The sequence below is a fragment of the Rhinopithecus roxellana genome, chromosome 15, assembly GCF_007565055.1.
Source record: "Rhinopithecus roxellana isolate Shanxi Qingling chromosome 15, ASM756505v1, whole genome shotgun sequence".
NCBI classification, from domain to species: domain Eukaryota; kingdom Metazoa; phylum Chordata; class Mammalia; order Primates; family Cercopithecidae; genus Rhinopithecus; species Rhinopithecus roxellana.
In genome coordinates this window covers 67,055,536-67,197,109 of record NC_044563.1, presented here as the reverse complement: position 1 = coordinate 67,197,109, position 141,574 = coordinate 67,055,536, and the positions used below count along the sequence as shown (strand labels likewise).

General features: G+C 43.0%; 1 protein-coding gene and 2 pseudogenes across 4 annotated transcripts; 1 reads left to right on the top strand and 2 right to left on the bottom strand.

The window, feature by feature from the left end:
• Positions 1-14,881: 14,881 nt before the first annotated feature.
• Positions 14,882-15,271, bottom strand: LOC104656818 (annotated as a pseudogene).
• A 39,354-nt stretch (positions 15,272-54,625) lies between these two features.
• Positions 54,626-132,105, top strand: APLP2 (amyloid beta precursor like protein 2). 4 transcript variants are annotated; one of them, XM_030917530.1, is made up of 18 exons: positions 54,626-54,887; positions 94,367-94,540; positions 95,502-95,625; positions 106,361-106,473; positions 107,271-107,473; positions 108,297-108,505; positions 109,907-110,074; positions 112,994-113,124; positions 114,086-114,160; positions 115,704-115,862; positions 117,227-117,355; positions 120,397-120,496; positions 122,322-122,474; positions 123,962-123,997; positions 127,267-127,352; positions 128,370-128,444; positions 129,214-129,369; positions 130,654-132,105. In XM_030917530.1, exons 1-18 carry the CDS (start codon positions 54,783-54,785, stop codon positions 130,753-130,755), a joined length of 2,298 nt encoding a protein of 765 aa, XP_030773390.1. In that variant the 5' UTR covers positions 54,626-54,782; the 3' UTR covers positions 130,756-132,105. The 4 variants fall into 4 exon arrangements, with proteins under 4 accessions (XP_030773390.1, XP_030773391.1, XP_030773392.1 ...); XM_030917531.1 differs by lacking the exon at positions 123,962-123,997 and having other exon boundaries at positions 130,654-132,102; XM_030917532.1 differs by lacking the exon at positions 109,907-110,074 and having other exon boundaries at positions 130,654-131,116.
• Positions 99,075-99,238, bottom strand: LOC115893823 (annotated as a pseudogene).
• Positions 132,106-141,574: the final 9,469 nt, after the last annotated feature.

Here is a 141,574-nt window from a genome sequence, read left to right as displayed (position 1 = left end):
ATGGTGAGACCATGTCTCTACAAAAAAATTTAAAATTAGCCAGGTTTGGTGGCATGTACCTGTAGTCCTAGCTACTTGGGAGGCTGAGGTGGGAGGATCACTTGTGTCTTGGAGTTGGAGGCTGCAGTGAGCCATGTTTACACCACTTCACTCCAGCCTGGGTGACAGAGCAAGACCCTGTCTCAAAAATAAAAAAAAATCCTAAATGAAATATATGCCCTGTATTGGATTCTAGATCAGTAAAAAGCATTTCTTATAGACATAAAGGATGTTAGTAGATCAACTAACTGGTCACGTTGGAGTAAGGTCTGTGGATTAGATGATACTGTGATAATGTACAAATGTTAATTTCCTGATTATGGTCATTGTATTATGAATTTATAGAAATATGTCCTTGCTTTTAGGAAAAACACACTGAGTAAAGGGAAAATAGATCTGCAATTTACACTCAAAACAGTTCAAAAACAGAAAAAATATATATACACACATGCAAAGAGAGAAAATGAAAAACCAAACATTGTTAAAATGTTAACATATGGGGAAACCTCCGTGATAGGTATGTGGGAATTTTTGTATTAACTTTTTGCAACTTTTCTGTAAGGTCAAAATAATAAAACAGGATGGTAGTCAAAACAAAACCAAAAAAGGTCCACCGTTTGTCTTCAGGTCTCTACACCATGAAGAAAGGAGATGACAGAAGTGAAGGTCTGATGTGAGAACTCGGTAGGCTGCAGACAAACAATCAGGGAGTTTGTGACCCAGTCAGAGTGATTCAGAGCTTGAAGCCTCAGTACAGATGGTTCAGGAAGAAGCCAAAGAAGGTTGCTGTGGTTTGCATGTGTGCCCCAAAAAGCATACACTGGAAACTTAATCCCCAACGCAGTCGTATTGCGGGGCGGGGCCTAATGAGAGGCGTTTGGGTCAGGAGGGCTCCTCATGGATTAATGTCAATTAGAAAAGGGCTTGAGGTTTCAAGTTCAGTCTCTTGCTCTGTCTTGTGCTCTCTTTGCCCTTCTGCCATTGGATAATGCGGCAGGAAGGCCCTCACCAGATGCCAGCCTCATGATCTTGGACTTCTCAGCCTCCATGAACTGTAAATTTCTGTTTATTATAAATTATCCAGTCTCAGATATTCTGTGATAGGAGCACAAAACAGCCTAAGATACGGGTCTGGGTGCGGCTGACCAAGAATGTAACTGGGTGTTTGACATCTGTTCTGGGTTGAATAGTGTCCCCAGCATTCATATCTAGAACCTATAAATGTGACCTTATTTGAAAATAGGGGCCGTGCATGGTGGCTCATGCCTGTAATTCCAGCACTTTGGGAGGCTGAGGCAGATGGATCACCTGAGGTCAGGAGTTCAAGACCAGCCTGGCCAAGATAGTGAAGCCCTGTTTCTACTAAAAAATACAAAAAAATAGCTGGGTGTGGTGGTGCACACCTGTAATCCCAGCTACTTGGGAGGCCAAGGCAGGAGAATCATTTGAACCCAGGAAGCAGAGGTTGCAGTGAGCCGAGATTGTGCCACTGCACTCCAGCCTTGGCAACAGAGCGAGACTCCCTCTCCAAAAAAAGAAAAAAGAAAATAGGGACTTTCCAGATATAATAAATTAAGATGAGGTTATACTGGATCAAGTAGGCCCTAAAAACCTGTAACTGGTGTTCTTTTAAGACGAGAAAACAAAGACATAGATCCACAGGGGAGGGAATAGGAAGGCTGAAAACAGCGACAGGGAGTGATGCGTCCACCAGCCAAGGAATGCTGAGGGTTGCCAGCAACCTCCAGAAGCAGGAAGGAGATGGGAAGGTTCTTCCCTAGAGGCTTCAGAGGGAACAGGGCTGGCACCTTGATTTCAGACCTCTAGCCTCCAGAGCCAAGAGAGAATACCTCTCTAAGGTTTTAAGCTACCTGTTTCTTGATTACTCCGTTTGTGATACTTTGTTACAACAGCCATGGGAAACTAATTTAACATTATTAAGTAAGAAATTAGGTGGTACAAGATAGTTTGGGGTTGTGGGGGAGAAGGGGAGTGAGGAAATATCTGAATGTGGATAGCTGGGATGATGAGTATTTATAAGATAGCAACAGTCTGGGGTGTTTTGGGTTTTGTTTTAAGATTTGAATGAAAAACTAGCTGGGGCCAGGTGGCACAGTGACTCACACCTGTTAATCCCAGCACTTTGAGAGGCCAAAGTGGATCACTTGAGCCCAGGAGTTTGAGACCAGTCTGGGGAACATGGCGAAAACCTGTCTCTATTAAAAAAAAAAAAAAAAAAAAAAAAAAAAAAAAGTAAGAAAGAAAAAGAAAAAAGTAGCCTGGCGTGGTGGCGCATGCCTGTAGTACTAGATGCTTGGGAGGCTGAGGTGGGAGGATCACCTGAGCCCAGAAGATTTGAGATTGCAGTGAGCCATGATTGTGCCACTGCACTTCAGCCTGGGTAACAGAGTGAGACCTCATTTCCAAAAAAAAAAAGAAGAAGAATAAGGAGAAGAAGGGGAGAGAGAGAGACAGAGAGAAAGAAAAAGAAAGAGAAAGAAGGAAGGAGAGGAGAGGAGAGGAGAGGAGGGGAGAGGAGGGGAGGGGAGGGAGGGGAGGGGAGGGGAGGGGAGGGGAGAGGGGAGAGGAGAGGAGGGGAGAGGAGAGGGAAAAAGAAAACCATACAGGAAGGAAACCATATAACAGTCATAAATGTGGAAAAACTGCTATTAAAATGTCAAGTCTCATTAGACACCAAAGAAGACATGCTGGAGAGACTGTCCTTCCTATGCACATAAGGAAAGTGGGAAAGCCGTCAATCGCAAATCAAATCTCACAGAGAATGAGAAAAATTCATCCAGGAAAGAAAGCCCTGAAAGGAATCGATGTGGAAGTGTCTTAGCTAGAAGAAATACTTCATTAAAGATCAGAACATTCACACTGTAAAGACTGAGAACTCTATGAATGTAAGAAATGTGGAGAATCTTCAGCCAAAAGGAAAACTTCATTATTCATCACATAATCCATATAAAAAAGAAATCTTATGAATGTAGTAGGTATGAAAAAGCTTTTATTCAGAAGTCAAACTTCCTACCAGAGAGGTCATACTGGAGATAAACCCTACGCAAGTAGGGAAGGTGAGAAAGCACTTAGTGGCAAATCAAATTCCACTGGGCATGAGAAAATTCAGATTTGAGGCCGGGCGTGGTGGCTCACACCTGTAATCCCTGCACTTTGGGAGGCCAAGGTGGGTGGATCGCTTGAGCACAGGAGTTCAAGACCAGCCTGGGCAACATGATGAAATCCTGTCTCTACTAAAAATAAAATGCAAAAACAGAGGTGCGAGGATCACCTGAGCCTGGGGAGGCGGAGACTGCAGTGAGCCGCAATCCCACCACTGCACTCCAGCCTGGGTGACAGAGTGACACCCTGTCTCAAAAAATAAAAAGGGAAGAAAAGAAAATTCAGATCTGAGGGTTGCCCTGTGAAGATAATGAAAGCACAACAATCTTCGGGCACAAGCTATTCATCATTAAATATTACAGTATTCATGACGGGGTAAACACCCTGTGAATACACTATGGGTGGAAGAGCTTTCTCTGTATCATACTGCTTACTGCCCATGTCAGAACCCACACGGGTAATAAACAGTGTGAATGTAAAACGTGTGGTAAAGCCTTCACTCCATGTTTAACCAGTGCTCTACATAAGAGAACGAATGCCAGTGAAAAAAACGAATGAAATCTCTCGAACAGAAGTCATGCCACATCTGACACCGATGGATTCATACTCATTCAAACCTTATGAATACCTTGGATTTAGGAAAGGCTTTAGCAGGAATTCATATTTCATAGCACATCAGATAATTATATTTTAGAGTAAAATTCAGTTAATATGAAAAAGCCTTAAGCAGAAACCCAAATGTTATGATATTAGAGATTTTTAATAAGGAGATATTTCGCCAATATAATAGAAATTGGATCCAAAGGCCAGGCATGGTGGATCATGTCTGTAATCCCAGCAATTTGGGAGGCCCAGGCAGGCAGATTACTTCAGGTCAGGAGTTCAAGACCAGCCTGGCCAACATGGGGAAACCCTGTCTCTACTTAAAATACAAATATTAGCTGGGCCTGGTGGCACACACCTGTAATACCAGCTACTCAAGAAGCTGAGGCACAAGAATCACTTGAGCCTGGGAGGTGGAGGTTGCAGTGAGCAGAGATTGCACCACTACACTTCAGTCTGGGCAACAGAGCGAGACCCCGCCTCAAAAAAAAAGAAAAAGAAGAAGAGGAAGAGGAAGAAGAAGAAGAGGAAGAGAAGGAGGAGGAGGAGGCAGAGGAAGAGGAAAAGAAACTGGTTCCAAAAAGCCATCACAACAAATATAATTAATGCTAAACTTTTAAAAGCATTCCAACTGAATGTCAGGAACAAGTGATGGATGCTGTTACTCCATTTCTAATTAACATGGTCCTGAGAGATTAACCAATGCAAATAAGACAAAGAAAAAGAGCACAGGGATTAGGAAAAAAGAAACCAACTTGTAGGTTTCTGAGGATATGATCTGCTAACATATATTATAAATCTATGATCATTAAAAAAAACTTTGGCCAGGCACAATGGCTCACACCTGTAATCCCAGCACTTTGGGAGGCCAAGGTGGGAGGATCACCTGAGGTCAGGAGTTTGAGATCAGCTTGGCCAACAGGGTGAAACCCTGTCTCTAGTAAAAATACAAAAATTACCCAGGCGTGGTGGCAGGTGCCTGTAATCCCAGCTACTCGGGAGGCTGAGGCAGGAGAATCACTTAAACCCAGGAGGCGGAGGTTGCAGTGAGCCGAGATGGCGCCACTGCACTCCAGCCTGGGCCACAGAGTGAGAGTCTGTCCCAAAAAAAAAATAATAATAATAATAATAAATCTAGATTATAATAAATGTAAAGCAACTAGACAATGCAACAAAAAGAAAAAGTCACAACTACACACACACCTACAAGCTGTTTTTAAAAAGACATCTAAAAAATAAAGACACAGGGGCACATGTTTTGAGGACCTCCTGGACAGGTGTCATGGGTAAAAAAAAACTTTAAAAAATAAAAATAAAGGGGAAAAAAAGACACAGCAAGTGCTGAAAGTCAAAATGTAGAAAAAGACATCAGGCAAACCCTAACTGAAGGAAAACTAGAATTACTGTCAGACAAAATAGATCTTAAGACGGAAAGCGCTGCCAGAGATAAATCAGGCCACTACGGAAAGATAAAAAAGTTTTTAATTCATGAGAAAACATATACACTGTTTTGTACTATTTTTATATAAATTCAGAAACATTTTGGTAAAGAACTTCTGCTTTCAGCCAAGAGGGAAAAATGGGACTGTATTTATTCCCTCACCTAAAACAACTAAGAAAAAAAAAATCAGACAAAGTATTTAAAATTACAATGTTTAAGAAAGTGAACATAAGGGAACAAAGGATAGAAACCAAAGAGAGGAGACCTGCACCACAATTACTCCAGCTAACTAGAGCTGCAGTATGCTTTGCTCTCTGCAGTAAGCTCTAGAAACTCTAGTAAACTTCCTGCAGAAAATGACACACTGCAGTGCAGAGTGAAAAACCCCGGAGGAGCTTGGCAATTTCTTTCAATTGAGGAGACATGACTGGGCTTCCAGGGAGACTCGAGATTGCAGGGCAGAGTGTCAGAAGAGAGCTACACAGAGAGATAGAGAGCTCTGGAGATGTACAGAAGGCCTCCTTGAATCCTCAGCAGAGTAGTGATCAAATTACATATAGGGGAACAAAAGTAAGAACCACAGCAGGCTTCTCACTGGAAAATAAATAAATAAATAAATAAACAGACCCCCTCACCAAAGGAGATGTATGCATGGTGAATAATCACATAAAAAGATGCTGTACATCATCAGTCATTAGGGAAATGCAAATTAAAACCACATGCAGTCTGGGCACAATGGCTCATACCTGTAATCCCAGCACTTTGGAAGGCCAAGGCGGGCAGATCATGAGGTCAGGAGTCGAGACCAGCCTGGCCAACATGGCAAAACCCTGTCGCTATTAAAAACACAAAATTAGCCAGGCATGGTGGAGGACGCTTGTAATCCCAGCTACTCGGGAGGCTGAGGCAAGAGAATCGCTTGAACCCAGGAGGCGGAGGTTGCAGTGAGCTGAGATTGTGCCACTGCACTCCAGCCTGGGTGACAGAATGAGACTCTGTCTCAAAAAAAAAACCACATGCAATACCACTAATAGGTGTGTACATATTATTAATAGAATGTCCAAAAATAAAAAAGACTGACCACACCAAGAATTGACAAAATGTGGAGCAATTGGAACTGTCATAACTGTTAGTGGGAATATAAATTGTATGAGCAATTTGGGAAAAGCTTAGCAGTTTCTTAAAACATTAAACATATACCTATCATATGCCTTGGTCCTTCTACTCCTAGGTATTTACCAAAGAGAAAATGAAAGCATATGTCCATATAAAAATTTGTATATGAGGCTCATGCTTGCTATCCCAATTTTGGAGGCTGAGGCAGGTGGATTCCTTGATCCCAGAGGTTCAAGACCAATCTAGTCAACATGGTAAAACCTCATCTCTACAAAGAAATACAAAATCATTTGGGCATAGTGTTATGCATATGTAGTCCCAGCTACTCAGGAGGCTGAGTTAGGGGGATTGCTTGAGCCCAGGAGGTTGAGGCTGCAATGAGTCACGATTGCACCACTGCACTCCAGCCTAGATGACAGAACAATACCCTATCTCACACACACAAAAAAAACCTTGTATATGAATGTTTATATTTGATAATAGCCAAAAACTAGATTGTTCATTAGCATTTGAATGGGCAAGTATCTAGTGGTGATATCCCACAAATCTTATCTTGAATTCCCACATGTTATGGGAGGGACCCGGTGGGAGGTAACTGGATCATGGAGGCAGGTATTTCCCATGGTGTTCTTGCAATGGTGGGTGGGTCTCACAAGATCTGATGGTGTTACAAGGGGGAGTTTCCCTGCACAAGCTCTCTCTCTCTCTCTCTCTCTGAGTGCTGCCATCCATGTAAGACGTGACTTGCTCCTCCTTCCCTTCCACCATGATTGTGAGGCTTCCCCAGCCACGTGGAGCTGTTAAGTCCAATTAAACTTCTTTCTTTTGTAAATTGCCCAGTCTTGGATATGTCTTTATCAGCAGCACGAAAATGGACCAATACAAGTGGTATATCCATACAATCTAGTACTATTCAGCAATAAAAAGAAATGAGCCAGTTATATGTGCAGCATGATCTCAAAATAATTATCCTAAGTAAAATAAACCAGACTCCCCAAAAGAGTATTTACTGCATGATTCCATTTATATTAAATCCTAGAAAATGCAAACTAATCTGTAGTGATAGGAAGCAGATCAGGGATTGCTTGGGGAGTAAAGAAAGGTTGGCAGGGGAAGGATTGCAAAAGTTCCAAAGGAAATATTTTGAAATTATATGTCAATTATAGCTCAATGGTGCTATTAAAATTGCTTTGGAATTTCTGAAAATTATATTAATCAAAGAACATTTTTAAATTGGCTAAGAATTTGAAAAGGAGAATTTACTTCTCCCTTTGTTTAAAATATGATTAAGATTTATTATGATCTCTTGGGTTTTTTTAGGTGAATATATCATTAAAAAAAGACTAAATTAAAGACAAATACAACAATAAAGTAATAAACATCTTGCAAGACAATCTAAGATACTACCTGTACCATCTCTTCTAGGGACAATGGTGACCTTTACCCAAGTTTTGAAACTGAGAAGCTGTAATTGTAAAAACAAACAAACAAAAACTATAATGAAGACAATAGGCATATTTACAAACAGCTAAACAAAAACTTTAGCTATATATACCATAAATAAATTCGATAAACAGTACATAAAAATTTTTGTGACAGAACAAAGAATAATTTCTTTTTATTTATTTTTTAATTGAGACAAGGTCTTATTCTGCTGTTCAGGCTGGAGTGCAGTAACACAGTCACAGCTCACTGTAGCCTTGACTCCCCAAGCTCAAGCAATCCTCCCACCTCAGCCTCCCAAGTCACTGGGACTACAGGTGCATGCTACCATGCTTGACTAATTTTATTATTTTTTATTTTGTAGGGTTTTGCCATATTGCCCAGGCTGTTCTCAAACTCCCGGGCTCAAATGATCCGCCTGTCATGGCCTCACCATTGCTGAGATTACAGGCATAAGCCACTGAGCCAGGCCTATTTTTTGTAGAGAGAGGGTTTTGCTATGTTGCCCAGGCTGGTCTCGAACTCCTGGGCTCAAGCAACACACCAGTCTTGGCCTCCCAAAATACTGAGATTACAGGCATGAGCCACCGAGCAAGGCCAGAGAACAAAGAGGAATTTCTTACAAATTTATAAGAAAAGGTAAACAACCTAATCATAGACACAGAATATCAAGAAAATTTTAGGGAAAACAAATCTAAATGCCAGAAGCTGTATTAAAAGTGCTCAAACTACATATCAGGAATATGGAAATTAAAATAATTATTATTACAAATATCACTTTATGTTCATCAGACAGAAAAAAGGTAAAAAGAACTGTAGCACCTATGACTTTGTATTTTCATACATTAGTCGTGCTATGAATTGTTCCAGCTTTTTAGGAAAGGAGGTAGTAACATCAATTAAAATTAAATATGTATAAAGGTATACAGTCCACCCTCTGTATCTGTAGGTTCCCCATCCATGGATTCAACCAAGCAAAGATTTGAAAATATTTGGAAAAAAGCAATTAAAAATAATAATACTACAATAAATATAATACAAATAAGAATCAAGTATATAGTGGTGATACGGTTTGGTTGTATCCCCACCCAAGGCCAGGTGCAGTGGCTCATACCTGTAATCCCAGCCCTTTGGGAGGCCAAGGCTGGCGGATCACCTGAGGTCAGGAGTTTGAGAGCAGCCTGGCCAACATGGTGAAACCCCATCTCTACTAAAAATACAAAAATTAGCTGGGTGTAGTGGTGCACGCCTGTAATCCCAACTACTTGGGAGGTTGAGGCAAGAGAATTGCTTGAACCCAGGAGGCAGAGGTTGCAAGAAGGGGAGATCGTTCCACTGCACTTCAGTCTGGGTGACAGAGCAAGACTCTGTCTCAAAAAAAAAAAAAAAGAAAAGAAAAGAAAAGAATCAATACAGTATAACAACCATTTACGTAGCATTTACATTGTATTGTTGTTGAGGCTGATGGTCTGAGGCTACTATCCACAGGTGGAATTTCTTCTTCCTAGAAATCTCAGTTCTTCCCTTCCCTTCTTTCAACTGATTGGATGAGGCCCACCCAGATTATCTAAGATATACTCCTTTACTAAAAGTCATTGATTATAGATTTTCATCACAGCAACACCTAGATTAGTAGTCGATGGAATAACCAGTTGACACATAAAATTGGCCATCACTTTTATGTGGTATTATAATATGTAATCTAGAAAGGATTTAAAGTATGTGGCAGGATGTGTCTAGGTTATATGCAAATACGATGCCATTTTATATAAGGGACTTGAGCATATGTGGATTTTGGTACCCCCAGGTGCCTGGAACCCATCCCCAAGGATACCAAGGGATAACTATGACTATACATATTATAGGAAATATTTGTATAATTGTTTAACTCAAAAATTCTCCATTCTGGGATTCTATCTTGAGGAAAGAAAAGAACGAATATAAGGCATTTAAGTCAGCGTTTTCCATAATGGCATGAAACTGGAAATAGTCAAAAAATAATGGCACATCTACACCATAAAATAATATGCAGCAATTAAAATGGATGAACAATAGCTATGTCAGTGGACTTAGAATAATTTCCAAGATATATTGCTGAATGAAAAAGGCAAAATGAGAAAAAGTCTATTCTATCAGTCAGGGCTCAATTAGGAAAACAGAAACAGCAGGAGACATCATAAGGGATTTGTTGAAGGAAATTCAATTACACAATTGATCGATTAATCATCAGGTCAAGCTAGGCAAGTCTGAATCCATAGAGCAGGCCATAAGGAAGGGCAGGTGGCACTCTCTGGCATGGGCTGAGGCTGCTACCCACAGGTGGAATCTTCTTCCCAGAAACCTCGGTTCTACTCTTAAGGCCTTTCAACTGAACGGATGAGGCCCAACCAGATGATCTAAGATATTCTCCTTTACTAAAAGTCATGATTATGGACTTTAATCACAACAGCTAGATGAGTAACTGAGGGAATAACCAAGTTGACACATAAAATTGACCATCAAATGTGTGATATTTCATTTTGTAAAACAAATAATGAAAAAAAAATGTGTGTGTGTGTGTGTGTGTATGTATGCAAATATATAAACATCTGTGAATATACAGTTACCTGGGTATGTGGGTTAGGGTGAAGTAGGCAGAGGGGCAGGAGAACAGGAGAGTGCAAAGCAAAACAAGAAGGAAAACAAGAAGAAAAAGATCACAATATGAAAAACGTAAAATCCAAGATATATAACATGATTGCATTTATGGATTTATAACAAATATTAAATTTATGTGCATATACATATACAATTTTAAAACTAAAATACATACTTTTTAAAAAATGCATACATTTTAGCAAGCAAGATGCTAAAAACTCATTTGATTAAAGAGTGTTTATTCCTCATTAATTTTACAAAATATCCTAGTCAAAGAGAAGTAGAAATGTTCTTAAATACCTATTTTCAAACGTAAACAATATATGTATTAGTTTCCTAGGAACAAACTACCATAAACTGGAAGATTGAAACAATAGACATTCATTCGCTCCCAGCTCTGAGATCTAGAAGGCTGAAATAAGCTATTGGCAAGGCTGTATTCCCTCAGAAGTCTCTGGGAAAGAATTCTTTCTTGCCTCTTCCTAAATTCCTGTGTTCACCAGCAATCCTTGGAATTTCCTGGCTTGCAGTTTCATCACTTCACTTTCTGCTTCTGCCTTCACCTGCCCGTCTTCCCTGAACTGTTTTCATTTCCAGATCTCCCTCTCCCTTTACAAGGACAATAATCATTGTATTTAGGGTCCACCCTTATCAAGTATAAACTCATCTTAACTTACTACATCTACAAAAGCCCTATTCCTGAAGAAAGTTGCATTGACAGGTATGAGGAGCGGGAGAGGGATTAGACCTTGAGTATCTTTTTAGGGGGATAAAATTCAACTCCCTACAATATCCTACTTATGATAATCAACTGAAGCATTCCTATAAAAAAGAGATGATAAAAAGAAAAATAGAGACAAGCATGGTGGCTCACATCTGTAATCTCAGCACTGTGGTAGGCTGAGGCAGGAGGATCACCTGAGTGCAGGAGTTCGAGACCAACCTGGGCAACATAGTGAGACCTCGTCTCTATTTTTTTTGTTTGTTTTTTTTTAAGGAGGTGACGGCCGGGTGCGGTGGCTCAGGCCTGTAATCCTAGCACTTTGGGAGGCTGAGATGGGCGGATCACGAGGTCAGGAGATCAAGACCATCCTGGCTAACACGACGAAACCCCGTCTCTATTAAAAATACAAAAAAATTAGCCGGGCATGGTGATGGGTGCCTATAGTCCCAGCTACTCGGGAGGCTGAGGCAGGAGAACAGCATGAACCTGGGAGGCAGAGCTTGCAGTGAGCTGAGATTGCGCCACTGCCCTCCAGCCTGGGCAACAGAGCGAGACTCCGTCTCAAAAAAAAAAAAAAAGGAGGTGACAACGATGCCCCATATATTGCAATTATTTAACAATGCCTTGAGCCTGAACACAATGACTCATGACTGTAATCCCAACACTTTGGGAGGCTAAGGTAGGAAGATTGATTGAGACCCAAGGATTCCAGACCAGCCTGGGCAACATAGCTACACCCCACTCTCTACAGAACATTGAAAAATTAGCCAGGCATGGTAGCACATACCTGTAGTGGTAGCTACTCTGGAGGCTGAGGCTGGGATTGCTTCAGCCCATGAGTGTGAGACTGCAGTGAGGTATGGTTATACCACTGCATTCAGCCTGGGCAACAAAGTGAAAACCTGTCTCCACAAGCAAACAAACAGTACTGCCTTGCAAGTTCAAACCAATGCAGTAAAATACAGAACAAAAATAAGAGATAATTATTAGAAAAGAGAAAACAAAATTATCGTTACATGCAGAGTATACAATTAAGTCTACAAGACAGTTTGGTGACTAGACACAAAATAAACACAAATTAATAGTTTTCCCTAAATAGTAACAATAATTACAGGAAATGCCAAAGAAAAATACAAGTTCATGAGCCTACTATGCACTTAACTTGATCCTTCAAAAAATGAGATGTGTGAGATGATTCGATTGTTAGAAAGGATTTCTGGAATCCTGAGGTCAAGGTTTCTGCCCCAGACACGCTTGACTGGTTCCACTACTTTGCCTATGGTCTGTTCACTTGCCAAGCCTAGTTTTGATTCTCTCTACTCCTCACTGACAGCAGGAAACACAACTGAGCAATCTGTGATTCTCTTTCCTCTGATCGGACTGAGCAATCTGTGATTCTCTTTCCTCTGATCGCACCAGTTGGTCCCAAGAGAGTTAATGGGTCGCAGCCCAGTGGCCCCTTTGTGTGTGTTCACTTGTGCTGGATTGCTACCTGTTTGTTGGAGAAGGTTGCTTTCCAGCCTGTTTTAAACAAACGGTGGCTTTTTGCCATCTTTTATAATTTTGTTTATAATTTGGCTTGATGGCTAGCTGAACAATAATAGGGGAAATGACAAAAGAACATAAAAGGGATGGAAGAGAAAAACAGTTGTAGACTTTGGGCCAGTGGTTTGCTTGCTTTCCTTACAAACAAGAGCAGAGAAGTAGTACTGGAAAGGAAAATGTAAAGAGAAAAACAAAAACAAGCACAAAACCTTTAGTAGAGTAGGCTAAGAAGATATGAATGATTCGTGTTTTAAATGACAGCTCCCAGAAAACATTATAGAAAATACTTTTTTTTTTTTTTTTTTGAGACATAGTCTTGCTCTGTTGCCCAGGCTGGAGTGCAGTGGCACGATCTCGGCTCACTGCAAGCTCCGCCTCCCAGGTTCACACCATTTTCCCGCCTCAGCCTCCCAGGTAGCTGGGACTACAGGCGCCCGCCACCACGCCCGACTAATTTTTTTTTTTTTTTTTTTTTTGTATTTTTAGTAGAGACGGGGTTTCACCGTGTTAGCCAGGATGGTCTCGATCGCCTGACCTCGTGATCGGCCCGCCTCGGCCTCCCAAAGTGCTGGGATTACAGGCTGAGCCACCGCGCCCAGCCAGCATTGAAAATACTTTCTAAGAATTTTCACTGATGAAACATTCAGACATCTTTTTTGTTGTTTACTTAAAGCTTAATTTTAAAAACTCAATACAGGACAAAATATTTTTATCTTGAGTAAAACCCATCTTTTTGTATAGTGTTCTACAACACACAGAGCCTTTCATATACATAGTCCCATTTGATCCAAGTGAGACTGCAAATATCGTGGCTGACCAAATGGTAAACTAGGGAGAATCTTATGGTGAATGGGAGAAAGGAAATGGAAAATTTTTTAGAAAACAAAACCCTAAGCCAAATATAGCAAAGATTAAGATCTACAGGAACATTTTTCTGAATATTTATGGGTAATCCATGAATAATCCTCAGAAATAGATATTGCTCATGCAAATCAGACGAAAAAACTTGGATGGATTTTTCCAGCACATATGGCAGTAAAGCCTATGAGAAGACTAAAAAGACAGTGATATTCTTTTTGTTGTTGTTGTCGAGATGGAGTCTCGCTCTGTCACCCAGGTTGGAGTTCAGTGGTGCAATCTCAGCTCACTGCAACCTCCGCGTCCCGGGCTCAAGTGATTACCCTGCCTCAGCCTCCTGAGTAGCTGGGACTACTGGTGCCCACCACCACGTGTGGCTAATTTTTGTATTTTTAGTAGAGATGAGGTTTCACCATGTTGCCCAGGCTGGTCTCAAACTCCTGACCTCGTCATCCGCCTGCCTCAGCCTCCCAAAGTGCTGGGATTACAGGCTTGAGCCACCGCGCCCAGCCTGCCACACTTCAAATAAACAGTGTATCCATGAGATGAAAAGCTACAGCACTCACCACTAGAGATCTGAAGTTGATTTTTGCCAATGTCATACATCACAGAGGCTCTCTGAATTTCCAAATTTTTGTGTTTATTCCATCCACCCAATTTATAGACTTGCTTTGTAGGAATTTAATAAAATGCCATCTGTCCCCAAGTGCAGACATAGATAGAAACTGGTGATGCTTCTGTTGTTTTTTTTTTTTTTTTTTGTGAGACAGTCTTGCTCTGTTGCCCAGGCTAGAGTGCAGTGGCGCGATCTTGGCTCACTGCAAGCTCCACCCTCCCAGGTTCACGCCAGGACGCCATTCTCCTGCCTCAGTCTCCCAAGTAGCTGGGACTACAAGCGCGTGCCACCACGCCTAGCTAATTTTTTTGTATTTTTAGTAGAGACGGGGTTTCACCATGTTAGCCAGGATTGTCTTGATCTCCTGACCTCTTGATCCGCCCACCTCAGCCTCCCAAAGTGCTGGGATTACAGGCGTGAGCTACGGCGCCCAGCCTGGTCTTTTTTTTTTTAATGTCACTGTTGCCTTACCTTCAAAACTGTGAAATACTGCCTTTTCTTTCATCTTTAGGCATGCAAAGCCGTATTATAAACAAGTATTGAAATAGGTAAAACAAATACATTTTGTTATTCCAGTAGGGACAAGATCATCATTGTTTTTACAAATATGTTTGCCTTATTTTTCTTCTCACTTGCTCATTATGATTGACTTACACGAGATTTATTGATACCCATCAGGAATTTTTGCCAACTTCTGAAACTTAACACAGAAAAGTAAACCAACAATTCTCCTTTCTTAGTAACATATAACAACTTTGAGGCTGGAGAACGGCTCGATGCACAGGGCCTCAAAGGTGTCGTCTGCCCGGAGGGCCAGCCCCACTGTGGCTGGAGCCAGTGGCCGTGCTGTTTGGCTGGTGAAGCCACACTCGCCAAGTGTCTTGCCATCATCCAAGAGCTGGTCGTCCTTGTACAGCCGCTGCTCGTCGGGAGGCCGCTTGAGGATTCCCTCCACGATGCGCTTCAGCTCCAATACCGCGCTGGACTCCTCGGCATCAGTGAAGATGGCGGTCTTATGGCGCCGAATCATGAGGAACACGTCCGTCGCAGCGGTTGCCGCTTCCCTCAATGCGCCGGCGCGGCCGTGCTCCGCCCCGTTCCCTGCAGCCCGCGCGCGGCCCGGCATGCCCCGCCTCCCCCAGCGAAGGCACCTTTTTCCGTGTTATTATATTGACTTTCCATGGAACTATTTTATAGCTACATAATGTTGTAAATTTACCATGAAAGATTTAAGATACACAAAAAGAGAAAAAGAATAATGGAATGAACATCCATGTATCCCACAGAGCTTAAGAAATAAAACATTGTCAGTGTAGCTGATACCCTCTGTGTAATCATCCTCATTTGCAGCTTCCTCCATCTCTAACATATGTAACCACTTTCTGAAATTTGGTGATTATTCAGCCCATGCATTTCTTTATACTTTTTTTTTTTTTTTAAGACAAAGTCTCGCTCTGTCGCCCAGGTTGGAGTGCAGTGGCCCGATCCCGGCTCATTGCAACTTCTGCCTCCCGGGCTCAAGCAATTCTCCTGCCTAAGCTTCCCAAGCAGCTGGGACCATAGGCGCACGCCACCACGACCAGCAAATTTATTTTGTATTTTAGTAGAGACGGGGTTTCACCGTGTTGCTCAGGCTGGTCTCTAACTCCTGAGCTCAGGCAATCTGCCCGCCTCACCTCCCAAAGTGCTAGGATTACAGGTGCGAGTCACCAGGCCCAGCCTACTCTTTATACTTTTACCACATATGTATATATTGCTAAGTAATATGTAATATTATTTACATGTTTTAAGCTTTATATAATCAGTACCATGAAATGTATAAAGTATTCTACAACTTGCTTTCATTTCCTTCTCAGCATTTTGATTATGGAAGTTGTGTCCATGTTGATTCATATTTGCTCAAATAAATATTTGATAAACATATCATGTCTATTTATATAAATATATCCTCAAATAAATATACAATAATTTATCTTGTGTTCTCCTACTGTTCAATATTCAGGTGGTTTGCAACCATAAACAATATTTTGACTATTGTCTTTCTGCATAATGTATATTTTTTTCTCATTTAGGATCATTCCCTAAGTATAGATTCCAGAAGTTAAATTATCAAAAAGCATGAACATTTTTAAGATCCTTGCATATACTTACTGCCACACTGGAGGATGGTACAAATTTTATATTGCCATCAAACATATATCAGTTCCTTGTTTTATCACATACTTAGAAGCTTTGGATGATGTCACTAGTTCTTTCTTTAACTTTGGCTAATTTGCTTAGCAAAAACTGGTATACTGATTTCTGGTGAAGCTGAAATTGAATAACTTTTCCATGTTATCTGTTAATCATATTAACCCCTTTGTCTTTTCATGCCTTTTGCCCGTCAGCACTGTCGGAAACAGTGTTTTATCTTAATAGCTTTTTTGTATAACACTATACTAACTCTTGTCAAATTAGCTACAAATATTTTTCCTAGTTTTTTTGTACCTTGTTTAATTTTTAAATACTATCTATATGTATATAATTAAAGGGTCTAATAAAAATTCTGTTATGTCGGCTCTGAAATTGAGGCAACAATTAATAGCCTACCCACCAAAAAAAGTCCAGGACCAGATGGATTCACAGCTGAATTCTACCAGAGGTACAAGGAGGAGCTGGTACCATTCCTTCTGAAACTATTCCAATCAATAGAAAAAGAGGGTATCCTCCCTAACTCATTTTATGAGGCCAACATCATCCTGATACCAAAGCCTGGCAGAGACACAACAAAAAAAGAGAATTTTAGACCAATATCCCTGATGAACATCGATGCAAAAATCCTCAATAAAATACTGGCAAACCGGATTCAGCAGCACATCAAAAAGCTTATCCACCATGATCAAGTGGGCTGCATCCCTGGGATGCAAGGCTGGTTCAACATTTGCAAATCAATAAACGTAATCCAGCATATAAACAGAACCAAAGACAAGAACCACATGATTATCTCAATAGATGCAGAAAAGGCCTTTGACAAAATTCAACAGCCCTTCATGCTAAAAACGCTCAATAAATTCAATATTGATGGAACGTACCTCAAAATAATAAGAGCTATTTATGACAAACCCACAGCCAATATCATACTGAATGGGCAAAAACTGGAAAAATTCCCTTTGAAAACTGGCACAAGACAGGGATGCCCTCTCTCACCACTCCTATTCAACATAGTGTTGGAAGTTCTGGCCAGGGCAATCAGGCAAGGGAAAGAAATCAAGGGTATCCAGTTAGGAAGAAGAAGTATCGATAGGTCCTTGCTAAGTAAATTGTCCCTGTTTGCAGATGACATGATTGTATATTTAGAAAACCCCATCGTCTCAGCCCAAAATCTCCTTAAGCTGATAAGCAACTTCAGCAAAGTCTCAGGATACAAAATTAATGTGCAAAAATCACAAGCATTCTTATACACCAGTAACAGACAAGCAGAGAGCCAAATCAGGAATGAACTTCCATTCACAGTTGCTTCAAAGAGAATAAAATACCTAGGAATCCAACTTACAAGGGATGTAAAGGACCTCTTCAAGGAGAACTACAAACCACTGCTCAGTGAAATCAAAGAGGACACAAACAAATGGAAGAACATACCATGCTCATGGATAGGAAGAATCAATATTGTGAAAACGGCCATATTGCCCAAGGTTATTTATAGATTCAATGCCATCCCCATCAAGCTACCAATGAGTTTCTTCACAGAATTGGAAAAAACTGCTTTAAAGTTCATATGGAACCAAAAAAGAGCCCGCATTGCCAAGACAATCCTAAGTCAAAAGGACAAAGCTGGAGGCGTCACGCTACCTGACTTCAAACTATACTACAAGGCTACAGTAACCAAAACAGCATGGTACTGGTACCAAAACAGAGATATAGACCAATGGAACAGAACAGAGTCCTCAGAAATAATACCACACATCTACAGCCATCTGATCTTTGACAAACCTGAGAGAAACAAGAAATGGGGAAAGGATTCCCTATTTAATAAATGGTGCTGGGAAAATTGGCTAGCCATAAGTAGAAAGCTGAAACTGGATCCTTTCTTTACCCCTTATACGAAGATTAATTCAAGATGGATTAGAGACTTAAATGTTAGAACTAATACCATAAAAACCCTAGAAGAAAATCTAGGTAGTACCATTCAGGACATAGGCATGGGCAAGGACTTCACGTCTAAAACACCAAAAGCAACGGCAGCAAAAGCCAAAATTGACAAATGGGATCTAATTAAACGAAAGAGCTTTTGCACAGCAAAAGAAACTACCATCAGAGTGAACAGGCAACCTACAGAATGGGAGAAAATTTTTGCAACCTACTCATCTGACAAGGGGCTAATATCCAGAATCTACAAAGAACTCAAACAAATATACAAGAAAAAAACAAACAACCCCATCAAAAGGTGGGGAAAGTATATGAACAGACATTTCTCAAAAGAAGACATTCATTACAGCCAACAGACACATGAAAAAATGCTCATCATCACTCGCCATCAGAGAAATGCAAATCAAAACCACAATGAGATACCATCTCACACCAGTTAGAATGGCAATCATTAAGAAGTCAGGAAACAACAGGTGTTGGAGAGGATGTGGAGAAATAGGAACACTTTTACACTGTTGGGACTGCAAACTAGTTCAACCATTATGGAAAACAGTATGGCAATTCCTCAAGGATCTAGAAGTAAATGTACCATATGACCCAGCCATCCCACTACTGGGTATATACCCAAAGGATTATAAATTATTCTACTACAAAGACACATGCACACGTATGTTTATTGCAGCACTATTCACAATAGCAAAGACTTGGAATCAACCCAAATGTCCATCTGTGACAGACTGGATTAAGAAAATGTGGCACATATACACCATGGAATACTATGCAGCCATAAAAAAGGATGAGTTTGCGTCCTTTGTAGGGACATGGATGCAGCTGGAAACCATCATTCTTAGCAAACTATCACAAGAACAGAAAACCAAACACCGCATGTTCTCACTCATAGGTGGGAACTGAACAATGAGATAGATCACTTGGACTCAGGTAGGGGAACATCACACACTGGGTCCTATCATGGGGAGGGGGGAGGAGGGAGGGATTGCATTGGGGAGTTATACATGATATAAATGATGAATTGATGGGTGCTGACGAGTTGATGGGTGCAGCACACCAACATGGCATAAGTATACATATGTAACAAGCCTGCATGTTATGCACATGTACCCTAGAACTTAAAGTATAATAATAATAAAAAAAAAAATTCTGTTATGTCAACTTACTTATATGGCTGGCATACATATAATAGCATAGAACAGTATGATTGTAAGCTCATTAATATATCATTAAATTTACAAATGCATATGCTAATTTGAAACTGGCTAAATTTTTTGATTCTCTTAATAGTTTTGACTCATCCAATTCCCAGAATAGCATTGGCGGAACTGCTAAATGTTGACCTCCATGATATTTGTAAAGAATAGGCAGCCTTTAATAGTCTATGGAGATCTTTCATTTATGTTTTCTTTTTCTTTGTTTTTTTTTTTTTTGAGACGGAGTCTCGCTCTGTCGCCCAGGCTGGAGTGCAGTGGCCGGATCTCAGCTCACTGCAAGCTCCGCCTCCCGGGTTCACGCCATTCTCCTGCCTCAGCCTCCCGAGTAGCTGGGACTATAGGCGCCTGCCACCTCGCCCGGCTAGTTTTTTGTATTTTTTTAGTAGAGACGGGGTTTCACCGTGTTAGCCAGGATGGTCTCGATCTCCTGACCTCGTGATCTGCCCGTCTCAGCCTCCCAAAGTGCTGGGATTACAGGCGTGAGCCACTGCGCCCGGCCTCATTTATGTTTTCTTTCCTTCATTTATTTTTATGCTCTCCTAAGAAAATAATTAACAGTTCAAGTTTAAATGACCATTAAAGCCTTTCAAATTACATTTCACTAAATTGTCTAATGTTAAGAAAATTAACACTCAGTTGCTATTTCTTTATGAATTTCTTCTAATTTGAGGAGCAGCCATTTGTACAATTTCTTTTTTTTTTTTCGATACGGAGTTTCACTCTCGTTGCCCAGGTTAGAGTGCAATGGTGCGATCTCAGCTCACTGCAACCTCTGCCTACCAGGTTCAAGCGATTCTCCCGCCTCAGACACCCAAGTAGCTGGGATTACAGGCGTGTGCCACCACGCCCAGCTAATTTTGTATTTTCAGTAGAGACGCGGTTTCTCCATGTTGGTCAGGCAGGTGTCGAACTCCTGACTTCAGGTGATCCACTTCCCTCGGCCCCCCAAAGTGCTGGGATTACAGGCGTGAGCCACTGTGCCCAACCCATTTGTACAATTTCAAAACAAAGATTTGACCTTTAAAAACATTCAAGACATAGGTTGAATGAATCAGTGATTCTACTCTGAGAAGAGTAAAAATAGGTAGTCATTTATTCACCATTCTCACACCTCCTCTGCTATGAAGAATGTCCTAGGACTTAGAAGTCTCCTTTGAAGGCTTATGGAATTCATATAGCTCTTAGCAGGTCAAAGCAACTCTCAATCTAACAAGAAATATTTACTGAACACTTGTTCTATATATCCAGGCCTGAGGCAGATGCTGAAAAATACAGGAAGAATGAATAGTGGTCCTTCCAGAAAGAGCAGAAAGGGGAAGAGAATGGTGAAAAACAAAGCTGTAGGTCGGCAAGCCAGGTTATATAATGATCTGGTAAAGAATATGGACTTTGGTTCACAGCAATTGACAGCCTTAAAATATTTTTTCTTTTATTTTGGCCATCCCGTAGATCAATAGGCATCTTTAAAATACGCAGACATGTTTGGTATCACCTTTGTTATATTTGCAGCACCATGAATCTAATCAAATAATAAAATGTTATTGGCCAGGTGCAGTGGCTCATGCCTGTAATCCCAGGGCTTTGGGCAGCTGAGGCAGGAAGAACACTTGAGCCAGGACTTTAAGACCACCCTAGGCAACATAGTGGGACCCTGTCTCTGCCAAAAAAAAAAAAAAAAAGGAAAAAATTTTGAAAAATTAGCTGAGTGTGGTGGAGTACACCTGTAGTCCCAGCTATTAGGGGATGGGAGTTGGGGTGAGGCGGGTGGATCACTCTTACCCAGGAGGTGTAGACTGCAGTGCACTATGATCACGCCACTGCCCTACAGCCTGGGCAACAGAGCAAGACCCTGTCTCTAAAAATAAAAATAAAATAATAAAATGTCATCATTTATTCTTGAATAAAAGATGCATATTAGAAAGACAATTCAAAAGGAAGTGTAGAAAATGGCCTGGATAGAGGAGCTATGGATGGAGGATGGCTGCTGGGAGACAGATGACAATAGTCCAGGCAAGGTATAGGAAGAAGGTCGATGTTACACAACGTCATGCTATGCACTGCGGGGAATACGAAGCTGAACAAGACACAGCCCCTGCTGTCAAGGACGGATGAGTGAAAATGCCAATTCCATGCTTATTTACCCTAACCTAGTCCCCCTAGAGACAGTGATATAGAAAGATATGGATAAGAGAAGATAGGCTTATATTAAAATCCTGCTGAAGATAAAGATTATAGAAAGCAATACGTTTTGCTTGATGTTTTCAATTTGACTATGTCATTTCCCATGTTTTTATATAATCAATTTACACACCCTGCTGTTTGTGTTTTGGCCAGCCATACAAAACAAGGCAATGGGAACAATGCAGTCAGCAGTTGCCTGGACTTGTTGGCGGATGTGATTTCAGTAACTAACTACTTGCTGACTCAGAGACAGGGGAAAGCAAAAATCTCCTCTCCCTGTTCTGTGGCCAGTCAAGTGATTATGAGGCTGTCAAAGTCCACAGTGATGGGGACTCTTTATAGTGCTCAGCTTATTCCTTTGCTGTGTCACTGGTTGACCTGGACTGAAGTTTCATTCCAAACATAAAGAGATGGTCAGGTGCGGTGGCTCATGCCTGTAATCCCAGCACTTTCGGAGGCTGAGGTGGGCAGATCACCTGAGGTCGGGAGTTCAAGACCAGTCTGACCAACATGGAAAAACCCCAACTCTACTAAAAAATATATAAATTAGCCGGGCGTGGTGGTGGTTGCCTGTAATCTCAACTACTCAGGAGGCTGAGGCGGAGAATTGCTTGAATCCGGGAGGTGGAGGTTGCAGTGAACGGAGATCGCACCACTGCACTCCAGCCTGGGTGACAGAGCAAGATTCCACATCAAAAAAAAAAAAAAGTTAGCTGCACATGGTAGTGCATGCCTGTAATCCCAGCTACTCGGAAGGCTGAGACAGGAGAATTGCTTGAACCCAGGAGGCAGAGGTTGCAGTGAGCCAAGATTGCACCATTTACTCCAGCCTGGGCAACAAGAGCAAAATTCTGTATTAAAAAGAAAAAAAAAAGAGAGAGAGACAAATGAGTTATGTAAATCATTGTTGGGGCTTGGTATCTGGTCCAAAAAGACTAGCCCTCCTTCTGTTTTCCCTGGCCACAGGCTCCATTATTCACCTGATCACTTGGGTGGATCCACAGAGTAAGCTAGAAGCAGAGTTACTGCAGTGCCCTCCCCCAGCCCTATTAACCAGCACAAACTCCCGGCACAGAGCCAGTCCACAGTAGAAAGGGATGGGATTTGGAACTAGATAGGGTTGAATACTGGCTTTGTCAGGCTGAATGACCTCCTGCAAGTTAGTTAACCTCTTGCAACCACAGGTTTCTCACTTCTAAAACAGTGGTTATGAAATGCCCACACACATGTATTCAAAATAATAGATGTACAGCACCTGGCACTCTCATGCTTTGCTGGTAGAAATGTAAAATGGTGCAGCCACTTTCGAAAACAGTTTGGCAGTTTCTTAAAAAGTTAAACATAAATTTACCATACAACCCAGCAATTCTATGCCTGGGCATCTACCCAAGAGGAATGAAAACATATGTCCACACAAAGACTTGGTGTGAATGTTCATAGCAGCATTATTCATAACTGAACTGCAAAAACATTATGCTAAGTGAAAGAAGCCAGACAAAAAAGATGACATATTGTATGAGTCCATTTACATGAGGAAAGGCAAAACTAGGGGGACTTAAAGTAGCTTAGGTTTTCCTGGGGCTGGGAAACAGGAGAGGAAGAACAAATGGGCATGAGAGATCTTTTTGGGGTGATGGAAATGTTCTAAAATTGGATTGTGGTGAGGGGTGCACAACTGTAGATCGACTAAAAGTTATTGAATAGTACACTTAAAATTGTGACATTATTTGGTGTAGAAATTATACCTCACTGGGCATGGTGGCTCACACCTGTAATCCCTGCACTTTGGAAGGCTGAGGCGGGCGGATCACCTGAGCTCAGGAGTTTGAGACCATCCCTACCAATACGGTGAAACCTCAGCTCTACTAAAAATACAAAAATTAGCTGGGCATGGTGGCAGGCGCCGTAGTCCCAGCTACTCGGGAGGCTGAGGCAGGAGAATCACTTGAGCCGGTGAGATAGAGGTTGCAGTGAGCCGAGATGGCACCACTGCACTCCAGCCTGAGCGACAGAGTGAGACTCCATCTCAAAAAAAAAAAAAAAAAGAAAGAAAGAAAGAAAAGAAAAGAAAAAGAAAAAGAAAGAAATTATACCTCAATAAAGCTGTTTTTAAAAACCCACCAGCACATAGGAGGCTCTCAATACTGTAGCAAATAGCTGCCATTTAGTACATGCTTATTGGTAAGCAAGCACTACTTTAAGCATGCCACACGTGACTTTGCTCAATTTAACTCATTTATTTTCTTTCTTTCTTTCTCTCTCTCTCTCTCTCTCTCTCTCTCTCTCTCTCTCTCTCTCTCTCTTTCTTTTCGACAGAGTCTTGCTTGTCACCCAGGCTACAGTGCAGTGACATGATCTTGGCTCACTGCAACATCCGCCTCCTGGGTTCAAGCCATTCTCCTGCCTCAGCCTCCCCAGTAGCTGGGATTACAGGCACGCACCACCATGCCCAACTAATTTTTGTATTTTTAGTAGAGACGGGGTTTCACCATGTTGGCCTGGCTGGTCTTGAACTCTTGACCTCGTGATCCACCCACCTTAGCCTCCCAAAGTGCTAGGATTACTGGCAGTGAGCCACCAACCCAGAGCAGTGTTTCAGAAACAAGTCTTTCAAATGCTACTTTCACTACTTTTTCCATAATGGCTACTTACCACCTATACAATCAATTGTTAACCTAACATTTTTATTTAAATCCACTTGTTTTTAAAAAACGTATAAATGAGGCCAGGTGCTGGTGGCTCACACCTGTAATCCTAGCACTTTGGAAGGCCAAGGCAAGTGGATCACTTGAGCTCAGGAGCTCAACACCAGCCTCGGCAATATGGCGAGACCCCCATCTCTGCAAAAAATGCAAAACTTTGCTACGGATGGTGGTGCACGCCTGTGGTCCCAGCTACTTGGGAGGCTGAGGTGGGAGGACTGCTTGAGCCCGGGAGATCGAGGTTGCAGTGAGCCACGATCACGCCACTGTACTCCAGCCTGGGTGACAGAGTGAGGCCCTGTCTCAAAAAACAAACACAAAACCTTACAAATAAAAAAACAGATCTCTATGGTAAATGGAAAGTCACTACAGTCACGCGCCAGATAACGTTTCAGTCAACGACAGGTCGCGTATGCCATGGTGGTCACGTAAGATTATAGAGGGGTCCTTCCCTTCTGCGCCCCGGGAAACCTCGGCGTTGCCACGGGCCGCACCCCCCGGGGTTGCTGGAATTGCAAGAACGAGTTTGCACCCCAAGCCTCGCTTCTGCTGGGGACTGGGGGGTGTCCCTGATGCCGACATGTGTATCTTTGACCTGGGAAGGAAGAAGGCAAAAGCCTTCCCCCTCTGGCCACGTGGTGAGATCCCTCTCTGCGGCCACCTGGTGTCGGACGAATGCGAGCAGCTTCACTCTGCAGCCCCGGAAGCTGCGCACATTTATGCCAAGCGCACGGTCAAAGTGGCGGCAGGGAAGCTTTCACCTCCCTAGGGCTTCCCCACCCCTTCATCGTCATCCGCAATACAAGCTCTCGTCCTGCGCTGGGGCTGCAGGCTCCAGACATGCCTGCAGGTGCCTGTGGGAAGCCCCCGCGGCCTGGGTCAGGTTCACAGGGCCCGGATCTTCAAATCCGTCCGCACCAGGCCGCGGAACACGGAGCACGCGACTGTGCAGGGCCAAGGACAGGTTCCAGGCGCCAGAAGACCCAGGTGTGGGAGACTGGGCTTTACCACCTTCGATTCGGATGAATTTGAAGACAGGTGGCTGAGAAGTGGCTCATCCCTGATGACTGTGGGGTCCGATATATCCCCTCTTGCGGCCCCCTGGACAAGTATCGGACTCTGAGCTCATGAGAGCTTCCACTGTGCTGTCCCCTCTTAATGCTCATTAATAAATCCTACTTCCTGTCCAAAAAAAAAGTTAGCCCAGGGCGGTGGCTCATGCCTGTAATTCCAGCACTTTGGGAGGCCGAGTGGGAGGATCACTTGAGGTCAGGAGTTCGAGACCAACCTGGCCAACATGTTGAAACCCCGTCTCTACTAAAAATACAACCATTAGCTGGATGTGGTAGCGGTCGCCTGTAATCCCAGCTGCTGGGAAGGCTAAGGCAGGAGAATCACTTGAACCAGGCAGGCAGAGGTTGCAGTGAGCCAAGATCGTGCCACTGCAGTCCAGTCTGGACTACAGAGCAAGACTCCGTCTCAAATAAAAAATAAAAAATTAAAAATTAAAAACAATTTTAGGCCGGGCGCGGTGGCTCAAGCCTGTAATCCCAGCACTTTGGGAGGACGAGACGGGCGGATCACGAGGTCAGGAGATCGAGACCATCCTGGCTAACACGGTGAAACCCCGTCTCTACTAAAAAATACAAAAAACTAGCCGGGTGAGGTGGCGGCGCCTGTAGTCCCAGCTACTCGGGAGGCTGAGGCAGGAGAATGGCGTGAACCCGGGAGGCGGAGCTTGCAGTGAGCTGAGATCCGGCCACTGCACTCCAGCCTGGGCGGCAGAGAGAGACTCCGTCTAAAAAAATAAATAAATAAATACATACATACATACATACATACATACATACATACATAAATTTAAAAAGTTAATGTATTATTGAAGAAAGAAAATTTTAAAAATAAATTTAATGTAGCCTAAGTGTAGTGCACTGAATGTCCCAGGCCTTCATATTGCCTCACTGCCCACTCATTGACTTACCCAACTTCCAGTCCTGTAAGCTCCAGTTATGGAAAGTGCCTAGACAGGTGTTCCTTTAACAAAAAAATCTTTCATACTGCATTTCTACTGTACCTTTTCTATGTTTAGATACACAAATACTTACCATTGTGTTACAACTGCCTGCAGTATTCAGCACCGTGCAGTAAACGTGCAGGATTGTAGCCTGGGAAACATAGGCTATATCATACAGCCTGGATGTGTAGTAGGCTGTGCCGTCTGGGTTTGTGTAAGTGCACTCTAGGATGTTTGAACAATGATGAAATCACCTGATGATGCATTTCCCAGACATATCCTGTTGTTCAGCAACACATGACTGTACAGTGTACAGTGAAAATAAGCATGAGGAAGGCCAAATGGTCTTAGTTTGTGGATAGATGCTGTTGCCTCAAGGAGGCTTGCTCTGTCTCTGAGTAGGCACAGAAAGGAGGCTAAGCGTGAGAGAGGCGGCTTAGCCATGCTAGATGTAATCACACCGGAGACTGGGGTCCAAGGTTGAGAACAGAGAAGGGCTTTTGCATTCCCCGCTATTCCGCAGAGCTGGAAGACTGAGGCCAGACACCTCCTCAGGGCTTATCACTACGCCTCGGCTGCTCCTGCAGCTTCATCATGATCTAGAGTCCGTGGAAGTGGAGCTGGAGACGCTGGGGGTAGGGGTTGGGGTCGGGTGGGAGGCAGCATGACTTGGAGGTTCAGTGAGGGGCCTGGGAGAATTGCTGAGACTGGGATAGTTGGAGCTAAGCAGCTCGCAGCCTGTGGAGTGTGAGGGGACCGGGGGAGCCCAGTGTGCACCCCGTGGAGTTTGGATGTGTGCGATCCTAATCGTGACCCCTAGGAATGGGAGCTTGAGGGACAGTTGAAGCGGTCAAGCCCCGGCGACCCTCCCATGTCAATGAACTGCACAACTCACCAAAGAACTCACCCTCACATTGCTGTGAGAGTCAGAACTCGGATTCCTGGACAAGCGGGCGTCAGTAGCCAGGGAGGGGCCATGCAGCCCAGAGAGGACCACAGGGCATCTCTTGTGGAGGCAAGGCGTGTGTTCCCTCCCGCGGAGGAGAAAGGAACCTGGAAGGATGCAGGAGGGCACCAGGCAAACACTAATTTGGATACGAAATTAAAAATTTAAACTACACTGGCTTTTTCTGGTAACTAAAACTGATCAGACGTTTATGGGCTCTGCCCAAGAGGTAGTTAAGGGAAACTTACCTTTCTTCAAGTTAAGGGCTTACCAAGAATATGGGAAATATTTGGAAAGAGGGAATAATCTTTCTTTCTTATAAGGAGCGAGAGATTGAGTGTGGTGGAAGGTGGTAGTTAAAGAAAACAAAATATTTCTTTTGCTGCTCCACTTGATTCAGACTGTTCAGTCAATTGGGGAGAGAAGGATTAAAACAATTCCAAAAGATCTCATTTTTGTGCCCTGCCATTCAACTAATTCCTGTTATTGTAATATCTAAAATTATCTCTGGTATCTGCTATATTTTGGGAAACTCTGCTCTAGGGGAAGTGAAGAGTTACTCCCAGCCCCACCCTCCAACCCTGGGGTTCCCAGCGGAGGTACTGAAAGATGTGGGGTAGAATGGTATCTAACCTTTTTCACTTCTCAATCTTCAGCAACCTGGGTCTGTCTTTTAGACTTGACCAAAATGACCATTTTTTCTCCATTTATATTTTCCTCTCTTTTTACCACAGAGCCACCAATGTTCTAGCTTGTTATTTCCTCTTTCTGTTTTCCTCATTTGCTCTGTTTCTCTTCCCTCTTCCTGATTTCTTGACTCTTGCCTTTCGTTGGTCAGCAAGGGAGAAGTTTGCACAACATTTTACTCTCCACTGACTGTTCTTAGGGCAAAATGAAAACCCCAGGCTGGAGCTACCCAAGGCATTGTGAGAGGCAGTGCATTGGCGGGGTGCAAAATCTCCCACCTGCAAAGCCAGGGAGTGAAAGCCAGGGTGTGATTTCAGGTTCAGCCTCTTGTTAACTATTTAGCCTTGGGCAAGTCTTAACTTCTTGAATGATGTTTCTCCATCTGTTAGGTGGGATTACTAATAATACCTGCTTCCTAAACTTCTTAGGAAGCTCAAATGAGGCGACGTGAAAATACACACCATAGGGTTCTAGAAAAAAGTTTCCTTTTATTATTATTATTTTATTTATTATTATTATTATTATTTATTTATTTATTTTTTTCTGGAGATGGAGTCTCACTCTGCCGCCCAGGAGGCAGGAGTGCAGTGGTGCGATCTCGACTCACTGCAACCTCTGTCTCCGGGGTTCAAGCGATTCTCCTGCCTCAGCCTTCCGATTAGCTGGGACTACAGATACAAGCCACCATGCCCGGCTAATTTTTTGTGTTTTAGTAGAGACAGGGTTGCACCGTGTTGCCCAGGCTGGTCTCCAACTCCTGAGCTTAGGTAATCCGCCTGCCTTGGCCCCCCAGAGTGCTAGGATTATAGGCATGAGCCACCACACCCAGCCATGCTGGTGGTTTTTGATGGAACACCTTTTAAAACATAATTTTTCTTTTTCTTTTCTCACTCTGTTGCCCAGGCTGGAGTGCAATGGCAAGACCTCAGTTCACTGCAACCTCCCGGTCCCAGGCTCAAGTGATTCTCCTGCCTCAGTCTCCCGAGTAGCTAGGATTACAGGTGCCTGCCACCACACCTGGCTAAATTTTGTATTTTTAGTAGAGGCAGGGTTTTACCATGTTGGCCAGGCTGGTCTCGAACTCCTGAACTCAGGTGATCCACCCACCTCAGCCGCCCAAAGTGTTGGGATTACAGGTGTGAGCCACTGTGCCCGGCCAAAAAATAATTTTTCTTTTTTTTTTTTTTAGACAGAGTTTCGCTCTTGTCGCCCAGGCTGGAGTGCAGTGGCACAATCTTGGCTCACTGCAACCTCCGCCTCCTGGGTTCAAGCGATTCTCCTGCCTCAGCCTCCCAAGTAGCTGGTACTACAGGCATGTGCCACCACACCCAGCTATTTTTTGTATTTTTAGTAGAGACGGGGTTTCACCATCTTGGTCAGGCTGGTCTCGAACTCCTGACCTCATGAGCCATCTGCCTCAGCCTCCCAAAGTGCTGGGATGGATTACAGGTATGAGCCACCACTCCCGGCCTTTTCTTTTCTTTTCTTTTTTTTTTTTTTTTTTTGAGACAGAGTCTTGCTCTATCTCCCAGGCTGGAGTGCAGTGGCCGGATCTCAGCTCACTGCAAGCTCCGCCTCCCGGGTTCCCGCCATTCTCCTGCCTCCGCCTCCGGAGTAGCTGGGACTACAGGCGCCGCCACCTCGCCCGGCTAGTTTTTTTGTATTTTTAGTAGAGACGGGGTTTCACCGTGTTAGCCAGGATGGTCTCGATCTCCTGACCTCGCGATCCGCCCATCTCAGCCTCCCAAAGTGCTGGGATTACAGGCTTGAGCCACCGCGCCCGGCCGCTCTCGGCCTTTTCAAAAAATAATTTTTCTAATTAAGATATGTGTGTATGTTTTAACATCTTTCAGAAACATAAAATTGAATGAAAAGAGTAATTGCAGAAACACATGCAATATAATTTATTGTGCATTTTTAAACACACAAAGCAGGACTACATGATGTTCATGTATATATATATACACATACACACACACACATACATATATATTTAAACACACAGACCGGGCATGATGGCTCATGACTGTAGTCCCAGCACTTTGGGAGGCCGAGGCAGGTGGATCACCTGAGGCCAGGAGTTCGAGACCATCCTGGCCAACATGGCAAAACCCCCTTGCTACTAAAAACACACAAAAAAGTTGGCTGGTCATGGTGGCGGGTGCCTGTAATCCCAGATACTCGGGAGGTTGAGACTGGAGAATCGCTTGAACCTCAGAGGCGGAGGCTGCAGTGAGCTGAGATCATGCCATTGCATCCCAGCCTGGGCGACAAGAGTGAAACTCTATTAAAAAAAATAAATAAATAAAATAAACACACAAAGCATATGTTTCTTCTTATCTATATTACTTATATATATGCTTTTGTAATATATATGTGTATATTACATATATATGCATATATAACATATATACATGCTTTGTGTGTTTTAAAATGCACAATAAATGCATATATATATATATAAACACACACACACACACACACACACACACGTGCGTAGGAAAAGTATTTAGAATGGCAGCTCTTGGGGCAGAGTGAAAACCTAAGACCAGGGCTACCTAAGACACTATGAGAGGCAGGGCATCAGGGTACAAAGTCTCCCACCTGCAATGGATAGTAAAAAAGATAGGAAAACATTCTAAATTTACATTAAAGTTTGCTCCTGGGGAGAAAGTGCAATGGCACTGGGGAAGGGTACACAAGGGGCTTCAGCTATAGCTATAGTGTTTTCTTTCTTCAAAAAAAGAAATGTGTAAAACAAATATAACGAACTATGAACAACTAACTGTTCAATCTTGATGGTAGGCACGTGAGTGTTTACTATATCATTTTCTATGCTTTTCTCTATTGAAAAAATGTGTTCTTAGGAAATGTTTTAGGGCCATTTGCCTTGGCCCATAATCCCAGGGCTTTGGGAGGCAAAGGTGGGAGGATCACTTGAGGCCAGGAGTTCAAGTCTAGTCTCAGCAACATAGTGAGATCCTTTTCTCTACCAAAAAAAAAAAAATTAACCAGACATCCTAGCTGTTCAGGAAACTGAGGCAGGAGTGTCACTTGAGCCCAGGAGTTCAACTTTACAGTGAGCATTGATCAAGCCACTGCACTCCAGCTTGGGTAACAGAGCAAGACCCTGTCTCAAAAAAAAAAAAGTTTCAGCTCAACGCCAAAAATCTGGAGAAAACAAAATGATAAAGGCAATAGTAACAATAACCTAACTAAAATAATAGAAATAACAACTATAGACATTTTTGGTGTACATAACTCTCATCTTGTGTTTATTTATACATACAAGTGCAGTTTTAAAACAATTGAAGGCTGGCTGCAGTGGCTCACGCCTGTAATTCCAACACTTTGGGAGGCCGGGACTGGTAAATCTTTTGAGGTCAGGAGTTAGAGACTAGCCTGACCAACAGGGTGAAACCCTGTCTCTACTAAAAATACAAAAAAATTGTCACGTTTTGTGGTGCATGTCTGTAGTCCCAGCTACTCGGGAGGCTGAGGCAGGAGAATCGCTTCAACCCAGGAGGCAGAGGTTGCAGTGAGCTGAGATCATGCCACTGTACTCCATCCCGGGCGACAGAGCAAGACTCCATCAAACACACACACACACACACACACACACACACACACACACACACACACACACACACAAACTGGATAACTCTATTTTGTGATACTTAAATCACCTGCTGGCAGCTGGGATATATTGCCAGTGGCCTAGGTGTCAAACAGCAGGTTGATATAAATAAAACCATTCATACCCCCTTTTATTACTGAAGCTCCTGGTTTATAAACTTGCTCTTTATAAAAGATCTGCTGTGTAGGGTGTAATATTTAATTTAATCCACATCCACTTAGGCCTGCCTGGTATTTGTTTTTCATTTATAGTTCACCGTACTACAGAATGTCAAATTTATCTGCCAATTCGCTCCATTCAGTTAAGGGAAAAAAAAAAGCAAAATAGTTTGTTGGTCTAGTATAGACACCAAATGTTGAGATGATCAACTACATTTTTCTTTTTTATCTACTTGGTTTAGAATTGAATACATGTCGTCCTTCCACCTTAATAATAGATTAGGGTATTTTTTTTCTCTCCACCCTTTCACTTTTCAACCACCTACTTCTTTTACTCTGGGTTCAAGCTTAGGAATTGGTTAAGGTGAAGGTTGCTGTACTCCACCAGTGAAGAAATTTGGACTTGGCATCTAATATCTAGAAAAGTCACCTGAAAGTCTAGAACTGCACTGTCCAATACAGTATCCACTAGTTGCATGGAGCTATTTTAGTTAAAATTCATCACAATTAAATAAAATTTAAAATTCACTTCCTTGGTCAGGCACAGTGGCTCATGCTGTAATCCCAGCACTTTGTGAGGCCAAAGCGGGAGGATTGCTTGAGCTCAGGAGTTGGAGACCAGTCTGGGTAACATGTTGAGACCCTGCCCCTACAAAAATTAAAAAAAAAAAAATTTACTTTCTCAGTCACACAAGGCACAAGCAAGTGCTCAGTAGTCCCGTGTGACTAGTGGCTACTATTTTGGTCCTCAGATATAGAATATGTCTCTACCTTGGAAATCACGATTGGTAGTTCTGGTCTGTAATTAGGAGGCAGCAGCTACAGTTACAGCTTTCCAAACTTTCCACCTGTCTCCTAGTTTTGAAAAACTGTTGGCCGGGCACAGTGGCTCACATCTGTAATCTCAGCAGTTTGGGAGGCTGAGGTTGGCCGATCACCTGAGGTCAGGAGTTTGACACCAGCCTGGCTAACATGGTGAAACCCCGTCTCTATTAAAACTACAAAATTAGCTGGACATGGTGGCACATGCCTGTAATCCAAGCTACTTGGGAGGCTGAGGCAGGAGAATCACTTGAACACTGGGAGGCAGAGGTTGCAGTGAGCTAGGATCGCGCCATTGCACTCCAGCCTGGGCCATAAGAGCAAAACTGTCTCACAAAAAAATAAATAAATAAAAATAAAAAATGAAGAAGAAGAAGAAGACAAGAAAAGAAAAAACCCTTAGTGGCACAACTCTGGATGAGGAAACTGGGTAATACATGAGTGATGATGACAGAACTTTTCAGAGGCCTCTCTACTTTTCCCTGGAGACTGTTCTTTCTGGTCAGCCACTCAAGCTGTCTTGGCCTACACCTTTGAGCTGTTATAAAATCTTTTGCTTATTTTTCCATGACCCACCTAAATGAGAATGTTGTAAAATCTTCAGATAAAGATCTCACCAAGAGACAGAAGTAGATCCACTCATCTAAGCCTCCTTGCTTTGTTTATTTGTGAAAGAGTTTAGAGGTTTGAGGCAAATGTCATAGAGAATGAGTTTCATCCTTAAACAAACTTCTAGTTACTGGATCTGTGTGTTTCCTTCTTGGAAAGAAGATTAATGGTCAAGCAATAGAAGTAGAGTATAGAGAGCGGGACATTAGCCAATAGGCATTACGTGACTATCTAAGGCCAGTGAGTGGTCCAGTTCAGAACGACACCTACTTTTGTAGAGGACGTGCTCTACTGAAAGACACGGCAAGGAGCTATGTTGACACTTGCTAATCTTTGAATCAAGGAAAAGCAATTAGCAAATGAAATTTCTGGTGATATGTCTTTCTAAAACCCATGAGACTTCTCTCACAATTCTCCCCATTGTTTCTGTGATCTCATCTAGTGTACCATTACCGCATTTTTCATTAGTTTCGTTCTCCCTCTAGATTTTTCCACTTGGCTTTTACCGAGGTGGGCTTTGTGAGTATTCTAGAATGACTCAGCACACCATTTAAACTTTAAATCACCACATTTTTAGAACATCTATAAAGTATGTATTATTTCAATTAATAAAAGTGTGTCCTTTGGAATAATTGCCTTGGGTCATAAGTACAAAGTTAAAAACACTGAGTAAGTTATGTAAAACTATAAAAGCCTTTAGCAGATGACAAATGTGTGCTTTAGGCACTAAGCCATTTTACATAATTTTAAAGCAGCTTTCACAAAATAATCTCTTATGGAGAGGGCAGCTGAAGAATGATAGATGTTGGCCAAAACTCTCAAAGAAGCCACACTAGGGGCTTCCCCAGAACTGGAGTGAGGAGAAAGTTATGTAAACAAGAGTTGCCATGAAGAGGCCTCTGCTGTTTCTGTTCCCTCTTCCATCGGTGGAACTGGGGAACTATAAGGAGATGTGCCCTGCCAGATCTCAAAGGACTGCAGAGGGAGCAGGCAGTCACTAGGGTAACCAATCTCAAACCACTTAAGTCTTTGGTAGACATGGTCAATACTTGAAATTCTCCTTAGAAGCAAAGAGGCAGCTTATTCAGGCCCCTAAGACAACTTTAATCTTATGCTTTCAGAATTTCAGAGGTAAAGGATATAAATCTCTTTCATTTTTATTTAATTTTATGTCTTCTCCTGAATGCCAGGCAAATATTAGCATGGCGTGCTGTCCCCATGGGCTTCTCTTGACTCACTAGGGGCTAATCATCATTCCCAGCTCCTCTTCTTTGCCTCTTTGCAGTAGCAATAATGAGCTTGCAAGGGGATCTGGGAAGCCTCTTTGATTTAAGTTAGCCATGCAGAGTTACTAGTTACAATAGTCTCAGTTGTTGAACATATTATTTAGGGTCAGACTGCCTGTATCATAGTCATATGCTTATGAAAAAATACATTCCTGGCCTCCATTGATGACCCAGTGAGTCAGGATCTAGGATCTTTGGAAAGAGGTACCAGGAATCCGCATTTTAATAAGCTTTCTTTGTGATTCCTATATACATTAACATTTAAGATGGAATGGATGGAAGAGAAAAAAGAATTTTTTTCTATGCCTTTTGCTATGAAGAAACAAGATGAGTCAGAAATTCAGCTAAACCCCTGGGCCAGAGTAGAGAAAAATTAACAATGGAGCAATAAAGTCAGGGTAAAAAGCAGAAGTAAAAGAATTCAAACACTGTAAGTACTTCTAAGGAGTCCAGTGACTGGAGAAGTCCAATGACTGAGAGCCCACATGTCTCCCATTTCTCAAGCTAGTCCCAATTTCACATATCATGTTCTAGTGGTCGAGATCATCAGCAAGTATTCATCTTCTCTTTATTTCCATTTCTCATTTGTAAAATAAAAATAGAAGTTTCTGTCCTATATATCACATAATGTTTTTATAAAAATGGATCAGGCCAGGCATGGTGGCTCACATTTTTAATACCAGCACTTTGGGAGGCTGAGATAGGAGAATTGCTTGAGGCCAGGAGTTCAAGACTAGCCTGGGCAATGTAGTGAGACCCCACTCCCACAAAAAAAATTTTTTTTTTAATTAGCCAGGTATGGTGGTGTGCACCTGTAGTCCTAGCTACTCAGGAAGCTGAGGTGGGAGGATCACTTGAGCCCAGGAGTTCAAGCCTGTAGTAAACTGTGATTGTGCCACTGCACTCCAGCTTGGGTGACAGAGTGAGACTCTGTCTCTTAAAAAAAAAAAAAGATAGATCAAATGAGATAATATATGTGAAATATATGTGAAAGCAGTCTGCAAACTATAAAGTGCTTTTCAACCATCATTAAGTCTAGGGAGTAGTGAATTGTGTTACTCTTTCATTGACTAATTCTTTGTCATTTTGGAAAAATCGGCTACTAATTCAGTCTTCTCTTTTGCAAATTACAGCCACGTCTTTGAATCATGAGTGAACTATATTGTGGCACAACCCATTCATTTATTGTTTGTCTTTGCAATTGAGTTAACAATATGGTAATTAACACTGATTGTGGAGACACTTAGATAAGATATGTTACTTAGGGCTCTTCATAAGTTTAGACACAATTTAAGTCCTCATCCCTCTGACAATTCTTCTTCATATTCTTTCTTTTCCTTTTTGCTCCTTGTTTAAAATTATCTATTTGGGTTTTTAAATAAGTAATACATTTGAAAGAATCAAAAGTATACAAAGCTATACAATAAAAAGCCTCTCTATCCTTCCATCACCTGTTCATCAAGTTCCTGCCTACCCTTTATAAGCAATCACTGTTATTGATTTCATGTGTCTACTTCCAGAGATTATTTTTATTGACACACAAGCAGATATAAATATATATTACTCCTCTTTTTACTTTAACATGATAGTAGCGTGTATTACATACATAGTTGGGCACCTTTCTTGTTTCACTTAACAATGAATCTTAGAGATCTTTCCACAACAGAACATAGTTTTCTCGATCTTTTTCACAGCTATAGTAAATTTCACTTTATAGATGTGCCATTATTCATTTAGCCAGTCTCATATTCATAAACTTCTAGATGGAGTCCAATATTTTGCTATTACAAATAATGTAGTGAGTAAACATGAACATTCATTATTTTCCATTTGTGTGAGTATATCTGTATGATAAATTCCATATGGATTATTTTCTAGCCTCTGAATGTTTTGGTTGAATTTTCGGGACAGTTCCCAAATTGCATACATCTTTCTTTAATTAGAGAAACCAAATTTGTACACAATACTCTGCCCAGTGCTAAATACAGAATAATCTGCCCAGTGCTAAATACAGCAGGATTGCTTTTCTCTCTTTTTGTTCTTACACATCAGATCTGCCAGAATTGTAAACCCTTTTTAAAAGTGGCCTAATGGCAGTTGCAAAAAATAAGTTTATTAAAAATAATGATCTAACATTGCTGAATATTAAACATCTGAGCACCATGATTTCCATTTACTTTACTGCTATTTCATTTTAGACTTTTTTCTCTTTAATATGTGTGTGCTTTGTTTTGGTTCCCATCTTAATGAATGCAATGCATCTTAGTCAGTTTTCGGTAGCTGTAATATAATACTACAGATTGGGTACTTCATTTTTTTTTTTAAAATAAGCTTATTTGGCTTCTGGTTCTGGAGACTGGGAAGTCCTAGAGCATGGTGCCAGCATTGGGTAAGGGGCTTTCCATGACAGAGTGCAAGAGAGCAAGCAGGCGTGTGAGACACAGAGAAAAAGTGGGCTGAACTCATCCTTTGTCAGCAAAACCTCCTGAGATCCTAACTGACTCCCCCAAAACAGCATTAATCCATTCATAAGGGCCTGGCCAAATCACCTCTTAAAGGCCCCACCTTCTAATACTGGTATACTGGTAATGTTTTGGAGGGGACATTCAAACCATATCAGAAGGGTTTGATTAAGACCAGGGCTGCCCAATGTACCACAATGAAAGCAATTATGAATAGGGAGTAGAATGGCAAAATATACATATTTTTTTCCCCAAGACGGAGGGTAGACCAGGCGGAGTGCAGTGTTGTGATCACAGCTTCTGTCTCCTGAGTTCAAGTGATTCTTGTGCCTCAGCCTCCTGAGTAGCTGGGATTACTGGTGTGCACCACCACACCCAGCTAATTTTTTCATATTTTTGTTAGAAACGGGGTTTCGCCATGTTGGCCAGGCTGGTCTGTAACTCCTGGCCTCAAGTGATCTGCCTGCCTCAGCCTCCCAAAGTGCTGGGATTACAGGTGTGAGCCACCATGTCTGGCCAAAATATTCTTTTAACTGTCAAGTGTGTATGGTGGCAAAACGTTGCGAGTTAAAATATTTCATCTCATTATCAGATCATGTGTCTCAATTTTAGCTTTAGAAAATACAATCACCATACAAATACAGAATATGTTCGGCCCTGGAATTTGGTAACTGTAGCCTGTCAGCATTTAAGGGTCAGCAATTCTCAATCGCTTGAGAATTCCCAGTATTCCTTACTGTTGATTAATGTTCAATGATTCAAAGTGACTTAGTGGCAGAAAGAAATTACTACTAACTGTAGGATTCTGAGGTATTTACTGAGCATACACAAGCCAATTACACTGGGTTTATTTTTGATAAGAGATGAAGCATAAATAATACAAAGTCGCAAACAGCTTCCAAAGTTCATTTTAACTACTGAAATTGTATGACCATGATTTTTTCTAGGTCTTAACTGTCCTTTCTTTTCTTTCTTCACTTCCAAACTCCTTTTGTTGGAATTGCTCAAGCAGGGGTAAAAGGGACTTTAAAAAAATATGTCCTTGGAGCTGGGCGTGGTGGCTCACGCCGGTAATCCCAGCACTTTGGGAGGCCGAGGTGGGTGGATCACGAGGTCAGGAGTTCAAGACCAGCCTGACCAACATAGTGAAACCCCGTTTCTACTAAAAATACAAAAATTAGCTAGACGTGGTGGTGCGTGCCTGTATTTCCAGCTACTCAGGAGGCTGAGGCAGGAAAATCACTTGAACCCAGGAGGCAGAGGTTGCAGTGAACTGAGATGGCACCACTGCACTCCAGCCTAGGCAACAGAGTGAGACTCCATCTCAATAAATAAATAAATAAATAAATAAATAAATAAATAAATAAATAAATAAAATATGTCCTTGTATTTCCTCAAGGGAATGGCAAAAAAGAGGGGTTAGCAGTTTGAGAAACCAAGGTAGAGGTCTTGGATAACACATAATAGATGAATGGTGGAGAGTTGATTTTTTTTTTTTTTTTTTTGGTTTTCATCAGATGCTGAATTTAAATTAGAATTGACACATGACACAGCTGAGTATAGAAAACAACAGAACTCATAATTTAACTCCCCCAACCAAAATTTATAGAGAACTAAGCAAATTGTCATATAGATAAAGAATCAGATGGTGACCCATCCTGTACCTATCCTTGAGGGAAGCAATCCTTGGGTCTGAATGCCCTGCACATTTTGTCACTGTAAATTCAACCTCATACATCCTGAAAGCTTCAACCTTAATTTATCTAGGGCAGCAGCCAAGAGCAAAGATTAAAAACAACTACTGCAAGAATAACTTCTCCTTGCAAGGATGGGTTATTGCTCCATACATCAGTCTTTATGACTTGAAACTGTTACAATCTTTTTATTTGGTGATGTTAGCTTGATCTTGTGATATTCAAGTATCACTTATCCTCACCGAATATGTCACTTCTTGACACATGTGCTGTATAGTTTATCTTTGCTGTTCTCTGTGCACTTCAGTATAAATAATTTCTGTTAGATCTGAAAGGTTGCACATAGAGTGAAATCTCAGTGATTCGAGGAATAGGCATGCATTTTTTAAATTGCTTGTATTAAATATTCAATTATGTCTGCCTCTCATAGTCTGTTTTAGGAGCAACCTCTTACTCTTTAGTTTCATCCCTAAATGCTTTTTAGTATGCATCTCAAAGGCAAAAAAAGAATATTTTATCATATCATTACATCTAACATCATTGTTACATGATTCTCAAGATGAGTATAAATTCCATAATATTTTACCATGACCGTGTAATTTAGTGTGAGAATACCAGCAAGTACAGGTGACAACGACTCTGGTTTTCTGAAAAGATCTGAAGCAAATCTGGCCATTCCAAAATTAGCAGTATCTGAAGGCGTGATGGTGGTGTTAGTCACCACGTAGTGATTAGCGCCTTGCCTCATCTGCAACTCATCTCAAAAAGGAGTGAAACGCCACTTGCTACACTAGATCTGGAAACAACTCAAGTGTTCAGCAGCCTCCGTCATGTAAATGTAACAAGGGACTTAAAAGCTGATGTTGGGATGAATGTTTCTGGACTGCTGGATGCAGAACTCTTTTTATCTCAAAATAGTACAGACATCATCAAAAGTCCCTGTAGGGCAGGCATCCAGGAGCCACTTTGAATGCTGCTGACTGTGCTTTGAAGGAGGTGTGCCAGAAATGTGATCATGAACAACATCTCATAAGAAGTCAGGATAGAGAGAGCCACATGAAAGGGCCTCCAGAATTTGGATACCAAGTCACTGTTTGAGAGTAAAGCTACTGAGAATTAGCATATACTTTTTATAATTTTTTATTTTTATTTTATTTTAATTATTTTGAGACAGGGTCTTGCTGAGTTGCCCAGGCTGCAGTGCACTAGTGCAATCGTAGCTCACTACAGCCTTGACCTCCCGGACTCAAGCAATCCTCCCGTCTCAGTCTCCCATGTAGCTGGGACCACAGGCTTGCACCATTACACCCAGCTAATTCTTTTTTAAATGTTTTACAGAGATGTGGCCCAGGCTGGTCTCAAACTCCTGGGTTCAAACAGTTCTCCATCCTCGGCTTCCGAAAGTGCTGGGATTACAGATGTGAGCCACCATGCCTGGCCTAGCATATACTTTTTTCAAGTAATCATCTGCAGAAGTAGTGGTGAAAATGGAGGAAACCAGTCATTTCTAACAAATGCACAGTAAAATATGTGGTAATGTTCAAGCAGTATGTGTCTAGTCTAGTACTTAAGAGAGCCAGTTCTGAAAGGAGGAAGATTCAAATGCTGTTATTTCCACCTATTTGCTACGTAATGTGAAACAAATTACTTAGTCTTATTAGCCTCGGGGAGGCCAGGAGTTTGAGACCAGCCTGGTCAACATGGCGAAAACCTATCTCTTTTTTTTTGTTTCTGAGACAAAGTCTCACTTTGTTGCCCAGGTTGGAGCATTAGTCCATAATGCCCAGCCAGAAGCATTATTCTTAATAGCCAAAAAGTGGAAACAACTTCATCAGCTGCTGAGTAGATAAATTAAATGTGATATAGGCTGGGCACAATGGCTCATGCCAGTAATCCTAGCATTTTGGGAGGCTGAAGTGGAAGGATTGTTTGAGGCCAAGAATTTGAGACTAGCTAGCCTGGGCAGCATAGCTGGGTTTAGTGGCGCATGCCTGTAGTCCCAGCTACTTGGTAGCAGGAGGTGGGAGGGTCGTTTGAGCCCAGGAGTTAGAGGTTGCAATGAGCTATGATGGCACCGCTGCACTCCAGCCCAGGTGACAGAGCAAGACCCCATCTTAGAGAAGAAGAGAGAAATGTGGTCCAGCCACATGCTAACAAAAGGCATGCTATTAATATTTGTGGATAAAGAGGAATAAAATAGTGATACATTGTACAACATGGTTAAACCTTGAAAACAGTATGCTTAGTGAAAGAAGCCAGTCACAAAGACCGCATACTTCATGATTCCATTTATATGAAATGTCTAGAAAAGGCAAATCTGTAGATACAGAGAGTAAGATCTGTGGTTGCCTAAGGCTCGGGGAGGGAGGGTTGGAGGGAAATGGCGAGTGGTTCCCAATGGGCACAATACTTCTTTTGGTGTGAAGAAAATGTTCTCAAATTTATTGTGATGGCTGCATTAACTGTGAATATACTAAAAACCATTGAATTGTACACCTTAAATGGGTGAATCATATGATATGTATGTGTCAGTAAAATATAGCACATGTTAATAAAGGTGTTGTATGAAAAACAAAACAAAACAAACAACAAACCAGAAATAGACCTTGGGGTCTCCCCAAACCCCTTTTACCTTATGAAGCTCTGCCTGAGAAGTAAGCTGGGCTCACTCTCTGGCATTTCTTTTCCTTTTTTTTTTTTTTTTTTAAAGATGGGACCTTACTCTGTCACCAAGACTGGAGTGCAGTGGTGCGATCTGGGCTCACTGCAGCCTCCACCTCCTAGGATCAACGTCTCAGTCTCCCAAGTAGTTAGAACCACAGGTGCACACCACTATGCCTGGCTGATTTATTTTTCTTTATTTTTTTCTTTTTTTTATTTTTTGTAGAATCAGGGTCTCACCATGTTACCCAGGCTGGTCTCTAACTCCTGGGCTCAAAGTGATCCTCCAGCCTCAGCCTCCCAAAGTGCTGGGATTACAGGTGTGAGCCACCACATCTCACATCTGACCCTTCTTATATTTCTTAATTAAACAAACACCATCCATAAAAATGAAAAAACAATAGGATATGTTAATTTGATCTGCACCTTACCTTAAACGCAAAGATTTTCAAACTTAATTTCAAATCTCAAGGTAATTGAAATCTGAGGGGTTTCATAAACGCTACTTAGTAAGCATAAATTCAATAATGCACAGAATAACACATAGAGAAGCAAAAAATAAGGATGCTAGAAAGGACATTTAGGAAGGAGGGGGAAAGAGTAACTTTTGGCTAGCCTGGCAGTAAGATCTAAACTAAACTGAGTGTTGGGAACTCTAGTAATTAACACTGTCTACCGCCCGCTTGACACTCTTTCCCCAACTCCCCCTTCCTATTTGATTTTGTTATCCACCCCTCCTACACTGCTCCCAGCCTCAATTCGTTGGGAGGTCCCCGTTGGCTGAAGGCATGCAGTGCGTTTTGTTTGCACCCCTCTTCCCACCTCCATTCCCTAGTTACTGACTCAGGGGTGTTCAACCAGAGAATGTCAGGACTCTTGTTGGGAAGGCTGGGCAAGAAGCTGTTTTCTCCTCTGGATAATTTCCTGTGCAGATGTAGGATGAGACCTGCAACTATTGCGAATGATCTGCCATCAGTCTGCAGGTGAAGCTTTTCCAGGAGGAGCTAGAGCATCACAGAGCCGTGAGCTGAGGTCCTGATGGAAACCATGCCTGATCCCTACCCCTTTAGGCTTTTCCAGTTATGTGGTTCAATCAACACTATTTTTCTTTTGATCAGGTTGAGTAGACATTTCTATTATTTACAGCCAAAAACATCCTGATGAGACAAGTGCTCCCTATAATTCTCATTAATTCATTCTAAATGAGTTAATATCTACTAAGGCGCTTAGGACAATGCCTGGCATGTAGTAAGTGCTAATAAGAGTTATTGTTATCGATACAAGTGTTAGTGTTACAAAATGAAGACAATAATGACTGCCCTGTTTTTTTTGGTTTTTTTTTCTTTCTTTTTTTTTTTTTTTTTTCTGAGATGGAGTCTCGCTCTGTCATCCAGGCTGGAGTGCAGTGGCGCAATCTCAGCTCACTGCAACCTCTGCCTCCCTGGTTCAAGCAATTCCCCTGCCTCAGCTTCCCAAGTAGCTGGGATTACAGGTGCGTACCACCCCACCTGGCTAATTTTTTTGTGTGTTTTTAGTAGAGACAGGGTTTCACTATGTTGGCCAGACTGGTCTCGAAATTCTGACCTCAGGCAAGCCACCTGCCTCGGCCTCTCAAAATGCTGAGATTACAGGCATGAGCCACTGTGCCCAGCAACAAGGTATTTATTTATTTATTTATTTATTTATTTTTGTGACAGAGTCTTGTCTGTCACCCAGGCATCATAGTGCCACTGCAGCCTTGAACTCCTAGACTCAAGGGATCCTCCCACCTCAGCCTCCCAAATAGCTGGGACTATGAGCGTGCACCACCGTGCCTGGCTGTTATTTTTATTTTTGGTAGAGATGGGTCTTGCTTTGTTGCCCAGGCTAAGTTATTGTTGATAAGATCAAGAAAGACAATTGAAAAGTAAAACATTACTCCCTCCATTATAAACATAACACATATCCATTATAGAAATATTTTTTAAAGAATAAAACAATCACTTATAATCCTATCATCCAGAAAAAAACATGTTGGTTCATTTTCTTTCAGTCGACTTTAAAAGCGTAGCAGAAATTGTTCTACATATGTAATTTCTACTATGACTTTTAAAATTTTAACACATCTTATAAGCATTTTTCCATAATTTATTCTCATTTGGATTATTTTCCTAGGATGGAGTCCTAGAAATGAAATAAGTGAGTCTTACATGGTTCTTTTAAACATAAAATGAAATGATGGATACAAAACAAATTTGAAAATTCAAAAGCATTATACAAATATGAGCTTCTCTTTCCCTAAACTTGCACTACAACCATAAATAATCCATCAGAACTACCTACTGTCCTGTACCAAGCCCTTATTACGTGCTGTGTGCTGAGCGAAGCATGCAAGTACTTTATCCATTATTCCACTTAGTCTTTCTAAGATGCCTGCTAAAAAGCTGATGACATCCCATAGCTGTCAAAATAAAGAGGATTCCTTAGGAATCCTCTTCTCTCTCATGATTCTTATATGGCATCATGCTGCTTCCATTGTTAATACCCATATAGATGACTTTGCCTGGCTGAGCACCTGTTAGCCATAGCCACCTTCTTTGTCCAGGTGGCTCCCACCTTTCCAAACTCAGTTAAAGCATATTTTCCTTTGAGAAGTTTCCCCTGTTATCATAACACTTTTGAATGCTGAACTCAGAGCCTTCATTAAATTGAGATTAGGAAGCAGAAGCAAAGTATATTGAACATTGTAGGTGCCAAATAAATATTGAATTATTATTATTATTATTATTATTTTTAAGAGACAGGGTCTGCTGTGTTGCCCAGGCTGGCCTCAAATCCTCAAATTCCTAAGCTCATGTGATCCTCTCACTCCAGCCTCCTGTGTAGCTGAGGCCATAGGAGTGCTACCATATCTGGCTCTTTAATGAATTATTATTACATGACTTTGGTATAGATATCTCATCAGGAAATATTGGTTACATTATTAATAAAATACAAAGAAAAAGAATGAATTTTCTGGGTAGTTCGTGTTTAGTATGTGAAATACTGTGTTCAGTTTTGGAGTCTATACTTTTAGAGGCTGACTGGTAAATTGGAATGTATACAGAGATATAAGGATGGCAAGAATGGAGCCAGTATCACAAGTAAAATGGTTAAAGAAGTGAATCTGTTCATAAAGAAAAGACTTTGTATGGCCGCCTTGGTGGCTCACGCCTATAATCTCAGCACTTTGGGAGGTCGAGGCGGGCGCATCACTTGAGGTCAGGAGTTCAAGACCAACCCATCCAACATGGCAAAACCCCATCTCTACTAAAGATACAAAAATTAGCCAGGTGTGGTGGTGCGTGGCCATAATCTCAGCTACTCAGGAGGCCGCGGCACAAGAATCACTTGAACCCGGGAGGCAGAGGTTGTAGTGAGCTGAGATCACGCCACTGCTCTCTAGCCTGGGCAACAGAGTAAGACTCTGTCAAAAAGAAAGACAGAGAAAAAAGAGAGAAAGAAAGAAAGAGAGAAAGAAAGAGAGAAGGAAGGAAGGAAGGAAGGAAGGAAGGAAGGAAGGAAGGAAGGAAGGAAGGAAGGAAGGAAGGAAGGAAAGAAATAACTGCAGGTGATAGTGGGGGGAAAGTAGAGAGAAAGAAAGAGAAAGAAAGAAGAAAGGAAGGACGGAAGGAAGGAAGGAAAGAACTTTGCAGGTGATAGCGGGGGGATGCAGAATGTGGTATGACAGCCACCTTTAATTATGTGATGAAGATTAGTTCAATAAAAAGACAAAATGTCTAGCCAATGGAGCTGTGAACTTCTCTGTCCTTCTATTGTAGTAAATGACTTCCACACCAGGCAGAAAGATGATGCAGATACCTTCGAACTCTTTGATGTGGGACATGTCAAGCAAGGAGTTTTACACCAGCTTTTCTGAAAAGCAAGTACCATGTAAAAATCACCAACGATAAGGACTTTTAGTAGAGGTAGCTCCCAGCGCTGAGGTTTTTTCACCATTATTTTGTATTTTCTGCACTGAAGGCAGAAGAAACCATTCAAAGAAGGACCAAACAAGAATATCAAACAATGTAGAATTGCTACATGTAGATGAGAAAATAGCCACAACATAGAGGCAGAACAAACTGACTGAAGTACACCGAATGAGATGGTTTCTTTCAAAGAAGGGTAAAGGGCTGTGCGGTGCGGTGGCTCACGCCTGTAACCCCAGCACTTTGGGAGGCTGAGACGGGCAGATTGCCTGAGCTCAGGAGTTTGAGACCAGCTTGGGTAACATGATGAAACCCCGTCTCTACTAAAACACAAAAAAAATCAGCCGGGCGTGATGGCAAGCGCCTGTAATCTCAGCTACTCAGGAGGCTGGGGAAGGAGAATTGCTTGAACCTGGGAGGGAGAGGTTTGCAGCGAGCCGATCACACCACCCCACTCCAGACTGGGCAACAAAGAAAAACTCTGTCTCAAAAAACAAAAAACAAATAAGACTTAGGAACAATAATAAAAGAAGGAAGCTAACTAGGCAGGGCTACATACGAGGACAGTTCCTCCAGGAGGGATTTGCAGCCAGAGTCGGTTTTTCTGCAGTGCTAACGCAGAGTAAGCTTCCAGGCCACTCTTTTGCCCCAGTTTCTTCTAAGGCTGTGGTAGAGACCCTAGCAATCTCACGTTGTTTGTCTTTAAGAGAGCACCTGACTTGTGTAAGTTTTAGGACTTGCAAAACCTGTTTTCAAGCCTGTAAACCAGTTTACCAGCAAAATAAAACTTAGTATATGCATAAGGTGTTTAAAGATTCTTTTTCTAGCATTTAATTTTAGACATGCCCACACACCCAGATTGTAATCAGTTAAATTAATATTATCTTTGAAAACAAAACATACTCTAGGACCAGATTCTTTTCCATATCTAGGCCCTGCTTTGGCATCGAATTTGGGGACCCTGTATTGATCTTAAGTACTAGATATTTTTGTCTACTTGACTTATTTGATAAAAGCAGATCCTTGTGTTAGTCTAGATCAGTAGTATGTAGAAGAAAGACTTTATAAGCTACTTAAATCTTAATTACATATTAATGTGGTAAATGTGTGTATTATATATGGTTAGACCTGTTCTGCTTCAAGCAACTGCATTGCTTCCCTCTGAGAAGTGATTCCACCTGCTCAGCATCAGTGGCAAACAGAACCCAGAAGCACTCTAAAGAGCTGGGTGTGATGGTACGCACCTGTAATCCCAGCTACTCAGGAGCCTGAAGCAGGAGGATCCCTGAAGGCCAAGGAGTTTGAGGCTGTATTGTGTCATGATCATGCCAGTGAATGAATAGCCACAGCACTCCAGCCTGGGCAACACAGTGAGACCTCATCTCTAATAAGTTTAAAAAAAAAAAAAAAAGCCTGGGTGTGGTGGCTCACACTTGTAATCCCAGCACTTTGGGAGGCCGAGGCCAGTGGATCACTTGAGCCCAGGAGTTTGAGACCAGCCTGGGCAACCTGGCAAAATCCCTTTTCTACAAAAAATATAAAAATTAGCAGGGTGTGGTGGCACATGCCTGTAGTCCCAGCTACCCGGGAGACTGAGGTGGGAAGATCACATTAGCCTGCTAAAATAGAGGCTGCAGTGAGCTATGATTGTGCCACTGCACTCCAGCCTGGGTAACAGAGTGAGACCCTGTCTCAAAAACCAAACCAAACAAAGCAAACACAAACAGGGAAGAAAACAAACAAACAAACAAAAACATAAAAAATAATTCAACCGGGCCGGGCGTGGTGGCTCACACCTGTAATCCTAGCACTTTGGGAGGCCAAGGTGGGTAGATCACAAGGTCAGGAGATGGAGACCATCCTGGCTAACACAGTGAAACCCCATCTCTACTAAAAACACAAAAAATTAGCCGGACGTGGTGGCAGGCACCTGTAGTTCCAGCTACTCGGGGAGGTTGAGGCAGGAGAATGGCCTGAACCCAGGAGGTGGAGCTTGCAGTGAGCTGAGATCGCACCACTGCACTCCAGCCTGGGTGACAAAGCGAGACTCCATCTCAAATAAATAAATAAATAAATAAAATTAAAAATAAGGCCGGGTGCAGTGGCTCATGCCTGTAACCCCAGCACTTTGGGAGGCTGAGGTGGGTGGATCTCGAGGTCAGGAGATCAAGACCATCCTGGCTAACATGGTGAAACCCCATCTCTACTAAAAATACAAAAAACTAGCCGGGCGTGGTGGCGGGCGCCTGTAGTCCCAGCTACTCGGGAGGCTGAGGCAGGAGAACGGTGTGAACCCAGGAGGTGGAGCTAGCAGTGAGCCGAGATTACACCACTGCACTCCAGCCTGGGCGACAGAGAGAGACTCCATCTCAAAAAAAAAATTAAAAAAAAAAACCAATAATTCAACCTAAGGCTGATCTTTTTTAAAGTTTCTAAGTAGGAGAGAAAGATGTAACAGCTAAATAAATTTTTGACTCCTCTTGAGTCACATTTTTATAGGAACTCCTCTGTTTACTATTAAGCATGTGACTTTACAAATTATCACACAGCCTGAAAATGTAAGCGAAAAGAATGGCAAGCCATTGATACATTTTCACGTGTCCATTGAAGGCTATATCAGACTAGTATTTTCTGATATTTGGTGGAGAGCTGGTTAGCATGATGTGATCAGGAGACCATATATTTCTAAGTCAGTAAAACCAAGATTCAGTTTCCTTCTCTGCTAGTACTGGTTTTGGCTATTGACAAGTTATTTAACCTCTTTGAGACTCAGTTTCCTCATCTGTAAAATGGGGTTAATACACATTTTACAAATCTCAACTGTGTCTCTTTCATTTTCAATCTTTTCCGTTCCACCGGTGCCTCCTTATCACTGACAAACAGGAACAACAACAAAGTTCTCCACCCATACCCTACAACAGCTGCTCTCCTGGCTTTTGCTCTTTCAACAGGGAACATCTGAGAAGAGACAAGACTGTACTTGTTAGCTCTCCTTCCTCCAAGCCACTTCAACCTTTATAGCCTGCAAATAGCTTTTACTGTTTCAAAGAAATGACCAATGACAAAGTTCAATGATCTCCAAGTTCACTGGTTCTTTCTTAGTCCTCATCCTATTTGGCCTTTTCTAGTTTTCGACTATGCTGTGGTGACAAATAGTGGTTAAACAGAACAGTAATATATCCCTCTGGGTTCTTTCTACCTCTCTTGTTGCGTTGCCTGTTGGCTAGCTCATACGTTTAACTAACAGCCTTTTGGAAGGTAACTCCCAAAATTCTAATTCTGACATTTCACATCTCCACCTTCCTCTCATCCCCATAATCTTCTTGTTTTCCCTATTTCTGCCAATGGCATCATCATCACCATATTCTCCCAGGTCCATGTTCAGAGGTTAAAGTTCTCTTTATCCCTCCTTCCTTCTCCTTGACTCTATTCCACTGACTCCCCTATTCAGTGACTGGCCAAGACCATAGACTTTACCTTTTACAACCATCTCCTTTCTAATTCCACCCCATCTCCCTTAGTTCTGCCCACATTTTCTCTTTCCCCAAGATCACAGTGGGCTCCTAGCTGCCTCCTGGACTCCAGGCTCTGCTGCATCCCTCATGTAGCTCTCACACTCGTTTTTTGCCTAAAAGCCAACTCTAATTATTTCTTGCCCAAAGGTTTCTATGGCTCCTCAGTATCTTTTCTGTAAACCCACCAACCATCCTGCCTTAATTATGTATTACAAAGCCTAGGTTCCAATTAAGTGAAATATGACTGGCATATTCTCCTCCATCATGTTTTTCCAGTGCTATGCCTTTGCTTGCATTGTTCCTTCCATGCTTCTTGTCCTCTCCTGTGACTGCATGAGCATATCCTGTACATATTCCCAGGAAACCTCAGATATCCTCTCCTCTATGATTCTCTCCTGGTGTCCCCACACAGCTGTAACCAACTTCCTCTGCTCTTCCTAAAACACTTCACTTCTCTTAAGCCATTTATGACTTTCCACCTACCGCTATGCTTATGCACACCCAGGTTTTAGCTTCTCTGACAGATTGTAAAGCTCACTTAGTTCTGTGTTCAGTCAGCAAATATTTTTTGAACACCTATTAAGCACAACCACTATGCTAGATTGTGGAGGTACAGACATGAACAGACATGGTTCTTCCCCTCAACGGACTCGTGTAATAATTAAGGAAACTGAAAGGAAAATAAACAACTAATGCTTAGTTTACACATAGTATGACAGAGGTGTGTACATACAGAATGTCAGGGGGAGCAAAAAGGAGGTGCACCAAACTCAGCTTTGAAGAAGAAAGGGAGGAGCAGAAAACCTCCATGAGCAGGTGACACTTGAACCAAGTCTTAAATACTGAGTCGGCTGTGGATGAGGGGGAAGGGCAGTCTGGGTAGAAGGAAGGAGATATTTAAAGGTGATCAGCTATAAGCCAAGGCATAGAATTGATTCATACTTATTTCCCATACCACAAGGGTTCTAACACATATATTAAATCAGGGCCATTCCATTATAAAGTATTCACCATTCTGATTTGCAATGAAAACAACAACAAAGGCAATGTATTAACTTGGCCAAAAACTTACGTTATCCGATTTTTAAATTTTTTTTTTTTTTTGAGACGGAGTCTAGCTCTGCCGACCAGGCTAGAGTGCAGTGGTGCGATCTTGGCTCACTGCAGGCTCCACCTCCTGGGTTCACGCCAGTCTCCTGCCTCAGCCTCCTGAGTAACTGGTACTACAGGCACCTGCCACCACACCTGGCTAATTTTTTTTTTTTTTTAGTAGAGACGGGTTTCACTGTGTTAGCCAGGATGGTCTGGATCTCCTGACCTCGTGATCCGCCTGCCTTGGCCTCCCAAAGTGCTGGAATTACAGGCGTGAACCACTGCCCCCAGCCTCAATTTTTAAATTTCAAAAGATGACTATCCTGACTTTGTTGTTAAATGTTGTTTCTTTAGTGAGATGGTGGTGATAATACAGTTGCATTTTAATTTAATGCATTTATTTGGAAAACAAAACAAAACAACTGGTAACTTAAAATTAGTTATTCCACTTAAAAAGTGTTTTTCCCAGTCCATGATATTCGAGAATTAAGTAACCACTCTGCCAGAGCAGCAGTTCTCATGAATATTAGTGGGTTAGAATGATCTAGAGAGCTTTAAAAATGTATACCGATTTCTTTCTTTCTTTCCCTTTTTTTTTTTTTTTGAGACAGAGTTTCGCTCTGTCACCCAGGGTGGAGTGCAATGGCGCGATCTCAGCTCACTGCAACCTCCGCCTCCCGGGTTCAAGCAATTCTCCTGCCTCAACTTCCTGAGTAGCTTGGGATACAGGCGCCCACCGCCACGCCTGGCTAATTTTTCTATTTTTAGTAGTAACTGTTGGCCAGACTGGTCTTGAACACCTGACCTCAGGTAATCCACCCGCCTCGGCCTCCCAAAGTGCTGGGATTACAGGCATAAGCCACTGGGCCTGGTGGAAAAATGTATGCCAATTTCTTTAGGTCACCCTAGCATTAGAGATTTAGAATTTCTGACATTGGGTTTTAAAATGTGCCTTTTAAAAATAAACTCCTGGCTGGGCACGGTGGCTCATGCCTCTAATCCCAACACTTTTGGGAGGCCAAGGCAAGAGGATCACTTGAGCTCAGAAGTTTGACATCAGCTTGGGCAACACAGTGTTAAAAAAAAAAAATTAGCGGGGTGTGGTCGTGCATGTGGCTGGAGAATTGCTTGATCCCAGGAGGTCAAAGCTTCAGTGAGCTGTGATTATGCTGCTACACTCCAGCTTGGGCGACAGAGTGAGACTTTCAAAAATAAAATAAAATAAAAATACACTTCTTAGTTGATTTTGAAAAGCATCCTGATTTGGGCAATTATCCTGGCCAAGTGTACCTAGCCTGAATAGGTATTGGATAAATAGGTATCAAATTAATGAGAGGGCTCTGCTCAGGTTAAGTATACATTTAGGAAAATCAACTTTTTTTTTCTTTTTTCTTTTTTTTTTTTTGAGACGGAGTCTCACTCTGTCGCCCAGGCTGGAGTGCAGTGGCCGGATCTCAGCTCACTGCAAGCTCCGCCTCCCGGGTTCACGCCATTCTCCTGCCTCAGCCTCCCGAGTAGCTGGGACTACAGGCGACCGCACCTCGCCCGGCTAGTTTTTTGTATTTTTTAGTAGAGACGAGGTTTCACCGTGTTCGCCAGGATGGTCTCGATCTCCTGACCTCGTGATCCGCCCGTCTCGGCCTCCCAAAGTGCTGGGATTACAGGCTTGAGCCACCGCGCCCGGCCCAACTTTTTTTTTTCAGCAAGGAAATGTACACATCTTAAATGTGCATAGAAGAGAGTTAGGAGAAAGTCTGATTCTTAAGAAAGTAGAAGAAATATGAGGTTACTTTATTTTACTTTATTTTTATTTTTTTTAGATGGAGTCTTGCTCTGCTACCCAGGCTGGAGTGCAGTGGCTTAATCTCGGCTCACTGCAACTTACGCCTCCTGGGCTCAAGCGATTCTCCTGCCTCAGCCTCCCAAGTAGCTGGGACTACAGGTGCATGCCACCATGCCCGGCTTTTTTTTTTTTTAATTTTTATTTTGTATTTTTAGTAGAGACGGGGTTTCACCACGCTGGCCAGGCTGGTCTGGAACTCCTGACTTCAGGTGATCCACCCACCTCGGCCTCCCAAAGTGCTAGGATTACAGGCATGAGCCACCGCACCCAGCCAGAAGGTTATTTTAGGGTCTTTTGCTTTTATGCCCAAAAGACAATAAAATGAAAACATACTACTCATAAGCCTTGGTTACTGACATGTGCATATTTGGGATGAAAAATTATTGAGAATTGCAAGACCAGGTATGCTCCTGTCCGTGTCATTTAATAAGAAGATTGTAACATTTTCAAGTACAGAATGTTGATGAATGGGGCTATCAGCTCTTAGTAACGATCCTTCCATAACTTGAAAATGTAAATAAACTTCTTTCAAGACCTAAGTTTAGATTGAAGGCCCTCTAAATCATGTTCCTGTATTTCCTTGTACTATCCCATGATATTAGAGTTCAGTCTTGAAGATATAGTCTCCAAAGCATGAATATCCAGGCCACTGCTCTGAACTCAGATATCTCACTTGTTTTTCCCTGAGTTCAAGGCCCTGATTTTGTAGGTGAGGTAATAGGCCCCAGAAGGGCTACATGTCCTACAGGGTCAACAACAGAATGAGGATTTAGGTAGTCACTTCATACTTTTCCCACATACTTGTAGATGAACCCGCACTTGGTGATACATCGCTTTACCCTCCTACCCCTTACATGTAAGTCACTTCATGCTTTTAACTATTGTACATTCATTTTAAGTTCAATCACACAAAGTGGTGAAGTGAGACAGGTTTTAATATTCGCATTTGACAGAGAAGAAAGGAGAGTCCCAAGTGATGGAGGAACTTGCCCGTGATTATGGGGTTGTGTCAGTCAGCTCCGGCTGCTGCAACAAAATAACATAGGCTGGGGGGCTTCAACAACAGGAATTTAGTTTTCAGAGTTCTTGAAGCCTGGGAAGTACAAGCTCAAGCTGCCACTTTGGCCCCTCAGTGATGGGCCTCTCCCTGGTGTGCAGATGGCGGCCTTCTTGCTGTGTTCGCACATGGAGGAGGGAGGTGGGGGCTGAGGCTGGGGGCAGGGGACAGAGAGTGTGAGAGAAAAGCAAGCTCTCTGGTGTCTCTTCTAATAAAGGCACTAATCCCATCATGACCTACTACCTCCATGACCTCATCCAAACCTGATTACCTCCCAAAGGCCCCATTTACAAATAACCATCACACTGGGGTTCAGCGCTTGGGCACACACTTTAGGGGTGGGGACAAAATTCGGTCCATAGCAAGAGCCAAATTCATGCCAGTTCCAGAATTAGTATCAGCACCCAAGATAGTTGGGTTCAATAACACCGGGCAAACATTTATCGAGGCCTGCACTGTGAGGGGCACTGCAGCATGACACACCCGAGTCTTGTCAGTGGCCTGAGAGAGGTATGGAAATAACCAGGGAGCAAGTGCCACAGTGGGAAACATCCCTCTGAGCAATCAGAAGCGGTGATACTACAGCCAACTGAGCCGAGGAACAGTGAAAAATGCTTCCAGCAGGTAGATGTTGGGGAGACGACATTGCAGGCGCAGGAATAGTGTTAGGAAGGGCTGTGAAATGGAAAGGTGTCTTCTTGGAGGAATCGGGCAGAGCCAGTTTACCCACAGGGAACTGTGCATGTAGGGGAGTGGTGCAAAGTAAGGCTGGAAAATCCCGGGTTCGTCTTACAGCCGCACTCGTCTACTCCGCGGACAGTCTCCTCCTTCCTATTGTCAGCGTCCTGGGGGTAGGGGTTGTGTTATGTATTTAGTTGAACCTGAAGGGACTAGTCCAGGCCTCTCAGAAGGCAGTACCTAACTCACAGGCTACTGAAAGGAAACAAGGCCAGCGGAGCCCTGGCGGTGGCGAGGCTGTGCCAATTGCTAAATGGGGCAGCAGGACGTTTTTCTCTAGTGAAGTGGAAATGCCGCGGAGCAGGAAGGCAGAAAAGCAGGTCTCCGGCTAGTGCGCCTCAACCGAAGAAGCAGCGTGATCTCCTCCTAAAACACACGAGGAAGGGGGCCTGGGCTGTGAGGCCCGCGTGGTTCTTGCACCCCTGGTCTCTATCCCTGCCTGGGCGGCCGCTGGGAAGGAAGGCTCAGGAAGAGGCCTAAGGATCGGAGGCCGAGCATGCGGAGCGCGGCCGGGCTCAGAGGCGAGGACCCAGCGGAGAGGCCTGGGCGGAGCAGCGCGGGAGAGGCGCGCCCTGAGTACGGCTCGGGGGAGGAGGGTGGCTGCCTCCTGTGGTCCTCCCCCTGCCTCGGGGGACAGTCCTTGGCAAACCGTCCCGGACTCCTAATTCATCCTGTTTTTAATAAAACCATTTCCAGAATCAAAAAGAGGGCGTACCCAATGGAGTCTGAAGAATGCCCAGCAGGGGCAGGAGAGCGGGGCGTGCCCGTATCGGGAGGCTGAAGGCTGACGGACCAACGCAGTAGGGACAGATAACGGCGCTGGGGGGTGGCGGAGGCCACAGCCAGCCCCGCGCCAGCAGAGCTGCGGCCCCCGACCCGCCGCGCGCACGCCCCCGCGCCTGGCGGCCACAGGGTCCAGAGCGGGGGCGGGGCCGTCCGCGGCCGGAGGCGGGGCCGGGCGGGGGCGCGCGGTTGGACCGGGCGGGAGGAGCAGGCTCTTCCATCCCTGATTGGGTCTGGACCTCACGGCGGGGCGGGGTCTTGAGAGGTTCTGCAGGCCTGCATTGGGAGCCGCAGAAGGAGGGCGCGGTAATGTGAAGTCAGTTCCGGTCGGTGTAAAACCCCCGGGGCGGCGGCGAACTGGCTTCAGATGCTTCTGGGTCGCAGTGTGCTGGGCGCGGAGTTAGTGTGTGTGAGCTTGAGAGCCGCGCACTAGAGCGACCCGGCGAGGGATGGCGGCCACCGGGACAGCGGCCGCCGCAGCCACGGGCAGGCTCCTGCTTCTGCTGCTGGTGGGGCTCACGGCGCCCGCCTCGGCGCTGGCCGGCTACATCGAGGTGGGGACCGGGCGAACGCTGGAGCGTCGTCTCCTTAGCCCGCCGGAGGAGCGCGGCCTGCGGGCGAGCAGCGGGGTCCGCTGCAGGGCGGGCCGGGGGTGCGGCGTGGGGGGTCCGGCGCTGCGGCGGGTCTGGCGCGCCCTCCCCCGCCGGTCCCTGCTTGGCGCAGTGCTTAGCGTTGGAGGTCGGGCTGCCTCAGCCGCCGCAGAGGCCAAATGAAAGGCGTCGGGGATACTGGGGGCGGCGGGCCGCCTCGGCCTCCCCAGCCCCCAACCCGCCCCCGGCGCCGCCACCTCCTCCGGGGACCCCGCGCCCCCGGGCGCCCGCCCCGCCCTCCCGCGGGACAATGCCAGCATCGGCCAGGGCGCTTCTCTCCCGCCGGAGTCCGCAGCTCGTCTCTCTCCGGGGGCGACCCCGCGCGGACCCCGTAAGCTCCCTCACGCGGCGCCGGGACCTCGGCTCCGGGCCTCCCACCTGCGGGCTTCGCCTTTGTTGCCAGGTGGACGCGGCCCCGGCCTTCGCGCGCGGCAGGGATGCTGCGAGCCCCGGGGGAGCTCCCGCGCCAGGCCGGCCGCTGCTCCCTCTGCCGCCCTGGGCTGGGGTGCGGACGCGCATTTTTAAGTGGCGCTGTTTGCCTGCGTCCGTAGACCGAGGAAACCCGCTCTGTTTGCGTTGAGCGCTTTCGTGAGGCTTTCAGTGAGTAGGGAAGGTGCTCGCGAATGCGTGTAGACTCTTGGAAAGATCGTCCTCTTTCGCTGTCAGAATTCCACGGTGGTGTGCTTCGAGGTCGCCCCCGAGCATCCCCGCTGCGAGAAAGGCGAAGCGGCGGGGCCGGGGGCGGGGGCGGCCGCGGCGCGGGCCGGAGCGGGCAGCCTTGGAGGAGCCCTGCTGTGGCCGAGGGAGACGGCGGGCTTGATCTTTACTTCCCTTCTCGAAGTAGTGCTTGAACTGCTGGACTGGGATGTGTAGTTCTGGTGTCGTTTATTTCTTCTCCCTCTTCGCTCTTTTAAAAATTACAATTGGTTTCTGCCTACTTAGCTAATTTCAGAGAGACCTGAAGACTGGATTTGATTAGGCATTAATTGAGAGCTTTCTTTTAAAGACGTCAGGTTTAGAATATGTTTACTTCTACAGAATGTTCAAGTGTTTCCACGGGTAAAAATAAATCTAGTAAAAAGCGTCTCTGATGGAACGGCTTAAAACCTTTGTATTCATCCTGTTTAAAGCTTTGCGACTGTGAAGGTAAGAAAGGAGTTCAGCTTTAAGGAGAAATAGTTAACCTTTATCTACAGAGGATTTTGGATTACGATTGTTTCAGTGTCCACACAGTGGTCAGAGTTGTATCTGGATCCCTGATATGATGTCGCATGAAAACAGCTAGGTGAGTGAGATGGGGAGAAGAAATAAAGGCTTTTGTATGGACGATGGGACTTCACTAGTGGGGCGGGTGTCAGAAACCAGCGTTCACACTGGCACCCCGCTTCCCACTGGTATGAGTTTTTCAGGCATTAGTGAATTCACAGTAAAGGACTCCGCAGTTTTAAAGAATTCGTTAATACTTGTGCAGCGAGAAAAAATAATAACAGAATTCGTTGTTGTGTATTAAATTTGATTGTTAGCCGCAACATTGTTCACTTGAAAAGTATGACTGAAGAAAGTAGGAATTAAACATTTCTGAAAAATGGTTTTATGGTACCTCCTGTTCTTTGGAGCTGTATTTTTGCTCACACTTACTAAATGATCTTTCAAGGGGCCTTTTGTCAAGCTATCAGAATTTTATTCACATGAATATAATTTGATTTTGTTTATTTGCTGTCAGGCAAGGGACTGTCGAAGCTTAATTTAGATGAGAATGGCCTAAATCAGGATGTCTTTGGGAAGGCCCTGATTGAGATTAGCCAAAAGGATTCTGGCCAAATCCCTGATCAAGTTGCTTGGCACAGAATTATTGATTGGCAGATCTTTAGTGTTGCTTGGTGTTCACCGAATTAATCTCTTACACCTGTTTTTTTAAAAAAAAAACCACCTCTGGACTCAGGGTCACTTCCTCTCTTAAATCCGACACAAGTTCTCCTGTGTGCATGCTCCCATTTCTGACTGAGACAGTATTGTGCTGAAACCCCGCATACTATGCAGTAGATGACTAGGCTCCTCAGAACCGGAACTTGAGTGTGTTCTGCCACATTTGAAAGAAAGAAGGCCATTTGATTGCCAATTTTCAGGAAACTTAAATCCAAATTAAAGGATGATAACTGAGGCAGAGTAGAGAAGGCTTTGTGTTGGTATTTCTGACAGGTGGTATGGGAGATGTCTAATTGTACCTTGGAGAGAAACCTTGGTGGCTTCTGATAGGAATATCTTTTTTTTTTTTTTTTTTTTTTTTTTGAGATGGAGTCTCGCTCTGTCCCAGGCTGGAGTGCAATGGTGGGATCTCGGCTCCCAGCAACTTCCGACTTCCGGATTCAAGCGATTCTCCTGCCTCAGCCTCCCAGGTAACTGGGATTACAGGTGCCCGCCACCACGCCCAGCTAATTTTTGTATTTTTAGTAGAGACAGGCTTTCACCATGTTGGCCAGGCTGGTCTGGAACACCTGATCTCAGGTGATCTGCCTGCCTCCGCCTCCCAAATTGCTGGGATTACAGGCGTGAGCTCTGGCACCCTGCCCATTATTTTTATCATAACTACGTTTTAAAAAACTTTGGATAAATACGACAAACTTAAATTATCAGTTGATTCCTCCTTTTGTAGAGGGAATTTGTTTTACCATCTAAAGCCGGGCTTTCCCAGGGTGTAGCCACAAGCCACATGTGGTTATTGAGCCTGTAGGGTGACTAGTGTGACTGAGGAGTGAATTTTTCATTTTATTTAATTTTAATTAATTTAAGTTTACATTTAAAAACTGATTCAGTGGTTGGAAAACTTTTAACTGAAATAATTTGGTTATGCGAATCTACTTTTAAACTGTACATTTTATGAAATCTAAATGTAGATCAAGTATTATGAAAATTTAGCTTCTTAATTGAGATGTACTGGAAGTATAAAATACACACCAGATTTTGAAGATTTAGTAGGAAAATTAAAATCTCAATTTTTGTATCGACTACATTGAAACAATACTTTAGACATGGGCTAAACAAAACATAAAAATTAATTTCACCTGTTTCTTTTAACGCTAATATGGTTCCTAGAAAATTTAATACTATGTATGTGGCTCACATTGTATTTCCGTTAGATGGTGCTGATTTAAAATTTTGCTTAAAGTAGGTCCTGCTTATGTTTTTATTAGCACAATTTTTAAAATATATTTTTCCAAATAAAGTCTTGCTAGAAGTTGGCCCAACATGATCTTAAGTATTTTTGTTAGAACAATTTTGAATGTGTTGATTTTTAAATTTTTTCAATTAAAAATGTTTTACTTAGAAATAACTTTAATCACCAGGCACGGTGGCCCACGCCTGTAATCCCAGCACTTTTGGGAGGCCGAGGCGGGTGGATCACGAGGTCAGGAGATCGAGACCATCCTGGCTAACATGGTGAAACCCCGTCTCTACTAAAAATACAAAAATTAGCTGGGCGTGGTGGCGGGCGCCTGTAGTGCCAGCTACTCGGGAGGCTGAGGCAGGAGAATGGTGTGAACTCAGGAGGCGGAGCTTGCAGTGAGACGAGATGGCGCCACTGCACTCCAGCCTGGGCGTGGTGGCACGTGCCTTTAATCCCAGCCACTCAGGAGGCTGAGGCAGGAGAATCACTTGAACCCTGGAGGTGGAGATTACAGTGAGCCAAGATCGCGCCACTGCACTCCAACCTGGGCGACAGAGCAAGACTCCATCTCATATCTTATAAAAAAATGCAAAAATTGTACAATTTTCATACTCTTTACTCAGATTCACCAATTGTTAACATTTTTTCTAGTCAGCATTTGCTTTATCTATTATTGCATTTTTGGCCAAATTATTTGAGAGTAAGGTGCATACATCATCCCCTTTACCCCCGAGAACTTCAGTATATATTTTCTAAGAGCCAAAGACATAAGTCTTAGTACAGTCATCAACCTAATGAAATTTAACATTGATACAATACTTGGATATTATTTGTTGTCGGTTTTCTAGTTTGTTGGCCCAATCATGTTCTTTATAGCATTTGAAAACATGTTTTTTGTTGTTGTTTTGTTTTTCTTTTTTGAGGCTGGAGTGCACTGGCGCGGTCTCGGCTTACTGCAACCTCCGCTTTCTGGGTTCGAATGACTCTCCCGCCTCAGCCTCCCGAGTAGCTAGGACTACAGGAGCCTACCACCATGCCCGGCTCATTTTTGTATTTTTAGTAGAGATGGGGTTTCACCGTGTTGACCAGGCTGGTCCCAAACTTCTGACTTGTGATTCGCCTGTCTTGGTCTTCCAAAGTGCTGGGATTACAGGTGTGAGCCTCGGCACCCGGCCCCTTTCAAGATTGTTTAATTAATTAATTGTATTTACCCTTACTAAATTCTCAGGCTTTTGGATTTTCTTTCTAAAATAACAGAAGAATTCTATAGGTAGTACATATTCATTGTAAGAAATTTAAAAGTACAGATAACGAATAAGAAATGAAAAATGACCTAAAATCATATTACCCAGGGAAACCTTACTGAAATGTTGTATACCCTTCCATTAATAGATACATCGTGTACATGAATTTTATAAAAATGGCCACTGCATATTGAAGCTAGCACTTAACAATTATTATTATTATTATTATTATTTTTTTTTGAGGTGGAGTCTCGCTCTGTCGCCCGGACTGGAGTGCTGTGGCCGGATCTCAGCTCACTGCAAGCTCCGCCTCTCGGGTTTACGCCATTCTCCTGCCTCAGCCTCCCGAGTAGCTGGGACTACAGGAGCCCGCTACCTCGCCCGGCTAGTTTTTGTATTTTTAGTAGAGACGGGGTTTCACTGTGTTAGCCAGGATGGTCTCGATCTCCTGACCTTGTGATCCGCCCGTCTCGGCCTCCCAAAGTGCTGGGATTACAGGCTTGAGCCACCGCGCCCGGCCAAAAATTATTATTTAGAATTATGCTATAACATGAACTACTCAAAGAAAATAATGTTTTCTGTGTGACAGAAAGTAAGGAGGGTAAATCTTTGTACAATAATTGTAGTTTCCATGGAGGGGCTAGTTGAGAGAGAATTCTAAATTGCCTATAATTCAATTTTCATGGGTTGGTTTTTAGATAGATAAACTAGATTACCTTGAAGCTTAATTAAATTTAGTGTATTGTACTTTGATTTATGGCCTAAGATGGAAGGTGGACTATGTAGGCACATTCAAGTAGAAGTGAGTTCCAGTCCTTTGTGTCAAGTATAAGTAATAATTGCTTTTGCTGAGGGAATTTTTCTTACATAAGCATCGTGAAGTCTTTATTTTTATTTTTTATTTTTTGAGACGGTCTCACTGTTAACCGAGGCTGGAGTGCAGTGGCATAACCATGGCTCACTGCGGCCTCAAACTCCTGGGCTCAAGTGATCCTCCTGCCTCAGCCTCCTGAGTAACTAGGCGTACAGTGCATACCGCTACACTTGGCTAAGATCTTTTTTTCAAAATGAGGTCTTTTAAAACATAACTGTAATCTGTTTAATGTTTAAAGATGAAGATTAGAAAATCATCTGACTTTTCATTTGTAATTCATCCTACTGGTATTTATTAAACCCCTGTTACATGGTTCTGTGCTAGGTGCTAAACAGTGCAGTAGTAGAAACAAATGTGGATAGTGCTTTTTACTTTGCGAAACGCACTTGTGTATGATTTCTAGGCTCTAACCCCAGAGATTGTCATTGAGTACCTCTGGGATGCTCAGTTTCAAAAGCTCCCTGGATGATTCTCATGTACAAGGAGAGAAAAACAAAACAAACTCTTTGGGTAAATTATCTACATAAGTCCCTAACAGTCTGGTGAATTCAGTATTCTTATCCCTACCTAAAAAGGGAGTCGGTAGAGGCCAAGGGTTGAACATCACACAGCTCGACTAGAGGAAGGAGTCTGCCCATCCTATTTAAGCCTATTGCTCTGTCCTGTCAGCGTGGTTCATGTTTGCCTTTTGGGTGTGGATTTCTTTTTACTCATGTCTGCCTGTCTTTCGCATTACCAAAACCTGGTATGAGTGTTTCCCTTAAAAGGAACTAATTTCATACAAGTTCTGATATATTATGAATCCATGTAAACCATATGGTTAACAGTGATCCTTTAAAGTATGTAATTACAGGGGACTTTGCTGTTTTACATTTTCCATTGATTTTTCTTTCTTTTGCGTCATTCAAATGATATTCACTGATTTTTAAAAACTTTTTGGGCCTTTTTGTTTGTTTGTTTTGAGACAGAGTCTTACTCTGTCCTCCAGGCTGGAGTGCACTGGTGCCGTCTTGGCTCACTGCAACTTCCGCCTCCTGGGTTCAAGCGATTCTCGTGCCTCAGCCTCCTGAGAAGCTGGGATTACAGGTGTGTGCCCCCACGCCCAGCTAATTTTTATATTTTTAGTAGAGACAGGGTTTCACCATGTTGGCCAGGCTCGTCTCGAACTCCTGACCTCAAGTGATCCAGCCGCCTCAGCCTCCCAAGGTGCTGGGATTATAGGCGTGAGCCATTGCGGGCCCAACTCTTTTGTGTCTTTTTATATTATGTTCAAGTTCTCTTTTTTTAGTAGTAAGTGGTGTAATTTTTGTATTCTGACCTACAATTTTAAGAAAAGAAATTATGTCCCCCTGTAGAGATTTTTATCAAAATCAAGGTGTGGGATTATTTGGAAGAGAGAAGGCTGCCAGCACCAGATACTCAATCGGTGGCCAGTGACCAGTGTGATGGGGGTAAGATTGTGGTCCAGAAAAATATTACTTAGTATGTGGAGTGGGGCACTCACAGGTTGCTTAATTGAGCTGTCCCCACCCCGCTTCTCCCCTGCCTTCCTTGGGTGCACTCTCCTAGTGGTTGTGGAATTGCTGCTGCAACACCAAGGGGACATGCTCTGATACAATAATGTCCAGAGGAGGAAGAGATGGTCTCTTCCTGTATGTATCTCCTTTTAAGAGTGAATAAACCTTTCTCAAAGCCCACCAGCATAGGACCCCTCAGGTGTCACTGGACAGAAGTGTATCAGATGCTTCTAGCCAAAGCAAGCCTTGGCAAGGGGAATGGTACTGCCTCCACAGACTTAGACTTCTCAGGGCCTGCTGTCTGAAGCATGTGGCCAGGAGGAGGAGGGTGCAGCCTCGAATCAGGTTGGGCTTATCAGATGGTGATACCTCTTAATAACAACAACAACAAAAAGTTGGGCTTGGTTGGAAAAGAAAGCTGTGGATGTTGGTGAGAATCCAGTGTCTGCTACAGGGGCGTTCCATGTCTGGGAAGTTATGTCGCTGGGGTGGCTGGAAGAGAAGGAAGTAATGTCTTCTGAAGAAGTTACCTGTGGGTTAAGTTAGCTGGCAAAATGGAGACATCTGAGACATCACAGTGCATTTGTTAGATCTGAGATAATGCTATCATTTTAAAGGGATAATGCTACCCAAGACAGAATGACTAGAATGGTGAAGAATGTGAAAAATTTGACATAAAAGGTGAATGGACTGTGAGGGAGGTATTTCGCCTAGATAAGAAAATGTGAGATTAGTGGTGGTAGTAAAGATCATTAGTATTTTCACATATTTTATGCTTGTCTCTGGAAGGCTAAACATGTAACTTGCTTAGGCTGAAGCAGGGTTTTTACCCGGAGGGGTGAGCTATTAGAGCTTTTATTTTACTCCCTTTAGTTATGAGCATTCCCCACATAGAATAATTAAACATGTAAAAAAGACCCTATGTCCAGGCCCCAGTTTTGTTGAATCTTATTTCTCATGTATGTTTTAGCCTTAAAAAAAACCCCACTGGATACAGAAGTATAACATTACCGATAAAAGCCTCATTTGAACTTTCAAGAAGTAACTCTTGAGGTAGGAGTTTACATTTCCATTCATGTTTTCATTACATTTGCTTAGGCTGTTGTTAGAGTTGTAACATACATTTATCAACACATAGTGTTAATTATTTGTGCATACTGTGATTTTAGAAGGTAAGAATGTCAAGCTATTTGAACTGAAAGTAAAGATAGCCCCTTACTCAGGAAAGTGCCAGCCACTCTTGCTGCTTCTACCCAGTATTGAAAGCACTTGAGTATGTTTGAGCTTTTCAAAATTTAAAAGTACACAAAAGAAAAAGAAAAACAAAAAGCTCAGTTTGTTTGTAAATGAAACACTTGTGTAACTACCACTGAGGTCAAGAAATAAAACGCTGCCAGTATCTCCTTTCCTTCCTTGCTCAGGAGTTAACTGCTCCTCTGACTTTATGGTAATAACTTTTTGTATTTCCGTATAGTATTACCTCCCACGCATTCATCTGTAAACACTGTAGTTCAGTTTTCCTTTTTTTCTTTTTTTTAGCTTCATATAAGTGGAATCATTCAGTATATATTTTTATGCATTTGGTCTCTTTCACTATACACATTTTTGACAGCCACGTGTATTGAGTGTAGCTGTGGTCACTCATTTCCGTTGCTGCATAGTACTCCATTATATGAATAAACCTCAGTTTGTTCTGCTGTTGATGGACGTTTGAGTCGTTTCCAGTTTGAGGTTATTAAGATAATGCTGTTCTCTCTGTGGTTTGCTTTTTCATTCTCTTAATGATGTCTTTTGAAGACGTTCTTAATTTTAATGTCTAATCTTTTAGTTTCTTCTTTCCTTTTTTTGTTTTTTTTATTTATTATGGTAGGTGCTTTTTGTATATCCCATTTGAGAAGTCTTTTCCTACCCTGAGGATATAACGATAGTCTCCTATATTGTCAATGAGGAACTTTATTGGTTTGCTTTTCACATTTATTTGGAGCAATAATTTACCTGGATTTTTGTGTAGATGTGAAGTTAGGGGCCATTTCATTTCTGTTTATGGATACTGGCCTGCACCATTTATTGTCAAGTCATCCTTTCCCTTCTGCTTGGCTCTGTCACCCTTGTAATCAAGTATCTCCCTATGTGTGAATCTCTTCCTGGGTTCTCCCTTCTATTCCATTGATCTCTTTGTTTATCCTTGCACCAACTCCACACCGTTTTAATTATTGTTTGTGTAATAACATTTTATATTTACTAGATCAAGCTCTTCTACCTTGCTTGTCTTGAATAGCATCTTAGCTCTTCCCGTAACCCTTTTCTTTTCACATAAATTTGCCACATTTTACCAAAACAGCTTCTTGTTAGGATTTTGGTTTTGCTTTGGGTCTATAGTTTAGTTGGGGGAAAGTTGACATTTTTCAAGTACTGAGTTTTCCAATCCAGGAACATGGCATGTATTTTATTTATTTATTTATTTATTTATTTATTTATTTATTTATTTTTGAGACAGGGTCTTGCTCTGTCGCCCAGGCTGGAGTGCAGTGGTGTAGTCTCTGCTCACTGCAACATTTGTCTCCCGGGTTCAAGTGATTTTTCTGCTTCAGCCTTCTGAGTAGCTGGGATTACAGGCACCTATCACCATGCCTGGCTAATTTTTGTATTTATAATAGAGAGGGCATTTCACCATGTTAGTCAGGCTGGTCTCAAACTCCTGGCCTCAAATGATCCTCCTGCCTTGGCCTCCCAAAGTGCTGGGATTACAGGCGTGAGCCGCTGTGCCCAGCCCATGACATGTATTTTATTTAGGCCCTCTATAATTCTCCATTCAATGTTTGGTAGCTTTCTGCATAGAGATCTTGTATATCTTTTGTTAGATTTATTCATAGGTATTTGGTCTTTTTTATGCTATTATAAATGGCATCTTTAAGATTTTTTGTTGTTGGTTTGTGTGGTTGTGGAAAATGCAATTGATATTTTTCAGTTGACCTTGTATCCAGTAACCTTGCTAAACTTGTATACTAATTATAATAATTTATCTGTAACTTTGAGTTTTTCTGAGTATATTCTGTGAATTGTGACAGTTCTATTTCTTTCCATTCAATCCTTGTAACTTTTATTTCTTTTTCTTGCTTTGCTGCCCCATTTAAAATGTTCAGATAGAGATGATAGTAGCTAGTATCTTAGTCTGACTTCTCTCAGAGGGAAACTGTTTTTACAATTTATATGATACTTGTAGTTTTTTTGTAGATACCAGACCCTTTATCAGATAGGGAAGAGTTTATATTCTAAGTTTGCCAAAGATTCTTGTCATGAATGAATGTTGAGTTTTTTTCAAACATCTTTTTTTGACAAGTATCAGATGATCATACGAATTTAATTTTGATAGTGCAGTGTGTAAGGAACTTTGCATTCCTCAAATGAACCAGACTTGGTTTATTTTCTGGATTTGGTTTGCAAAAATTTTGTTCGAGAGTTTTGCTTCCTTGCTAATAAGTGAGTTTGACCTGTAATTTTTCTCTTTTTGTAATATACTTGTCAAGTTCTGATTTCAAAGTTAATAGCCTCGTAAGTTTTGGGGGAAGGGAGCATTGCCTTTATTACTATTATTTTTTGAGACAGAATCTTACCCTGTTGCCCAGGCTGGAGTGCAGTGGTGTGGTCTTGGCTCCACCTTTGCCTCCTGGATTCAGGTGCCTCCTGCTTCAGCCTCCTGAGTAGCTGGGATTACAGGTGCCAGCCACCATGCCTGGCTAATTTTTGTATTTTTAGTTGAGATGGGGTTTCACCATGTTGGCCAGGCTGGTTTCAAACTCCTGACCTCAAGTGATCCACCCACCTTGGCCTCCCAAAGTGCTAGGATTACAGGCATAAGCCACCATGCCTGGCCAGACATTTTCTTTATACAAGTGCTTACAGATTGATTAATTTGAGGTCTAGGCTAATGTGTGTTCCAGACAAAAGTTTTCATTCTACCTGGAGCCTGAGGACACTAGCAATCCAGGATCTTACTCTAAGTTCCTGGACTGTGATGACCATAAACTGAACTCCGTAGAGTCCTGTCAGTTTCTGATTTATCTTTCTAGATTCATACGCTTTGAGCTACAAACTCCAAACCTTTAAGTTCTCCAAGTTATTACGAAAAATTTAGAAAATACAGTTTTGGCCAAAACAAAAAACAAACCCCCAAAAAACAAAACTGCAGTTTACCCTTCAGATAAAAACTATTTTGTTTTTCTGGTTTTGTTTTCTGTGCATCTTCACTACTCTGAGTACATTTCACCTTGTGTGTGTATAACCCATTTTTTTCTTCATTTAACATACTGAATAATTTCCGGGCCATTACATATTTTATGACGTGTATAGCTTTTTTGGGCATCACCCTTCATGGTTTGGGGCTTTCGAACACCCTGCAGTTTGAAATGTACAGCATTCATCCCTCTAAATAGCTATTCATACTGTGAATTTGGATTTGAGTAAACTATTATGTGAACATTTTGAGTTATTGCATAGGGATATTGCCTACTAGCCAGTGATTGGATATTTGCAGTAGTATTGAACTGTTACTTGAATATTTTACTGCATTTTGCCCTCATTTTATAAGAGTGATAAAAAGGAGGAAAAAATATTTATTTTATTGATAAGAAGCACATGGTGGTAATTGGTGCTTTTTTGGTGTTTTTCTAGGTAGTTTCTTTGAACTTACGTAAATACTCAGTGGGCTCAATTATGTGGAAAAAATTAAGGATTGGCTATAAAATGCTGGAAATAAATTTTCAAGGGCATTTTTCCCCCTAAAACACTGGAAGTAATTGGGATCTGATAAATTACTATATTGCTGGTAGCAGAATCCCCAAATAGCATGCATATGTTTGTAACTTGTTCATGTTTACAGAAATACACCTTATGTGAAAGTAGAGGACTGCCTATGTTGTAATTTATTTGATTCTTTTGTAACTGAACATGTAAGTTTCTCATTTTTCTCTAATGTAAACAGCATACTGTGGATATCTTTTAAAAAAAATCATTGTAGCTATATCTCATTGGCATTTAAAAGAACCTCTAGAAAGGACTTGATTGAAAGTGGAAGACTGTGGTCATTGGTTCATTTGAGGCTCTTCATAGTCATCATCATTAGCAAACATTTATGAAATTGCTATATGCGGGCATTGTGACAGAACAAATAACACCATAGCTGAAGGCACTATATGGTTCCTAAGATGATATAATAACTAGAAGAAACTTTTTCTGTTGGAGAAATGGTAGTCAGCACTTTTCCCGTCTTCTCATACAGATTTTATTAATTTAGCCTTTTAATTTTTGTTACTCAAAACCTCATTTTTTTGTTTGTTTTTGAGACAGAGTTTTGCTCTTGTCGACCAGGCTGGAGTGCAGTGGCATGATTTTGGCTCACTACAACCTCTGCCTCTCAGGTTCATGTCTGGCTAATTAGTTTTTTTGGTATGTGTGTATAGATACTGGTTTTGCCATGTTTCCCAAGCTGGTTTTGAACTCCTGGGCTCAAGCGATACCTTTGCCTCGGCCTCCCACAATGCTGGGAGTACAGACGTGAGCCACCGTGCCTGGCCATTTGTTGAGAATTTTATTATGAAACAAGATTGAAGTTTTAAAAATGCTTTTTCTGCATTTTTTGAGGGGATCATATGATTTTTGTCCTTCATTCTCTTAATGTGTGATATGCCACATTTTTTGGTATGTATATGTTGAACCATTCTTGCATCTCAGAGATACATCCCACTTGATCAGGTGTATGATCTTATTAATGTGTTGTCTGATTCAGTTTGCTACTATTTTGTTGAGAACCGTTGCATCTGTGATCATCAGGGATATTGATCCATAGTTTTCTTTTTTTGTAGTGTCTTAGTCCTATTTTGTTATTAGGGTAATGCTGGCTTCATAAGATGAGTGGAAATTAAACACACCTTTGTTAAACAACACTCTTAACCATTGAGCCAAAGAAGAAATCAAATGGGAAATTAGAAAATGTTTTGAACAAATGAAAACACAATATACCGAAACCCCTGGGATGCAGCAAAAGCAGCACTGAGAGGGAAGTTTATAGCAGTAAATACCTACATTAAAAAATAAGAAAGATCTCAAACAGCCTGACTGTACCCCTCAAACTAGAAAAAGAATAAGCTAATCCCAAAGTGAGCAGAAGGAAGAAAATAATTTGCAACAGAATAAATGAAAACAGAGTAGAAAAAAAAAATAGAAAAAATCAAATATCCTGCCTCAGCCTTCTGAGCAGCTGGGCTTACAGGCACCAGCCGTCATGCCAAGCTGATTTTTGTATTTTTAGTAGAGACGGAGTTTCACCTTGTTGGCCAGTCTGGTCTTGAACTCTTGACCTCAGGTGATCCACCCGCCTCAGCCTCCCAAAGTGCTGGGATTACAGGCATGAGCCACCTCATCTGACCTCAGTTTTTTATTTAATTTTCTGACTCTGCTTGTGCTTTCAATACTTTAACACTGATTTTCTGCTTCTCAGTAAGGAAAGCACGCTTGATCTGGTCACAAACAAGCACAAAACAAATGGAACCACCGTAGGCCCCGATGCCATGTGTTTTGTTTTGGATAACCTCATAGGAACTCCCGGTCTCCCAGCATGAAGCCCTCTAAGTCAGCCTGGGCACACGCCACTGCAGGTGTTGGTGCATTTGGGACACCCTAGTTTTGTTAGAGGCTGTATTGTAGGAAAGCCTGTGACAGTGTGTCAGACTCATTGCCTATAGACAGCATCCCCAGAAAGAGGTGGTGGAAGCTTTTCATATACAGATTTTTAAAATCTAGCTTACCTGTTTTCTTACTGATTTATAGTGTTTCCTTCCAGATGTTTTACACTTGTCAGCCACAAGATGTAAGCGTTTTCTAAATTGAATAGCCTGAAGTCCACAGATCTTTTTGTGTGTCTGGTAAAATACACATAAAATATATTAACCATTAAAACTTTTCTTTTTGAGACATGATCTCACTCTGTTGCGCAGGCCAGAGTGCAGTGGCACAGTCATAGCTCGCTAGAGCTTCGACCTCCTGGGCTCAAATGACTCCCGCCTCAGCCTCCCAAGTAGCTGGGACCACATTTTTTTTGTGGAGATGGGGACTTGCTCTCTTGCCCAAACTGGTCCTGAACTCCTGGCCTCAAGCAGTCCTGCCTCGGCCTCCCCAAGTGCTGTGATTACAGGTGTGGGCCACCAAGCCCTGCCTTAAAACATTTTTTTGTGGTAAGAACACTTAACATGAGATCTGCTCTTAAATTTTTAAGTGCACAATGCAGTATTGTTAACTGTAGATAAAACGTTATACAGCAAATCTCTAGAACTTATGCATCTTGCAAAATGGAAACTTTATACCTGTTGAACAGCAACTGTTTTTTCCTCCCTTCAGCCTGTGTCAGTGACAGTTCTGTGAATTTGATTATTTTAGATATCCCATGTAAGTGGAATCATGCAGTACTTGTCTTTTTGTGACTTGTTTATTTTACTTAGCATAGTGTTCTCCAGGCTCATCCATGTTGTTGAATGCGGCAGGATTTAATTTTTTTTTTTTTTAAGGCTGAACAATATTTCATTTTATGTGTATATCACATTTTCTTTATCCATTCATCTCTCAGTGGACAATTAAGTTGTTTCCATGTCTTGGCTATTGTTAGTAATTCTGCAGTGAACTTGGGAATGCATCTGTCTGTCTGGGATAATTATTTTAATTCTTTTGGCAGTATACCCAGATGTGAGATAGATGGATCATCTGGTAATTCTACTTCTAATTTTTTAAGAACCTTCATACTATTTTCCATAGCAGCTGCACCATGTTTTCACTAGCAGCATATAAGAGTTCCGATTTCTCCACATCCTTGCAAATACTTATTTTTATAAATATAGAGCTACTTTAACAGGTGTGAGGGGATGTTTTAATTTGCATTTCTTGGGTAATTGGTGATATTGAGCATCTTTTCGTGTACCTCTTGGTCATTTATATGTCTTCTTGGAGAAATGTTTATTCAAGCCTTTTGCTTGTTTTCTAAATCAGGCTTTTGGGGTTTTTTTGCCTTTGAGTTTTCTGAGTTCCTTATATGTTTTGCATATTAATTCTGTATCAGATAGAGAGTTTGCAAATATATTCTCCCATTCTGTAGGTTGCCTTTTTACTTTATTGTTTCTTTTGCCAAAGCTTTGTATAAGCTTTTTAGTTTGACATAGTCCCATTTGTCTAATTTTACTTTTTTTATTACCATTTTATTTTTTATTTTATTTATTTTTGAGATGGAGTCTCACTCTGTCGCCCAGGTTGGAGTGCAGTGGCATAATCATGGCTCACTGCAACCTCAACCTCCAAGGCTCAAGCAGTTCTCTCACCTCAGCCTGCAGAGTAGCTGGGACCACAGGTGTGCGCCACCATGTCTGGCTAATTAATTTTTTTGGTATGTGTGTATAGATACTGGTTTTGCCATGTTTCCCAAGCTGGTTTTGAACTCCTGGGCTCAAGCGATACCTTTGCCTCGGCCTCCCACAATGCTGGGAGTACAGACGTGAGCCACCGTGCCTGGCCATTTGTTGAGAATTTTATTATGAAACAAGATTGAAGTTTTAAAAATGCTTTTTCTGCATTTTTTGAGGGGATCATATGATTTTTGTCCTTCATTCTCTTAATGTGTGATATGCCACATTTTTTGGTATGTATATGTTGAACCATTCTTGCATCTCAGAGATACATCCCACTTGATCAGGTGTATGATCTTATTAATGTGTTGTCTGATTCAGTTTGCTACTATTTTGTTGAGAACCGTTGCATCTGTGATCATCAGGGATATTGATCTATAGTTTTCTTTTTTTGTAGTGTCTTAGTCCTATTTTGTTATTAGGGTAATGCTGGCTTCATAAGATGAGTGGAAATTAAACACACCCTTGTTAAACAACACTCTTAACCATTGAGCCAAAGAAGAAATCAAATGGGAAATTAGAAAATGTTTTGAACAAATGAAAACACAATATACCGAAACCCCTGGGATGCAGCAAAAGCAGCACTGAGAGGGAAGTTTATAGCAGTAAATACCTACATTAAAAAATAAGAAAGATCTCAAACAGCCTGACTGTACCCCTCAAACTAGAAAAAGAATAAGCTAATCCCAAAGTGAGCAGAAGGAAGAAAATAATTTGCAACAGAATAAATGAAAACAGTAGAAAAAAAAATAGAAAAAATCAAAGTAAAAGTTGGGTTTTTGAAAAGATAAGTAAAATTGACAAACCTTTGGCCAGACTAAGAAATAACAGAAGACACAAAATCAGATATGAAAGAGGAGCCATTACAACTGATACCACGTAAAAAGTATCATGAGAGTACTGTGAACAGTTGTATGCCAAAAAATTGGATAACCTAGAAGAAATTGATAAATTTCTAAAAACGTACAAACTACCAAGACTGAATCACGAAGAAATAGAAAACTTGAGCAGACCAATAACAAATAAGAAGATTGAGTCAGAAATCAAAAACCTCACAACAGGCTAAGTGCGGTGGCTCATGCCTGTAATCCCAGCTCTTTGGGACGCCGAGGTGGGTTGATCACCTGAGGTCAGGAGTTTGAGACCAGCCTGGCCAACGTGGTGAAACCCTGTCTCTACTAAAAATACAAAAAAATTAGCCAGGCATGGTGGTACGTGCATGTAATCCCAGCTACTTGGGAGGCTGAGGCAGGAGAATCGCTTGAACCTGGAAAGCAGAGGTTGCAGTGAGCTGAGATGGTGCCACTGAACTCCAGTAGTCTGGGCAACAGAGCAAGACTCCATCTCAAAAAAAAACAAAAAACAAAAAAAAAAAACAAAAAAACAAAAAAAATCACTTCCAACTAAGGAAAGCTCAGGATCAGAAGACTTCACTGGAGAATTCTAAACATTAAAGAAGAATTAACACCGTTTCTTCTCATAGTCTTCCAAAATATTGAAGAGGGAACACTTTCATTTTAACTATTTTTAAGTGTACAATTCGATGGCATTAAGGACATCCACCGTGTTGTGCAACCATCTCCGCTGTCCATTTTTAGTACTTTTTCCTCCAAACAGAAACCCTGTACCCATTAGACACTAACTTTCTATTCCTCTCGATCCCCCAGCTCCTGGTAATCTCTCTATGAATTTGCCTATTCTAGGGCTCAAGTAAGTGAAATCATAAAATATGTCCTTTTGTATTTGGTGTATTTTCTTTAGTATAATATTTTCAAAGCTCATGCATCAGAATTTCATTCCTTTTCGAGACTGAGTAATATTCCATTGTGCATATATACCACATTTTGTTCATTCATCTGATAATGGACACTTGGGGATGTTTCTACCTTTTGGCTTCTGCAAACAATGCTGTTATGAAAATTGGTGTAGATGTAGATGTGGGAGTCCCTGCTTTCTGTTCTTTCAGATATTTACTAAGAAGTGAAACTGCTGGATCATATAGTAATTCTGTGTTTAAATTTTTGAGAAATTGCCCCACTGTTTTCCACAGTGACTGTACTGTTCTACAGTCCCACTGACAGTGGACAAGGGTTCCAGTTTCTCTACATCCTTGCCAACAGTTATTTTCCTTTTTCAAGTAATAGCCATCCTAATGGGTGTGGAGCAGTATCCTATTGTTTTGATTTGCATTTCTCTAACGACTAGTGATGTTGAGTATCTTTTCATGTTGACCATTTGTGTATCTTCTTTGGAAAAATGTCTATTCAAGTCCTCTGCCCATTTTCAAATTAGATGGTTTTGTTGCTGTTGTTGAGTTGTTGGAGTTCTTTATATATTTTGGATGTTAATTAGATATGTGATTTGTAGATATTTTCTCTCGTTCTGCAGTTTGTGTTTTCATTCTCAGTGGTGTCCTTTGATGCACAAAAGTTTAACACTTGATGAATTCCAGTTTATTTTTTGTTGCTTGTAGTTTTGTTGTCATTTTTGGAAATCATTGTGAAATGTAATGTTATGAAACTTTTCTCCTAAGTCGTCTTCTAAGAGTTTTATAGTTTTAGCTCTTAAGCTTAGGTCTTCTATCCATTTTGAGTTCAAATTTTTTTTTTTTTTAAATACTTTAAGTTCTAGGGTACATGGAGTTCAATTTTGTATATGGTTTAAGGTAAGGGTCCAGCTTCACTCTTCTTCAAGTTGCTATCCAGTCTGCAACATTTGTTGCATCCCCATTGAATTGTCCTGGCGGATCAATTGACCATATATGTGAGGGTTTATTTCGGGGCTCTCTATTCCAGATGTCTGTCTTTATGTCAGTATCACACTGCTTGATTAGTGTAGCTTCGTAGAAAGTTTTGAAATCAGGAAGTATAAGTCTTTGTTCTTTCTCAAGACTGTGAGATTTAAGATGGATTTTTTTGTTTCTGTAAAAAAACAAAACAGAACGCTGTTGGGATATGAAGTATTGCATTGAATCTGTAGATTGTTTTAGGTAGTCTTGTCATCTTAACAATATTGTCTTCTAACCCTCAAATGCCATAGAGCTTTAAAGTTAATTACTGTAAGTTTGTAATTAACAGAATACAATTAATTTTAGTTTACACTATGGCTTTTGAATGTAAGGTGTTTGAATTTTATTATTTTAGAGTAACTGTCATCAGTGTCCTCACTGTGATACCTAGTACGTAACCTGAAGTTGAGATTGAAGAACTGCAGCCTGCAGGCAGAATGTGGCCTGTCCTTGTGTTTTATTTGGCTGTTAACCATTTGACCTTCCTTGTATCTTAAATTCAAAGTAAATATATCCATTTCCAAAGATCATAGGTTTTAATATAAAAATTCCGCTCTGGTTTTAAAGAAATTAGAACATCTGGCAGCAGGGGCTAAGTAGCGGCAGCCCCACTTCAGTTGGTGAAGAGAGCCTGTGGTCTTCCCGCGGGGGCTGAGTGTGGGTCTCCATTTTTGTCTTAACCCTCCAGCTCCCTGTTCCCAGTCTTTGATGTAGAGGCAGTTGAGTTTTCAGCCTTTGTTGAAAACGAGGAAAAGAGAACGTTGCTTTGAAGTGATCTTTTGTAGTAAATATTTAACACCATGGCAGATTTCAAGTGAACCAGAAACCACATTTCATAGCAGAATCGCCCTGTGATTGGTTGGACTCCACCCTGCCCCTTATCCTCTTCTGAAGAGGCTTTCTTCTTAATACTATAGAATGCTTTTCCCTCTAGCCACTTCTCCCCGCCCCTATTAGAAGAATTATTTGTGGCTTGATTAGCTTCGTCAGGATCTACATTAAAAAAATATCCTGCTGGGCTATCGTTTTGAAAGGTTAATCTTGTGAATTGATAAAAGTCATTGAAACTCAATGTTGGTTAGTGTTGTTTTTAAACAACAGGAATTGTATTCAGGACAGATTAAAATCAGATTAAAATATTTTGAGTATTGCTTTTAAAAGATTAAATACAGAGCACAGACTCAAGCCTGATAAGCTCCCAGCCAAGCAGTTTTTATGTGTAGTTTTCTGTGTGTATGTGTAGTGAGTGAAGATGCTGAACTTGTCACAAAATGTGGATGCATGAGGCATATTATTGTAACTTGAATTCAGGTGGCCCCAGAATTACCCCATTCACTCAGCATAATTGGTTAAACTTGGTCTGGGTGATATCTGTAAGTCATCAAAGGAAGGAATTTTTAGGACAAGGAAAGGATGGTTTGATTTTTCAGGGTGGAAAAAGCCATACAATTTTAAGAAAATCATTGTTCAGGGAAGGCTGCAAGCACTGGTAAGGAAACAGAGTTTTACCAAGAAGTTAGCTGAAATTGGGAGTAAGAGACCTTAGTAAGAGTCTAGCTTTGGGAAAATCTCTGACTTCATTCTTGATGTGATTGAGGAGTTCATGTACAGTGACTTAGCAATGAGAATCATCTAGGCATATAAACTGGAAGGAAATAAGAAGGTTCTCAGAGCAAGCAACACCAGGTACTCAGGCTTGCTCCAGAAGTTTTCCAGGAAAAGCAAATGTCATCTTCTCTGCTTCACTAACTTTAAATTTTGAGACCTCAGGCAGTCTAGTCCATGAAGAAAACACTCCAGAATGACCGAGATACTTAAGTTTTTAACAACATTTAAAATAATACGAAAAGTAAAATAAAATGATGTTAAAAACTTAAGTATCTCGGCCGGGCGCGGTGGCTCAAGCCTGTAATCCCAGCACTTTGGGAGGCCGAGACGGGCGGATCACGAGGTCAGGAGATCGAGACCATCCTGGCGAACACAGTGAAACCCCGTCTCTACTAAAAATAGAAAAAACTAGCCGGGCGAGGTGGCGGGTGCCTGTAGTCCCAGCTACTCGGGAGGCTGAGGCAGGAGAATGGCGGGAACCCGGGAGGTGGAGCTTGCAGTGAGCTGAGATCCGGCCACTGCACTCCAGCCTGGGTGACAGAGCAAGACTCCGCCTCAAAAAAAAAAAACTTAAGTATCTCGGTCATAATTTGTGTCCTTTTTTTCTTTTGATATTTGTTCAGAAAGACTCCCAACTTATAATATTAATAATATACCTGTAGAAAATAGAGACTGCCTTCTTTTTTCACATCGCACAGTCTCCCTAGGCAGTTCTGCCTAATCTCTGGGCTTAAAATTCTTCCAGCCTGGTGATGAATAGAAAATCCATAATTGCAGCTCACATTACCCTCAGGAACGTCCATTCTCTTTTTTGTCTGGTGGACAGAAAATGCAGCACTTGGTGAGCTGTGAGTCCTTCCAGTGTGATGCACTCAAAACTGAAGTTTATCAGTCTCCAATCCTCAGTCCCCTCCTTACAACCCCTCTTCGATTTCTTTGACTGTTAGCCTTGCCATTCTCCCAGTTGTCAGAATTAGAAAACTGGACTCATTCCGACCCTTCCTTCATGTCCCCTGTCCAAGTATTTCTCGTTTGTCCCTTTCGTATTCGCACTGCTCCTGCCTTTGTTCATCATCTTTCGCCTGGATGAATGCAGTGGCTTCCTAACTGGCCTCCTGTCTATACTTAATCTTTCCTGATCACACCCTTCTACCCTCTAAAGTATGCATGGCACAGTCAAGCACACACTGGAAGGGAGCCCAAGCACAGTTTCCTTGGCGAAGAGTTCTGAAGGCTCAGCCCCTCTTCCCCCATAGCTGTTGCTCTCCTGTGCCAAGTCTGTGCATGCCTCTGTTACAGCTCTTCTCAGTTGCAGCATGCGCACTGTCTCCATGTCCTCACCTCACATTCACAGTGTGCACCTTACATTGTAATCCTGTTTCTCTACATTGGATGCTGTCTCAGAGTATATATGCTCCCTAAATACACATACTGAGTCTTGTTTACCCAGTGTGTTTGTTTACTAGAGCTGCTGTAACAAAAATGACACAAATGGAGTGACTTAAGCAACAGAATTTATTGTCTCACTTCTCTGGAGGCTAGAAGTCCCAGGTCAAGGTGTTAGCAGGACTGGGCTCCTTCTGAAGGCACTAACAAAGGGTCTGTTCCAGGCCTTGCTCTTGGCTTTTGGCAGCGTAACTTCAGTCTTCACGTGGCGCTCCCTCTGTGTGCATGCATGTCTGTCTGTTCACATTTCCCCATCTCAGAAGGACACCAGTCATATTGGATTAAGGACCCACCCAACTCCAGTATGACCTCCTCCCAATTATATCAGCAGTGACCATATTTCCAAATAAGGTCACCTTCAGAGGTATTTGGGGCTAGGATTTCAGTAAATGAAATTTGAGACCATATTCAACCCATAAGACCCAGTGGCTAGTGTGTTGACTGACATAACTGTAAAGTAATCAAGTGAAATGATCTTTGAATAAAGGGTCAGAATTTTATTTTCTTCAAAGTTATGTTTATGACAAATAAAAGCTTATGATCTTGGGAATACTTTCCCATCTTTAGTTTTCCAGTATATTCATTGTAGCTATTGAATTGTTGCGCCTCAAAAGATGCTCGTGGAGTATTATAGTTGTTCTAACTCTGTCTTGATAGAATGCCACTTAGTTTTCAATACAGTTAACGTATGAATAAACTAACAAAGAACAGGAAGGAAGAGATACCTATGAAATCTTGAAGATGGAAAACAGATGGAGCCAGCAAATCAGAAAAGGCTGAGACCTAATCTTAGCCAGGAGGAGCCAACTAAAAGCACCCTCATTTGCAGAGCAAACTCAGATCTGAGAGATGGAAAGCACTAGGGCCTCTGAAGACATGCTGAGGCCCCAGGGAACATAGATGAAACTAAATGTGAGCATTTAGCCCCCTGAATACCCCTCCTCACCTGGCAGTCTAGGAAAAGACTTGAGGTTTACTTGGGGACAGTGGGCCCAGCAGACTGTGAGGGACTGAGTAGTGAAAGTCTCCCTAACCAGGCCCGGGGCAGAGAACTGACTGAAGGATTCCTCCCTGGAGAGGCAAAGGCTACTCTTGACCTTGCACATGTGCAGGGAACTTCCAGCCGTCTTCTTTTTTTTTTTGAGACAGGGTTTCGCTGTGTTGCCCAGGCTGGAGTGCATTGGCGCAGTCTTGGCTCACTGCAAGCTCCGCCTCCCAGGTTCACGCCTTTCTCCTGCCTCAGCCTCCTGAGTAGCTGGGACCACAGGCACCCACCACCTCGCCCGGCTATTTTTTTTTTTTTTTTTTTTTTTTTTTTTGTATTTTTAGTAGAGACAGGGTTTCACCGTGGTCTCGATCTCCTGACCTCGTAATCCGCCCGCCTCAGCCTCCCAAAATGCTGGGATTACAGGCGTGAGCCAGCGCACCTGGTCCAACCATCTTCTTAGTGTTCCCTTCTTAAATGCGAATTAGATGGCTTAGGATCACCAAAGACTTCAGGAACACCTGAACATGAACGAGAACAACACAGGAAGAAAAAGCAACTTGAAGGCAATGCAGGGAATAAAATAAAGACAAATTCTTACTTCAAAGGGGAGAAGAGGGGCATTACATCTATGAAATAATTGTTTGAAATTTAAAGACGTTCAGATAACAAAGGGTTCTTGGAAATTAGAAATGTGGAAGCCAAACTTTAAGACCCCAATAGAAATATTCCAGAAGGAGAAAACAAAAAGAAACTAGAAAAGATAAATAGGAGGTCAATCTAGGAGGTCTAAGATATAACTAATGAGAATTTCAGAAAGAATAGCAGAAACACAGGACTCTGTGTCCAGGCCAACAGGGCCACCAAGAGCTCAGGCTGGTGAGTGATGAAAGACCACACCAAGACATATTAGGTTGAAAGTTCAGAATACCAGAGATTGGGAAAATCTTGGAACTTTTTTTTTTTTTTTGATACAGGGTCTCACTTTGTTGCTCAGGCTAGAGTGCAGTGGCGTGATCTCGCATCACCGCAACCTCCGCCTCCCTGATTTAAGCTATTCTCCTGCTTCAGCCTCCCAAGTAGCTGGAATTAACAGGCATGTGCCACCACACCTGGCTAATTTTTGTTTTGTTTTGTTTTTTTTTTTGAGATGGAGTCTTGCTCTGTCGCCCAGGCTGGAGTGCAGTGGCAATAATCTCTGCTCACTGCAACCTGTGCCTCCTGGGTTCACGCCATTCTCCTGCCTTAGCCCCCTGAGTAGCTGGGACTATAGGCGCCTGCCACCACGCCTGGCTAATTGTTTTGTATTTTTAGTAGAGACAGGGTTTCACCATGTTAGCCAGGATGGTCTTGATCTCCTGACTTCATGATCCACCCACCTCGGCCTCCCGAAGTGCTGAGATTATAGGCATGAGCCACCACGCCCGGCGGTTTTGTGTTTTTTTTTTTTTTTTTTTTTTTTTTTTGAGACTGCGTTTCGCTCTTGTTGCCCAGGCTGGAGTGCAATGGGGTGATCTTGGCTCACCACAACCTCTGCCTCTAGGGTTTAAGCGATTCTCCTGCCTCAGCCTCCCAAGTAACTGGGGTTACAGGCATGTGCCACCACGCCCAGCTAATTTCGCAGTTTTAGTAGAGACGGGGTTTCTCCATGTTGGTCAGGCTGTTCTCGAACTCCCAACCTCAGGTGATCTGCCTGCCTCGGCCTCCCAAAGTGCTGAGATTACAGGCATGAGCCACAGTGCCCCGCCTAATTTTTGTATTTTTAGTAGAGATGGGGTTTTACCATGTTGGCCAGGCTGGTCTTGAACTCTTGACCTCAAATGAGCCACTCGCCTCAGCCTCCCAAAGTGCTGGGATTACAGGCGTGAGCCACTGCACCTGGCCAGAATTTACTTCTCTATATAAAAAAACCCAGACCTGCACAAAGGATTAGGAAGAATGACTTTAGATTTATCAATAGCAGTGCTGAAAGCTAGAAGACCTCAAATTCTGAGGGAAATTATTTCCAGCCTATAATTTAGTGCTCATCTAAATTATTGACAAGACATGCACATAAAATAAAAACCTTTTTGGGATCTGTCATGTTTGAAATTTTCCATTCACACACCCTTTCTCAGGAAGCTATGGAGCGCTATGAGCCACTAAAACAGGAAGGCGAGAAAGAAGGAAGTACTGAGTCGAAACCAAAGAAAGGGGAAGGAATTTTCAGGACTCATGAGAGCTGTGTCGAGGCAGAGAGAGTAATTGGTCCAGATGAAGCAGGGAAATGGAGGGCCGGAGGAGGGATGCGTTCTAGAAAGGAGGGACTGAAACCAGTGGGTCAGCTCGTGTGTCTGACACTGAAGGGAGTTTTACTGATCTTTTCAGACAATTTCAGGGAGAACTGGTGGCAAATGCGTGTGAAACCAAGCAAGTAAAAGAAGTTGCAGTTGCTTACTCTAATGGGGAAATAGATGCCTAGAAAGGAATTGTAATCACAGTATGCTTTTATGTCATAATAGAAATAGACCAGATGCGTGGCTCATACCTGTCGTCCCAGCTCTTTGGGAGGCTGAGGCGGAAGGATTGCCTGAGACCAGTAAGATTCTGTCTCTACAAAAAAGTAATGAAGATTAGCTGGGTGTGGTGTGACATGTCTGTAGTCACAGCTACTCGGGAGGCTGAGGTCGGAAGATTGCTTGAACGCAGGAGTTTGAGACTGCAGTGAGCTATGATTGCACCACTGCACTCCAGTTAGGGCAACAGAGAGAGACCTTTCTCTAAAAGTAATAATTACAATGAAAATAAAGAAGTATTGATTTGACTATGGGACAAGTTGGTGGATGGGTGTAGGGTTTGGCAGTTTAAGAATTAAAAACACTTGGCCGGGCGCGGTGGCTCAAGCCTGTAATCCCAGCACTTTGGGAGGCCGAGACGGGCGGATCACAAGGTCAGGAGATCGAGACCATCCTGGCGAACACAGTGAAACCCCGTCTCTACTAAAAATACAAAAAATTAGCCGGGCGAGGTGGCGGGCGCCTGTAGTCCCAGCTACTTGGGAGGCTGAGGCAGGAGAATGGCGTGAACCCAGGAGGCGGAGCTTGCAGTGAGCGGAGATCACGCCACTGCACTCCAGCCTGGGCGACAGAGCAAGACTCCGCCTCAAAAAAAAAAAAAAAAAAAAAAAAAAAAAAAAAAAAAAAAAAAAAAGAATTAAAAACACTTGAGGATAGTATCTGTACTGAAAAGATACAGAAATAAAACATGTTATGTAGACGTGTGGAGATAAACAGCAGGTGGAAGGCCTGATAGCTGTGGAAGCACAGCCTCTGCAGAGCATGCTCCTCCACTTGGGTGGAGGCTGTCCTTCTAGTATGAGTTCTAGCCTTGTACTATGTGGCTTCTCAAACTGTACTTGGAGTCACTTGACAAAAATTAAAATTAAAAAAATGGAAACTTGCCATCTTGCATACATTTTTTTTTGTCATTTAATTTGTCAATTTTTAGTAGGTCTCCTTGTATGAAGACTAGTACACTGTTGATTTAGAATTACCTGCAGATGGATACTAGTTTAGCACAATATCTTGAAGACACCAAGAGCGTAGCCTTTAGAGTCAGTCAGTTGTTTACTTGGGTATAAATGAGCTACTGCATGCTAGGTGCTGTTCCCAGATACAGTGGTTAGAAAAATACATGCGGTCTCTCCCCTTGACAAACTCACATTCCAGTGATGGGAGATGGACACTGCAGATCAATGAGCAAGGTCGTTTCCGATTGCCTGAGAGAGAGAACACCTGGAATGGGTTGGAGGAGAAGAAGGCCTTCCGTGGAATGCCCCTTTGAGCAGAGTCCTGAGGGTGAGACCCCTGTACTTGATTAGGGAACAGCAGGGGAAGGGAGTTCTGGGAGTTCATAAGAATTCAGGACAGTCATTCTCAACAAGAGAGGACAGTTGGCCTTGAGGTGAGACAAACCCTGGCTTGTGACATCAAGGGTGGTGCTGGACTGGAGGGATGCTGGAGTGTGGCAGGGGCTGCATCATGGTGGGCCTTGCACGCCACACAAGCCACTCTGCATTCTCTGGAACAGAAGAACAGTGTGTTCTGCCTTGAGGTGATTTCGAGTGCTGGGTGGAGACTGGATACTGGAGGGCTCCCAGTGCCCACCTGACAAGTAGTACAAAAGTGCTGTTGGGGCTGGGCCCTGTGGCTCATGCCTGTAATCCCAACACCTTGGGAGACTGAGGCTGGAGAATTGCATGAGGCTTGGAGTTTGAGACCAGCCTGGGCAATATAGCGAGACCTCATCTCTACAAAACATTTAAAAATTAGTCAAGTGTGGTGGTGCACATCTCTGGTCCCAGCTCCTCGGAAGGCCAAGGCAGGAGGATCACTTGAGCCCAGAAGTTGAAGGTTATAATCAGCTGTGATTGCACCACTGCACTCCAGCCTGGGTGACAGAGCAAGACCCTGTCTCTGAAAAATACCAAAAAAGGTCCTGTTGGAACACCATGCGGGTTCATGTGTGTGTACACACGTTTACATTCCTTTTATTCATTCTTTTTACTTGGGGGTAGCTTTTCTTGCTGTCGTTTATGCATTTATTTAGTAGTTAGGTGGTTTGAACCCCAGAAGGTTAACTAATAGCCAGTGCAGCAAGCAGTAAATATACTGACTAGTGGCTCATACTTTTTTTATTACTTTATTTTTTAAAATTGTTGATCATTACAATAATGCACATGGGCATGGGTCCAAGACAGGAAGAATTATTGTCTGCAAGCAGATCTGCTGTAAGCTGGTAATACAGTCTGATTTACTTTTAAATTTAAATGCCACATAAATCATAGGAAAGATGTCTTTTAACTTGCTTTGAATTTGGAAAGGGTAGAGCAGTTTTGTATTTTTGTTCTTTTCACCGTTTTAATGGGCATTAGAAGTTAAATTGATTTGTTATGTCCAGATCGATATCTGAGTGTTGTGTGCACCTAATAAAATGTTTAGCAGAATGACTGTATAAAAATTTGTATTTAGAATGTAAAGTTTCTCTCTCCCTGCCCTGTGAAAATCATTTTGGCAGATTGTCGTATTTTCTTGTTATAAGCAAAGATATGGGTTATTCACCCAAGAATTTCATGCCTTTCAGCATAACAGAACCTTAGAAATTAAAGGGCCAGGTATGGCGACTCACGCCTGTAATTCTAACACTTTGGGAGGCCGAGGAGGGAGAATTGTTTGAGGCTGGGAGGACAAGACCAGCCTGGGCAATATAGTGGGACCCCGTCTCTGCAAAAAAAAAAATTTGTTTAATTAGCTGGGTGTAGTGGTTTGTGACTGTAGTCCCTGCTACTTGTGGGGCTGAGGTGGAAGGATTGCTTGATCCTGGGAGGTTGAGGCTGCAGTGAGCTCCAGCCTGGGCGACATAGTGAGACTCTGGCTCAAAAACAACAACAAAAAAACCTCCACAAGAAAAACGTAAGCCTATGATTTCCAATGTTTGGTTTTTATGAAATAGTAGAACTAAGAAAAGTGTTTTAAATAGATAAGGTTGTTCTTGGTTAATATTACAGAAGAATAATTTTTAAAAAACAACACCTGTTTATTGTTGCCATCATTTTATGAAACCATTTTAATAACAAAAGGTAGAAGATGATATTAGAATTCAGGACAGTTATTCTTAAGCGAGGACCATTAGCATTTCTGTACCCTTACATGTCGATGTGTGCATAACACATGCACACTAGATCTTTCTTAGGTTTCTCATATTTCAGGGGGGCCACTGGAAACCTTTTGTAGACCCTGTTAGTCCCCCTAGTGGATGTTGGGGACCCTCTGCTTTAAAACACTGGCAAAAATAATCATATATATTAAGACATGGATGTTTGGCGGGCACGGTGGCTCATGCCTGTAATCCCAGCACTTTGGGAGGCTGAGGCAGGTGGATCATGAGGTCAGGAGATTGAGACCATCCTGGCCAACATGCTGAAACTCCCTCTCCACTAAAAATATAAAAATTAGCCGGGTGTGGTGGCGTGTGCCTGTAGTCCCAGCTACTTGGGAGGCTGAAGCAGGAGAATGACTAGAACCCGGGAGTCGGAGGTTGCAGTGAGCTGAGTTCACGCCACTGCATTCCAGCTTGGTGACAGAGGGAGACTCCGTCTCAAAAAAAAAAAAAAAAAAAAAAAAAGGTTTTCAGTTGCATGAATTTGTTTTCTTATTTTTTCCCAGATGCATTAAAGGAAAAGAGATCTAGTGAGGTCTAATTCTAGTGTTTATTTAGTGAAATAGTTGGTCAGAAAAATGGAATATTTTTAAAAGTGTAGTTTTTTACAAGTATATGAAATACTCAAACTATGCTTAACCTGATTTTTAATGACTGACTTAATGCATATAAAAACAAAGTATCTATCATAGAGTACCAGGTCAGCCAGAGGAAGCTTATAATTTCTGAGAGTATTGCCAGGTTTGTGCTCAGATATTCTACAGAAAACTCTTCATCATTTGTATTATTTCTGTCATCTGAATCAATAAGAATGATTTAGAATAAATGTATTTTATTATTAATATTTAATCAGTAGTACTTCTCAGTGTTTGTTACTTGAAATCATTTCACTCTTTAAGGTTTAGGAAACACATCTCTACATCCCCCCAGCCCTGCTCTGCACGTGCTGGTCAGCGCACTCTTAATAACCGCCTAAGTCATGCCGGCCAACGAGTTCAAATGTGAAGCCCAAGTTCACAGCGTTTAGATCATCTTATATTAATTCTGAGGCCTCCTGCCTTCCTGACCTTTGCAATTGGCTTGCCTTGCAAAGTATGACAAATGCCTACTTTGCTTTGGAGTCACAGTGAATCCTGACTTAGTGAGGAAGCCATCTTCGTTCCTAAGCCATGTTTCTCAAGCATGGGGAGTTTTAGGAAAATAGAGTTCCATCTGTTATAGTGTGAAACAAAGTTAATATTGTAGGTGTCTCATTTAATAACTAAACTTTGAGTAGCACCCTGTTTATGTTGCCTTTTACACTTGGAGTTACACAGAGTGAAAACTAAGGTCAAGAGACATTAAATAACTTCCATGAGATTACGTAGCTAGGAAGCAGACAGAATGTCCATCAGGAAAACCAGGTTAGAGAAATAATTTACATAGTGCTCTTTTGATCACAGAAGTGTCTTGATAGTAACTGCAGATTCATCTTGACCTCACTTCCAAGTCCTGGAAACTGGGCCAGACAGGAAGTCAGCAACTCTTGGCAATTTTCTTTTAAATGGTAGGACTGTATTAAATCATTCATCTAAACGTTTAGTGAGTGAATTCCCACAAAATATGAAGCATTAATGTAACCTGCTTTCCTCATGTCCATAGTTAATGGGTAAAGAAGGAATGTTCACTGTTTTAAACCCATTTCATGCCATCCTGGATTTGGGAAGGATGGCCAGTCATGTGGGGACTTCGTGGCCTCTTCCCTTGTGTGCCTTGGGTTCAAGCCCCAGTTCTGCGTAATTGCAGCCAGAGAGTGGAAAGAGCCAGCCTGATGATAGTGATGCTAACGTCTGAGTGCTTGCTCTGTGGCAGGCATTGTGCTCAGTGCTTCTGCGTGTTATCTTAATCTAATCCTCACAACAGCCCTGAGCCGTCTGTACGTTAGTAACCCTGTTTTGTAGATTAAAAAATTAAAACCTGGTAATAATAAAAGCTGCCAATGCTTGAAGAGCGCTTCTATGTGACAAGCACTTTTCAAACACTTAACATGTATTAACTCATTTAAACGTCAAAGCAGCACTGATGTGTAGTTAACTGTTATTGTCACTACCTTATAGATGATGAAACTGAGGCCCAAAGAGGCTAGGTGACCTGCCAGTGTTGGCACAGCCAGTCAGTGATGGAGGTGGGGCTCAGTCACTGTGTGTCTGTGCCTTAAAGCCACACACTTAGTCTTTCTCCCACGTCAGTAGTGCGGTGAGGAGAAAAGTAATGATTGGCCGAGGCCAGTCTCTAGTGTCTCCATACCCCCTGGAAATAAGTTTCTTGGACTTACTATTTTATAATGGCAATCAGAAAAAAACACAGGGACCGATGAAGAACCTGTTCATTTGAGAATTTCAGGTGTGTGAACACCATTCTGCATGTTTTTTTTTTTTTGTATGAAAGTATTTTATGTGTTTGTATATATTCAAAACTTTCCCTTAGCTCTGATCTCAGACACATACTGAAAGACCTCTATTAAATCATGATGCTTGGCTCCTTACCACTCTAATCCAGATGGACAAATTACCATGTTTCCAAATTACCATAAAAAGCGTTGGAGACAGCCTAAACCATTTTCAATCTTGGAAATGATACCTCATTTATACTTTAATATTTAAAGCTCTAATAAAAGCTGGGGTTATTTGTATAAATTACTGCCTTTGAAAATGATACCTAACCGCTGGCGTATGTCACTATAAGAATAATGGCCTTTTACACTTGGAGTTTTCCCCCTACACCCAGTTCACCAGTTTCTAATTAGAATTAAGTGTAAGTGTTAAAAAATAAAAAGACCAAGAATTTTCCATTCATGTAATGCAAACTCTCAAGAATAGGTTTTCTCATTTTACTGCTATAAAACCAAAAAATGCTTAACAAGAATCTTGCTATTTTATTAGAGAGTGGTTTGAAGCTTTACTTCTCTGCTGCTGAAAACGATACTCTTAAGATTTCAAACTGTGGTCACTGTTTGGACAGTAAAAAAAATGTGGCATTTCTTACACATTAGGCTCTGGGTCAGTATCATAATAGTCTTCCAGTTGCAGAAAAATATAATTTAATATGTATACCCATGGGGCTTTACTGTATTAGGATGTGTGCCTGTGTGTTTAGAACAATACACTTTTCAGGTATTGAAGCTGTTCCAATTTTATTACTAGTTCCTCCACCTCAAATTGTGTCTTCTCTTTTTGACAGATTAGACTCTTAATATTGAAACAATGCATTCCAGATTGAATTCTAGGCATATAATAAGCAGAATTTAAAACAAAAACACTGTATTTTGAACAAATTTTAGACTTAAAAAAAAGGTCACAAAAATACTACAAGAGTTCCCCTATACCGTAACCCTGTTTCCATTAATGTTGACATCTTACATAACTTGTAATGCAGTGATCAAAACCAGGTTTGCCACTGGCACAGCACTATTAACTGACTTACAGACCTTATTCAAATAATTGCTGCAGTTTTTCCACTAATGTCCTTTTCCTGTTCCGGGATCCTGTCCAGGCGCCTGCATTGCATTTACTTGTCATTTCTGCTTAGTCTTCTCAGATCTGTTGCAGTCCCTGGTCTTCCCTGATCAGCACCCTCAAATGTCTCATTGTGGATGAGATTAATGTAGGTGTCTGGTGGGTGTCTCTGCTCTCAAGTAATTGTTTTCCCCTTTGTAGCTAATATCTTGGGTAAGATACCTTGAAAGGATACTGAGAACAGGATTTTTTTTTTTCACTTCATTCCGTTTAGTAAATCTTTGGTGAAGGTTCATCATGGGCATAAATTGAAGTTGTTTTAATTCGTGAATCTTGAAGTACCTCAGCACTTGAACAACTATGAACAAATATGAATGAAAATAATATATAGGATCTTCATATCTTTTAATAGATGGTCCTTTCACCGACTTTTCCTTAAAAAAGGTTTTTGAGCAAGAGCATCATACCTTTCGCTATCAATAGCTCGCGAGTGGTAACTAGATGCCTCAAAGGCCTGCTTCATTCCGCATTTATTAGAACTAGAACTGTGTTACCTTGCCTTCACGGGGTGAAACCTGAATACTCATGTGTCTCATAAAGCCGGATTCCCATTCAAAGAGACCTGATTTTCCCAGTAGTAGGATCAAACTATGTCCATGGGAAGAGGCTCCCTCTGTGGCAGGCACCTTCACAAACCCTGGAGGCAGATTTGATCCTGGAGTAGTAGCTTCAGTGAGGGCACAGATAACTGGGTGTGCACATTTGCTTTGGAGTGAGAGGACTGCCTGGTCCTGAGGGCTTTGTGAAGGAAGGTAGGCTTAGATGGGCCCAGGAGTTGCATCACTTGAGGTGATTAAAGGCCTTGATTTAAAGTAGGTTGAGGCTTAGATTTATTTAGATTTACATATTTATTTCTTTAAGCCATTTCAGGTTTTCGACCAGGTTACTAGAAGCACTTTTTACCAAGTTGAATTTCTGTCCTTGGATTGCTAAACTGTTCCCCAAGCCAAATTAATAAAATGGAATTTCTTATTAAGAATGAATTATTAAGCAAAATGGAAGTGCTGGGCTAGGGAAGCAGTTGATGCAATTTGTTTTCCAAGCCTTAAAAGTGCTGCAATGTGCATAGATCACAAGGACTGGCTTAAGTGCCAACGCATGGGGCATTAATTTTTTTTGTAGAGGACTCCAGGTTTACAGGATATCAGAAGTGCTGACTTGGCAGCAAAATCCCATTTGTAACATGTTAGATTAGGAAACAGATTGATTTATATGTTGATGTAATGGATCAAGGCACAGTCTGTGCTTAAGGAAATGGAGAGCACATTAAATAAGGGCATTTTCAAGGTAGAAGTACAAACGTTACAGAAAAAATTAGCCTCGTATACTCTAGGTAAGGTTGGGGTATGTTTGATTAGTTGACTCCTAAAACATGGTCCACAGAGGCTTTTTATATTTCAGATGATACCTTCTTGAGAGTCTCCCATGACCACAAGGATTAATCTTTCTGAACTCAAAAGTGAATCACTACAGCATATTAGCTGTCTGGATTGATTCCAGTTTCTCTGCTTTTTCTTGGTGGTAACTGATGTGAGGATCTGGTTGGTGCTTAGCTGCCTCTTTCTGTTGCTTTAACCTCTGGTATTTTAAGATTCTCTTTAGGGAAGAGAGTACTGACCATCTCAGCACAGAGCTGAAATGCACTTACCACTGATGTGTTGACCTTAGTGGTTGACCCATAAACTGAGCATTTATACAGTTGGAACTTTTGTGGTCTTCCAGCCAACAAGCGTAATGAGTAACGTGGAACATAAGCTTTGGTGCTGATAAATGGCTTTTCTTTTTTTTTTTTACACCATTCTCCTGCCTCAGCCTCCCGAGTAAGTGGGACTACAGGCACCCGCCACCTCGCTCGGCTAGTTTTTTGTATTTTTTTTAGTAGAGACGGAGTTTCACTGTGTTAGCCAGGATGGTCTCGATCTCCTGACCTTGTGATCCGCCCGTCTCGGCCTCCCAAAGTGCTGGGATTACAGGCTTGAGCCACTGCGCCCGGCCGATAAATGGCTTTTTATGATGAAATTGACTATTCCACACTGTGGCTTGGGTGACCTCATGTAACTAATTACTGTTTCTTTTTTTTTTTTTTTTTTTTTCTGAGACGGAGTCTCGCTCTGTCACCCAGGCTGGAGTGCAGTGGCCAGATCTCAGCTCACTGCAAGCTCCGCCTCCCGGGTTCACGCCATTCTCCTGCCTCAGCCTCCCGAGTAGCTGGGACTACAGGCGCCGCCACCTCGCCCGGCTAGTTTTTTGTATTTTTAGTAGAGACGGGGTTTCACCATGTTAGCCAGGATGGTCTTGATCTCCTGACCTCGTGATCCGCCCGTCTCGGCCTCCCAAAGTGCTGGGGATTACAGGCTTGAGCCACTGTGCCCGGCTACTAATTACTGTTTCTTAGCTATATTCATTTTTGGAATTTAAGGGGTAAATGGTTTCTCCTTCTGCAGGCTGAACTGCTGAAAAATTAAATACCACCTGAAATCTGTTTTGTTTAGTAGGTGCCTTTAATGTAAAAATATAGAAGGCCAGAGAGAATCTAGGAAACACTGCTCAGAAGCTTTCAGATTTAACTATAGGAGTTCTTTCATAGCAGGTTTAGGAAGGACATTCCTTCCGACCTGTAGATTTGGCTTTTCATTATACGTATTTATCATGTCTTCTTGATTTTCTTCACTTAGTTCTATCTGAGCTTTTGAAGTGGGAAGCAAAGGATTCGGGTGAGAGCACTGGTTTCAGTGCAAAAAATATCCCTGGGGTTTCCTTACCTTTATCTTTGGATATCCCCATTTTTCTCCACACACAATCCAAGTTTTTCGTCATAATCCTTAGATTACAAAAGAACAGGCTTTTTAGTACACATCTTTTCTTTTTTTGAAACAGATTCTCTGTTGCCCAGTCTGGAGTGCAGTGGCACAATCTCGGCTTCACTGCAACCTCTGCCTCCAGGGTTCAAGCGATTCTAGTGCCTCAGCCTCCGAAGTAGCTGGGTCCATAGGTGCGCTACTACGCCCGGATAATTTTTATATTTTTATATTTTATATTTTTAGTAGAGACGGTTTCGCCATGTTGGCCAGGCTGGTCTCGAGCTCCTGACCTCAGGTATCCACCTGCCTCAGCCTACCAAAGCGCTGGGATTACAGGTGTGAGCCACCATGCCCGGCTTGGTACACATCTTGAACTAAGTGTGAAAATTAAGCACGTCTGTCTTGTGCATCCTTTATACCTTTTGATTTGTTTGAATTGAGCACCACTAGGGTATTACCTATGAATAGGTGTGTGTTCCTTTGTACACATATCTTTAGGTGTTTTTTCCTTCTTTGGGAGAAGCAGGAACTCATATTAGTCTGTAGCTTCACATGCATTCATACTGAAGGCATAGGGTCTTCTACTTTAATCAATGAGTGTTCATCCCAGCAGGGTCAAGTCAATTCTAGTTAATAAAGGTGCTAATTGTTTGTTGGGTTTAATTGAGGTGTTTTTCAGCCCTGATAGGTATTGGCAACATTTTAATTCCAAATTAGCTTTCTTCCAGATGTCCAACTAGGTTTGGTGCTTCCTTCTCTTATACTAGTAGAAAGCAGGTTTATTTTAATAAGCTTCGAAGCAAAACATATGTCAGATGGTAAATTGGTCCTGGAAAAAGACCATAATATATTTCACAATCAAATTTAAGTTCCTGATTAGAAGGATTGTTCATGTCTGTGTAGTTCATCAGCATAAATAAATGTTTCCTAGAAAATTAAACGTTTTCCATATATTTTAAAAGTCAGCTAGGCGTGATATCTCACGCTTATGATCCCAGTCCTTTGGGAGGTCAAGGCAGAAGGATCAGTTGAGCCCAAGAGTTTGAGACCAGCCTGGGCAACATAATAAGACCCCATCTCTACCAAAAAATAAATATGTATATACTGGGTGTGATGGTGCATGCCTGTGGTCCCTGATACTCTGGAGATTAAGGCTGGAGGATGGCTTAAGCCCAGGAGGTCAAGACTGTAATGAGCTGAGATTGCCCCACTGCACTCCACCTGGCTGACGGAGCAAGACCCTGTCTAAAAAAAAAAAAAAAAAAAAAAGGTGGGGGCATCAAAGCTACCCTTTCTTGTTAATAGGAAAACCATGTTATGTATATGCTGTTTTTGAAAAGAACTGTTATTTATTTTTTTTTAATTTTGAAGGAAGTTTTGCATCTGGGGACACTTAACTCTTATGGCTATAACCATGAGTAATGGCGTATTTCTAGAGAGATGCCTGTGCTCCTCCCTCCCTCCCTCCCTCCCTCCCTGCCCGTCTCTCTGTCTTCCTGTCTTTTTTTTTTTTTTTTTTTTTTGAGACGGAGTTTCATTCTTGTTGCCCAGGCTGGAGTGCAATGGCGTGATCTCTGCTCACCGCAACCTCTGCCTCCCAGGTTCAAGCAGTTCTCCTGCCTCAGCCTCCTGAGTAGCTGGGACTACAGGCATGCGCCACCACACCCGGCCAATACTGTATTTTTAGTAGAGATGGGGTTTGTCCGTGTTGGTCAGGCTGGTCTCAAACTCCCAACCTCAGGTGATCCGCCCGCCTCAGCCTCCCGAAGTGCTGGGATTACAGGTGTGAGCCCCATGCCCGGCTGATGCCTGTGCTTTTCTCGTGCATGTCTGCAGGAGCCTTGTTGTTGTAATGTTACTTCTCGCCTATAGTTTCTGAACTGTTAATGGTTAGACTGCACATAAAAGGATTACAGGCCAAAGACAGATCTTATGGAATAGTTAATTATTTTTACCCAACATAAGATAAAATTGTTCGTGAAATCCCCTTTAGTGTTCCGTGTTTATGAATGATGCCATCACATTTTGAGTCATGGGAGCCAAACTTGACATCTTCCTGTTCCTCATCCCTCATATCAGTTATCACACCTTGGCCTATTTCAGTCTCTGTGGTCTCTTGAATCTCTCTGTCCACCACTCCACCTTAGCCCAAACTACCATTTATTCCTCTCTTGGAATGTGCAACTCCAGTGTCCTGAATGATTTCCCTGCATACACTCATTTCCTTTCAGTCTGTTCTTCACCGTGCAACTAGAGAAAGCTTCAGAGCTTTGTATGAAAATAGTAACTTTATGCTTAAAGCCTCTCACTGAAGTCTCAAAGACTCGAGTGAAAAGTACTGAAGTCCTTTCTTGGTCTACAGACTCTTGTCCCCGCATGCCTCTCTCACCATCTCTCTGCCTCACAATCAACACTGCCTCCATATGGGATGCTTAAAGCGCTACTCAAGTGTCATTCTCTTTAGGAAGCTTTCTTGATCAGCTTCCTACCCAAGCTTAGGTCAGATTCCTTTTTTTTTTTTTTTTTTTTTTTTGAGATGGAGTCTCCCTTTCTCGCCCAGACTTGAGTGCAATTGTGCGATCTTGGCTCACTGCAACCTCTGCCTCCCCGGTTCAAGCAGTTTTCCTGCCTCAGCCCCCTGAGTAGCTGTGATTAGCAGCATCTGCCACCACACCTGGCTAATTTGTGTATTTTTAGTAGAGACGGGGGTTTCGCCATATTGACCAGGCTGGTCTTGAACTCCCGACCTCGTGATCTGCCTGCCTTGGCCTCCCAAAGTGCTAGAATTACAGGTGTGAGCCACCGCACCCGGCCTAGATTCCTTTTTTATGTGCTTTCTCAATACCTTGTTCTTTTCCTTCTTAGGACATTTGGGAATGTGATCATACTTTTTGTGAGTTTTAACTCCTGCATTAGAGCCCCAAGAAAGCAGGTCATGACTTTTTTGCCCACTCTTTTATCCTAAACATTTAGCATATTGCTTTGCAAAACAGTAGTTACTCAGTAAAATTTTGTTTTGGGGGTAAATTACGTAAAATTATTGGAATTTTAGTAATTCTCTACTTTCATGATTTGGTGTGTACAAAGGATTAGAAAGTAGATTTGCTTTTACGAGGACAGACTGCAGTTGAATTATATGTTCTGAAGTTAGAAGTATCCCAGATAGGGATTGAGGGTTAGATTTTTCCTTTGCCTAAGTCTCATGATACAAAATCAATGTGCAAAAATCACAAGCATTCCTATACACCAGTAACAGACAAACAGAGAGCCAAATCATGAGTGAACTCCCATTCACAATTGCTTCAAAGAGAATAAAACACCTGGGAATCCAATTTATAAGGGATGTGAAGGACCTCTTCAAGGAGAACTACAAACCACTACTCAATGAAATAAAAGAGGACACAAACAAATGGAAGAACATTCCGTGCTCATGGACAGGAAGAATCAATATCATGAAAATGGCCATACTGCCCAAGGTAATTTATAGATTCAGTACCATCCCCATCAAGCTACCAATGACTTTCTTCACAGAATTGGAAAAAACTACTTTAAAGTTCATATGGAACCAAAAAAGAGCCTGCATTGCCAAGACAACCCTAAGCCAAAAGAACAAAGCTGGAGGCATCACGCTACCTGACTTCAAACTGTACTACAAGGCTACAGTAAGCAAAACAACATGGTAGTGGTACCAAAACAGAGATATAGACCATTGAAACAGAACAGAGCCCTCAGAAATAATACCACACATCTACAACCATCTCATCTTTGACAAACCTGACAAAAATGAGAAATGGGGAAAGGATTCCCTATTTAATAAATGGTGATGGGAAAATTGGCTAGCCGTAAGTAGGAAGCTGAAACTGGATCCCTTCCTTATACCTTAAACAAAAATTAATTCAAGATGGATTAGAGATTTAAATGTTAGACCTAAAACCATGAAAACCCTAGAAGAAAACCTAGGCAATACCATTCAGGACATAGGCATGGGCAAGGACTTCATGACCAAAACACCAAAAGCAAAGGCAACAAAAGCCAAAATTGACAAATGGAATCTAATTAAACTAAAGAGCTTCTGCACAGCAAAAGAAACTACCATCAGAGTGAACAGGCAACCTACAGAATGGGAGAAAATTTTTACAGTCTACCCATCTGACAAAAGGGCTAATATCCAGAATCTACAAAGAACTTAAACAAATTTACAAGAAGAAATCAACCCCATCAAAAAGTGGGCAAAGGATATGAACAGACACTTCTCAAAAGAAGACATTTATGCGGCCAACAGACACATGAAAAAATGCTCATCTTCTCTGGCCGTCAGAGAAATGCAAATCCAAACCACAATGAGATACCATCTCATACCAGTTAGAATGGTGATCATTAAAAAGTCAGGAAACAACAGGTGCTGGAGAGGATGTGGAGAAACAGGAACACTTTTACCCTGTTGGTGGGAATGTAAACTAGTGCAACCATTGTGGTAGACAGTGTGGCGATTCCTCAAGGATCTAGAACTAGAAATACCATTTGACCCAGCCATCCCATTACTGGGTATATACCCAAAGGATTATAAATCATGTTGCTATGAAGACACATGCCACACGTATGTTTATTGTGGCACTATTCACAATAGCAAAGACTTGGAACGAACCCAAATGTCCATCAATGATAGACTGGATTAAGAAAATGTGGCACATACACACCATGGAATACTATGCAGCCATAAAAAAGGATGAGTTAATGTCCTTTGTAGGGACATGGATGAAGCTGGAAATCATCATTCTGAGCAAACTATCGCAAGGACAGAAAACTGAACACTACATGTTCTCACTCATAGGTGGGAATTGAACAATGAGAACACTTGGACACAGAGTGGGGAACATCACACACCGGGGCCTGTTGTGGGGTGGGGAGGTGGGGAGGGATAGCATTAGGAGATATACCTAATGTAAATGATGAGTTAATGGGTGCAGCACACCACATGGCACATGTCTACCTGTGTAACAAACCTGCACATTGTGCACATGTACCCTAGAACTTAAAGTATAATAAATAAGATTTTTCCTTTGCCTTTAACTTTGATCATATACATCCAAAAGTCGCTTTCTATTCTGTTCCAGCTCCTGGGAAAAGGATTTGTTTATAAAGTTACAAATAGTAAATAATTAAGGTTTTTAAAAGATGAATTCTGTCACAAACCTGAATGACTGTTGCCTCTGTGCTAGCCTTTTTGGAGTAAACCTGCAATTTTTTTTCCTTTGGTAGGCTCTTGCAGCCAATGCTGGAACAGGATTTGCTGTTGCTGAACCTCAAATCGCAATGTTTTGTGGGCAGTTAAATATGCATGTGAACATTCAGACTGGGAAGTGGGAACCTGATCCAACAGGCACCAAGAGCTGCTTTGAAACAAAAGAAGAAGTTCTTCAGTACTGTCAGGAGGTAAGGGTGTTGCCAGGAAGTTAAAACCATTTTTCTGGGGCAGGGTTGAATCTGTTTACCTTAGAAATAGATATTGTCATTCTCTTTTGACGTAAGACCAAGATGCTAATGACTGGGGCCCCAAGCCTTTTGTTTCTAAACATGTGGTATGACCGAGACCTCTCGAAGGCTTTGCCTGCCTGTTCTGTGAGCTCTCAGTTGTTTAAGGAAGGGATGCTGCAGAAGCCTGGCAAGTACCATGGAAGTGCAGCCTGGTTCTCGTCCTCCCACTTGTCTTGGAAGATAGAAAACAAAACACGTCAAGTGTATGCTTGCCTTTCCTGCTTACTGATAGAAAGCCACCAGTATTATAAATGATCATCTCAGGTCTGATTCAACTTTGGGTTAAAGAGAAAATGATATGAGATGTTATAACTTTTATTTATTTTTTCTGATAGAGACAGGGTCTCGCTACATTGACCAGGGTACTCTCAAAACTCCTGACCTCAAGCAATCCTCCCTGGCCTCCCAAAGTGCTGGGATTATGGGCATGAGCCACCACTTCTTACCAAGATGAGCACACAGGGCCAGGGTGAAGTTGTTCTGTAATTTCATTGACAGACGTTTCCATAGACTTGCCTCATGGACTCATCAACTCAACACCTGCTCTACAAGCAAACTTGACATCTCATGAATTTGTTTGGGCTAAAAGCTTGCTGCTTTTGTTTTCTTTTGTTAAATATATATTCCTTTTGAAAAGAGAAGGCATGGAAGTTTTCAGAAGTCTGAACTGTCAAAAGAAAACTAATACAGTATCTTTTTATTTAATGACTTCAGTTGGAGCCGGGGTAATGGAGTGGAACTTTAGATGTATTATAGGATAAGGGTGGAGGCTGAGTAAACTTAGATACTCCATCCTTACTTGCATGTGCATGTCTGTCTGCAGATTGATTTATTGTGTGTGTTTTTGTTTTCTTAACAGATGTATCCAGAGCTACAGATCACAAATGTGATGGAGGCAAACCAGCGGGTCACTATTGACAATTGGTGCCGGAGGGACAAAAAGCAGTGCAAGAGTCACACTGTTACACCTTTCAAGTGTCTTGGTGAGTGTTCTTGGTTACTTTTCAGGAAGTGCCAGCCCCCTCCCATTTTAAATTTAATTTTCTCTTGGCTCACAGTGAAATATTTACACCTGTTAAGGAGCTGAGTGCGGCATGAATTTATTGGGGAGAATTTCTCTTAGGGGTGTTTACTGGCTTCAAGTGTCGGTGGTTGACCTCCTCTCAGTGATGACTAACTGCCTTCCCATTGTAGACATCCTTCCTCGGCACTGAATAAGGGTGCTACCCACAGAGCAATTGCACTTATGCCTTCACATTTTTAGATATCAGTGGTTTACGGTGACAGTGGGGAGTAATATTAAAGCAGCCCCAGGAGAAGAATCTTCTGTTTCCCTTACTTCATCCCACACACGTTTGCACCATTTGACCAAACTTCTGGTAGTTTTCAGGAGAAAGAAAAGTGACTTATAGCAGCAGCCTGTGGACAGTCAAGGGTACCAGGGCCAGTGCTTATAGGACCTGCCATTCTGAGGGGTTTGGGGTTGGTAAGGGTGTTCATGACTGTGTTGCTGGTGTCAACATTCAGAGCCAATTTGAGTAAAACGGTAACAGTTTGCTGTGCAGAAACAGAGTTGTTGCTTCAAATGCTCGGGGAATATATTCATTTTAACCATTTGTGCCTGATACATTGGAATTACACTCACCTATCTGTGGTCTGGGTGATTCAGGAACAGATTTGGTCACAGAAACTTCAAAGGGCAAAAACAGTCAATTTTAGATTAGCCCTGATGGGATTAAAGTAGATACAGCATTAATATAGACATCCTGAGTGGTTCTGTAGCTATATGTAATTGGAACTATTAACTTATTCTCCTTCCTCCCTTCCTTCTTTAAAACCTTTCCTTCAACTGCTGATGGCAACAAAGTGGAATGTGATACTTTTTCTCATTCTCACATGTAGCAAGGGGCAATAGCCAAGCAACAGGAAGAAGCAGCGCCCCTGAACCACAGTGTTTAAAGTGTGTGGCAATTAAGTTTGTTTAAAAAGTATTCATAAGGAGAAAGAGGGACATCATGTGTGCTTACCACCGTTTACTTTAAAACTGGGCATCTCAAGATTGGAGACTTGTTAAAAACTTGGTGTGATGTGGTTGAAGGATGCTTTCTATTCTGTTTGGCTCTGAGAAATCTCTAGATATGAGGTTTCATTCATTCATTAAAAACATTCTCAAACTAAAAGTGAAATGAGATTATCCTGGAATATTTGTAGACGGTGGATAGAAAGTACTTGAAATCATTCCTTCTGATTGCTCCCCCTAAAGACTTTGCAGCATGATTATCTCCTCGTTTGTCCTTGTCACCTTCCAGCTTCACTCCCCACCCAGACATCTGAGTAGGACCTGGGAGACTCTTTGATTCTTCTGTTATCCTTTATCTCCCTGTATGCAGTCAGTTTCTGAGCCAGCCTGATACTTACCCCTTAAATAGACTTATAGTCATGATTTTCAAACTGTGCGCCAAGACTCCTTGGGGCATTGCAGCAAAACTCACAGGGCATTCCAGGATATTTTTGATTTTTCAAGGGAAATGTAGTGACATCTGTCAGGCATTCTGCAAACTACTATCTGGAAGTAATTTGCAGTTTCAATGTGAGATCATTTATTTTGATGATTTCATATCTCTGTGAAGCTGTGTTTTTAGTTATTCCTGTGATAAAAAGCAAGTATCTTTTGAAAATCACTGAAAAAGAAATGAGGGTGATGGTGTTTGGTCTGATTGCAGTTGGGGGAGGTGTGCAGGGCCCAGTGGGCACTAAGGTGATAGGACGTAGTACGTATTAAGTTGTTGGGTCTAACTGCTTAACTTTTAGGTATTTTTTTAGCCCAGGAGTCCTGTGAAAAAATTCCTAAGACACTCAGGGTGCTATGAGTAAAAAATGTGGTCATCTCTGGCTTGTGTCCTCTTCCTGCATCAGATTCCCACTGCCCTAGCTCAGCCTGTGGTCAGTTCTTTTCTGGGCCAAGAGCAGCCTCCATGCTGTTTCTCAGTGCTGGTTGTCCACAATCTGTTGCCTGCTGATTGAAAATAAAGACCGAATCATGTCTCTCATGCACAAAATCTTGAATGTTGAAACTCGTTAGCATGGCTTCAAAACTCCAGGATCTGGCCCTTACTCAACACTCCCCTGTTGTCTGTGATCTCATGCTTTAGACTTTATCAGCATTGACCACCCCAGGGTGCTGGGTCACGCACCATCCAGCTCTCAGCGTTTGGAATGGCTTTCCTCTGCTGACTTTGCTTGGGAAGTTCTTCCTGCACGGCTTACCTCAGGAGTTTCCTGGTCTTATTTTCTATCCATTCATCCAGGTTTCTGTAATACTCTTTGCTATTGCCATTGCACTTATCACACTGTACCATGATTGTTCATAGACCTTTCTCCAACTATGCTGTGAACACCTTGCCAGCAGCAACCCTGTTTTAGTCTTTTTGTCCCCTTAGCACCATGGTAGTGCCTAGAATATAGGATATACTGTTTACGATAATTATAACACAAGAATGCTGCTGTAGTTGGTACACAACCGAAATTTTGTTTTATTGCTTTATTTCCCAAATGATAGAGTTTAAATTTGTTAGCATGTTACAGAACCGAACAATAATACTGTTGTTAATGAAATGCATAAAAGACAGTTTAACAATATCCATTTGGTACCTTCTTTGCGCTGTGGTCACTGAATAAAACGTGATGCAATCTTTGGTCTTACTTCAGGCAGTTAGTTATTCATGTTTACCCCAGTGTCCATTTGGACAACTTCTTAATCAATCAGTAGAGATACCCATTGGTAGTTTTACATAAGCACAGTTGCCTGAGCCTAAACTGATGAGGGACGACATGACTGGAGTTGAAGGGAGGGAGTAGGAAAGACATATTGCAGTTCTCCCTTATCAGTTAGATTTTGATGTCTCCGTGTCCCTTCCACTATCACCTCCCCTTTGAGCACCCAGGCAGAAGTGACATCATTTAGTTAATAATGGCCACCACCTTTTCCCCCCATAGACTCCTTAGAAAGCCTTTTGATGATAGTCTTTTAGAGTTGCTATTGCTTTTTTAAATTAAAAAATAATAGTTTAAAAATAATTTCAAATTTACAGAATGGTTACAAAAATGGCACAGAGTTCCTCTGTGTACCCTTCACCCAGATTTCAGATTTTCCCAACTGTTAACATTTGATTAATGTGGTAAAGTCTTATTCTCCCTTCCCACCACCCCTCACACACATACTTGAGACTTGTTGCTTTTTGAATCATTTGGCAATAAGGCAAACATGGTATCCTTATGCCTTAATACTACAGTGTGTATTTTTAAAAAACAAGGAAATTCTCCTACGTAACCATGGTATAGTCATCAAAAATCAAGATCTTATAGGCAACATCTAGTTGATCCAATATCTAATCTACAGACCCTACTCAGGTTGCACTTGTTGTTCTAGTAACATCCAGGATCTAATCTAAGATTACATGTTGCATATTTCCTTTCCTTTGTGACATTGATTTTTTTTTTAAACTACAGGCCAGTTCCTTTATAGAAGTTTTCAATTAGCAATATTCACGCCTCGGATAAACCTCATTGGCTATAATACTGCCACTGCATGGAGCTCAATTTCTTTATAGAATGCCTTGCAATTTGTGTTTTTCTGTGATCCTTTTGATTTATTCATTTTTGAGGGGCGTATCACAGAAGTGTTCTCACTGCATCATAGTAGGAGTTGTGCGATACCAGTTTGTTTCATCACCTGGCTAAGATGGTGTCTACATTCATTTGCTTTATTTTATACTCATTGTCTGCATTTGGCCAGTGGGGGCCCCTTTATGCTGGTTCCTGTGTCCTTTTAACATGTCCCTATCATTCTTTGAGAACTTTACTTTCTGATACAAAAGATTCTCCAAGTCCATTCTGTGTTTTCCCTACTCCACTCCTGGAGTTTGTTTTCTTTAAGACACCGTGGTTTCTTTTAGTGGGGAATGCTATTTTGAAATCCAGATCTGGGCGTTAGATGATTTGTTTTTTGTTTTTGGTTATTTTTGGACAGAGATTTGGACAGGTAGTGTTATTGTGATATGAAAACTACGAAAGTTCTGATTTAATATCTACTTTGAAAACAGAACTGGTCTCGGCAGCTTTGAGGTGCTGTCTTCTGCATTTGTGCCTCGGTCTGTTGGCGTAGTTCCCTTGTCCATTGCAGGTGTCCTTTTACAAATCTTCTAGCCTTTGAGTTCATGACAGCCATCGACAGTTCACCCGGTTCCTGATGTGGACCCTTGTGCAAGGTGAATGTTCCACTCGTGAGAGGTAGCACGGATCCTTCACTTCTCTGAACCCTGTTTTCCCTGAAACATACCTCGGGTGACCACCTGGCCTCATTACGTAGGCTGTTTTCTCCCACCTGGGTATAGCTTTTACCACCTCCCTAAATTACATGGTTTTCCTGTTTGCACTATTTAACTTTTGTAATTTTTAATTATTGTGGGTACACAGTAGGTGTCTGTATTTATGGAGTACACAAGATATTTTGATACAGGCATATAGTGTGTAATAGTCATGTCAGGGTATGTAGTAGATGTACTTATACACATGGGTGTTGGTGTTGGAGGTTTCCTCAAGTAGGTAAATAGCCTTTGTTATTTATTCTGAAAGGAATTTCAGCAACTCTGAAAAAGCTCTAAAACCTGGATCGCTGCCACAGCACTGCTGGAGAGAAGTAGTAGGAAAGAAAAGCTGAATCACAGGGATGATTAGAAATTGGAGATAAATCCTAACTGCAGCTTAAATGAATATTGTATAGGTTAGGTTTTGCTATGTTGCCGTATTCATTGATCAGAAAAAACAGTAGAGCTTTATGTTTGTCAGTGACTTAGGAAATTGTGGCAATTGTATTATACTTTGCTGATTAAATTGAGGATGTTACCAGATTGGATATAAACTATTAAAGTGAAAGCAAACCATTTTCAGTGTTCTGTAAAACAGAGTAATGCTGATCTGCCTAGGTAAATTTTTTTTCCCTAGGAGCTTCTGATAAAAAATTGTAGCAAAGGCAAAGAGTAGCAATGAAATGATAGAGCGGATGCTGGGATTGAAATGTGTTTCCTCTTTCAGTCTTTTTTAAAAGGAGTTTATTTTTCAATAAAAGAAGTTTGCATTGGGGGAAGGGGACAAAAGCAATTATTTTCAGTTTCTGTACTAAGTTAACTGTGATTAACATTTTGGGGTATAGATGAAAATTTTTTTCCTTGGATGCACGTGGAAATGTATATGCTTTTAAATGTTTTTTCCCTAAATGTGATTATACTACATATGCTCCTCTGTTTATTTTTTAAGTTCTGTTTATTTTTATTTGACATTTGTTGAGCTTTTATTATCATGTGCTACTTTTAGGGATACGTACATCTTTGAATAAAAGATAAGGTTGGAAAAAAAAAGATAAAGTTGGCCTTAAGTAACTAGCCTGAAGAAGGGGTTAGAGATATGCAGTGGGTTTGCTTTTGTTTGTTCAATGATTTTAAAAATTATTAAACTGCCATGGAAAAATGTCCATGTTAAATATGCACATAAGCCATATTTCTTGTAACTCCTTAGTATTCTGTTGTATATATGTATTATCATTTAATTAATTCCCTCTTGATGGACCTTTAGGTTTGTTCTAGTTTTTTGATATTAATAACACTAATGAATATTTTAATTCACTTGCCTAGTTATTTCCCTAGGGTGTGTGTGTTTTTTTTTTTTTTTTTTTTTTTGAGACAGGGTCTCTGTCACCCAGTCTGGAGTGCAGTGGTGTGATCTCAGCTCACTGCAGCCTTTGTCCCGTGCACGCCCCCCACCTCCACCCTGCAGCTGAGATTACAGGCATTCGCCACCACGCCTGGCTAATTTTTACTATTTTTAGTAGAGACAGGGTTTCCCCATGTTGGCCAGGCTGGTCTTGAACTCCTGACCTCAAGTGATCCGCCTGCCTCAGCCTCATAAAGTGCTGGAATTACAGGCGTGAGCCACTGCCTCCAGACATCCTTAGGGTATATTTTTAGAACTGGAATTGTTGAATCAAAGAGTACTGTTAAAAAGAAAATGTGTATATATATATATTTATATATATTTATATATTTTTTATATATTTATATATATTTATATATTTATATATATTTATATATATTTTATATATATATATATTTAGGCCAGGCATGGTGGCTCATGCCTGTAATCACAGCGCTTTGGGAGGCTGGTACAGGAGGATCATTTGAGATCAGGAGTTCAAGACCAGCCTGACCAACATGGTGAAACCCCGACTCCACTAAAAATAGTAAAAATTAGCTGAGCATGGTAGTGAACGCCTGTAATGTCAGCTACTCAGGAGGCTGAAGCAGAAGAATTGCTTGAACCTGGGACGCAGAGGATGCAGTGAGCGAGATTGCGCCGCTGTACTCCAGCCTGGGTGATGGTATGAGACTCCATTTAAAAAAAAAAAAAAAAGTTAAATTTTAGAATTTAGTTTGTTATCAAATTCAGTGGTGTTCTTTTTGATTTTTAGAGATCAGACAGATTGACTCAGTCATGGAATAGCTGAAGATTAGTGGCATTTAATTTTATGGTTTAGCATGGAATTATTTTATTAAATTTTTGGCATTTCCAAAAAGGTTTTGATTTTATTTTATTTTATTTTTATTTTTATTTTTATTTTTTTTTTGAGACAGAGTCTCGCTCTGCCCCCAGGCTGGAGTGCAGTGGCCGGATCTCAGCTCACTGCAAGCTCCGCGTCCTGGGTTCACGCCATTCTCCTGCCTCAGCCTCCCGAGTAGCTGGGACTACAGGCACCCGCCACCTCGCCCAGCTAATTTTTTTGTATTTTTAGTAGAGACGGAGTTTCACCGTGTTAGCCAGGATGGTTTCGATCTCCTGACCTCGTGATTCGCCCGTCTCGGCCTCCCAAAGTGCTGGGATTACAGGCTTGAGCCACCGCGCCCGGCCAGGTTTTGATTTTAAACTTTAATTCTGAAATATTATACCAAGCATCCTGAAGAGATAAAACATAATGTGATGGTTGCTCATATGCTCACCCTCCTGGTTTCAGTTCTTCAATGTTCTGTCATGTTTGCTTCATCTCCATCTTTTTTTTTTTTTTTGAGACGGAGTCTCTGTTGCCCAGGCTGGAGTGCAGTGGCATAATCTCGGCTCACTGCAACCTCAGCCTCCTGAGTAGCTGGAATTACAGGCACATGCCACCATGCCTGGCTAATTTTTGTATTTTTAGTAGGGACGGGGGTTTCACCATGCTGGCCAGGCTGGTCTCGAACTCAGTTCTTTTTGCAACATTCACATGCATCTATAAACAATGCTTTTGTGTTTTAAAATTTACATTAATGGCATCATACTGTACCTGACCTTTTACAGCTTGCTTTTACTTTGCATCCTTTTTGAGTTTATCCAAGGTGTTGTGTAGATTTAGTTAAAGGTTGTAGTATTTCTGACCGGGCACGGTGGCTCACGCCTGTAATCCTAGCACTTAGGGAGGCCAAGTCAGGTGGATCACAAGGTCAGTAGATCGAGACCATCCTGGCTAACATGGTGAAAACCTATCTCTCTACTAAAAACACAAAAAATTAGCCAGGTGTGGTGGCACGCACCTGTAGTCCCAGCTACTTGGGAGGCTGAGACAGGAGAATCGCTTGAACCTGGGAGGCAGGGGTTGTAGTGAGCTGAGATTACGCCACTGCACTCCAGCCTGGACAACAGAGCGAAAACAGATACTCCATCTCAAAAGCAAAAACAAAAACAAACAAACAAAAAACGTTGTAGTGTTTATATAGAATATAGATTAGTAGTGAAATTGCTGCTTTAAGTTTTTTTGATGTTGCAATTGTACATTTAAAAGTGAGGTTTTACAAATTAAAGTGCATTAAGTGTTGCTTAAAAATAAATTGCTTTATGAGTGTGGTTGTATAGTTCGTATAAAACTCGTTACCCAAGACTTGACAGTAACATTAACATCAATAATGCCTACCAGGTATCAGTTTCTGTTTTTATTTTAAACAACAAACTCAAATGTGGAGCAGCAGTTTCTGTTCTAAGCTTTTCTTTTTTTTTTTTTTGAGACGGAGTCTCGCTCTGCTGCCCAGGCTGGAGTGCTATGGCAGGATCTCAGCTCACTGCAAGCTCCGCCTCCCGGGTTCACGCCATTCTCCTGCCTCAGCCTCCCGAGTAGCTGGGACTACAGGCGCCTGCCACCTCGCCCGGCTAATTTTTTTGTGTTTTTTAGTAGAGACGGGGTTTCACCGTGTTAGCCAGGATGGTCTCAATCTCCTGACCTCGTGATCCACCCGTCTCGGCCTCCCAAAGTGCTGGGATTACAGGCTTGAGCCACCACGCCTGGCCCTAAGCTTTTCTTGTTGTGTAGATTATGTCATTTAGTCCCCACAAGATAAAGAAATCGAGGGACAGAAAGGTTAAGTAACTTGGCTAAGATTACTCTCTTAGTAGATGACAGTGCTGAGATTGAACCTTGGCAGTCAGCCCTACATAGACTTTTCCTTAAGTATACACTTCTGTTGCTTTTTGTCATAAATGAACAAATATAAAAATGGCCTAGTTAATTCAGAATAATCACATTAAACCATGTGAGTTGGTGGTTGGATGTCAGAATTGAAGTGATTTCTACTTAGATTGAGTATTAGGGTTGTTCGTCCCCGTAGAGGTAGATTCTAGCTTACCATTGGTGTTTTTGCTATTTTTAAATTAAGCAGTGGTTGTAAGTCTAGTTGATTGCTAAAGCCTGTATGCAGGTACAGCCTCCCCTAGAGCCTTTGGGGTTCTCAAGGGTAGCAGTGTGTCAAGCTCACTTTCGCATTCCTGCCTCAGTGTCACATTGAGCTGTTTGATCCCAAAATCCCTGTGCTAGCAGTGCTGAGAAACGCGACTGCCATTTGTAACGCTGTTTTCATGTGGGGGGGCTGTTACACTGCTACAGCTTGTTATGTCAGGAGCCCATCTTCCCATACTTACCACATCAGCAACTCCCTTCCTCTTACCGCTGGGGCAATAGAAAGACTGACTTCATTGCTTGAGCCTGAGGCCCAAGGCAGAGGATCCTGAGAGACCCATCCATGATGGCAAGGCTGGGGCGGGTCTGTATAGACTTCCCACTAGCTGAGCCTAAGCCCTTTCTTAGACCACATTACTTTCTCATGATATTTTCAGGGTTTTCCCCTCTTAACCTCAGAGGTTACCCTGCCTGCTGCATCTTCTGCCACTGCTTCCTGCATCTCTCCCTGGGCTAAGCACTCTTCTCTCCCTCTCTTTCTCTCCCTCTACACTGTGTGGAGCACATGGCAGACGTATGTGCAGCGCAGATTACTGAGCCCCACCTTACACTGCTGAATCAGAGCCTTGGGGTGACCATCCAGTGATGTGTATATTATATGTTTCTAACCTTTTATTGTGGCAAGTTACAAACATGGCCAAACGAGACGATGGTACCGTTCACCCTCATGTACTGGTTGCCCAGCTGTGTAACCATCATCAGTTCACGAGCCAGTCTTCCTCCTTCTATAGGCCCACTCCCTCACAACCCTAATTATTTGGAAACAAATCAGATACCACTTTTTTCTCCCATAAATAAACAGCTGTGTGTATCTTTCTCCCAACTTTTTGGGACAAGTTTTAGAAAGTGTAATAGTGAATACCTTTATACCCTTTACCTAAATTCTCCAATTTTGCCTGATGTTTTTCTCTCTCTGCATCTCATATTTTTGTGTTGCTAAACCATTTGAAAGTAAGTTGAGATACCATGACAGTTCATTTCTAAGTATTTCAGCTGGTTTGTCCTAAGAGCCAGGGACATTCTCCTATATATAATGACAATACAGTTGTCATGTTTGGGAAATTTTCCTGAGTGTCCAACTAGTGTTTTTTTTATATCTTTTTAAAAGGATCACAATACTACATTTCATCTAGAATTGTTCCGTAGTCTTTCTTTAAAAACAAAAACTTTCATTACAATGATATTTTTTAAGAGTCCATGCCATTTGTTTAACATAATATCCCTGAATTTGGATTTGTCTTATTGTTTCAGCATGATTAGAGTCAAATGACATATATTTTGGCAGAAACGCTGTTTTTGTAGGTGATACAGTCTTTTGTAGGACGTCACACATACCAGTTTGCTCATTATCAGTATGTTAAATTGGTTATCTGGCTAAGGTAGTTTTCCAAGGCTTCCCACTGTAAAGGTACCTTTGCCCCTTTGTAATTAATCATTGATTATTCTTACTGGATTCATTTATTACATTGTGTTTTGTCTGAAGTAGGATTCATCTGTACTTCAGTAGAACAGCCGGTTTTAGTTTCTTCGGCATTTGATTAGAAGAGGTGTGGGCAGAACTACGGAAGTGAGAGCCATGGAGAGAGAGTAGCCGTGTGTGTTTGAGGTGGGCATGGAGGCGATCCTGTTATATTCCCCATCATGTGTTGCTGTAGCCCTGCAGCGGGGCTGCAGTCAGGGGGCTTTTCAGAGGTCCCTGGCATCATGGCTCTTGACAAATTGGTGAGTTCTTGTGGCTGCTTGGCTAGAACTGTACTGTCCAGTCAGCCTTTGAAGGTACGAGATGTGCACCTGCTCGTATACGTTAGACTGCTCCTGGCTGTGTAAACTATCATCACAAACTTCAGTGAGGGGCATTTTCACCTTGAAATCGTGGTCAGATCCACTTTGACAAAGGTTCTCTTTTCCAGTGGGTGAATTTGTAAGTGATGTTCTGCTAGTTCCAGAAAAGTGCCAGTTTTTCCACAAAGAGCGGATGGAGGTGTGTGAGAATCACCAGCACTGGCACACAGTAGTCAAAGAGGTAAGAGAACTAAGCGGGGGAAAGTCAGCTGTTGTTGTATCTATTAGGAGAGAAGGTAGCAGTTTTCTCCAAATCTCACCATGCTTTTCAGTTACTTTTGTTTCCCCTTTATCTCCTTAAGATTTATAATTACTTCTGTCTTACAAGTTAGAAATTTTTGGAAGAAAAGTAGGTATTTGTATAGGACAGTTAGCGTTGACAGTCCAGCTCCTGAAGTTGAGGATGTTAAGGAGGTGGCTGAGCGAGAATATTGTATGCTGCTGGTGAGGCTCCCAGGAAACCATCCTAACCCTAAGGCCTGCATGGAAATCGCCAGTTATAGAAAATGTGGGTCTGGACATATGCACAGGCAGGATTGCATGCCATCTCACTTTTCTGGTGGTAAGAAATACCCTTTCTTGTCTTCTATAATATGGTTGGCTCTGCTCTTTTGTCAGTAGTCTTCCTTTGATCAAATACTGAAGTAGTAGTACTTGCACCAGTGATGAATATAAATTAACATTGACCACCTTATCTGGCTTTGGTCATTATTAGAAGAAAACGTCTCTTTTCCTTACTTTTTTCCACATTTGGGATTTCAGTATTTTTGGACCAGATCATGTTTCCCATTGTAAATTAACATGTATAAATCTTACAATAATATTACAATTTTTTGACAGAAAATTTATGTGTTCATAAGAGAAAGCATTGCGAAGTGATTTGATAAGGGTTTATTTTGGATGAGGGTAGAGATCAGAGTGTATTTGACTACATGTACTCTGGAGTATGTTCTGATATGGTCTGTGGGTTTATTTTAGGCGTGCCTGACTCAGGGAATGACCTTGTATAGCTACGGCATGCTGCTCCCATGTGGGGTAGACCAGTTCCATGGCACTGAATATGTGTGCTGCCCTCAGACAAAGATTATTGGGTCTGTGTCAAAAGAAGAAGAGGAGGAAGAAGAGGAGGAAGAGGAAGAAGAAGAAGAAGATGAAGAGGAAGACTATGATATTTATAAAAGGTAACTTCTACTTTGAGCTGTGAAGTCATTTTGCCTTTTCGTTAGCCCTTCGGTAGATGGCTGCTGGCTGCTAATCCCTCACTTCTGGATAAGCTGGGCATTCCTTTGTGTTCTGCTAGAGTTGATTAAGCTTAACATTTCATTCTAGCCGTCGCCAATCACAGGAGTACCTGTGACTTTTGTGTTTACGTCATTCTGGGCTGTGTTATTTTCTGCAGGTTACTATGATATTTGTTTTTTCTTTCTTTTTTTTTTTTTTTTTTTTTTTTTTTTTTTTGAGACGGAGTCTTGCTCTGTCGCCCAGGCTGGAGTGCGGTGGCCAGATCTCAGCTCACCGCAAGCTCCGCCTCCCGGGTTTACGCCATTCTCCTGCCTCAGCCTCCCGAGTAGCTGGGACTACAGGCGCCCGCCACCTCGCCCGGCTAGTTTTTTATATTTTTTAGTAGAGACGGGGTTTCACCGTATTAGCCAGGATGGTCTCGATCTCCTGACCTCGTGATCCGCCCGTCTCGGCCTCCCAAAGTGCAGGGATTACAGGCTTGAGCCACCGCGCCTGGCCTACTATGATATTTTTTAAGAGTCCATGCCATTTGTTTAACATAATATCCCTGAATTTGGATTTGTCTTACTGTTTTATCATGATTAGATTCAAATGCTTCCCGTTTGCTGATGTAGCTGGGCTCAGGGGCTTAGTGGCACAGTGAAATGTGCGTTGAGCTTATTTCCTGCGTCTGTTTTTGTGTTTCAGAATAGAGACGGGACCCATTGTTGTGCTTTGCACATAGGAGTTATTAACCTTCCTTTTTTCTATTTTGGCCGTCAGTGAATTTCCTACTGAAGCAGATCTGGAAGATTTCACAGAAGCAGCTGTGGATGAGGATGATGAGGATGAGGAAGAAGGGGAGGAAGTGGTGGAAGACCGAGATTACTACTACGACACCTTTAAAGGAGATGACTACAATGAGGAGAACCCCACTGAACCCAACAGCGATGGCACCATGTCAGACAAGGAAATTACTCACGATGTCAAAGGTAACCCCATGTAGAGCCATGGCTTTGAAATCCACATGGTAATTATTCACTTAGACTTTTGCATTGCGTCTGTTGCAGGTAAGTCAGTCATAGAAGGAAAGGTGTGGTATCTCTGCACTGAAGGTGAGTTCAGCTCTTCAGTGCAGTGATGGTGCCGTCTTAACAAAGTGGGCAGGCAGGCATATCCAGGGAGAGGTGTAGGATTGAATTAGAGAACAAGGACTAGAGAGTAAGAAAGCATAGTCCTCCCTTCAGCAGGATTCTTCCACGTTCAGCCTAAAATATTCCCTCCCTAAGGGGAGCTCCCCTCTTAGATACCACTCAAGTCCTGGCCTCCTAGAATAGAACTGGCTTTCTTGGTTTTTCTTTTCCTGCGTTTGTTCTAATCTGTAGGCTGCCCTATTTGTCCAGATGTTTTAGTTGGGAGGGTGAAATTTATTGACCTGTTGGTAACAGATTAGGGCCTGCAGTTTTTTTCATCTTGCCAATTAAAACAAGAAAAGGTTGCAGTAGTTCCAGAGCCAGTAACATGCAGCCGCCTGCTGATTGTATATTTGAAAGCAATTAAGATCTGAAGAATTATTTAGGCCCCAAGTTGGGGGAAATTACTTAACCAGTTGAGAAGTTTATGATTTGCCTCAGAGAACATAAAAATGGGAAACAAGGCCAGGCGCGGTGGCTCAAGCCTGTAATCCCAGCACTTTGGGAGGCTGAGACGGGTGGATCACAAGGTCAGGAGATCGAAACCATCCTGGGTAACACAGTGAAACCCCGTCTGTACTAAAAAATACAAAAAACTAACCGGGTGAGGTGGCAGGTGCCTGTAGTCCCAGCTACTCGGGAGGCTGAGGCAGGAGAATGGCGTAAACCCGGAAGGCGGAGCTTGCAGTGAGCTGAGATCCGGCCACTGCACTCCAGCCTGGGCGACAGAGTGAGACTCCGTCTCAAAAAAAAAAAAAAAAAAAAAAAAAAGGGAAACAGTTGTCTGTTCTAGGTGCTTTTGTCTTTACTCCAGTATCACCACTTAAAACAGCCTTTCCACTCACATTGTCTCCTGAATAGACAGACTAGGCAGATAACTCCACTGAACAGATCAGAAATGCGAGGCTCTCACAGCTGTGAGACAAAGGGATTGCTCTACGTCCATCTAAACTTAGATCTAGACTCCAGAGGGTGCCAAAAAAATATTTATCCCAGTTCCTAAATGTCTCTACTCCATGGGGAAGCAACTTGTCCTCAGCACGGCTGGCCTGAGCTGGAGCATTCTGCCAGCCAGGGCCTCTGGGCTCTGTCCTGTCTCAGGCCTCCCCCAGCCCATCCCCGGCTTGCTGGCCTGTAGCATTTTGAAACGTTTGACGTCACTGCCTCTGTCCCGCTGACACTCTGACCGTTTTCACACAGCTGTCTGCTCCCAGGAGGCGATGACGGGGCCCTGCCGGGCCGTGATGCCCCGTTGGTACTTCGACCTCTCCAAGGGAAAGTGCGTGCGCTTTATATATGGCGGCTGCGGCGGCAACAGGAACAATTTTGAGTCTGAGGATTATTGTATGGCTGTGTGTAAAGCGATGAGTAAGTCCCGCCTTGCGCTGGTCCTGTGCGGCAGCACCGTCCTGTCCGGCGTCCGTCTCCCCGCCGTCCTCGTGGCCGCATCTGTGTGGTGTCCCTGCCCACTCGGGTGTTTGCTGTCGGTCGTCTTCCCCTCATCTTTGTGCTTTCTAGGTCTAGGCTTTGCTCTCCTGCCAGCAGTGGTCAGCTCAGTTCTCATGTCCTGTGCTCACCGTGTGTCTGGTGGTGCTTGGTGGTGGTGGTGCACACCCGCCTTGGTATAGCGGGCGGCACGGCCAGGGGCTTGTCCTTTCTCATCCGGCTTTGGAGTCTGCAGGCCCCGGGCTACTGTAGTGTTGGTGGGGAAGGCAGCTGTGCCTTGGGCTGGCTCTAGCTTAGAGGCACTGAACGTTCCTGTCTTTGAACTGCCCTGTCTCTGACCCCTGTGATGCATGCCAGCTCACGGGATGCCTGCTCTTGAAAGGAGTGACAATGAAGTACTTTGGGCAGTCTAGAATATTGAAATATCTTGCATAATGCACTCTAGAAGAGAGCTAGCAGCCAAGTGGTAGTGACTCACTGTGTTTCTTCACTATTGTGCAACCGGGTCACACAGCTTTAGGAAGTGAGAGGATTTCAGTTGGTGTGTGCTTTGGTGTGACAGGAAGGTCAGTGGTTCAGTTCAGTTGGGTTTATGCTGGACGTTGGTAGGAAGAGTTTCTACCAAGAGTTTCCCTTTTCTCCGCAGCTACTCCTTTTTCTCGTTAAGACTTTCAGTCTCGCACCTTGCAGCACTAACCTACACATTATGAAAATCCTCAGGCCAGACAGTTTTTCTTGGTTCCTACTCTGGAATTTGTTGGAATCATAATTTGCTATGAAGGATTTGGCTATACCTCTGATGGATTTTCATTCAAATCTCTTCATGTTCCCTCTTCCTTCCTTCTACCAAAAGATCTTTCAAATCTTAATGTAATATGGCAATGCTTTGAGTGCTTCCCTTCCAACTCCAGGAAAGCTGATTTATTCTGTAACAGTTGAAAGGTGAAATAAAAAGAGTCCTTAGGGAACCCTGGTGAATAAACTTTGCGTTTTCAGGAAAGATTTAGAAATAGAAATTATTGTGAGACTTACTACTTTGTAAAACTTGGGTTGAAGCCTGAGGAATCCCAGTGAGTGTGGAGGTGGATCTCTACCTGAAGGGTCAGCTGGGAAGTGCTGTGAGGCATGATGGAGGGGCAGGTCTGTAAAACCCCTGTTTGCTGTGGCTTGGATAAGATTTGCCTCGGAGAAGCAGTGTTCATGCTCTTGTGGGGCCTCTGCCTGGGGGCTGTGCAGGTTGAGAAGCATCAGGTTTCCTTCCAGTGGGAACGTTTTTGTTCCTTTTTGAAGGGGCCGAGGCTGGCTGGCGGATGTGCCGGCTTTGTGAGTGGGTGATTCCAAGGGGACCCAGGGTGTCTTCAGAAAAAAGCCTTTCAGCCCACTGTCCTCTCCACTCTGGTCCCAGGGAGGGTGGAAGCAGCCTGTGTTTGCTGTTATCTTTATCCAGTCCAGCTATATGAGCCAAAAGCTCCGTCTCCAGCGCTCAGACCTTTACAGCATAGACACGTGTCGCTGATCTGCACGATGGACTGCAGTGCTTGAAGTTCTCCTTCACTGAGCTTCCGAGTGTCTTGGGGAATGGCGTTTACTAAGTTATAGATTCTAATGTAGTTAATCTGAAAGTGGGATATTGACATCCTTTTAAAACTTACATAGGGCTCATATTCTTCATGACTTTAGTTGTCATTTTTAGTTCTATTAAACAAAGGGGCAAATAAAAGATGCTTCCGACAGAAAAAGTTGAACTGGCTAATTTGTAACTATATTCATCAATTATACAGTTGTTTTAATGTATTAAAATGATGCAATTCTAGAAATTAGGTGAATTTGCTTCTGAATTAAAACTCAGTTGAATCTTGCCATTCACTCTCCACTTAGCTCTGAAATTGTGTCATAATCTACCAAGCAAGTCCACACCAGCTTGGGAAATCTTATATGAATTAGGCTAGTAAGGATTACCTTAGGTATGTCTTGGGAGGCTGACTGAGTAAACTTGCCATCTTAGTCCTTTCCCTTATCAGGCTAAATTCCATTGTGCAGACACTCACTTGCTTGGGCCCTATAAGAGATTATGCCCATCCAGCAGTCGGGGGGTGCTCCAATAGACCTGTGCTCTGGGGAACGCTTGGGAAGCCCTGTTGGTCAGTGTCATGGATCAAAAAGCCCTATCTTCATATCGGTGAAAGGTGTCCTTGTCAAATAGAGCAACTTAGTTTTATCTTTGTTGGTTCTGTCACTTTGGTGGCGCTGAGAGTCCTTCAGTGATACTGAAAACTCAAAATTACAGCTGGAGTGATTGGGACTTTCTCTACCCAGCATATATGCAAAGAACATTCAGTTGAGCCTGTTTTCCATTTTAAATTAAGACTCAAAGATAGCCAGAAGAGCGGAGGTACCTGAGGAATAAATTTCTTCAAAAATAGGGAATTGCATAAAAGTGCCTCCACAGGGTCTGATTTCTGCACTTGTCTCTGTTCAGATGCTCAGTTATGAGCAATAAAGTAGCTATTGTTTAGGTTTCCAGGGTTCGAGCACTGAAGGGAAGGTATAGAAGAAACCACCTCTTTTTCAGCCCTGAGGTCTTAAGTAGATGCCTCATTGGTGCTGTAGCTGCCAATAAATTGCTGTATTAGCATGGTCTGACATGGTTGATGGATATTGTGTAAGGAAGATTGCCCACTGTAATCTAACCAAGTGAAGTCTTGGCAGATAGCAGCACCCTGCGCTTAGAGAATGCCACAGAACAAATTGAGTCCATTCTGCAGGTCCTGAGCTGAGTTTTCTTCCTAGAGCACAGTGCACCTGATCCCAAAGAGAACTCCCTCTGTAATTTTGTTTCAGTTCCTCCAACTCCTCTGCCAACCAATGATGTTGATGTGTATTTCGAGACCTCTGCAGATGATAATGAGCATGCTCGCTTCCAGAAGGCTAAGGAGCAGCTGGAGATTCGGCACCGCAACCGAATGGACAGGGTAAACCTCGACAATTCCTTCGTCTTCATGGCACTTGGCTCTGGGTAGCATGGTTCTCATAGATGAAGAAAAGTAATAGCTTCTCCTAGATTGTCGTGCTGATGTGTAAGGACTGGTGAGGCAGGAGAGAGTTACCAGTGGAGCTGCCTTCTGGGTGGACTTCTTCCCCACCTGCATCTGGATAATAATATAATTACCCTCTGAGCACTTAGCATGTCCCAGACACTCTGCTGAGTACTTCCTATACCGTTATCTGCCTTTTTTTTCTTTTTTTTTTGGCAATTAACTTGCTTTAAAATTTCTTTTATTTTAAAGAAGGAAACTTTGTATCACTGTTATCAATAAAAAGCTAGTACCATTTGCCATGAGAAGAAAGTGACCAACCATACAAATATATTCGATGAAAACAAACATGTCCAAATACATGCTAGCCAGATACTGCTGTCTGTGGAAGGTTCTGAGTCTCAGGTGTTTCTTTTCCTTTAAAAGGGTTATAAGAGAGCAGCAGGAGCACCAAAGTGCATCTTTTCTTTTGGATTTACTCAGGATTGAAAGAGAATTGAAAAGGGAATGTCTTGCTAGGCCTAAGCTCCACCCCAATCCCACACAGTCCCATGCTGGGCTTACCGTTTGAAAAATGCTCATTGTTTTATCCACATCAGCTCTGAAAAGTAGGTATTAACCTCAATTTTTTTGGTGAGGACACTAAGGCACAGAGACTTTTAAATAACTTACCCAAGGTTATGTAACAAAGAGGTCATGGAATTGAGGCTCCATCTGAGGATAGTTGAGGCCTAGAACCTTCTGTGGCAGTAACAATGCTAAGCTCATGAGGGATCATGTGATTGGTTTCCTTTTGTAGTTTCCTATTAGATTTAGCATCTGACGGTATTTTTAGAAAATGGAGGAGTTGTTTCAGGGCACTAATCACTGCTGACAGTGTTTTCGACCTTTGTTCTAGGTAAAGAAGGAATGGGAAGAGGCAGAGCTTCAAGCAAAGAACCTCCCCAAAGCAGAGAGGCAGACTCTGATCCAGGTAAGATGCTTTCTCCAGGGACATAGCCTTCAGCCTCACCACTGGAAAATACGGTCAGAGCCCCATTCCCAACGAAGTTAGAATTGGACACCGCCTCCTTTTAGGTGAGGGCTTACAAGGAAGTTGCAGCTGGCCTATTTTCTTTTTCACCTCACGTATTGCTCACCTATGGTAGAAGAAAACCAAACCCCCACCAGAGCGCACCTAATTCATGCCAGAAGGTAACCTTAGCTCAGCTGCCTCTTGTTAATTCTGCTTTCCTGGCAAAAGTCCTCTGCCATTTTCAATCTTAGACTGTGACTTGTTTTTCAGCAGTACTGAATTTTTTTAAGACTAATTGAAAGTCAAAGGATAGAAAATAAAGATCTCTGATACAATTCATCTCTAACTTTGTTGACTATAACTAAAATCATAGCAGCAAACTGCACTCCCCTTCAGTGGAAGAGTGTTGGCTAAGAATAGGGATAGCGATTTCCAGGACTGATTTGGTTTTTACAAAACTGATTGTGTAAATTTTAAATCATTTTATGTTTAGCTGAAATGTCTTTCCTCCAAATGTTAACACTTTAATAAAGTGTTAAAAGTAATTTTATTTATTTATTTATTTTTTTTTTTTTTTTTTTTTTTTTTTTTTTTTTTTTGAGACGGAGTCTCGCTCTGTCGCCCAGGCTGGAGTGCAGTGGCCGGATCTCAGCTCACTGCAAGCTCCGCCTCCTGGGTTCACGCCATTCTCCTGCCTCAGCCTCCTGAGTAGCTGGGACTACAGGCGCCCGCCAGGTCGCCCGGCTAGATTTTTGTATTTTTAGTAGAGACGGGGTTTCACCATGTTAGCCAGGATGGTCTTGATCTCCTGACCTCGTGATCCGCCCGTCTCGGCCTCCCAAAGTGCTGGGATTACAGGCTTGAGCCACCGCGCCCGGCCGTAAAAGTAATTTTAACAACTTTTTTTATTGATCATTTAGAATATCTAACAATTTTAATTCCTACAGAAGCCAATGCATTTTGTTCAGGGAAATTTAGTTCAGCAGGCTTAAACTGACCTGTAAACCTGGCCGGATACCTCACAGAAAACGTGCCCTTCATGATTTTATTGACAGTAATGGCAAAAACCACAATTATTTTTGCACCAACCTAATGACAGGAATGCTTCAACAGAACTTACGACATATCTCCCATTGGTCAGTGGTCTCAGGGTTTGGAAGTTGGTGCCTTGCTGCAATGTGGGAAGGACAGTGTTCCTTTTTTTATAGTGCATATTGAGGCCTTGGGCTTGCAGGCAGTAGCACTTTCAGTTATACGTATATTAAGGAAGCCCTCTGACACTGAGATTTAACTTGCTCTCTTTAAAGAAGGAAGTAATTCTCCTGATAGAAGTAGAAGGAAGGTAGAATGAAGTAGACTGGATCCTACCCTTGCTCCACTCTCCGAACCTGTTACTGTCTTGCATGGGCACTGACAGGAGAAGCACTGTGGTCTAAGGTTGCTTGCTTATGCTTCCTCCGGGTGCCACAAATCATATGTGGTTCCTGCTCTCTCGGTTTAGCACTTCCAAGCCATGGTTAAAGCTTTAGAGAAGGAAGCAGCCAGTGAAAAGCAGCAGCTGGTGGAGACTCACCTGGCCCGAGTGGAGGCTATGCTGAACGACCGCCGTCGGATGGCCCTGGAGAACTACCTGGCTGCCTTGCAGTCTGACCCACCACGGGTGAGTCGCAGACAGAGCCAAATCATTGATGAGTCCTGCGCCTAGTGCTGCCTGTCCTGAGGTGGTGTATGTAGGGGACCAGTGTATGACACTCAGGTCAGTAAAAGTGACATTTGTATGACAAGTTCTGGCAAAGCTGAAGCTAAGAAAAGACGATTAGGGAGGAAAAGGTATTACATTCCAGTATCTGTGTATATATGCTAAGCATGACATCGCTTTTTTTTTTTTTTTTGGTGAGGCGGAGTCTCGCTCTGTCGCCCAGGCTGGAGTGCAGTGACCGGATCTCAGCTCACTGCAAGCTCCGCCTCCCGGGCCCACGCCATTCTCCTGCCTCAGCCTCCGGAGTAGCTGGGACCACAGGCGCCCGCCACCGCGCCCGGCTAATTTTTTTTTTTTTTGTATTTTTAGTAGAGACGGGGTTTCACCATGTTAGCCAGGATGGTCTCGATCTCCTGACCTTGTGATCCGCCTGCCTCAGCCTCCCAAAGTGCTGGGATTACAGGCGTGAGCCACCGCACCCGGCTAGCATGACATCGCTTTATGCCTGTGTATACCACCTGTGATGTGAAGTGTTTTACACTAGAAAAGTATAACCTTGGGAAATTGATTGGTAATTATCCAGTTATTGAACTTCCTTTCAAAGAATGGAAACATGCTTTTCATGAAGACTTTTGAAGAAGTTACATTGTAAATAGATTATGAAGAAAGGGATAAAGTAATTTCTTCTGAAACTCTTGTGTGAGTGGTCTCAAATGATTTTGTCCCTTAACACTAACCTGCCTTGCTTTGGGGGATGGAAAGAATTAGGAAGATATTTGCATCCTTAAGTAAGCCAGTTCAAGTCTTCTCTCTTTGGGAGACACAGGAGACTACCTAGCTTGTAATTCAGACGTCAGAGGCTGAGCCAGGAAAAAGGACAGATCTGAAGAGAATAGTGGGCTGGAGATTCTGGAAAATACTGTATATTAAGGAGCCGATATAACTTTAGAACTTAGTTTTGCTATTTTACCTAGACAGTTTTTTAGTTACTTGGTAAGCTAAAAAAGCTTTCAGAGTTACAGCTTTCATTCTTGTGCCTAGCTGAGCTTTACGTTCTTTTTTTTTTTTTTTTTTTTGAGACGGAGTCTCGCTCTGTCTCCCGGGCTGGAGTGCAGTGGCCAGATCTCAGCTCATTGCAAGCTCCGCCTCCCAGGTTTACGCCATTCTCCTGCCTCAGCCTCCCGAGTAGCTGGGACTACAGGCGCCCGCCACCTCGCCCGGCTAAGCTTTACATTCTTAAGTGAACAACTTTTTAAGCTTTTGTTTTCCTGCCTATTTTCAATTCTCTAGTCTCTGGATATTAAAACAACTGTTCTCTCTTGCAGCCTCATCGCATTCTCCAGGCCTTACGGCGTTATGTCCGTGCTGAAAACAAAGATCGCCTGCATACCATCCGTCATTACCAGCATGTGTTGGCTGTTGACCCAGAAAAGGCGGCCCAGATGAAATCCCAGGTACAGTAGATGAGTAGAAATTGTTGCCGTGAGGGCATTTCCAGTGGGGAACATGATGCCTTGACTAATGGTTGAACAGCACTACTGGTTGAACAGGACTGCTAGTTGCACTTGTTATTAGTCCTTAGAAAATGATTTTTGATTTCCGAAGACATTGGGTACATGAGCTGGTTTTTGCAAGGGTACTATTTTTAAAACATCTTTTTTTATACTTTTTTGTATTAACTACTTTGTACTTAAACAATTTCCGATTTTTTTATATTATTTATTTCTGATTTAAGTATTGCCAGAACCAATATTCAAGATTCTTTTCTAGGTATATTTATCAAGCAGATCTTAAAAATTGGTCTCTTGTTTTGTGCAGTATAGTTTTTGTTTAGACAGACACTTTTACATTCCTAGGTTTTGTCCAGCTTTACTTTCATCTACAGAGGTTTGTTTCTGGTTCCTATTTCTAATATTGGTGGTGTTCATATATTAACTTGAGTTTTACTTTCTTGTATTCATAAAAATGAACTTGCCTACAAGACTGCTAGCTTCCGTGTAAACAGGAAGTCTCGTAGCCCATCCTGTTAGTTTTCCTAGAGGGCCTTATAGTAACAACGCTGATCTTATTTCATTTCCTCTCATATTGTAACTACAGTGCTGTGCCGATTGTGAGTGCCAGGGTACGTGGGCTCACTTACTGCACGGGTGCTGCCTGTCAGTCCAGAAACCCTCCTTCCCCACAGTTGGTGTGTGTGTGAAGATGAAAAGGAAACGTGCCTAAAGGCCTTTGGGGTATTGGAGCTGAGCTGCTCCATTTGTGGAGCTGGGGTCTGTCTGAGTGCCAGACTCCACACTGGCATTCAGTGCTGCCGGGCTGACTCCCTTGAGTGCCCTTGAGCAGCTCACATGCTAGTGTAGAGATAGTGAAGAGCAGGTGTTTTGTGGGTTTTTTTGTTTGTTTTTTGAGACGGAGTCCCACTCTATCACTCAGGCTGGACTGCAATGGCGCCATCTCAGCTCACTGCAACCTCCACCTCCCGGGTTCAAACAGTTCACTTGCTTTTGGGGTCTACTTGATTTTTGAAAAGATTTAATCACTTTCCAAACTTCCTGTTTTAAAATTAAATTATTGTGTTGTATTTTAGCCAGTTTTGTGTGAGAGTAGAAGGGAAGGAGAGATTTTGATCAGTATAGTAAATAGAGAATTCCTGCAAGTGAGATCAAGCTTCCACACCAAGTAATGTGAGAAGTAGAACCTTCCCGTCTTAGAACACCTTTGGGGAGAAAACCCAGCTCTCCTGTCTGTTACTTACTGTCTGCTCTTAGCTGTAATTCTGGCAAAGCTTACCTTCTGCCTTGTTCCCTATTCTGTTATCTAAACATTAGAAAAATTTGCAGATGTTCAGCCTGTTGTAACTTGTGCCATATCTGCTTGTCTGGATATGAGTTTACCCCTATACTATAGCCAGTGGTTTGCTGTAGAGACACTAATTTCCAGTCTCCCACCCTGTGGTTCTTGTCCTCTGTGAGCGTATGAACTGTCCTCTCTCACACAGCTATCTGTTCCTCTGGGGAGGTGTAGCAGGACAACGCTTGCTGAACCTGTGGGTGTTGCATTTTGGCTCCATTTGCATTTTTTCTTCAAGGCACTCTTGTGCTTTCCTTGATTGACACAATGGCAAATATAAAATTAAATTGCTTTCATCCTTGCTTTGAAAGGTCAGAGAGATGTCAGTCTACAATAAAAGCATCTTTCCATTTAGCTTTTTTTCTCATGTTGACCCTTGATGTTAATGGCCTCAGTTCAACCATGTAATTAATCCATTGGTTTCCAGCGCCCTCTTTAGGAAAAGGTTGGTAATTGCAGGTCTAACCAGGCAGGGATGACTTTGCTTTTTAAGCTTATGGGAGCTACAGCAACACACCTCGCCATGTCATTGGGGTGGATGCTAGCCCAAGTCACCTTTCACTTCCATCCCGAAAAGCTATAAAAATAGTGACCACTTCTAATGGCTTTTTTTTTTTTTTTTTTTTTAATGAATAACCTTAGAACTTTTGCATTCAGAAAAGGCAGTGAGCTGTGGTAGATGAGTCTTCCTGTATCACCCCCTTAAAATCAGGTTTATTTATACCTCAGCATGAGTTTTTCAAAAAATAACAATTTAGTTAAATAGGAATAAACTAATTCTTTATTTACCACAATAATCATTTAAGCAATTGCTTCACTAAGCAAAATCCATAATAGTTCCCTGTGTTGCCAAGTCTACTTTTCAGCCAGTAATTTCAGTCTTTTTTAATCCCATCTAATCTGACCAGTGGTAGAAATCGACTGACTCTCTTCTTTCACTCAGCAAAACCTTACGGAACGTTCAGCATTGTACAAATTGGGGTTCTTTTTTTTGTTGTTAAACTCAATATGATTAGTATTAAGTGCCTCGAATGAAAATCCAGTAGCTAGTGGCCATTTTTTAGTAAATTGTCTCTTAACTTGGAGCACTCTCTTTAGATAAATTCTCACATCAGCTGGGGGAATTATACAGTTTGAACACTTTTTTTTTTTTTTTTGAGACAGGATCTTGCTCTGTTGCCTAGGTTGGAGTGCAGTAGCACAGTCATAGCTCACTGTAGCCTAAACCTCCTGGGCTCCAGTGATCCTCCAGCCTTAGCCTCCCAAGTAGCTGTGACTACAGGCACACAGTACTATGCCTGGCTAATTTTTGCATTTTTGGTAGAGGCAGGGTTTCATCATGTTGGCCAGGCTGGTCTCAAACTCCTTGGCTCAAGTGATCCTCCTGTGTCACCCTCCCAAAGTGCTAGAATGACAGGTGTGAGCCACCACGCCCAGGCTGAACACGTTCTTATACTTTAGCAGTCAGTAAATATGGCGTGAGGGGTAATACATTTCCCCTGACCAGTTGCTTTGCTAGACTCTGTAGAGAATATACTTTGTAAAGTGGTTTTTCCAGAAGTTGTGTCGATGTTCCAGCTGCAGGTTCCCTCCTGGCCTAGTTGTTTTCAGTCACAACACCTCTGCACCCTAACTCTGCTTCCAGGTGATGACACATCTCCACGTGATTGAAGAAAGAAGGAACCAAAGCCTCTCTCTGCTCTACAAAGTACCTTATGTAGCCCAAGAAATTCAAGAGGAAATTGGTGGGTACCAGCTGTTTGTGTCAAGGTCATGTGGGACTTGTTGCAGAGGCTCAGGAGTGAAAGCTAGGCAAGAGTAGAGAGACACGAGCAAGCAAGGCGTGTGAAGTGGGGCATTAGCACACCCTGGCTTCAGAAGCCTGGAATCCACTGGAGCTTCCATGGCAAGGTGAAGGAGGAACCAAGGACAGATGCACTGGCTGTGAGCCATGGAGCCTTGGGTTTCACTGACCTTCACTCCGTTAGCGGAAGAATATCTGGGGTATGAAATTGCAAGAGACTAGGAGATTTCCTGTTACCATTTTCCTCCTTAATTCTGATTATTCCAGGCACCTGATTTTATATAATTCTCACCTCCTCTTCCTCTCCCAGTCTTTATCTTCTTCATTTATTCAACAGGTTTTATTATGTCTGCTGTGTGTCGCAGAATAAAATGGTCCACAAGCAGATAGTACCTGCTGGAGTTCATGTGACGATAGGAGAAAAACAGTAAAACAAAATAAATGTCAGGTGGTGATAAGTGCTGTGCAGAGTTAAAACTCGGGCAGAGTGGTAGAGAGCGGCTGCTGGGGGCAGCTGGCTCTGGGGATGGTGGCCTGAGATCCAAATGGTAAGATCACAGTGGGAGAGCACGTTGGTAGCAGAGTGAGCGGCAGCTACAAAGGCCCCAGGTGGAAGTCAGGCATCACATTTAAGTAGATCAGTGTGGCTACAACATGGCAAAGGGGATGCGGCCAAAGGATGCAGGGACCAGATCAGGAAGAAATGTCAGCAAAATCAAGGAGTTTGGTTTTTATTTTAGGATAATGGGAAGCCGTTAGAGGATTTTCAGCTAGGGAAAGACTAGATCTGGATTATGAATTTTTAAAAGCTCACTTGGCTGCTTTGTGTAGAGTCGATTAAAATTAGAAACCAGCCAGGAAGCGATTATAGAAATCCAGGAGAGTGCTGTTGGGAGTGTGCACTGAAGGGGTGATGGGGTAGGAGAAGGAGTGCCCCAGGGACAGCTGGGGACGGTCTCTAGGATGTGTTCTGAGGGGAGTGTGTGGGGCTGCGCCCAGGGCTGCGTGTGCGGTTGGGGGAGCGGCATCAAGAATTGCACTTAGGGTTCCACTGTGGGCAGCTCGGGGATGGTGGCACCATGGCCAACTGAGCTGGAGAAGGAAATCCGGAGCTCTCTTGATACATGTTAAGATAGAAATTTCTGTTGGATGTTATGCGGAGATCTAAGTAGGATTTAGGTGCGGCAGAGGTCAGGCGGTAGGTCCAGAATTCAGGCCTGGGAGTCATGGTATGTGGTCAGTATTGAAAACTGGCATCGGGGAGAAGTAGGTCAGAGGGTGTGAAGCGGTAGTTGTAGTTATGTGGGGTGGATACGTCTAGAGATGGGATGGACAGCGTGAGGACTGTAGTTAGTAATACTGTACTATGTACTAAAAATTTGTCGAGAGTAGATTTGGGGTATTCTTATTTTTTAAAAAAGTAACTCTGAAAGGTGATGTGTGTGTTCGCTTGACTACAGAAATCATTTCACGGTGTATATGTATATCAAATCATTGTATACCTTAAATATGTACAGTTTTTAAAATCCCCAAAATCTGTGGTGTTGTGGATACCACTTAACTGGAGTGTGGAGGTGGAGGCAGGGGTGCGTGGGACGACGCCCTAGGGTCCCTGGTGCTGGGGCTCTGTGGTGCCACAGAATCAGGGAAGGTGTTTCAGGCAGGAGCTGGGAGCCACAGTGGGTCTTGGAGCTCTAGAGCATCCTGCGCCTGGACACCAGGCCCTTCTGAAGCCTGCTCTCTGTCCCCTGCCCTGTCTTCATCAGATGAGCTCCTTCAGGAGCAGCGTGCAGACGTGGACCAGTTCACTGCCTCCATCTCAGAGACCCCTGTGGACGTCCGGGTGAGCTCTGAGGAGAGTGAGGAGATCCCGCCGTTCCACCCCTTCCACCCCTTCCCAGCCTTACCTGAGAATGAAGGTGTGTATGGGCGACGGTGCCACTTCTGGGCAGCAGGGGGAGGACAAAATGAGAGAATTGAAGTCAATGTTTTGAAAACCAAGTTGAGTTGGGAGATGGTGTTCCTGTGAGAGTCAGGGGAAGGGAGACCGGATTCATTGAACACCTACTGTGTGCAAGGAGCCTGCTAGATGCTTTCAAATCATTGGTGTCAATGTCACCATGAAGTTAAGACTAATTCTCCTGTTTCAAGATGGGTGGCTTCAAACCCCCACTTCTTCCAACTTGTGCACTTCTTACATGTGGGAGGCACTTGGCAGTTGAAACAGCACCTTCCTGTTAGGCTGTTACCTTTGCCCAGCTGTCTTGGGAGGTAGGTGCTGGAGAGGCTGAGGAGGTGACAGGGCTGGTGCAGGGTCATATCTCTGACATGAGGTGGGGTAAGAAGCTGTTCCTCTGGCTCCTAGGCAGACGTTCTTCCCTCTTCCCTTGCTGGTTCTCAGTGTCTAAGAGGATCTCTAAAAGCTGTGAGCCTGCTCCAGAAATAAACAAGTTGCTGAGCCCAGTGCCCTGAGAGTAGTCCCCCTCGTCAGTTCTGTTTGTTGCTGTTGCTGCTGATAGGGTGATGTTAAGAATGGCCCACAGCTATGCCATAGTCCTTGTTACATGCCTGCGTTAGCTAAGCATCTCAGCGGCTGCTCTCCATCCTCACAGTAACCCTCGCAGGTGGATAGTCGAGTGTCCCCAAGTGGGGATTCTGAGGTGTAAAGAGGTTAAGTAACTTGCCCAAGGTCATGGAGCTTGTAAGTGGAGAGTCAGGAGTTGAACCCAAGCCAATCTGGTCCTGCAGTCACAGACCTGACGGGATATAGCACTGGAACAGAGGCCTCAGGAAGGCATCAGATTGGGAGTAGGGGGATGGAGGTACATCCATGTTAGCCTTCAGACCTTAACGGAAATGCCTTCTAAACTAATTATCCCAGAGCAGTTGACTCTTCAGAAATAAAACAGGATCTGAGGAAGTGGCAGATAGATGAAGAGGCACCGTGCCATTCCCAAATCTCCGTGGGTTTGTTGCGTGGCCATGCTTAGAAAACTTCTTATGTGCTTATTGGGGGTCAGGGCAGCTTGTATATACCTGAACTAGGACCTTATCTCCCTGTCAGCAAACCATAACCAACACTGACTTCAATTTTCGCTTTTTTCTAAGAAAAATATTTATGTGGGCTAAGCTAAATAGTGCAGGCATCTCCCAAAGTTTCCCTAAAAAGGCCCAAGACAGACCTGCTTTTTTTCTCTCTTATCAAGGATACCCTCCAGTGATTTGCTGTGGCTTTTACTACTGGTTTGTTTGTGGGATAGTTCAGGCATGGTGTTTTTAAGGAGGAGTACTTTTTGTTCACTTTATAGAGAAATTCTAAGATAGAAATTTTAAAAGAAGCCATTTTCTTTCTTAATCTCCTTTTGTGCTATTTTATTTTGTTTTTTATTGTTTTCCTTTCTGCTAGACACTCAGCCGGAGTTGTACCACCCAATGAAAAAAGGTTGGTTTGTCCAAGATGTTCCCTTTAAGACTTTCATTCCTCTCCACTCCCCAGTGTGTCCAAAGCTTCATGTTCTGTTTCATGCCATCACCTGGCTTTCCCCACCTCATTTCTTCCGGCGCGGCTGTGGGTGGAGTCAGAGCAGCCCCACCTCCATGTTGCTAACAAGCTGACCTGACTCCAGCACTCCGAGGCCAGTCTCTGTGGCATTGGTTACTGCGTGGTCATGCTAAGCTTTCCCTCTGGGATGTCAGAGAATGCACAGCAGCCAAAATAGATTTCATGACTCTTTTAATCTGGGTAGATTTTTAGAAGTATTTCCAACTTAGGTTGGTTGTGAACTGCTGTATCTGTGTACATATGCCTTATTTACAGTAAGGTGGAGAGTCTCTCTTTTCCCTCTTTTTCTCTGCAATTCCCATTTACGTCTTTTCTTTTTGGCTCTCCTTGCCTTTTGTCTGTGCCAGCTGTCTCATGTCCCCTGAGTTGTAGCCTTCCTCAGAACATCAGAAGCCGATGGATCAGGCCGGGCGCGGTGGCTCAAGCCTGTAATCCCAGCACTTTGGGAGGCCGAAACGGGTGGATCACGAGGTCAGGAGATCGAGACCATCCTGGCTAACACGGTGAAACCCCGTCTCTACTAAAAAATACAAAAAACTAGCCGGGCGAGGTGGCGGGCGCCTGTAGTCCCAGCTACTCGGGAGGCTGAGGCAGGAGAATGGCGTGAACCCGGGAGGCGGAGCTTGCAGTGAGCTGAGATCCGGCCACTGCATTGCACTCCCGCCCGGGCGACAGAGCAAGACTCCGTCTCAAAAAAAAAAAAAAAGAAGCCGATGGATCAAACACGTGGAGACAGTCCAGCTCACTGTACTGAGTCTCCAGTTTTCGAAAACAGTTCACGCTCCGTAAAGCACTATGGGGAATGCTTTGCATACTTGATCTTAGTCCACTGGACGTCCCTGTAGGATGGGTAGTGTTTTTAGCTTTATTTTCTATATTACATAATTGAAGAAGTTTCTGTGATGACGTAAGTGCTCTAAGAAGTGGAGGAACCAGGATTTGAACCCAGTTCTCTGTCCTCCAAGCCCATGTGATTTTATTACCTAAGCTGTTGGTGTCACGGGATCCCCCAGGTGGGTGGGCGGCCCAGTCATTGCGAATCATTTCAGCATTTCTTGTTCATAATGTGTTGTATGAGCCCGCCCTTGGCTTTGGCAGACTTCTTATGGATGGGCCAAATGGTGTTGCCTGGCTAAGAAGCTGGTGTTCTGCTTTACGCCACAGGTTGTTCTCAGAACACAAAAGTGTGATTTGAATCTTCTGAAAATGACCTACGCATAGATGCTTTATTTTATTCTACTTGGATATGCCTATTCTTGGGGATGAATGTGCCGACATTCCTTTCAACAGCATAACTGAGATGTTGAGAAAGATGAGTTTTCTAGAAGTTTAACCGGCTTTTGCCTTTATACTTAACTGTTGGGACAATTTAAACACTAACTTTGGTGTCTTGAAGTCACTTGTTTATCTTGGCTCACTGCAACCTCCTCCTCTGGGGCTCAAGCAGTCTTCCTACCTCAGCCTCCCAAGTAGGTGGGGTGACAGGTGCATGCCACCACCCTCAGCTAGTTTTTTTGTTTGTTTGTTTTTGTATTTTTAGTAGAGATGGGGTTTTGCCATGTTGTCCAGGTTGGTCTCCAACTCCTGGACTCAAGCGATCCACCCGCCTTGGCCTCCCAAAATGCTGGGATTATAGGCATGAGCCACTGTGTCCAGCGACAGTAAGCCTTTAGTTGGCTTAGTGCCACATTGCTTTTTGAATAAAATCCTGCCCATGTGACCTTTAAAATTCTGCGAGAGAGCAACATGGAAGGAGCTCAGAATTATGATTGATTGGGCTTGGTCATAAGCATCCTTGCTGAGGCAATACCCTTCCAGATCCCTCTTTCTCAAATAGTTGGAGTGCAGTATTGCTATTTCATGGGCATTTTGAGACAAAAGCTGGCTCTGATTTAACTAGAATCAAGTCGTGGACATCTTTAAAGTTGAAGCTTTAGAAAAATTGCATCATTTTTGACTGCATTGTGTTAGCTAGCCTCCAAGTTCAGCAACTGGGGAAGCTGTTACAAATTGCTGTGTGTTAAGAACAAGTCTAGTTGTGAGGCAGAAGCTCTGCTGTGGCTGTGCCTTGTGCCATTACCTGCCTTTGACGAGCCCAGGGACAGCAGTGTTTTGCGTGTCCTCATGTTGAAATCTCACTTGCAGGTAGTTACCTTAGAATGCCAGGTATACTGTCAGGTTGATCTAGTTATAAAAGGCTCATATCACAGACATTTATGTTGAACTGTATGTTATTCTGATAGCTAGAAATCACATGCTTTGGAACTAAAAATAGAGGACCGCCTCTCACGTTCCCTCCCTGGGTCTGTGCTGCACCGTCGTGCTGCGTATTTGGATACTGTCCTTCGGAGCACCACACATGAGTGATGTTGCTCAGGCAGTGTCTGACCTTGGCAAGAAGAGAGTTGCTATTCTTGCTGCTCCGTTTAGAGAAAGGTGTGCTTTCCATGCTGATATTAGAATTCTCCCTATAGATGGAATGCTTCCTTCCTGTTTATCTTCTAATAGCCACTTAGGATATGAGCATCTAGGATCCCGGCACTGAGAGGGATTCAGCGTGATGGGAGATGCAAGAAGAAATCCATAATGACAAACTGTGATTATAAATGCCATCACCTGGGAACCTCCCCAGGACCAACTGAAACTCTAAGGAAAAATAAGAGTTTAGGTTGGGGAGGGGATTTGAGGCAGAATGAATTCCCTGTGGCTTTACCTACTATGTCCAAGGCAAATGTGCAGGTTGTTGTTAGGATGGGTGCTGTGGCAGCCGGGTGTGGGTAGCAGGTACTCAGTCATTTCTCCTATAATGGTGGTGTGTGTTTCCCATGCTAGGATGCCTCTGGGCTCCACTTCTGTGTATCTTACAATAAACATTTTCTCTGAAGGCTTGCATTTCATTTTCCCAAGTTGGAGACAAGTAAGCACTCCCTCCTCCTCCATTATACCCATCAGTCTCTGCAAATGCCTGTCTCATTCATCTTCAGAGAGCACAGGGCACCCTCAGACATGTGAACGCGGTGGCAGATGAGTTGCGGGGGGAGGTGCGTGGGAGGGGCTCACTGGCCCTCAGGAGGGAGTTTGCTGCTTCTGTGCCATGGGTGTGAGATGGGCCGTCCTTGGGAACTCAGCCGTGATCTCTCTCCACACAGGATCTGGAGTGGGAGAGCAGGATGGGGGACTGATCGGTGCCGAAGAGAAAGTGATTAACAGTAAGAATAAAGTGGATGAAAACATGGTGAGCCGGTTCTTTCTTCTGCCCAACATGCTTTACTTTTGAGACTCATTAGAGTGAGTGACCTGATGTCAGATGCTTCCAGGTGCACGTCTGTTCATTTTCCACACGGTAGAAGGTTGGAGGGCTCCAACGACTCCCACAGACTGGCCGTGGTGTTTAGCATCTGGGTATGAAAAGGATTAAAGAGCCCTTCTCAGCAGTAGCTCATCTCTTGCTATAGAGTAGGAAAATAATTTACGACTAAAGATAAGAATAACCTGTTAGAGGCCATTTTCAAGTGAGTAGAGTTAATACTTGGATTAGTGTTGGGTTTTGTTCTTACACTGCCTTAGGTTTATACCCCCTTTTATTCACCTAGTATTTTCTATCATTTATAGTTCTGGATTATCCTCAACTGAGTTTGATAGTTAAATGTGGCTTTTTTTTTTTTTTTTTTTTTTTGAGAGGGGAGTGTTGCTCTGTCACCCAGGCTGGAGTGCAGTGGCACGACCTCGGCTCACTGCAAGCTCCGCCTTCTGGGTCCACGCCATTCTCCTGCCTCAGCCTCCCAAGTAGCTGGGACTACAGCTGGGCCCGCCACCACGCCAGGCTAATTTTTTGTATTTTTAGTAGAGACGGGGTTTCACCATGTTAGCCAGGATGGTCTCGATCTCCTGACCTCGTGATCCGCCTGCCTTGGCCTCCCAAAATGCTGGGATTACAGGCGTGAGCCACCGCACCAGGCCTAAATGTGGCTTTTTGGCAATGTGTTCTGAAATACGTCTCCACAACGGTTACTTGAAGGAAAACACATATAGGACCAGCTGCCATAATATAGTCTTCCCTCCATACCTGCCCCTTCATTAGGGCTTTGGGGAGTGGATTTGGAAGGCTGTGACAGAACTGGTTGGTTAATGGGGGTCCCACAGGTACCTGCTTCCTTCCATCAAGCAGCAGGTAGCAGAGGAAGGAGGCAGCAAATACTGAACTCCCCGTTCACCCCGTTGCTCACTGCCGACATTCTCATGGCTGTTTCAGGTCATCGACGAGACTCTGGATGTTAAGGAAATGATTTTCAATGCCGAGAGAGTTGGAGGCCTTGAGGAAGAGCGGGTACGTGCTTAGCTCCAGAACCTAAGGTTTCCTGTCAGTCTTAGATATTTGTCCTCTGGACCTTCTCAGTTCAAGTAGAAAGCAGGAGAGATGCCTGAGTTAATAAGGGTCCCTCATCCCCAGCTTCCCATACTTTTGGATAAGAAAGCTAAAATTAGATGGCAAGTAGTTATAAGCAACAGAGAAATGTGAATAACTCAGGTGATTGTGATACCAGGAGATTTTTCATTCATAAATGTAAAGGTGCATTTACATTATGTACGTATATTCCCAGCTACTTGGGAATTTGAAACAGGAGGATCTCTTGATCTCAGGACGCTGTAGTGTGCTATGATTGCACTTGTGAATAGCCAGTGCACTCCTGCCTAGCCAACAAAGCAAGACCTTTATCTCTTTAAAAAAAAAAAAAGTTTGCTAAATTTTATTTTTTTAATATTTATAAATCAAACTGGTATGCTCTCAAATGTTTACTTATGTGTTATAAACTCTAAAATTTTTGACAAGTACCTCACATCACGTTGATTATGTTATCAAGTTCCTATAATAATTTTGAATGTAAAAAAAAAAATTAGAATCTCCATGGAGATTGGGAAGAGTGGGCGTTCTCCGCATACGAGTGGTTCCCTGCAAAGCAGGATCTTGGTGCTACTTTGGGTTTTAGGGGCTCACCCTTCCAGGAGCGTGGCCCTCAGTGAGTTACTTGCCTCACGGCTGCCAGACGGTCACTGAGGTCACTGAGACTTTGTTCCACATCTGCTTTGTTACGTAGGAATCCGTGGGCCCACTGCGGGAGGACTTCAGTCTGAGTAGTAGTGCCCTCATTGGCCTGCTGGTCATCGCAGTGGCCATTGCCACAGTCATCGTCATCAGCCTGGTGATGCTGAGGAAGAGGCAGTATGGTACCATAAGCCACGGGATCGTGGAGGTGAGGAGCTGGGCTGCTGAGGGCCTGCTCTGCACTGTGGGCTGGGTGGGGGCGGGAACCTGTGGAATTAATAAGCATCTTTACTCCTCGAGTACTGGACATGCTGCTGTCATCAGTTCAATTACTCACTGGATTGCTCAGTCATGTGTTTGGAAATCAGCCCCTGCCACAAGGAGCTGTTGCCAAATTTCAACATTAGTTTGGGCTTTGGCTATGAATGTCAGAAAGTCGTGTGAACATTTTATGCTACAGAGGGTGAAAACTCTTTTCTCAGATTATTTCCTTAGTGTTCCTTTTTCCAGGTATGTTTTTTTTTTTTTTTTTTAATGGGGGAAGGGAGCAACAGGAAATGTACAAAGTGCTGAAGCAGACTGCTTCTGTTCTGTCTTCTGCTGGTTACTGAACTTCTCTTGCCACTCATTCCTTAGTGAATAGTGGGGATGTCCAGAGTCCCTTGATCCCTAAATATAAATACAGTAAGTACCTTAGTGAGCCCTGGGAAATTAGTGCAGATTCTGGTCTTAGTTATTTGTGTTTTTTTGTTTGTTTTTGGTTTTGGTTTTTTGGAGACAAAGAGTCTTGCTCTGTTGCCCAGGCTGGAGTGCACTGGTGTGATCTCAGCGCACTGCAACCTCTGTCTCCCGGGTTCAAGTGATTCTTGTGCCTCAGCCTCCTGCCTGGCTGAGACTACAGGTGCACGCCACCATGCCCAGCTAGTTTTTGTATTTTTAGTAGAGATAGGATTTCCCCATATTGACCAGGGTGGTCTCAAACTCCTGACTTCAAGTGATCCACCTGCCTCAGCCTCCCAAAGTGCTGGGATTACAAGCATGAGCTACTGTACCTGGCCAGTTATTTGGTTTTATCTCTTGCTGGAGACTGGCCTAGCTGTAGAATTTCAGAGTTGAAAAAGACCAGAGATCCCCTGGTCCCACTGTCTGCTTGCTAGCCTACTGCTGAGTGGCTTGCCTTGGCTGGCCCAGGTAGTAAGCAGTGGCGCGGAGCCTTGCTTGTCACCATGGTGCTAGGACATCCAGTTGACTGTCATCTTCCGTGAGGGCTAAGCTTTCAGGGCTCTCGTTTCGAAAGCATTGCCTCTTTGATCCCCTTATTTTCTTTCTCCTGTGTTTTACCACCGGTTCTCATTTGGCCTGTCCTGTGGAAACGGGCTGCTGGCTGCATTTGGTCCTCAGGGGATCGTGCAGCAAATGTGTCAGGTCTCCCAACACCCTGTGCAGGTCTCTTGCCAGACACCACAGTGACCCTCAGGTTTTGTTCTTCCAGGTTGATCCAATGCTCACCCCAGAAGAGCGTCACCTGAACAAGATGCAGAACCATGGCTATGAGAACCCTACCTACAAATACCTGGAGCAGATGCAGATCTAGGTGGCAGGGAGCACGGCAGCCCTGGCGGAGGGGTGCAGGCAGGCCAGAAGATCCCACGATGTCGACTGAGTGCCGACCAGCAGCTGCTGCCAGGGGCTGCGTCCGACATCCCGACCTCCTGGACTGTAGGACTATATAAAGTACTACTGTAGAACTGCAATTTCCATTCTTTTAAATGGGTGAAAATGTTAATATAACAATATATGATATATAAACCTTAAAAGAAAAAAATGATCTATTGCAGATATTTGATGTAGTTTTCTTTTTTAAATTAATCAGACACCCCACTTCGATTGTATCGTCTGACACATGCTGTCAATGTATAATAAATGCGAAATGTCGATTTTCAATAATAGACTTATATGCAGGCTGTCGTTCCAGTTACGTTGTGTAAGCCAACTCTTCAGGCTCATTCACTGTCCTGGCTTTTATTTAAAGAAAAAAAAGGCAGTATTCCCTTTTTAAATGAGCTTTCAGGAAGTTGCTGAGAAATGAGGTGGAATAGGGAACTGTAATGGCCACTGAAGCACGTGAGGATACCCTTGCAAAATGATGTGAAAGGACCAGCAAAATGATGTGAAAGTCCAGTGTTTCCACAGCTGGATGGCTACCTTTGTGTCTCCATAAAAGTCCCGTCACCAAGGACGTTAAAGGCATTTCATTCCAGCGTCTTCTAGAGAGCTTGCTGTATACAGATGAGGGTGTCCACTGCTGCTTTCCTTCAGAATCCAGTGCTTCCACAGAGATTAGCCTGTAGCTTGTATTTGACATTCTTCGCTGTCTGTTATTTACCTGCCGTAGCTTTTTACTGTTCACTTCTCCTTCCAACTGTCCAGATGTGCAGGCCCCTCCTCTCTGGACTTTCTCCAAAGGCACTGACCCTCGGCCTCCACTTTGTCCCCTCACCTCCACCCCTCCTGTCACCGACCCTGTGACGTTCACTCAGAGAAGACCACACCAAGGAGGCGGCCGCTGGCCCAGGAGAGAACACGGGGAGGTTTGTTTGTGTGAAAGGAAAGTAGTCCAGGCTGTCCCTGAAACTGAGTCTGTGGACACTGTGGAGCGCTTTGAACAATTGTGTTTTCTTCACATGAGTCTCTGTAATGCTTGTACAGTTGATGTTGATGCCCACAGCTTCTGCTTCTGCTTTTTCTTTTAAATCTGAAGGTTCTGGTAACCTGTGGTGTATTTTTATTTTTCTGTGACTTTTTTTTTTCCTTTTTCCTCCCCTTTGACCCTATTCATGTCTCCACCCACTATGCACAGATTAAACTTCACCTACAAACTCCTTAATATGATCTGTGGAGAATGTACACATTTTAAACACATCAATAAATCCTTTAACTTCCACCGAGACTGCTTGTTTCTTTGACCACGGCATTGATCTGTGTGATGCTTCTGCCCCCTGCCTCCAGGGGGGTGAGACCTGCCTTCCACGAAGGACCCCAGCTGTACCTCACTGACAGAAATATGTCTTCTCAAGCCTTGACTCTAGGGTTCCGATGCCATTTTGCATTTAGAAAACAAAGTAGAGGGAATGTCTGCATAGAGCATTTGTCTGGCAAAGTTTAGGCTACTGATATTTATTAATATGAGACTTCTTAATGCTACTGGAAAGGAGTAGGGCCTGTGGCTGAATTTTCAGAGAAATGCTTGTAGCTTCCATTTGCTTAAATAACCTGACACAGGGAGGCCCTATCCCCTCATTGATGGGGGTGTTTGGTTTGTTGCCTTGACAACTGCTTAGAGGGCTTTCTGCCTGGGGCCAGTTTTATCTACTGAGCTAAGATTTTTTTAATGCCCAGCTACAGGGAAGAGGGTCAATTCAGGGGTAAATCTCAGTCCCTACCCTAGTTTAATGCCAGTTTAAATATATGGAGTAATTATCAAGGTAATGTCATATATACTTGTGTGTAGATGTACATGTGTGTACATACATGACGAATCTTCCCTAGGATACCGGACCAAGGAGTGTTTTATGAGCCAGGAAGCATCTTGTGAGCCAGGTGAATAGGCTGGGTCTTTATAGTATTGCCACTTCCCCGTCAGCCTCTCCCTTCTGCCTGCATTGGTCACTGAAGTTGCTGCCAGGAAAGCCCTGAAGAAGAGGGAACTTTTTGTTTTTCAAAACCAGTTTCTGCTGGAGTGCTCTGAAGAGCGTTATCACCTGACCCTCTGCAGTATCAGCTGGAAACTGATCTCAGGGTCATTCTGATTTCAAAGCTAACAGACCAGCTTCATTGAGCTTAGTACCTGCCATGTACTAGCTGCCTCCAAGTCAGGGCCGCATTTTTGTCTTTTTTTTTTTTTTTTTTTTTTTTGAGACAGAGTCTGCCCAGGCTGGAGTGCAGGGGCGTGATCTCGGCTCACTGTCTCCCTGCAACCTCTGCCTCCACAGGTTCAAGCAATTCTGTCTCAGCCTCCAGAGTAGCTGGGACTACAGGTGTGCACCACTGTGCCCGGCTAATTTTTTTGTATTTTTAGTAGAGACGGTTTCACCATGTTGACCAGGCTGGTCTCGAATTTGTGACCTTCTGATCCACTCGTCTCGGCCTCCCAAAGTGCTGCGATTACAGGCGTGAGCCACCGCGCCCAGCTCCATTTAGTCTTAACCTTTTGAGGCATTCCCCTCTTCCAGAAAAGACGCTAAGGTCTTCCACAGAGCAGTAAGGGGTGGAGCAGAGATGCAAACCCGGCTCTGTGGGAGTTCTCCTTTATTCAATGTACTTCAGTCCTGGGGGAGGCGGGGACAGGGGCATCGCAGCCAATACCCATCCAGCTGCTCAGCTCTCTTACCTGTTACCCACTTCCCTGTTGCTGATGGGTTAGAGAGAAGTTTGGGGCTGGTGAAACTGCAGTGGTTTCTATTTACACGTTCATTACCCAAATGGGGTCATTGCAGAGACAGGGTTAGCTGAGAACTGGGGAGGCCTGAGAGATGACGTGGAAATGAATGAGAGGCAGGGCTGCCAGGCAGCCTCACCCTAGGCTGGCTCCACTCTGCTCCCTGGTGGCTCACCCACCTCCCGGGAACTGAGGGAAGCTCATCTCCTGGTTTCTGCCTTGGTGACTCAGCCTTGACCTCTGGGGAATGTGGCCCTGCCCACCTTGCGGCCAGCCTCAGGTGCTGACAGCCAACAGGTGCGAAGGTCCTTCTACCTACCTGTCTGCTTTCAGTTGCAAAGCAGAGCCCGGCAGCTGAGGTTTGAGCCAGGACATCAGATGCGCCGATCTCTGGTTTCTGTTGCTGTGACAACTGACAAAGCTCATGAGGAGGTGCAGATGAGGACGTAATGTTTGGAGAGGTCCAAGGGTCCACTCTCATAGGAGCAGGCAAAAAAGTTCCTTTTTTTTTTTTTTTTTTTTTTTTTTTAAAGGAACATGCCGTCTTGTGGTACTTTGAAGTCATGGACATAGAATGGATACAGGGAATTGGAAGGGACCTTATGACTCCTGATTATTTCACAGCTGAAACATGGCCACAAGGTTACATGCTGTTAGGGGCAGAGCCAAAGGCCACGGTTATGTACAACGGACTCTAAGGCAAAGGGTAAAGTGGTCCTTATAAGACAAGCAGACGGGTGTCAGCTGGTATCTTGCCTGTTACCTGCCTGTGAACTAAGGGGAAGTCATGTCTGTTCTGCCCTCTGTGGGTACATACTTTTGACAGGCAGTAACAGCCACGGACTTGGTTAGTGCATTTCCACTGTGGAGCAGCCCGGATACCCAGAGAATGTGACAGGAGACATGAGTTTCCCTCCTCCCCCGCCCTCCACCCCGCAGAATCTTGAAGTGGATGGGGCATGCCTTTTTTTTTTTTTTTTTTTTTGATACGGAGTCTCACTCTGTCGCCCAGGCTGGAGTGCAGTGGCACAGTCATGGCTCACTGCAACCTCCACCTCCTGGGTTCAAGCGATTCTCCTGCCTCAGCCTCCTGAGTAGCTGGGACTACAAGCGCATGCCACGATTCCCAGCTAATTTTTTGTATTTTTACTAGAGATGCAGTTTAACCGCGTTAGCCAGGATGGTCTCTATCTCCTGACCTTGTGATCTGCCTGCCTTGGTGTCCCAAAGTACTGGGATTACAGGTGTGAGCCACGGCACCCAGCCAGGGGCATGACATTCTTGAGGAATCTGTCAGAGATCTGTGGCCAAGATACAAGATAACTCAGATCTGATTGAATTTTTTATTTTTTATTTTTTTTGAGATGGAACCTTGCTCTGTCGCCCAGGCTGGAGTGCAGTGACGGCTCACTGCAACCTCAGTCTCCCAGGTTCAAGTGATTCTCGTGCCTCAGCCTCCAGAGTAGCTGGGATTATAGGCGTGCACCAGCACACCCGGCCAATTTTGTATTTTTTAGTAGAGACAAGGTTTCACCATGTTGGCCAGGCTGGTCTGGAACTGCTGACCTCAAGTGATCCACCCACCTCAGCTTTCCAAAGTGCTGGGATTAAGGCATGAGCCACCATGCCCAGTTTGCTTGAACTTAAAATTTTGAAGTCACTGCCTCTTTCTGATTAGAGCAGTGCCCTCCATCAATAAAACATTTAGTGTGTGCTATATATACAGTTATTTTAAATTATGTATAGTTATTTTAAAAATTATCTGCATGTATTATAAATAGAAACTTGAAAGGCATAAAAAAGATGAAATGCTTTTTTCAAATTTTATTTAATAACAGTACAAAGCCTTTTGGGTCCAGTCAAATATTGCTAGTTTTAGTGCAAAGTAATTGCTTTCATTCTCTCCTTCCTCTCTCCTAACGGAAGTCCATATCGTTGATTCAGATTTTCTTAGTGTTTACCTACTGTCTTCTTTTTTTTCTTGAGACGGAGTTTAGCTCTTGTTGCCCAGGCTGGAGTGCAATGGTGCGATCTTGGCTCACCACAACCTCTGCCTCCCAGGGTTCAAGCGATTCTCCTGCCTCAGCCTCCTGAGTAGCTGGGATTACAGACATGCACCACCACGCCTGGCTAATTTTGTATTTTTAGTAGAGATGGGGTTTCTCCATGTTGGTCAGGCTGGTCTTGAACTTCCAACCTCAGGTGATCTGCCCGCCTCAGCCTCCCAAAGTGCTGGGATTACAGGCGTGAACCACTGCGCCCGACCCTGTCTTCTGTCTTCTCCCAACAAATGACATTGTGTTTAGGCTCCTCTGGACAGTGAAGGTTTCTCAGACTTTCCTTGTTTTGATGATCTTGACAGTTTTGAGGAGCTATTGGTCAGGTATTTTGTAGGATGTCCCACTGTGGGGTGTTGTCGGTTTCTCTCATGGTAATGCGTGGGTTATGTGTTATTAGGAGGAAGACCACAGGGGTGAGCTGTCCTCCTATTCTATCAAGGGCACACCGTCAACATGACTGACTGCTGTTGATGTTGACCTTGACCCCTGGCTGAGGTGGCGCTTGTCAGGTTGTCTAAAGTGAATCTTCCCCTCCCCGCACTGTCACACTGCACCATTTGCAACCTGAACTTAAGGGATGGGAGTTATGCTCGCCCATATCTTATTTTTGTCATCGTGTTTTAGTACTTTGAAATAAAGCAATTAGAAAATCTGGTTCGAAGGTCAGTTTGTTACAATACTCCATTTCATGGCTATCAAAACTGAAAGAGCACTTGATGGTGGTGATAATTTCACAGGTGTAGATATGTGTCAAAACTTACCAGATTGGACTCTTTCAATACGTGCAATTATACCTCAATCAAGCTGCTTTTAGTTTTGTTTTTTGGTGTGTGTGTGTGTGTGTGTGTGTGTGTGTGTGTGACGGAGTTCGATCTGTCGTCCAGGCTGGAGTGCAGTGGCACCATGTTGGCTCACTGCAGCCTCCACCTCCTGGGTTCAAGAGATTCTCCTGCCTCAGCCTCCCACGTGGCTGAGACTACAGGTACGCACCATCACACCTGGCTAATTTTTGTATTTTTGGTAGAGACGGGGTTTTGTCATGTTGGCCAGGCTGGTCTCAGACCTCTGTCCTCAAGTGATCCACTTGCCTCAGTGTACCAAAGTACTGGGACTAGGGGCGTAAGCCATTGTGCCCAGCAAGAAAAAAATAATATTTGTATTTCGTGACCAGAAAAATCTGCATATATTACACTATGAGCGGAGCTACATTGGAAACATCTGTGCTTTCATCCAAACCTCCCATACTCTAAAGGTTGTTTTCTACCTGTTTCTTCAAATCTGTGTATCTTCTAACAGTATTTACTGACAGAAGAATGGATTATAGAGTTGCCATATCCTTTTCTGTGTTTTTTGTTTGTTTGTTTGTTTGTTTGTTTGTTTGTTTTGAGATGGAGTCTTACTCTGTCACCCAGGCTGGAGTGCAGTGGCGCGATCTTGGCTCACTGCAATCCCTGCCTCCCCGGTTCAAGCAATTCTTCTGCCTCAGCCTCCCATGTAGCTGGGACTGCAGGTGCCCGCCATCACGCCGGGCTAATTTTTGTATTTTTAGTGGAGACGGGGTTTCACCATGTTGGCCAGGCTGGTCTCGAACTCCTGACCTTGTGATCTGCCCGCCTCAGCCTCCCAAAGTGCTGGGATTACAGGCGTGAGCCACTGTGCCTGGCCTTCTATGTATTATTTCAGCCACTTTTACCATGGCAAGAAAAAGTGATCCCACCATGGTTTATAGCTTTTTGCCTTTAGCATTTAATGAAGAAATCTCAAGCTGTGCATTTATGATTTCTTAATGAAACTTTGTAAATTACTAAATCGAGTATTGCATGACTTTAAGCACCGAAGAGATTGTAGTGGCTTGTCTTCATGTACTGGGCATTTAAATTTTAAGTCTCATTAATCACATTGGCCTCATAATGTTAGTTAATACCTCAAGACCCAACATACATTTAGAGTGAAGAATACCACTATTCATAGTAAGTGTAAATCCATAGTCTTAGTAATTGAAACTTTTCGGGGAATGACTTCTTAGGTGGTAAATGTTTTCAGCTGATGACTGAACTCAGCATGTAAACAAGTGAATCAGTGGACTTTGATTTTAATGAAAACCTGTGTATACGCGGCACCTGGGCCAGGGAGCAGGCCGGGGCCTGGGCCAGGGAGCAGGCCGGGGCAGAACTACACGTATTAGATGGAAGGAGGGATGAACTTGGATGTGCTGCTGATGTGGACAGGGCAGAGGAAGTCAGAGAAACAGAGCATCAAACAAGTGATCCACGGTGAAATGTGTGTTCAGAAAAGCTCTGAGGACACACTCCCAGACTCGACTCACATTTCCGTGCATCTGCATTTACCCAGTTTAGGGACACTCCAGTGTCTTTGGAACAGCCCTCTTAGATTTGGAGACTTTCCATTTTTGAGTCCTGCCTACCTCAGGCAGAAGCCAGAACTCTCCTTTTCATCTCCCTTGTAGGTAGGGCACAGACATGTAACTTAGGATCTAATGAGATGCACTCAAAAGAGACTTACTCAAGAGGCAACAAAGGACGCAGGCACTGCAGTGAGCCCACTTTCTGTTGGGATGGAGTAGAAGCGTCCTGCTCCTGGGGCAGCAGCGGCCGTGGCACTGGTGAGTGGGTCTGGGTTCAGGGGATGAGCTCTGACGGTATCTGCTTGGGCGGGCGTAGTGGGGGTGTCCCTGCAGCCTTGTGGTGCGACTGGGGCTGTTTCTGGCTCTGCTTCCTCCTCTCTCAGCTCTCTGGCCTTCCCAGGCATTCTGTGAACCTCCTAACAATTTTTAAATAATTTCCTTTTTTCTCCCTCAAATTAGCTATTCTGTTGCTTGTGAGCTGCAAGTTGACAAAAATTCCATTAAGGGCCAATTCACTGAACTCTAATGGGAAAGTTATACCTGTTACCTTCATTTGATTAAGGAATCAGAGTTAAAAAAAAAAAAGTGATATGAGAACAATTATCAGTGTGAAAAAGAAATACAGATCCCAGCTCAAATAAGTCAGGACCCTGTGGTCCTAAATTAGAATTGGGAGTATCAATATGAACTTGTTGGGTGTTTTATCTCTTTCAAAAAGTCCTGGCTTTGTCCTACCAAAAGCCCCAGAAACAACGACCAGGTAGACATGAACATCCCCTTGGAGGATCACGTTTCACAAAAAGCTATTAAGATGTCTTAAAGAAACGGCTGATAGCATGTGTGGGCAGGAAAAGTGCAAGTTGAATCTGCAACATCATACCAGAAAGTAAACAAAGAATCAAAGATGACAAGAATTGGGTCAAAAGGACCCAGAGCTGACTTAAAGAAGGTCCCAATGGCCAAAGAGGGGACACTTTGAGCATCAATAAGAATAAAAACAGCAACGAACCCAGACATATCACATATGTTTAATACCAAGCGTTCATAATAATACAAAAACAAGCAAACAAACACCAATTGGTGCCTTTGGAAGATGTTAAGGAATCAACTATTTTGCACCAGCTAAATAAGGGGAGAGGATAGGCAGATCACCTGAGGTCAGGAGTTCAAGACCAGCCTGGCTAACATGGTAAAACCTCATCTCTACTAAAAAATACAAAAAAATTAACTGGGCATGGTGGCACAGGCCTGTAGTCCCAGCTACTCGGGAGGCTAAGGCAGGAGAATCGCTTAAACCCAGGAAGTGGAGGTTGCAGTGAGCAGAGTTTGTGCCATTGCACTCCAACCTGGGCGACAGAGCAAGACTCTGTCTGAAAACAAACAAACAAACAAACAAACAAATAAATAAATAAATAAATAAATAAATAAATAAATGGAGACTCGGGCATTTATCCTTCCTTTCCTAACAAACCTTACCACAGGGTAACCAAATAGGTGATGAGAAATTTCACTTTCTAGAAGTATTCCAGAAAGTAAATAAGCAAGGAATGAAACACTGAAATCTTGCTGTTACAATTTCCTCACAACTTTAGAATTCAAGCGCAGAGCTCACAATCTGAGACAATCAGACCCATCATGTGTTGAGGAACACACCAGCCCCTGTGAAGTCATCTTCCCTCCCGGAAAAGCAAAGCTTTATCTGCTTGCACCTCTGGATATGACAGTTTGCGGGGAATACAAAGGACAAGGAACCCATGAGATAGACTACACTATGAGAACACAATCAGCAAAATCCTGACTGCAGGAAAGTCTCCAGAACGAATGATCTGGTTTCTTCAGCAAATAAACTGTAAAGGAGGGTGATAAAGATGAAGTGGGAACCTAAAGGTTAAAAGTGACCAGCTGGGCACGGTGGCTCACGCCTGTAATCCCAGCACTTTGGGACGCTGAAGCGGGTAGATCACTTGAGGTCAGGAGTTCGAGACCAGCCTGGCCAACATGATGAAACCTGTCTCTACTAAAAATACAAAAATTAGCCAGGTGTGGTGGTGTGCGCCTGTAATACCAGCTACTCAGGAGGCTGAGGCAAGAGAATTGCTTGAACCCAGGGGGCAGAGGTTGCAGTGAGCTGAGATTGTGCCATTGCACTCCAGCTTGGGTGACAGAGCCAAACTCCATCTCAAAATAAAATAAAATAAAATTTAAATTTAAATTGGCCAGTCATGGTGGCTCACGCCTGTAATCCCAGCACTTTGGGAGGCTGAGGCAGGTGAATCACGAGGTCAGAAGTTCGAGACCAGCCTGGCCAGCATGGTGAAACCCCGTCTCTACTAAAAATACAAAGAATTAGCCAGGCATGGTGGTGCGCACGTGTAATCCCAGCTACTTGGGAGGCTGAGGCAGGATAATCGCTTGAACCTGGGAGGCGGAGGTTGCAGTGAGCTAAGAAAGATCGCACCACTGTACTCCAGCCTGGGTCACAGAGTGAGACTCCATCGCAAAAATAAATAAATAAATAAATAAAATAAAAAATGAATAAACAAATTAATTAATTAAATTAAAGTGACCCAAAAGACATTGAAAACAAAGCAGGCAAAAAAAAAAAGCAGGCAGAAAGTAAACTATGGTGCAAAGAGAGTCAAGCCTGGATTGTAAAACCATATAAAGAAAAACAAGGGGACAGGCATGGTGGCTCACACCTATAATCCCAGCACTCTGAGAGGCAGGGGCAGGAGGATTGTTTGAACCCAGGAGTTCAAGACCAGGCTGGGTCACATGGCCAGACCCCTTACCACAGGGGGAAAAAAATCTTTCCACACAAGATGGCCAAAAAAAAAACCCCAAAAATTAGCTGGGTGTTGTGGCACACGCCTGTGGTCCCAGTAACTCTGGAGGCTGAGGTGGGAGCACTGCTTGAGCCAAGGAGGTCGAGGTTGCATTGAGCCCGTGATTGTGCCACTGAACTCCTGGGCAACAGAGAGAGACCATCTCGACAAACAAACAAAACAAAACAAAAACCCAAGGAAGTAACCACCATCCATGTCAGACTCTTACTGGGGAGAGGAGGGATTGTTTTGGGGAGGGGCCCATGGAGGGCTTGGTGTGAGGGTTGGCAAGGTTCTATCTCCTCTCACATCTGGTCTTCTGTTTTTGTTTGTTTGTTTGTTTGAGAAGGAGTCTCGCTCTGTCGCCCAGGCTGGAGTGCAGTGGTACGATCTCAGCTCACTGCAACCTCCGCCTCCTGGGTTCAAGCAATTATCTGCCTCAGTCTCCCAAGTAGCTGGGATTACAGGCACGTGCCACCACATCTGGCTAATTTTTTGTGTTTTTAGTAGACACGGGGTTTCACCACTTTGGCCCAGCTGGTCTCCTGACCTCGTGATCCACCCACCTTGGCCTCCCAAAGTGCTGGGATTACAGGTGTGAACCACTGTGCCCAGACTCACATCTGGTCTTCTACGGAGTTGCCTTATAATAATCCAGTAAGCGTTATATTTGTTTTATGCTTATTTCTATATTTCCACCACATTTAACAATAAAAAAATTTGTG

Coding starts and splice junctions, on each gene's coding strand:
- APLP2 (XM_030917530.1), top strand. CDS start 54,783: ATGGCGGCCACCGGGACAGCGGCCGCCGCAGCCACGGGCAGGCTCCTG. Junction 106,474..107,270: donor GGCACACAGTAGTCAAAGAG/GTAAGAGAACTA, acceptor GGTTTATTTTAG/GCGTGCCTGACTCAGGGAAT. Junction 115,863..117,226: donor TGCAGTCTGACCCACCACGG/GTGAGTCGCAGA, acceptor TCTCTCTTGCAG/CCTCATCGCATTCTCCAGGC.